This window comes from Hylaeus anthracinus, unplaced genomic scaffold, assembly GCF_026225885.1.
Source record: "Hylaeus anthracinus isolate JK02 unplaced genomic scaffold, UHH_iyHylAnth1.0_haploid 12001, whole genome shotgun sequence".
Taxonomy (NCBI): domain Eukaryota; kingdom Metazoa; phylum Arthropoda; class Insecta; order Hymenoptera; family Colletidae; genus Hylaeus; species Hylaeus anthracinus.
The window spans coordinates 12,893,035-13,037,213 of NW_026534348.1; the positions used below are offsets into that span (position 1 = coordinate 12,893,035).

General features: G+C 35.6%; 8 protein-coding genes across 13 annotated transcripts in view; 3 read left to right on the forward strand and 5 right to left on the reverse strand.

The window, feature by feature from the left end:
- Positions 1–3,981: 3,981 nt before the first annotated feature.
- Positions 3,982–9,562, reverse strand: LOC128891458 (fizzy-related protein homolog). The gene is made up of 2 exons (XM_054150955.1): positions 9,271–9,562; positions 3,982–9,189 (listed from the first exon to the last, which is right to left on the reverse strand). The coding sequence occupies exons 1-2, from the start codon at positions 9,334–9,336 to the stop codon at positions 7,720–7,722; spliced, it is 1,536 nt and encodes a 511-aa protein (XP_054006930.1). The 5' UTR covers positions 9,337–9,562; the 3' UTR covers positions 3,982–7,719.
- Positions 9,563–12,220: 2,658 nt separating this feature from the next.
- Positions 12,221–26,348, reverse strand: LOC128891449 (uncharacterized). Of its 2 annotated transcripts, XM_054150936.1 has the most exons (12): positions 25,783–25,923; positions 23,892–23,994; positions 23,565–23,662; positions 19,032–19,178; positions 18,837–18,956; positions 18,494–18,644; positions 18,075–18,204; positions 17,785–17,938; positions 17,517–17,705; positions 17,314–17,433; positions 13,958–17,223; positions 12,221–12,365 (listed from the first exon to the last, which is right to left on the reverse strand). In XM_054150936.1, exons 5-12 carry the CDS (start codon positions 18,933–18,935, stop codon positions 12,356–12,358), a joined length of 4,119 nt encoding a protein of 1,372 aa, XP_054006911.1. In that variant the 5' UTR covers positions 18,936–18,956; positions 19,032–19,178; positions 23,565–23,662; positions 23,892–23,994; positions 25,783–25,923; the 3' UTR covers positions 12,221–12,355. The 2 variants fall into 2 exon arrangements, with proteins under 2 accessions (XP_054006911.1, XP_054006910.1); XM_054150935.1 differs by lacking the exon at positions 23,892–23,994 and having other exon boundaries at positions 25,783–26,348.
- Positions 26,349–27,841: 1,493 nt separating this feature from the next.
- Positions 27,842–30,200, forward strand: LOC128891460 (2-oxoglutarate and iron-dependent oxygenase JMJD4). 2 transcript variants are annotated; one of them, XM_054150957.1, is made up of 5 exons: positions 27,842–28,021; positions 28,148–28,406; positions 28,528–28,825; positions 28,901–29,171; positions 29,259–30,200. In XM_054150957.1, exons 2-5 carry the CDS (start codon positions 28,172–28,174, stop codon positions 29,748–29,750), a joined length of 1,296 nt encoding a protein of 431 aa, XP_054006932.1. In that variant the 5' UTR covers positions 27,842–28,021; positions 28,148–28,171; the 3' UTR covers positions 29,751–30,200. The 2 variants fall into 2 exon arrangements, with proteins under 2 accessions (XP_054006932.1, XP_054006931.1); XM_054150956.1 differs by having other exon boundaries at positions 27,843–28,406.
- A 984-nt stretch (positions 30,201–31,184) lies between these two features.
- On the reverse strand, positions 31,185–35,450 carry LOC128891454 (mRNA (2'-O-methyladenosine-N(6)-)-methyltransferase). The gene is made up of 6 exons (XM_054150943.1): positions 35,309–35,450; positions 34,541–34,830; positions 34,295–34,450; positions 33,758–33,897; positions 32,294–33,658; positions 31,185–32,224 (listed from the first exon to the last, which is right to left on the reverse strand). The coding sequence occupies exons 2-6, from the start codon at positions 34,796–34,798 to the stop codon at positions 31,960–31,962; spliced, it is 2,184 nt and encodes a 727-aa protein (XP_054006918.1). The 5' UTR covers positions 34,799–34,830; positions 35,309–35,450; the 3' UTR covers positions 31,185–31,959.
- Positions 35,451–35,921: 471 nt separating this feature from the next.
- On the forward strand, positions 35,922–86,965 carry LOC128891455 (polycomb protein Scm). Of its 2 annotated transcripts, XM_054150945.1 has the most exons (10): positions 35,922–36,120; positions 36,200–36,266; positions 36,426–36,710; positions 36,798–37,033; positions 37,112–37,679; positions 37,893–38,081; positions 38,163–38,738; positions 38,823–38,977; positions 39,159–40,642; positions 86,955–86,965. In XM_054150945.1, the coding sequence occupies exons 2-9, from the start codon at positions 36,239–36,241 to the stop codon at positions 39,291–39,293; spliced, it is 2,172 nt and encodes a 723-aa protein (XP_054006920.1). In that variant the 5' UTR covers positions 35,922–36,120; positions 36,200–36,238; the 3' UTR covers positions 39,294–40,642; positions 86,955–86,965. The 2 variants fall into 2 exon arrangements, with proteins under 2 accessions (XP_054006920.1, XP_054006919.1); XM_054150944.1 differs by having other exon boundaries at positions 35,922–36,266.
- LOC128891474 (thioredoxin domain-containing protein 9) lies at positions 42,235–44,524 on the reverse strand. 2 transcript variants are annotated; one of them, XM_054150978.1, is made up of 4 exons: positions 44,379–44,524; positions 43,993–44,175; positions 43,659–43,860; positions 42,235–43,586 (listed from the first exon to the last, which is right to left on the reverse strand). In XM_054150978.1, the coding sequence occupies exons 2-4, from the start codon at positions 44,167–44,169 to the stop codon at positions 43,318–43,320; spliced, it is 648 nt and encodes a 215-aa protein (XP_054006953.1). In that variant the 5' UTR covers positions 44,170–44,175; positions 44,379–44,524; the 3' UTR covers positions 42,235–43,317. The 2 variants fall into 2 exon arrangements, with proteins under 2 accessions (XP_054006953.1, XP_054006952.1); XM_054150977.1 differs by having other exon boundaries at positions 44,333–44,490.
- Positions 48,426–66,245, reverse strand: LOC128891465 (uncharacterized). Of its 2 annotated transcripts, none has more exons than XM_054150963.1 (7): positions 65,916–66,245; positions 65,738–65,849; positions 56,704–56,909; positions 56,490–56,625; positions 55,803–55,936; positions 53,320–53,587; positions 48,426–52,762 (listed from the first exon to the last, which is right to left on the reverse strand). In XM_054150963.1, exons 2-7 carry the CDS (start codon positions 65,832–65,834, stop codon positions 52,692–52,694), a joined length of 912 nt encoding a protein of 303 aa, XP_054006938.1. In that variant the 5' UTR covers positions 65,835–65,849; positions 65,916–66,245; the 3' UTR covers positions 48,426–52,691. The 2 variants fall into 2 exon arrangements, with proteins under 2 accessions (XP_054006938.1, XP_054006939.1); XM_054150964.1 differs by having other exon boundaries at positions 65,738–65,856.
- Positions 86,966–121,821: 34,856 nt separating the features above from the next.
- LOC128891468 (B-cell receptor CD22-like) overlaps positions 121,822–144,179 on the forward strand; it is a 65,729-nt gene continuing 43,371 nt past the window's right edge. The window contains exon 1 of the mRNA XM_054150969.1: positions 121,822–122,313. Coding sequence (XP_054006944.1) covers positions 122,256–122,313 — 58 coding nt within the window. The 5' untranslated portion in view covers positions 121,822–122,255. The remainder of the gene's footprint in view (positions 122,314–144,179) is intronic.

Consider the following 144,179-nt stretch of genomic DNA (forward strand, 5'->3'; position numbering starts at 1 on the left):
TCAAATTGAAATTCCAATCAACTTTATCTTTGTTAGGTAGAATGAAGAAACGGATTGTATCCATTCTCGATGTAAAATTTGACATTTTAAAAGATTTATCTGAAACATTTTTTTTATTTTTTACAAATAAGAAATCAGAAAAACCAAAAAACTATAGAAGGTAATCATCATTATTCATGCATCGATTATAATGAACACCAAATCAAAATTTCACGATGAGGATATAAAACTTTCATGTAAAGTTTTATCGTAATCCATTCAGTCATTTAGACGAAATCGTATTCTCAGACATTCGTACGTACATACGTAAATTAAACAAAAATTTAATTTTTTTAATAGTTGAAATATGATTAGAAAATTCCATGTGTTTCTTCGCAAAAAAAATTTAATCGAAATTTGTCTTAATTAGAAAACCCTAATCTGTTAAAAGGACTGAATGTAAGATGCCTTTACATTATTAAATGTCCGATATATAATTTTTATTAATGATATGTAAAATAAAGACATATATATTGCCGATGTAAAATTACTGTTTCCATTGTGCCCCTAATTGTCAAGAATAAAAACCTATGCCAAATTGTTGCAAAATATGTGCAGAAAAGAGATATGTTTCCATGGTTATATGTATGTACTTCTGTTCTCTCGTATTTACAAATAAATTTTGCTTCGAATGTGTTATAGATACAAAGTATGTTTATGCAATTAATCATACATCTGAAACTCTTCACGTTTTGTTCGATACCTAAATTCCTTGTCTATGAGATTCTGTACCTTTAACTACTTCTGTGCATGTTTACCCAGATGTCATTAAGCATGTGTGTTATAAATATACATATATACGGTATATATTTTCCGTCCCATGTGTATTTGTATAATAGTAATTTTAAACGAAAAATCTACGAAAATCAAACGATTGTGATGTAAGATTTTGCAATAAATGTTGATGTAAAATTATCTACTTGTCCAAAGTTTGTTAATGTCAGATTTTAACAAGACCGAATAATTGATAACGATGATATATTAATTGCAAGTTATTTTGCGTGTAAAATCAATACACGCAAATATTTATATAACACTTATTAGGGGTTCGTTCCATTTATTTATACAGTTCCTGTTAACCAAATCTGCTGGGACAAATTCTGCAAAGAGCATGTTATCTGTTCCTACAGCAGAAAGGCTATAGATTAGTTACAGGAGCTGCTTTATTCGGTAATGTTGGCAGATTATTAGTCTGACGTCAGTATATTATCAGGTGCTGAAGAATAGGCCTTACCAATTGAAACTATTGTATATCTAAATTGTAATGACCGTCAGGTTGAGACTTAGGTTACGTATTATGCATAGAGTCACTACAATGGAGATGAGGTTAAGGATTCAGAAGGTTTGTAAAATAACGTAGCAAAATAACGAGGAAATATTCTTATTTAAACTACAGTTATAAATGATTGAATATAAAGGCAGAAAATTAATTTCTGCACCTAATTATGTATATTGTTCACATGTAATATATACGTATACATATGTGTATACTACATATTTACAGGGTGTCCCAAAAATGTTGTAACACATTGAAAGAGGTGGTTCGGGAGGTGATTTGAAACAACTTTTTCCATAGGGAAAATGTTGTCCGAGACTTCGTTGAGGAGATATTAACGGAAAACACTGACCAATCAGAGCGCGCGTATGCCGGTGGAGCGGCCGCGGTAGCGTATGAGTGCGGCCGCCTAGCGCAGAGCCTACGCTCCACCGGCATACTCGCGCTCTGATTGGTCAGTGTTTTCCGTTAATATCTCCTCAACGAAGTCTCGGACAACATTTTCCCTATGGAAAAAGTTGTTTCAAATCACCTCCTGAACCACCTCTTTCAATGTGTTACAACATTTTTGGGACACCCTGTATTGTTCATATGTAATCAGGGCCGGCGCAAGCCAGGTTCAGTGCGTTCGCCGAAACGCGGCCCCGTATTTTGGGGGGCCCCGCGGTCTACGAAAATGTTGATTCAGTTTAAAGGAGTGACAAAAATCATCAAATTATTATTATTTAATATTCATCTTATAAAAGATATGTAACAGCATTTGTAAATAAATAATTCTGTGTTGTAAAATTTAAGTGCAGGATTTGAATGTGAATTCAGGCCCCGCAACATTTTTGAACCCGGCCCCGCAAAAGATCACGCCGGCCCTGTTTGTAATATATACATGTATGTGTATACTACATATGTATATTCTCTGTATAATACGCGCCTAAGAATGATAAAATTCTGCTATGCAAGTAAAAAATGTGCAAAAACATAAATCTACGTAGCCCATCTTACAAAATTGACAGTTACGTCTGATCTTTTTAGGTAGTCGTGATTTTGCGGGAAATCGTAACGATTTCCTTGATGGTTTGGATTATATGTATGATCGAGGAATTGATGACAATTTTGAAGATGACTTTGTTCTTACTCATCGACGTTACAAAGAACGTTCTGCCGCTGCTTTTGCCGAAGACTTGGCTGATTTGAGACGCAAAAGGAGGGACATGCAGGTTGCACTTAAATTCAAAGCATGCCCAACGTATTAACATATTGTACACACAGAGATGAAAGTAATGAAGCTTTCATCTTTTAAAAATATTGATACGAATTTATATTATTGTCCGTCGCTTGAAATATTTCGAAGGTTGTAGAGTCCATCACGAAACGTAGTAAATAATAGTGTAATTCGCGGATACTTAATCGAGACAATTGATTTGGAAATTCAAATATTTAGAAATTACATACAGATCTCAAGTTTGTATTCGCATTATCTATCCATTACAAACTTTTTTCCAGGATCGTATTTTCGACGTGATCGATTTGAATGCCGAAATTGAGAAAGCTAAAACCACATTAGAAGCAGCTGATTTTGCTTTTCAACGGCATGCAACGAAATTCGACAATACAGATAATAACGACGATGCGCCATTAACGAAGGGATCTAATATGGAAGTCATTCCAGAGAAAAAAGTGCCGAAAACTATGAAATTTATTAAGGTCCCAAATTATGAAATTGAGTTGCACATGCCACAGCCCTCAAAATCAAGACAAGACAGAACTAACTCATTAATAGAAGCGGCTACGATTGAGGATCCGTTAAATACGCTTGCTTATCTACCATTGAAGAGGAAATTCTTAAAAAGGAAGAAAAGCGTCTCGTTTTAATTATTTCTGTTAAATAATGTTTATTATTATATTATAATACCATTAAAATTTATCTGTATTGTTTAAAGTTGCTATATGAATGAAATCTATTTAAAAAACATGTTCTATGATATTTTATAATTATCATTCAATCACGGAAAGTTATTAATTTGACGATCAATCCGTTAATTCGATCGGCACGCCCATGTTTGCAAAATTGAACAACGGGTTTATAGAATGGGAACATATTTAATAATACAGACTTATCTAAGTACCTTATAGAACTAACCTGCTAGACGGAGACGTTATTTAGCCTAAGCATTACAATATAAACGGTAGGTATAATAAGAGTCGTACTATTGACTGGTCGCATATACGATAAAGCTGATGGTGATCAGGTGATGTATCAGTGATGTATAGCAGAAACTGGCAGAAACTGTCGGAGAGCGTACGGCAAAATGATAATGATAGTTCACGATGCTAAAATGTTATATGCAGTTATATGTATGTTCTGTAGCAGACTGAAAAGAGAGAGGGTTGAAATGGGTACTCCTTCGACCATTTTTTTTTGTATTCGACCATATCAAAAGATTATGCTAACGAAGCAGTATAATGTAATTAATTTAAATAATGTAATTTTCCATCATAATTCAACATCTAATTATTGATATGTACTGATATCAAGTTCTTTTAAATAAATAAAAATACCGAAAAATGTAGCGCCACCTCTCAGCAAACCACCCAAGTTTGTGGTGAAATAGTTCCCACTTTCCACCACTAAATGACGCCACATTTTCCTGTATTTTTTTTATTTATTAAAAAAACTAGGCATTAGACAATTATTAGTGTACTAATCGACAATGAGTAGTTAAATTATGGTAGTTAAAATATAAAATTACATTTATATGCAGAGAATTTATGTTTTGAATATTTTCATGTTTGTGGCGACATTTAGCGACGCTGGGCGGAAACTATTTCACCACAAACTTGAGAGGTTCGTCAAGAGATAGCGCTACAGTTTTCGGTATTTTTATTTATTTAAAAAACTTAATATCATCAATTATTAGCGTAGAAATCAACAATTAGTAATTGAATTATTATGTCAAATTATATGAGTATGCTGAAAAAATTAAAAAAATGTGAATATATATGATTAATTATTTCGGTCGCTGCCACTAACTAGTATTCTTGTTTTTATATTTAGCAAAATATGAGTGCAATGAATGTTATGAATAATAAACTATAATTTTTAATAATTACGGTACTGCTTATTCCTCTGGGGCAGTGTATATTACAAAGATTGGAATATAAAATTATTGTTTGATAAATCAAAAGCACTATCAACTATATTAGATATATTTACTTCTTATAAAATATATTTTTACTTACATTTCAGAGCTTTAAATTGCAACTACATCAGTTTGAATATTATATTATATTCTTCATAGCTATACATAATTCCATATACTCCAAAACGTCATTTTACTCAGAATTTATTCCACCTAAATTAATAAAGAGTTATTGCCTAAATATATGAATAACATTTCACAAGTTTAATAATTCAGTATATTACAATTTATATTGTAAGATAAGCAGCAGGAAAAATAACTCCTAGAGAGAGCCAATGAGTCATTTTTGTTTTACAGTGTACATTTGTGATAATTATTTCAGTATATTATTATTATACAATTTGCTAGTTAATAGACAGTTGAGAAAATAATCCCTTTCTCCTTAAAATTCAAGCTACATTATTTCAGATCACATACATCTAATTTATCATTATAATATTGCCTTACTAACTTAGATTTAAAGCCATCTAAACACACTATTTTAAGTTTAAATTTTGGAAATTCTAAATATTAGAATAGTTTACATTAGAAATTTAACATTTGTTAATTGATTTAACATATTTAAACAAAATTTTCAAACTTTGTACTTAATATGATTTCTCTTAAGGTTACAGATATATGACTTGAACCTACATGCACGAAAGTTACACATAGGTCATTTTATTACAAAATTGATTTCATAAATTGTACATAAATAATACATAAATTAGAAAAAAATTAGTTACTTTATTGTGAAAAATCAAATCTAATGAAAGGACATGTATTATGAATGTGAATATGAAAACAATTTCTTATTAAATTTTAAATAAACAAAATTATGAAGTTATTCGTTTATTTCCGAATTTGAAATAAGAATTTGTTGGGAAGGTTTTACTTCTATATATTTTTTAGTATGCATAATAAAATATTTATTTGTATACACCGATATATATTTTCTATATATGTATGTATATACATATATAGTTACTTTCATATACAATACATATATATACACATACACATATGAATACTTATAAAGATTTTGTTGAGCCACTTTCTTTTAGAAATTTAAATTCATATAAAAGAAACAAAAGAATAATCCAAATTTTTATATTGCATTCAATATCAATATTAAATTTTTTTTTATTTTACATTTAAAACCAAATGGCACGTAAACAATTTTTTCTGTGCTTTATAGTCTGTCTATGGATTAATTTTTTTGAGAGTAATATATGCAAATTTAAAAACAATTAAAACGAGCATATAAACTTTTATCAATATTTTTTCTATGGTGAAATGTAATTCTTAAATACTATGAAATACAAAAATTTGGCTCTACATTACTATAACAAAAATGACTCATATCTTTTATAATTCAGAATTATTAGTGTGTATCAATATAACAAAGCAGTCTTATTGATATTGTGCATTTTTTAAATATTAGTACAATAATAGTACTTTTCAAAACTTCAGAGATATACTTTAACATATTGCATTCTATGAAAATCATAAATGTAGAATTTTAATATGTTCACAATGATCAATATTAATCAAATACCATAGATATTGTTAAAATATACCTAAAAGTGTAACAGATGCAACATAGAAATGTACAATGGTGCACTTTATAATATATATTAAACTTAGTTCTACAAACTAAGTGCAATTAGTCCAAACATAGACTTTAGCTAAACTTTTTACTTCTACAGTGATTTTCTATAGAATATTAGTTATAACTATTCATATCTTCTATTTCAATATTATTATGACATTAAAATGTAAATCTGTCATAGTAACATCTAAAAAGAAGGTATTAATAGTATTTAGAATTGCTCATATTACGTGCATTAATTTCGTATATACTATTATATGAAATATAATACATAATTATATCATGTAGCATAACTCGCTTATAAAAACTCACTGTCTAATTACAGGATATATTTATTTCTTCTACATATGTTTCAAACTATCTCTTAAAGTTTTGGAAAATAGATTATACATATCTTTGAAAATTATACAATATAAATTTTAGATTCTAACTCACTAGAATCTTTATAGTATTTTAATTAAATGTTTTTAAATTTCTTTTAAAACATATAGGTAAATATTTCAATATATTATTTTTGTTTCTATATAAATAAGTGAATTTATTTTATGTCATATTTCAAGTTGTTTGTACATTTTGCTTATTGCAAAATATTAAGTAACAAATCATTAATAAGAAAGTATTTCGATTTGTAAGCAACCTTTTTTTCATATACATGATATATATGATTAATTTTAATAAGATTGCAAGACTTAAAGAAGTAGTCTTTGTGGATTTGTATAATCATTTCAAAATTTAATGAACCTACAAATGGTTAAGGACTAAATGTTTCCAAGTCTTACAGAAATATAATAATACGCCCTTGAAAGGAATCATATTAGTGACATCTATGAGTGAATCCTTTTATGTGGCTTTGCACATCAGAATACACTGTATTGTATTTTTATATGGCACCTACATACATAAATAGCATTAGCTAGATGAATATAGTGATTGGAGACAGAGTGAAAGATACTCCAAAGCAGCCTATATGCAGCATTGTGTTTTGCACATCAAAATAACATTAATATGTAATGCCAATATATTTTTTTGAAATTTTATGTAATCTTAGACTTTTCTTTGAATGAAATGTTGTGATAAATAGTATGTTAAAGTAATCTATTGAATATGCAATATATTTTAAATTTTGTTGCAATAAAGAAAATACAAATGTGAAATCAGTAAATTTTATAATTGAAATAATATGATATATTAAAAAAAATAAAATAAAATATAAAAAGATATATGTTTCATATAAGAAATAGATACTGCATTGATCAGACACTCTATTAAGTTTTATAATTATTTAAGAAATTTTAATGCATTGTATATAAAAATATTTATATAAAAAATATATAAAAATGACATTGCCTTTAGATTTCCTTATAAGGGCATATTTGATTTCTACAAGTAGTAACTTATTGCACATAAGATTCCATTAATTGTAAGCTGTGCATGTATAAACTTAATCTACATGTGTCAACAATCTATTCTTATTTGTAAATTATTATAGCTATGTTGTACACATTATAATTTTTTAGAATACTATATTCGTGCAATTTTGTGTTTGCACACATGCGCGCACGCGTGTGTGTATGTATATATTATACATGAAATTAATTATTTTTTTTTATATGAATCTATCGAATACTAGTAAAGAGATTCAGTACAGACTTATTTTCTTTTTGACTGTGTGTTTTACTGAACACATTCCAAAAACGCAAAGTTTCATCACCAGCACCAGTTACAATAGCTTCACCATCTGGTGACATGGCTAAATATAAAACCCTATAAGAATGTCCTGTTAATTTCGCAACTTGTGTTAAACTTGGATACTTCCAAACCAAAATTTGATTTTGAGAATAGCCATGTGTACTGACTAGTTCTGAACTATGCTTACTCCATGCTAAATTACAAACTTGGGAACCGGTGTCAACGCATTGCATTGGTTGACCAGTCAATGTGTTCCAAAATCTGATACATCTATCTGCTGTACCACCACCAGAGGCCAAAAGACCATGGTGATGCGGAGACCATGCAATAGCTTTAACAGCTGCCAAATGTTCTGTATAAGTTTGTATCGGTGAAAGGGAATGTAAGTTCCACACATAAAGACGATTGTCATTACCACCAGAAGCTAAATATTGATTATCTGGAGACCATTTAAGTCCACAAACTTCCTGTCTATGAGCTCCTAAACGTCTTTCACTGACAACACAAGGAGTTCTAACATCTCTTTGCAATATTAACCTATCTCTGCTACCAGATGATAAAACTTCCCCATTCCAAGCTAATGCTCCAACTCTCGCGCTATGTCCTTGTAGCTTGCTTACTTGTTTACTCACAGCTACATCCCACACTTGAATATAGCCTAGATGTGTCCCGACTGCAACTAAGTTTCCTCTTTCATTCCAAGCAACTGATGTTACACTGTTGCCATCACTGGATAAATCACATAGTCTGGTCACTTGGCTGGTGCAAGCAGACCATAAGTAGACACAGCTACCCAACCCAACACTAAGAACATTTTGTGAAGACCAATCGACAAGATTTAAATAAAAGTCATCCTGTAATTCTGGTGCATCGAGTACTTTGAACGGTATTCTTGAAATCTTTCTTGTTGCTTTCCTTGGTGACCTTAGAATTTTTTGACTTTTGGCACTCAACGGTGACAAAGAATATGGTGAACTTTGATCAAGTAGTGTATGATCTTTCGTAGGTGTTGTATACTTGAAGAGATTCTTGGTAACCAATGGTGATAGTACTCTTCGCTCTTCACACTGTCCTTTTACATCTTCTATGCTTGCTCCGAGCAGTTCATTCTTCAGAAGGCATGAATAAGCAATACCGTCACGGCTACCTTCTCCATTTTCGCGAGCTTTTTTTGTAACCATGCCGTTTCGATTGTTTTCAGATATCATTGAAAAAGTTGTTTGCCAATTATTACCGGATCTTGTTGGTATAAATCGATCGAAACTATTATTCATCATTTTAGTCGGCGAGAAATATGCTGATGAATGTAATCCGGGACCTGCCAGATTATTCGTATGGCTCTCGTTGCTCGACTTCAACAGCCGCTTCTCATATTCGTGGTGGAACATTTTTTTATGCTGCAATTTTTCACATTCAGTCACATAATTATGCACCACATACAATTAGTTTTCTCTTTAGATTACGTAGATTGCACATACATTGTCATTTTTCTTACTAAACGTTGCATTAGTAAGATCAAACAAATTACTTTGTTCAGTCGCCATTCAATGTCAACTTGGAAAATTTTCGATACGGGAATAGTAAGAATGGATGATCGTGATTCTCCAATCGAAATGCTCAGTTTGAAGGATTGATTATAGAAACAGATGGTCAAACGTCTACATAAAGACACACGTAGCAGGAATAGACACCCATCTAGCGACGTAATTATTAAGCTATAGTGAAATGTTGTTTTACAACGTATTCTTTAAAAACAACATAGACAATAGCAAAAAATAATTTTGAAATGTATCTATAATACAAACGATTTTCCTCTTATGAATTTTGTTATATTTTCATTATTGCATTAGTTACAAATCGTATCTTCTACACTCTGTTCACTGTAAAGATGGAAACGAGATAAACAAAATCACGTGACTGCGACAGGGCCGACACAACAGTGGAGTTCTGCCCCAAATAAATACAAACATAATATAATTTATATATATAAAGAATAATAAATCATTTTACAATTTTATATTAACAAAAGAAAACAAAAGATAGCACATAAAAAAATAACGAGAAATGCCATCAGATATTGTTAATTCCTTTGAAGTCTCTAATAGTTGTAACAATTTTTTAATAAAAGCTTTCCATTGGAGCTTTAATCGTGTCTGATGAATTTTTGTATTTCAATCCTGCGTATTTCAGCTTGCATTCTGCACATGATAATACTTTGCCATAATCTCAAGGGTACCCCTTCCTACACAAATTGATACATGCCTGGCGAGAATAACATATGACATGCTGACTCAACAGACCAATAGGATTTTGATGACGTGACCATTGGTTTACGTTTACGTTTACGATGTTTACATCTTTTCAGCGAACAAATTATCTACCTACGTACATCAAATATTTATAAGTAGAAAAACTAAATTCTTTTTCTACGTGTATGAAATTTTTCAATTTGATTACTTGGTAATATTATCGTAATTTGTTTCAAATATTTTGTATGTATTAATGAAGTACAAAACGTATAATTAAACCATTTTTATTCTTTTATCCCCTGACTCGATAAAATTCTTAATAAATTCAATTCCTTTTTAATATACAAGTTGTACAGATTTAATTTCAGAATGTATATCTTCACATATATCTTATAGCTGTATGTAAACGTTATCTACAAGTCGCGCGTGCGCAGTCATACATATATACAAACTAATTACAGTAGCCAATTTATAGCGTTCATAAATTAATAATAACATTCAAATTTACAAATTCTTCAAGAATATCACAATTCTCGGAAAAGTATACACGCAGATGGACACAACTACACTTAAAAACTTTTGAACCGTTTTCTATCGTTTATAAATTTCACAAATATTACAACATGAGATAGAATTAAGAATTAAAAATTCATTAATTATTTTTACATCTATATAATTATTGCTATTACAAAATAATACTTTGCGATTCCATATAAGTTACATTTCAACGTCTCGATTACTATTTGATAACACTTAATTTTAAGATTACCAATGCGTATAAAACACAATTTTCGCGGAAAACAATATTTTATGAATCGCTGATCATTAATAGTATTTCTAACATATACATTTGACTAATAGATTGATAAATAATTGTACTGTTGAAAGAGAAACAGAATTACATTAGTTATGTAATATCGTGAGAGCGTATATAAAAAATGTAAATTGAGTTCAATCACGTTCCAATATATCAGTTTCATTCTTTTTCTCTTAACAATCATTTTACTTTCTATAACATGACATTCATAGTAAAGAAATTTTTCGAATGCGCAATATAACAAGGATATAGGTTTGAGTAGCAAATACCCAACTCTAAAAGTAATAATTTACAATTAAGTTAAAACACTCCTTGCTGTATATTACTGTATACATGTAATAAAAATATATTATGTCAATTTAAAAATTGATTGCAATTAATAAATAACAATCTGATGTTAAAAATAACAGCTTTAATAATATCTTTATCATTATTAATAAATAGATTTAAATCTTTTTCAAAAGCGACACTTTTTTAAATGTGTGCTTAATACAAATATTTTAACTTATATATTTAGCTGCATATACAGACATATATATGTATATGTAGATATATACATATATATACATGTTAATTGCAAACATTTGTCTTTAAATTATGCACATTTTTCATGTTTATAAATTATTCTGAAAGTTAAACTAACCAATAAAATCGACTTAAATGGTTACGATTTTGAATTATATTTAAAAATTTTAAATATCTATGAGGTGACAAACGAACAAATTCACAAGGTTTTTAGTGTGACAATTTTTAGTTCACAGTATGGTTGATAGATCAATTATTTTGTAGACTAGAATCAATTAATTACTAAATTTTTCGCTAATATACATAGACATATATAAGAACATATGTTGTACTTTTTTTTTCTACCTTTCTTGGTTGCTAAGATAAATCTTCAAACATTACTTATCATAAAATTTATCAATATAAACATACAACATATAATATGGTTGATGCTCTTCCTATTCGTATTGACAGAAAAATGGATGCCATTGAAAAATAATCTAAATGACTTTAAAATTTTTTAAATCATGACTTTAAGACAAAATTCATTTTATTACAAAAAATATTGTTCCCTTGAACCAAATGACTTCCTACAATATTTCCATCATCAAAAACAATGGAGATTTTTATGGTCATAAAAATAAATACACCACACTGTCAACAAATATAAAACAAAACTCCTAAAATTTACCTATATTTTGTTCATTAATTAAACAAATTCCATGGATCAATTCCATGGTTTGAATTGTCTTTTTATTTTACATAAATACCACCTAGTAAAAATTGTCGAGTAAAATGTACTTTTAAATCCGCCATTTAGCATACCGCTGATATTCTGGTTCAAGATCCATCTTCAATTCCTCGAGTTCATCGATTTCATCAATCATATCGTCATCAAAATCGTATAAATTGTTATATTCTTCGGTGTATTTCTTTCCTTCTATTTCCATATCTTCATTTTCATTTACCTCATTCTCCGTTCCCATTTCTTTGTCACTTTGTGCTATAAAAACCACATCAATCATTTTGTACTGCATGATTGCATACCTTTAATATTTTTACTCTTACAATAAAAATGATGCTAAACATGAACATTTTCAAATTTTTTTTACGACGATAGAATCATTTCTCAAAAGATGATACGAAGAAAATATAAATAAAAAACTTCATTACATTTTGTATTAAGAAATTGGGAGTAAAAATAACGCGCTTTCTCAATACAAATAAGAATACATTATTTTACTGTACTTGTACACAAACATACTTATCACAAATTTATGTAAATAGAAAACTGGGGCAAGAAAAACATAATGTAATTCGAATATATATGAAACATTTGTATCAGAATTTATCTCTGAATAAATCAATAAATAAAATAAATATACATTGTCTTTTTTCTAAATAAATACATTATCAATTTCTAACTAGAAAATATATTATTTTTTCTATGTTAAATGTTAAAGAAATATAATATTATATGGACAAAGAGTGTTACAGTTTCATATTAGCAAAGGAAATCTATAATAGAGTGATGAAAATTTAAGGTATTTAAGGAGAATTAATATGATTTCTTCATTAGTTAAACAAAAGTAATTAAAATATTTGCAAGCGAGGCATGAGATAATGTTGAAATCAGCATAGCTAGAAATATTGTTTAAAAATAATATTTAAGTTTCCTATAAAGTTATATAGACGAACTTCGATTTATTATAGTACATAATTATACTTGTCGTTGATAGATGCAAATTATTTTTACAAAAGAATATATTGTATTATTTTATAAAATCACATAATCGTACAATGGATCAATTTGTACATTTTTATTTATAATTTAATCTTTAACAATTCTTAGTTTATAATGTATAGTGTGTGACGAATAAAACATGGAATAGATATTTAACAATTATACAGCGTTTTACAGATAGAATAATTTTTTATACAATAACATATATATATATATTAATAAGATATACAAGATATATATATATATATATGTATGCATGAAGAAATAGAATTATATATATCTACATTTAATTAGTGATTTTTAAATAATTTTTGTTATATGATCATATTACAATTTGTGTTATCTTAATAAAAGAAATGATAAAATCACAAAAATATGTATCTTATAAAAACGTAGTACGTTCCGATTCATATTTAATTTAGAATAAAAAAAATTGTATTGAATTTACAATTGCGTTGTAAAGTAGTAAAATAACATTGCATTGTCAATTAAAAATTTCAAAACTGAACGACTTTTAAATATATAAAATGTTCAGTGGAACACATTTGTATAATTCGATACAGAAAACTTTTAATATCTATTCCTAATATTATATTATATCAAGTTTCATATTTATAGCATAAAAATAATTTCGTCAATTTTGACAAAATCTTAGGTAAAAGAGCAATATCATAATAGATCTTTCGCATTACTCCTCAATACTTGATGTCTGAATCGAATATTTAAAAGAACGAAATGATGTACATTGAAATACAAAAGCGTGGGCACAGATATCCTCTCTCCTTTCAAAATATCTCTAAGAAAATACAAATTTGTGACTTTCGTCAATCCTCATAATGTAATTTACTCACCTTGTCGCATGAATTACTGTCGAAGGTTCAGCAACATTAGTGCTCTCGTCAGAAATCATTTCGACTGTCACATTATTTCTAGTGTTCACTGCAACTTTTGAACACATAGTCGTGGTAACTGCACATTTAATTGTATTAAGATATTTCTGCGTCATATCACTTATCGCATCTGGATTTGTAAATTTTACACGTTGAACAATATTTGATCCAAACTTCGTGAACATATATATATTTTCTAAAGGATTACCACGTGTATCGTAACTTTTCTTTATAGGACTCACACTTCTTTTTGAATGAGCGATAGTATAAACTTTTGAACATTTTGAGGGACATTCGGAATCAGTTTCAGAATCATCATTCTCTTGTAATTTCTGTTTCATATGAAACTGCGTGCTTTTCTGCACATTATGATTCACAGAAAAATTTCTTCCCCGAATCTTAGAAATTTCGCTCTTTCTATGAATATTTTGCGGTCTTTTAATTACAGAATTCATACGTGAATCAGATACCAGAGGTAAGTCATGAATCGAGGTCTTTATTTTAATAGCGCTGTTTGGATAGCTGCTATCAGCTTGGTCAGCCATATAAAATATAAGATCTCTAGGAATAGACTTATTGAAGTCTGTCACATAACAATACGCTCTCGGTATAGACATGATACTTATTCTTCCAAATCTTCCGCCCATAGCATTTTCCATTAGTAAGTCATCGGCTCTCGTTTCTTTTACATTACTTGGCTCAAAATATTTGTTGTCCTTTGCATTAAATGTTTTTAATACTTCCTGTATTCTTGATGGATTTGTAACATCTTTATAAATAACTGAAGTACATAAATCTGTAGTATTATCGTCAAAGTCAATGTTAATGTCTTCGTACATAAAATTCTTCTTTGATAATCCTGCTGCCGGTTTACAATTTACAATAGTATTTTGCCAATCCACGCTATTATTCCCATGGCAAATATCTACTCTTTCTACTTCATTGCTCGGCATGTTGTGAACAGTTGCAAAAGCTTTCTTATAATTATAATTATTATAAATACTATGCATTTTGGTAACTTTATTATTTACACAATTTGTTTTTATATTTATCTTCAACGCACTGCAATATGCAAGTGATTTATTATTTATATTACAGTCGCGCTCATTGCATATGAAATATGCCAAATTACTTTGCTTATTTTCTATCTTAAAAACAGAATTATTTTTGACATCACCTTTCGCGTTTAAGTTTAATATTACTAAATTGTGCATGTTGTCAGACGTATTTACAGTGTACATATCATTTATATTCGTTATATCATACATTATGTTACAAAACAAGGAGTTACTATCACTAGTAAAATTAATACTGTCCGTTGAACTTTTATCACACGTTTTTTTCACCAGTACGGAATCTATTTTCTTTAGTACTGCTTCTATATTTTCGATTTTTACGTCATTAATAGTTGTTTTTAAAAGAGAGTATTCATGTACATTTAGAAATTTAGATAAAGGTACAATCATCTTGTTCTCTGAAATACGTGTTAATAAACTATTGTTTAGAATTGTTAAACAGTTATCAACTGCTATATTTGAAATAATATAATTTGCAGATAGCAGTAAATTTCTGTTAATAAGCTCAACATAGCTTTTTGATTGTATTTCTTCGGGTAATAATCGATTACCCAAAGTGGAAATATTAATTTCCAGCCCTTTTATACAAAAGTTGAATTGTTTATTGTCATTGTTATAATTATCATACTCTTTTTGTACATCAGTTAAAGTGTTTCCACGTTCTTTTCTAAGTAAAAGATTCACTTCTGTAACTGTTTTTGAATAAGATTTACTATCTTGTTTAGAAACATTTAAATCATCTTCAAATTTAAATGACGGGAACATGTTAGTTAAACTTTTTAAACTTAACATTTCAGAAATATTGAAAGACTTTGTTGACTTTGTTTTTTGCGATACTGAAGAGATTTCTGTGTCGTGATCACGAATTCTATCTTTGCTCTCATTTAAGTAACAATGGAATTTATTTCCACGTGCCATCAAACTGTTTAGACTATCTTGAAATGTACTCCTAGATTTCAATTGGCTAATGGGGAAAAAACAACTAGGATGTTGAAATAGCGAAAGCAATTTCTCTAAATTAGGAGTATGTCTCTGTATACAAGATTTTTGGTTTATTTGTGGTTGGATTTCTGGCCGTTCATTTAAAAAAGTACTTGTTACATTTTTTGTCACATCATGTTTTTTGTTAGTAATTACCGATTTATCATTTACTATAATACAACTAGAACTTTTCTCATCTTTATTAACATTTGCAGCTGCTTTTATGTCTTGTATACCTTCATTATAATTACTTTCTGCATTTTGTACATGTCTTGACGTTACGCTTTCTAGTCGAGTTGGAATATTAATCTGATTGTACTGTACATCGCAAAATTCTTTGCTTTTCGAAGGAACAGATTTTATACTGTCATGTAGTTGAGTTTTAGTAGTAGCCTTAGAAGAATGTATATCTGTACTTAATTTCTTTATGCTAGCAGATTCATTCGCCGGTAATGCGCACCTTTCTTCTACCTCGTTTGAAACTAAATAAGATACTTTGCTCAATGTGCTATGCAAATTTTCAGTACTTTGAGCATTATTCGTTTCTAAGTTGGATTTGAATACACTAATAGTGTCATCTGAGTCTGTCGGCTCTGCAGTATTAATTTTTAGATTTAAACCAAACGTAACATCATCCTCGGATGAAGTAACAGTAGGTTTATGTAAAGGTTTGGTACTTGCTGATTCAACAACTGAAACACGAAATCTAGATGACCCACTTGCAGAAGAAGCGAGATAGGTAGGTGATTCAAAGGGGAGAGTAACTGGTGACGAAGATGTTGAGGGATTTGCAGAACATAATGATGTTTCTGGAACTCGGGACACCACAAATCGACTTCGAGAAGGACTTGGTATCGGGCTTGCTATAGGTGAAGAGGCTGGACTAAGGGCGGGGGAACGTAGACGACCTCCATTGATACGTTTCGGTTCGAGCATCGTTTGCCCTGGTGCGTTATTTTGTATTGAAATCATGGTTGGTAAAGAACATGGTAGTGTTTGACAAGTAAGCGAGATTTTACGAGAGTTTGTGCTACAGAGAATGCTATGACGTGAACTTTCAGAACCTTCGCTATTTTCTTCTGTAATACGACTCTGCTCGTTTTCCGAACAACAAACTTGAATCTCAGCTACAAGCTGCGTATACTGATGCAAGGTCTGGGCTAGGTCATCCTGTTATTAACATAAAAGAAACAAGCAATGTTATGTAAATCTTTTAGTGTTAAAACCTTTCATACAACACGGTACAAATTATTTACTTACTACTTTCATTTTAGGCTTATCATCCAAATCTATTTTAGTGATACTTTTATTCTTTTTCATAGCAGAACTGAGAGCTCTCATTCCAGTCATTTGTATGTCATTATTTCGTAAGTCTATCCTCTACAATAATAGAAAAGGTACACATATAATGCAAAGCAAGTTCTCATTTTGCTGCACAATACTGTAAAATTTCTAATATTTACTTGCAAAACCTCATTTATTTCAATAATTTCAGATAATGTAACAATTCCATCGCACGTAAGTTCAGTCGATTGTATTCCTAATTGTAACAAAATACGGTTTTTCTTCAATGCATCTTTTATGGTGAACAACAATTCATCAGTCAGCGTGTTTTTTCCAATATTCAATGTTTCTAATGTTTTTGATAATGCCTACATATATAAATAACATGAATATATCCAATACATAATCCATGCATGTGTAATTATAAAGATTAATAAAATTACATACTATAATGCGTGAAAAAGAGGGAGATGATTTTTGGGTAAGTTGATTATTCCATAATATTAATACATTTAAGCCTTTACCATCCTTGTCTTCATTTATTTGATTAATAAGACCTTCTAAGATATCGCGTACACCATCATCTTGAATGTTATTGTTACTACAAACAAAAAAAACAAGTATAACAGTAAAACATAATCCATAGTGTAAAATCTTATGGAATAACTCAAGATAATCAATAAATGTTCATTAAGTTATTCTTCTTTTAAAACTCATCTTTTTGCAATGGTACATACCTAATATCAAGCAGTTGTATGTGGTTATTAAATCTAAGGAGAGAACCAAGTTGTATTGCATCATAGAAATTAAGTCCATTGTCTGCTAAATACAGTTCCTTAATCCCAGTGTTCACTTTTAATGCTGAAACTGATAAAAGAGATATGTTATTTGAAATAGATACTCTATTGAAAGATTTCTTCATAACAACACACTATTTTTGTAACATTCTATAACACAAATATAATAAATTAAATCTGTTCTTGCAATGTCTAGTAATCCTATATATCTTATACATATAATGCATCTAATAATTTGTGGACATCAATTAACAATTCATATAGAAATTTAAGCAAAGTAGTGATTGCAAGTGGTAATGTTTTATTATCATCCTAAAATGAAGTTATAACACTAACAAACTGTATCACGCAATAATTACCTAGTGTGACGATTGATCTTCCTGAAAGTCCACAATTTTCTAAGTTTAGCACATGTAGATGGCAGACTACTCGTAATGCACGACTCAAGATATTCATGTCTTGTTCATTAAGTGTTACATCCTTAGCTTCAAGATGTTTTAAACATCGAGTCTAGACAAATAATGATTGTATTAATTATATACTGAGAAGAATGAAATAAAGTTTAAATACTCATATTTATTGCCAATATTTATGTTCTTCACAGTCATCTAATGTAAAACAGTCAGTCGTACAACTACATATTATTTCCAATAATAATAATGTAAAAATTTTATTATTAAAAAGAGTATTTATAGTGTATACCTTCCTTATCAAATTTGCACATGCATGCCATCCCTGAATGCCAATGCCTGGATTAGATGAAATATTTAAGTGTTTTGCAGACTCATAATATTCTAGCATATCAAATAATATCACAGAACTCTGTAATTATAAATACAATAAACGATAAATAACATTTAAAAAGAACTAACTCCAAAGTCGAAAAATGAAAAATACCTCATCATCCAATGACGTTGCTTCTAAATCAACTTTATTAAATTGGATTCTCTTAAAAATTTCCTCCAATGGTTCACAGTGATCAGAATCCAATAACTGTCCTTTTAAATTAAGTAATTCACTATTCTTTTTGGATATATCTAAAGTCTGTTTAAACAATTTATATTTACTATAATTGTTAATTCATCTACAATTAATGTTAAGATTTCATTAATCAATTAAGTGCAAAGAAATGCAATTGCATTCCTCAATAAACATCTGGATTTATTATGAATGATAATTTATTCATACTTGATGTTAAGAATTTATGCATCAATTAAAACCAAAGGAATGCAATCACATACCTCAGTAAGTATTTAAATTCTTCACATTCATAGGATTAGATCTTTAGCTGCAAAAGGCATACTAACAATAAATTGCATATGCCTGTGCTTCTCAATCTTTTCAAAGCGTGACACAAATTGCAAAGTGGGCAGTTCTTCACTACACATCTTTAAATGTTATATGAAAATGTGAACAAATGAAAAAATGATACTACTTATATTACTTGAAAAAGCATCAGTTTATTTTTTTATTTATTAAGATATACAATATGAGTTATAACAGATTTAAATTTAATTTACATTTTCAATCATTTTCTTGAGTAAAAATTTAAAATCGCATCAATAGATGACATACAATTTTGCCTTTTATCTGTAAGACTGTTCAAGATAGCGGAAGTTGGGGCCTTATGCCCCCCCCCCCCCTCCCCTATTGCCCCCAGCGGCGGCGACGGAAGGGCACATTTCTTCTCCGTCGCTGCAAAGTCGCAATGGGCTGTAGACAACTGCAGTTTAGAATTTGCAGCTGTCACTGCATACTGCCTAAGGAAACAGGGGATGTTCACTCAATGCTTTTAGATAGGATTCAATTTTATCAGCCTGCGGGACTGTTCAATACCATCGTAAAAGTATAAAAGTAACTGTTTCTAGAATTCTAAAGTTATTTTTTTACTATAATCTAAATATATATTCTCAAGCAGCACTAAGTTATTATTATTATTTACAGTGCTACCACATTAACGTCATCAATTCTCGAGATTTTTATTTTGTTACATTGTAAGCTTCAAATACTGCAGGCTTTGACAAAATTTGGCATGATAAAAGGCCTAAGTGAACTACCCCTGAGGTTTATTAACTAATTGAAGGTGTTTTGTTAAGTTAGCGGTATAGAGAATCCCCGGCCTTCGCCAAAAGGTGGGAGGCATCTTTAGAAGATTTCTCCCACGAAACCCCAAACGATAGATTTAATAAACCAGTCCCTTCCACCTGGAAATGCACATTGGTGCAGATGTGGGGTAATGGATGATGTTAACATTTTAAGGGCTCCCACTTCCCAATGTGTACGTGGATGGGGATCATGGGAGGTTTAGTGGGTAAATTCTGTGCAGTATGAGTGGTGCAGGGAATCTCATGGTATCGCCAGTCTTGTCTCAAAAGATTAGGTATGTCTTTTAAAGATTTCCTCCACAAAAAATAATTTGCAACCCACTTTTAGGTCGTGATCTTTAATTGAAAAGGACTATCGTTTCTCGTTACATAACGCCTAAGTTAAACTACACGGTTTCCTCGCCACATTATTCCGTTATTTTTATTATTATCCACATTATTTCTACGTGTTTGCATTTATGAACATGAGCGAATGAGCAATGTCAATTTTTCTACTTAGCATTGCTATAAAATAGAGAAGCACCTCACTTGAAAGGTGAGAAACATTCTGAATAAGCGGTACAATAAATTGTTGAAAATTGCAAATCTTGCAATAAGATAGTAATTAAATAATTACATTCAATTAATATATAAAATTATTTTCCAAATTTCTTATTTTTAAAAAAAATGTTAATGTAATGTTCTTAGTTATAATTAATATAATATCTAAATTTTTCATTCAATTTTACCATCGAACCATCGAAAAAATAATAATAATAATAATAAAAAACCACAGACGCAACCGTCGTTATCCGTGGAGTAATTTTGCCAAAAATTTAATCAGACATTGTAATGAAAGTATAGAATGTTAAATTTTATTGAAATTCATTCATGAGTTCAGACGTAGTTATGTTGCTAGGAAAATACATAAACATCTATATCTAACAGGCCAAATGTCAGTAGCTGAGGATTGTATATATAAAAAATTCAGGTGCATTTAATACTTGTGAGAAACATATCCCTCTAGTGGCGAATTACGATACTTGACACTACAAGAAATCGGTTATTGTCCCCTCTAGTGGCGACTACAGGAGGTATCATTACACCTCTGATCTCCCTTCACGTGACTCGATCGGTTATGTTTTTATTAGGGGAACAATTGAACGATTAAAAATCACAGCAATTCGAAAGGATTCACTGTATATTTCTGACCTTTTTAGTATATTTATAATTGTTTGGCAATGCAAACTTGTCAACTACTAATTACAAACAGTAGTACAATTCTGTACTGTACGTATGTCTTATCGCTTTAGCAGGAAAATTCTATTTTCAACGTAGATTCCTCATTTTCAAATTACTTGTTACCAAAGCAGCATAACGCAGATAATAGAGTGTCTATTATATCTATTTCTTGCAATTGTTAATTACACTTGTGCAAACACTTGACAGACTCGAGACTAATGAAAAATATAATTACATCAAACTTGGATGCATAAATGTTCCTGGTGTAGGAAAATATTATGTTTTTCATGTTTCTATAAGAATAATATTAATTTTCTCTTAATCCGAGTACTGTATTGATGCTGTTTTTAATGTACATGGCAAAATCCGTATTGTTTAATCTAGTATTTCAGCTGCCGGAGGCATGCCATAAATTGCTTTTTTTTCAACAATAGCAACCTTAGCATTATCATTGACGTTACAGACCAATATTATATCCAATAGATGTGGAAATCAATGATTAGCTGTCAATAATTCTACTGTATTTAATAATAATGTATTTAATAACTCTTTAATATTATCATCATTTGTTATTCTTCCCTTAATCTCCACACATTTATGTTTTTAATAATCTTACGCCCTATAACCTTCCTAACCTCAATTTTTTCGTCTCTAATAATTTTTCGTTTCCTATATAACCTAGCATTTATTTAATTCTTCACTCTTGCAATCTTTTATTTTCAATTACATAATTCTTAACTATACCTATTTAATCACTCTTTGTACTATTTGCTACTCTCATGCACTGTACTCTCTCACATGCCATCTAATTAAGTCCTCAGTAAAAGCATCTTATACGTACTATACAAGCGAAAGTTTATAGTTTTTAAGCTTATACCAAGAATTATAAGGACTTTTTAAAATACAGAGAGTTTAATGAAATGTTTTAAAATTAAATGACCAGAATAGTAAGTCACCACCTTGTACATTACTAAAGTACTTTAATTAACTTACACATGTATAGTATTTCTGTTACTCTTTGCCAAATGAAAAGATTTCTATAAGAAGTGTATATTTCAAATAGACAAAAATTACCATAAAGAAAATTTGTTTTTCAAAAAATCATTTATTAATTTCTTGTATTGATATTTAATTCATAGCTGCTTAGGACTTATAGATTTCTCCTGCAATCATACTATAGTAAGATACACCTTGATTGAATTTTGAAGGACATTGAGAGATAAATCACTATGCTTCCACTCTTTTAGTGTTGCGACAGGGCCTAAACCAGGGAAAAAGACAGTACTTCCCGTACTTCCTCCCTTTCAGGAAACAGACATAGTAAGTTTACCCCTCAATATTCTTAAACCTGCAATCAAGTTGAACCTTAGTTTAGCTATGAGAGTCTGTATGCTACTCACACATATACTCTCACAGTCATAGAGTAGCCCACCGTGATACCTTTGCTCACAGAGGTGTATTTTAACAGTCCATGGAAAGCTCTCTGCTCTAGCAATTCAGAGACAGCTCATATGGGCATCAATTTAGACATGCCTGGTATAGAGAATACAAAATATTGTTTGGTAATTCATGGGAGTTATGGTATACTTTGTAACAATAACAGACCTAATCTTAAAAGACCAACTATGCGTGAAAAGTATGTCTCAAAGACATTATTCTACTACAAGGGATTAACACATTTACAGTTCAAGCGTTCAGAAGTCTATGATTTACAATCTGTACATGGACTGTAAGACTATCAACATATTAATAATAACCAGTGTATATTTATTTACACATACTTCATGAAATGAAATTATAACTTCACTTATAACAAGAGTAACACAAATAAAAAATTAGAATTTTTATTAAGAAATTTAAAATATATTTTGATGTCATTAAAAGAAGTAAAGATACTTTATGTAATGTAAGCAGAAGTAAGTACAGTTTTATACAATGTCATTTTTTATGTGTATTATATTACAGTACTTTACAAAACTACAATTATTTAAATTACAATACTGTACTACTTCTTACTATTTTATAAAGTATTAAATACTTCCATATTGTTTGCCTTATTTATATCACAATTCAATATAATAATCAGAGAAAAAAATAATTTTACCTCAAGTTGACTTATAACAATTTCCAGAGGATCTGTGTTGTGCTTTATACAGGATGCCTTGTATGCTGAGATTAAATCTTCATGATTCACATTTTCGGCTGTGAAAAATTAATCAATATATTGTTAGCATACAAACAGTCAAGAGTATTAAGAAGTAAATGATTGAAGGAAGATGCTTTAAAAAAATTGTAGAATATGTATGTATGTTACTTAAAATATAATTACTGGTATGTATTAAAGACTTAATTTTGAATTTCAATTTATATTTGCATTTCATAAGTGTAGTATTTCTTAACACGTTCGCTGCGGTATTCATTGGTGACTCACCAAGTTTTTCATTTGTAGCAATGACTTGATCATTAATTAGTGTCTACATTTCCATTGAATGTTCACCTCACTATCACAACAAAGCAAGTTGATAAATTTGACCCTGGAAGCAAAGGATCAAGACAAAATCAACTCCACATTTTTCTCTTAAGAATGTAACCAAATATTTACTTGCATTACTTTAATACGAATTAAATATAATTTAACTCGAATGTAAATCACATACTAAAAATCAAGTAGTTTTCAGTATTTAAGTATCTTTTTATATAAAAATGAGCTTCCAATTTTTACATATGTATTTTATAATTCCACAGAGAACGTATTAATATAATAATATAAATGAAGTCATAAATCTCATAAAAGTTACTAAAGCATTAAAATGTTTACATATATCATAAATTTACTTTAGAAAAAGTTGATTAATTCTCATGCAATATATTAAAATAACTAAATGTATCTGAAAAAGTAATTCTTAAATAAAATTAATAATGTGCCAGAAAATTTCAGAAATTGTTTATTATTTAAAATATAGTTTGGAATATGTTCTTTCATTAAAATACCTATTTTGTAAATGAAAATTAAAGAGTATCACACTTTAAGAGTAACTTACAGGTTAATTATATATTGCACATGCTTTAATATTGCATCAAACTTATAATTAGTACATGGTTCACATTGTGAAATCTTAAATGTTCTTCAACTGACATGACCTATAAAAAAACCTACTAGCTTAGTAATACATTATCATTATGCAAATAAATAAGTATAAAAACAATATTGATAAGTTACATCAATCAATTCTACTTGTACATAATAATAACTCTTTCAAAATAATATATAAAGAAATTACTGTTAAAATTTTAATTTGTATATTTTATTTGTTTAACTTTCTTATATACTTTGTTATTATTATGGAAATATACCTGATAACTACTGAAAAAAAAAATAGGTTTCAAATATATGGATGTATGATGTAATAAACATAGTTCAAATACATAATAGAGAATATTGAACTAAACATTGCATAAGAAAGGTTAAGAAATTAACGCACACTTCTTGCCAAATACTGTTTAATAATATTCTATTCTATAATAATATATGCAGTTTTATTGAACTTTATATATTACAATTGACATTTTTCTTAAAATACAAATAAATATTTGTTAACTATAATAATATTGTAAAATAGAAAACTTGTGTGTTATGTATATCATGTTAATTGTATATCGTTGAAAGTAAATTTATACATGTAAATCATTTTATGCACTAGCTTCCTTCAAAGTATCAATATACTTTAGGAAAACAAATTGTACAGATTGAAACATTTTTTATAATAAACAATCCTTTGCAATTTGTGTAAACATTATTTATTATACAATGATTAAAACATGAATCCCTAATGACAATATTCTCATTATTAAAATATCCCATCTTATTAGCTATTTGGTACCTTTAAGATAACATGCATAATAATAATTAACTCTAGATTTCCAATATAATTACATATTTATTTTATTACAATCGATAATTCAACATTTAGAAAAGTTATAAATAACACTGACTTCTTTTGCATTTACAAAATACATAAGAAAAAAAATTTACATCGTATAGATAATGTTATAATTTTCCTTACATCGATAAAGTACCTGTAATAACTTTGATTCGTACAAATTCATAAACACGTATATGTATACATACGTGAATTTATGTTAGCAACAATTCCTAAATTATTAATATTTGTTGATTGTTACAGACGACAAACTCTACAGGTTCCTACCACATGACCTTAATATTACTACATTTATGAAAAGGAAAAGTAAATTGATAAAAAGGAATTTATATTGAGGAAACGAATGAAAAACTTATACGTAAGTTGAAGTATCATTCTCACCAAGTTTCCAAGGATTGGCTGGCTCCAGATATCCCGTAACCAAGAGATTGTCATTTGCTGGAAAACTCACACGTCGTGGAGACGATTTCTTGGTGAAAGCCAGAGAACTCCGCAATTTTTTTCCATCGATTAATATATAGGGCGAAAGTGGAACATTGCCCGTACCAAACCGTGGCCTCCTAGTATTGTACGATATTGTTCTTGGAGGAAGTTCCTCAGGATTGTCCTCAACTTTCAAGGTCGTTAGCGAATTCTCGCAGATCTGCGTTATCGTATCCGCTCCTTCGCTCATATTTATAAAATTTCTAACACATTTTGTCACCCGAAATTTACTTCACACCATGCACAACACTCACACGCACGTATATATACACCACAGCAATATGTCAATACGACCGTTCCGAAGAATCGTTAACGCGCGTATCGAAGGAAACGTCAGCTACTCATACATTACGACCGCCATTTTTATTACTGTGAAACAAGTCGACAACTATAAAACTTAATTGCAACTAAAACCATAAATTATATATTACGTTATCAAGTATTATCATATCTCTTTCAATCAATTTCATTACTATTATTTAGGTTATGGATAGACTAATTTGTTAGTTGAAAGAATAATTCTGAAAGTGTGTAAATTTGTATTATGTTTAAAAACTATCGATCTAGAACTAGTGAGTTAGTTTACACTGAGTGTTCACACCGAGCGTCATGTTCTTGTAAGAGAAAGTCACCAGATATATACGACTTTCCGCTAAAAAGACAAGGATCAGCAAAAATTACTGATCAATTGAAAAATCCGCGCGCAAATTAGCTAGATAAACTTGTGGTATAGACTTGTAAACAGTAGTGCCACACAGAGATGGACAAAACCCTAGGCTTCGAATAAATCTGAAGTTTGCCGACGTGTTTGTCTCGCTTCCTTCTTTGGAAAATGTTCAAAAAACGAAACGAGACAAACATGTCGGCGAACTTCAGATTTATTCGAACCCTAGGGCTTTGCCCATCACTGGTGCCAACCGATTTTAAAGTAGGCTGTGGTACTGCATGTGTGAGAGGGGAACATTACCAGTTATGGTACCACCATCGTCCATGCATAATACATGACATATACAGGGTGTCCCAAAAATGTTGTATCACAGTGAATGGGGTGGTTCAGGAGGTGATTTGAAACAACTTTTTCCTTAGCGAAAATGTTGTCCAAGACTTCGTTGAGGAGATATTAACGGAAAGCACTGACCAATCAGAGCGCGAGTATGCCGATTGAGCGTAAGCTACGCGCTAGGCGGCTGCGCTCATACGCTACCGCAGCCGCTCCAACGGTATACGCGCGCTCTGATTGGTCAGTGTTTTCCGTTAATATCTTCTCAACGAAGTCTCGGACAACATTTTCGCTAAAGAAAAAGTTGTTTCAAATCACTTCCCGAACCATACCTTTCAATGACCTCCAATATTTTTGGGACACCCTCTATAGATGTGCATATAGGAATGAATATAATTACTAGTATGAATATATTACTAGTTGAAATGTTGCATGCAGTGATGGGCAAAACCCTAGGCTTTGAATAAATCTGAAGTTTCCCGATGTGTTTGTCTTGTTTCTTTCTCTGGGAAATGTTCGAAAGAGAAAAAGAGACAAACATATCGGCGAACTTCAGATTTATTCTAGAGTCCTAGGGTTTTGCCCATCTCTGGTTGTATGTTACTTCTTTTGTTGGTACTACTACCAATTCTACCATTGGAGGGAAATTTAAAAAATAATATATGTACTTATAGCACGGAAACATTTTTTATAACATTCTAGTTTAGTTTGAATACATATATTTAAATTTAATTGCCTCTTTTTATTTTAATCTATCCAACAACCATCTTCGTTTTTGCTGAAGATAATATATTTAAATAAATTATATTAAAATTATAATGAAACATATTATACCGGTACTATACTGTATTATATATTTATTAAATTAATTGTATTAATTAACACCTATTTTTATCATTATTTTTTCATACTTTTCTATGCCTTCACGATAAGAAACATATAAATGGATGAAAAGTAAATAATAATGATCAACATGTTTATATAGATACTTGACACAGTAAACAAACTGCAAATAGCAAATGATGGTTTACCATAGTTGATTCGTTGTATTCGTGATAATAACCCTGATGATAAATAACGATTAAAAATATAATATTGCATAAATCATGTGCGCGTACAACTTAGTAAAATTTCAAGGTGATTTTTAAATAGTATATGTGACATTGTGTCTGCTTAAAAAACAGCATTATAATTTATAAAACAGCTATACGTTGATTTCTACACACTAATCATATAAAAATATATTGATGTTACATTACTCAGTTTAATGAAAAGCGAAAGTGCAAGATGTTACAAGTGCTCGAGATTAAGACTCAAAGGTTATCCATTAACAAGGATACCGCCATAATAGATTGGATTGATCATGTCAATCCGTCAATAACATATGATGAATTTTTTTCAAAGTATTTAATTCCAAATAAACCATGTATATTCAATTCAAAAGTGACAGAAAATTGGTCTTGTAGAAGACAATGGAGTGATGAGGATGCTCCAGATTTTGACGTTTTGGATTTATTGTTCGGTAAATATTTTTCACTGTTACACACATTTTTTTCTTTGTATATTCTTTCCTATCGCTTTAAACACACATTATTTATAATATAATGCTTTATATTGTATTCATTGAAACTGCTTTCTTATAGGAAATTGTGTGGTACCAGTTGCAGATTGCAATAAAAAATATTACAATTCACAATCTAAAGATGATATGAAAATGAAAGATTATTTAAATTATTGGATGGACTATACAAAAAGTAATTATTCAGATTCTAGGTCACTTTTATACTTGAAAGATTGGCATTGTCCAAGATTATTTCCTAATGCTCCCATGTATAATATTCCCCAATATTTTGCATCTGATTGGTTAAATGAATATTATATTGCACATCCTCAATTGAATGATGATTATAGGTTTGTGTATATGGGACCAAGTGGAACATGGTAAAATAAAGTTTCTTTATATATTAAATTTTTTGTTTTATAAAGTTGTTACAAGTAATCATTTTTAATACTTAGGACACCATTGCATGCAGATGTGTTTGGATCCTATAGTTGGTCTGCAAATATAGTTGGAAAGAAACGTTGGTTACTATTCCCTCCGCATCAAGAAGACTTTCTACGAGATGTTCATGGACAGTTAATATATGATGCAACTTCTGAAGAACTTAACGATTTTAAAAAATATAAGGCCTACGATAAACGCGCATTAAAGTATATTGATGTAATTCAAAACCAAGGAGAAATCATGTTTGTACCATCTGGATGGCATCATCAAGTTTGGAATTTGGTAAGTCACTTATGATTGTAATTGTTAAAGAGTACTTGATATATATATATACATATATATGACATTTACCATTATGCTTTTCAACAGAATGATACAATTTCTATTAATCATAATTGGATCAATGGATGCAATATCATGGATGTATGGCATGGGTTAAAAAAGGAATTATGTTCTGTAATAGAAGAAGTTAATGACTGTCAAGATATGAGTAATTGGGCAGACCATTGTCAATTAATATTAAAATCCACATATGGAATGGATTATTATCTATTTTTTGATTTCATAACATATATAGCTAAACAACGTTTAAATATGATCTTAAAGAAAGAGAAAGTAATCAGTTTTAATAAATTTGAATTTGGAGTAAACCATTGTATATTTGATCTTGATGCAATAAGATTGGTATTAATAGATTTCATTAATGATGCGGAAGAAAAATCTATTTATGATTTAATTTGTGAAAGAAAGCAAGGTCATAAATTATTGAACAAAATTGTATTACTTTTACAAACACACAATACTGACGATTTTTCCTTAACACAAAAAACTATTGAAACTCAAAGTGAAGATGAAGCATAAAGAAAATTATAATTTCTTTGTACGATATGTAAATAATGAAATATACAAGTTTTTATATAAGTAGACAAATTTTAATATAAAGATGCATTTTTAATTATTTACTGATGTAATAATTTGAATATAAATTACTTTATTTCAGTAGTTTTCCAATTTAAGAAAAATCATGAGTCAGTTTTAAAAAATAACATGTAGAATGTTATTTCATTCATATATGATAACATTATTAATATAACATTAACAGTGCATAATATAACATAGATTATTTTTTTATCATTGTAATTATTAAATATAGTTTCGTGATATCTTAGTAATAACGAACTCAATTTTTTAATAGTTCTATTATTACAATGTACATACATAATATAAATATATGTAAATATATAATACTTATATACAATGTGAATATTAAATATTGTAAATACTATACACAAACATAATGTAAAAGGACAATAAAAATCCAAATGTGAAATCCTATTGCATAATAATAATAATAAGTAAATGGTCCTGAATAGAAAAATATTATAGTTTGATTAAATTGAATTTCACTGGAAGTTAAACTATAGGTGAAACAAAAATAATGAATCTATAAAGAGATAAATCAATATATTCAATTTTGTAGAATTTACACTCTGGTTTACTATTATATTTTTATTAGTTTATTCTAAAATGCTTTAACGCTTCTAACACAATATGAATATAAAAGTATAACATGGTATTCAAGAATGTAAATATGATAAAAAACGACCATTTCGTGGTCTTTCCAACTCGTTTCTATTAATTTTTGTTTAAAACATTTTTTTTAATATGAAATAATTTTGTATATGTTTTTCTTAATATTATATTCCAAGTTAACTAAAAATTAAAAGGTTTATAATTGTGATTGCTTTAGAAGAAATAAATATAAAAAAATATAAGAAAAGTCTATAATTACTTACATTGTTTTAGTTCTTTAGATTACGTTTACCTGTAATGAGGCAGTATATTACTTTGAGAAAAAAAAGCAAGTTTTCGTTGGATAAATGTAACACATACAATTTTTGCTCAGCATAAGAATTACGATGAAGACAAAAATGTATCTTTAGTTTAGAAAAAAACTTGAGAAAACATTTGTTTTTATTGATTTTGTACATAGAAAATTTTTGTACTATTTAATTTTGTATAAGATTATCAAATACAGATCAACAATTCTGAAAAATAACCGAAAAATAACAAAAATGTTATCTGCCAAGGAAGTTAATATATTTCTGTACATATCTCTTCATAAAGTCTATTTAAAGATTTATATAAAATATTGCACTGATGAAGATACATTTAGAAAGAACAATGTCCGTCGCATTTCTTTGTTATTTTATACTAAAAGAAAAGATTGTCATGGATACAAGGTATAAAAAGGAATATTACTTAAAATTATATCCATACAAAGTAATCTTCCAATTAAAAACAAGTAAATATAGTATGTATTTCACTATTTACACACTCAAGCACATACGATCATACATACATACATACATACGCACACATACCGCGCGCAAGCACGCGCATATACACAATTTGTTTTTAACTTTTCATGATAGTACCAATTTCTGCTTGCATGGCAAGTACCTCTACTATCTAAGGTATCACGTTTCACAAAGTCTCCTTATTAATTAACAACAATTAACACTATTACAAAGATTAGACTTCACGCAACGTGATTTTATATTAATTATTGAATGATGTTTTTATACCTATATAATAGATACATCATTGTCACATCTTACACATTTTAACATTTCTTATGGAAACAGGTAATGGAATTGCACTGTATGACAAACATCACGAAATAATTATCAAATTAAATATTAAATTCCTTCTACTTTTAGTAGAAAGAGTTTTCATGAAATTTATATGACATAATAAAATATCATAATATTTGAATGAATGTTATCCTTTGCGAACATATATATCTCCATTTTAAATGATATTAATTAATGTGTCAACTAATATAGTATGTAGTATTAAAGTATTAATGTACGTGTAATCAAACTATCTAGAACCAATATGTAAAATCACGGTACCGTTTATATATGTCAGCCATATGAAATAAATTGATGAGTTATATATCAAATAGTCTCTGTAAAAAATCTGGTTTCTTGTAGGAAAGAATTAAAATTAAAGCGCAAGACTTATTTTACTTTCCTTTCCTAGGTTGCAAAACATTATATAATAATTATATAGGATGTGTAGACAATGTCTGTATTGTTGGAGTTGTAGGGGTTGTTAAAACAGGAATAGGTGTGGAAGGTATTGGCTGATGAGTTTGCCTGGGTGGTGATAAAAGTTCTTGTCTATCCCGTTCTCTTTCTTTTCCTGGACGCCACGCTTCTAATAATGCTTCAACTCTCTCCTCTGTAGGTCCCCAACGAGCAGCACCAGCTGCATTTTGTAACCACACAACTAACGTTCCATGAGCTGCTCTAATGTTAACTTCACCTCTGAAATGAGAAGTATTCATAGTATCACTGTTTCAGTGTATATGCAAATTGTAATATGTTGGGACATACTTTGGTAATATATGCTGAAACCCATGTCTGTATTCATGCTCCATAGCAGGTACTACTACTTGTTTTCGTTTAAAATGACTACCTTCTAGCTTTATCAAAGCATTAGGTGCTGGATCTCGCCATTCCGGTAGGAAAACCACAAAAGATAAGGGTTCAGCTGAATCAGCCAAAAGGCGTTCAAAATGATTGACCATGGCTTCCATGAGTTCTTCGCAATATGGTGGGTTAGCTTGAAACGATCCACTGACAGGCCTGAAGTCTAAGAAAGGTCCTCTTGATCCAAAATAAGAATCTACATCGGCGAATGCTGAACAATATTGTCTGAAGTAGCAATTCAATGGAGACGCGAAGCATTCAAATGTCACACCAAATGATCTTTGAAGACATTCAAAAACTGTAACAGGGAGAGCCATTTGTGTTGCTTGACCCTCATTAATTCCAAGATATGTCTGATAACGCTTCAACATACACCAAACACGCGGTAAAAACATTTCAAATTTTTTATCATCAAAGCAATTGTATCTGTATAGATGTTCCAATTTAGCAAGATGCATGTTATTAATACACACAGTATCACCATGAAAACGCAACAATGTTTGTTCACGTTCAGGAAGATAATCCAGTTGTGGAAGGCGAGGAGTTGGAAGTGAAAATTGCACTGAGTAACACCAAACTTTTCTTTGTGTACTAGCTGGACCTCCTATTGGTATGACATTTCCTAAACTATTATCTTTTAATATTTGATTATTTTTATCCTTCACTTTTTTTGCATACTCTGTTGATAAATGATAAATTTTTAAACAAATACCCTCAACACTAGCTTTTACAGTTTCTGTAAGGTGTGGTTGACATTGACGTTTCAAATGTGCAAGACGATCTTGAAAATCATCGAACGTAGCACCCACTGTTCGTCTCAACCACTGAAAAGTATCTTCTGCATTCCATTTCACTACCTTTCTGCTTTCAGATGAAGCTGCTCTTGATTCGATCATTTTTTTTGCAGCTTCCGCGTATCGTGATAATTGTTTTCTTGCATCACCAGTGAATTTTGGTCGGACTAATTTGATGGGGATGTCATTCATAATTTCACGATACATAGACATTGAAATTTCAGGAAAACACTGACTTGGTAAAAGAGGATCTGATCCACAGTCTATAACTTTTCTTTCCATTAACCATCTATTAAAGGAATCTTTAGGCGCATCTATTGATTCGCGAGTATGACACAATTCTTGATAGCATTGTCTCAGTTTTGCAAGTAAACCACAACGTAATGCTTCTGCTTCAGGATGAACATGAGGTAAATTCGATGGTGCTCTTTCATATATTATAACATTCGTTGGAATCTCCAAATCCCATGGACCACTATTGTTAGATTAAAACGTTGAAACATTGCATTAGAACATTCGAAAGTACCTTAATATGGTAGGTAAAAATTACATAAATTGAGTTACTTAGACGTACGCTAATACAAATTTCTTTGCAGGTGGAACAATACTATCCTCTGAAGCTCTACGTTTGACTGTTCCTCCAGAGGGAATGGCCCCATTTCCAGAAACAGGTTGTACACCACAGATACCAAGTGGATCCGTAATCGGATCAAACTTAAATAAGCATATAGTTGACATATATAAGTCAATATTAATTTATAACTATTAAGTCGTCAGGAAATTTCGTGCCGCTTCGGACGCAACGATTATCACTTTACTTGTGCTAATCGTTTGTTGGTAGACACCAATAGAAATATTCAAGTAAATAATGAAGGTAAGTTGATTAAAAACTTCAAACTCAATTTTTTGTGAAAGTCTAACAAGATTTGGAATATTTTTAAAGTTGGATATTTTGGTGTAATATGCACTAATTGAGCGTTACAGTCTGGCACGTGTGGCAGTCTATACCACATTTCTTGATCACAACAAAATCAGACTATTTTTCAAGTACCCTACTTTTAAGAATATTACGAATTTTCCAAACAACCTAATAGATTTTATTCCTTAGTACCTGAGGTTTTAAAGGTGGTACTACCCATAAAGATTCTCCAGTTAATTTATTCCAAAAATACGGTCGGTTTTCTCGTTTACTCCAAAATTTTTTCCATCCCTGTTGTTGTAATTCTGGCGAAAGTTCAGATTCTGTAAAAGTTCCTGGTGGTGTACCCTAGGACCATTGATACAAAACTTGTCACAACAAAATTTAACTTCACATTAGTCTTAATGAAGTTTTTATACTTTCTTAATGTATCGTTACCTGTGCTATTAAAGCTGGTTGTTGTATGTGACCTAGTTGCGAACAGTGATCAGGTATAGTTTGCGCTGAACTTAACATAGGTGCTTGAAGTTTTACAGGAGTAGGAACTATGACTTGTGCAACTGTTGGACTTGCATCTTGTTGTAATGGTTGATGATGATGATGCATAGTAGAAAACGAAGATGCCGATTGTCCTGATAGCGTTTCCCAAGTAGAAGTGTTAGGTATGTCTTGTTTCCCTCCGCTTACTTCATTCATTGTTTAATGTATATTTTGCAGGAGTACTTATGCTGTGTAGAACATTTAATTAAAACACTTAATTTGTTGTATGGTTTATGTATTTTTGTTTGTTAGCAATAAAACTACATTGTTGTTTGTTGAGTTAAATCATTGGTGGTACTGCACTTTAACACAAAATATTTTAAGAACATTATTTTATTTATTATTAAAATATAATAATTGCAGACGATTCACAGACACTAAAACAAAAACAAAGATTTTTCATTTACTTGAGAGTACTTTTACACTATCTAAATATGTTAGTTGCTTTTTATTTGAAAGATAAATAACAACGAATAAATAAGAATATAATTTCCTTCATAAATCTTTAGTAAAGCTGCAGATATAAAAAAAATAAATTATGTGACAACATTTCGTAATTCAGTGTTTGTTTACATGCTTTGAAAACGTTTGATAAATTTGCGATTTTTCACAATGTAGAATTATGTAAATTTATAAAAATCACTTAATTATCAAGAGAAGACTTACTAGGATCAACGATGTTTTGAATACGTCGAAAATATACAACAAAACTTAGAATTCATTCATGATTTGTGAAATTTGACGCAACGACCTCCACCCGTGAGATACCATTTGCTTGAACTGAAATTCTGACGATGGCAAAGTTAAGGCTTTCCTCACAGCGATAGTACGTAGTAGTTACTACATATACATGTGTATATTTATGTGAAAATGAATGCATTTTCATGTTGGACAGAATATTGAAATAATATTTATTGGCATAAAATATTTTTATAACTTATATTATAGTTTAAACTTTCATTGTATAAATGCATTACAAATATTTTGATACGCAAATGAATCATATTTGTGATGTAAGTTTCCATGTAATCATTTTCAAACGAACCCTGAAAGTGTTACGAAAAGAAATTGCGTTATATCAACAATAAAATGTAAAAAAGATAAAGTGTCACTTTTACTAGCAAATCCCATTTAAAGGTTAATTATAAATAAGAGTCATCAATTTTCGTTAGCAATTTTTGCAACAGCAAAATAAAATTATACTTTGTGGCATAAAGTAAGGATATTCGTTTGGTGACACCTTTCTACTATCTTTTAATCTACGGATTGCGCGGCCAAATCAAAGCAATATGGCGGCTTGACATAATAACTTTTGATACGGAATATATTATTTTGATTCTAACGAAATAATTATCGGAAGATTTTATTAAATTACTGCTTATATGAAAGTTAACAAGAAGGTATCTTGCGCCATACGAATGTTTGTGTAATGTATACATAAACCGACTAAAAGTGAAGTTTTCTCAATTTAAAACTAGGTAGTGCTTCCAAAATTTATTTTATTAATAGATGCAAAGATGTCGTTAATTATTGAATTAAACTAGTATTGTTATGCAGTAAATTTTAGTACTAGCTATCGTGTTTCTATGAAGGACTATGTCGTCTACACAAAGCAAAATGCGAGGTATGCAAATATTATAGTTTAATATTCTATGTATTCTATATAATTCAGCTACTTATTTTCTATGATTTTCTGTAACACATAATATATTTAAGTCACTTATTTTTTATGGGTTGTATTATATTAACTTTAAAGTATTTGTATTTATAAAAATATGTCCAGGAAGACCACCAAAATCAAAAAACTCTTGTACATGGTGTGGAGAAACTAAGCAACCTTTAAAATATGTTCTTCCAACGCAACATGGGAAGAAAGAATTTTGTTCAGAAACCTGCTTATCTGAATTTCGTAAAGCTTATGTACGAGGTGCGTGCGTTCAATGCGACAATGTAATAAGGGGTACACCAGTGAGATTAGAACAAAAAGATGGACCCACAAAAGATTTCTGTTCTTCATTTTGTTTGAATAAGCACCAGAAAAAGGAAGGACAAACGGATATAAAAAAGAGTTAGTTGCTTTTAAAAATTCAGAATAATAAAAATATTGTTTACCATGTTACGTTATGTTATATTAATAAGTAACTTTCTTCATTAGATAATAGGGATCAGTCATCACCTGCACCATCTCTTTCGCCATCAGGATTATTAAGTGGAAATAATGTTCCATCTACGACCCAATCTTTTGCAAATTCAAATAATCATACAACTGTGTCTCATCCTCCATCAACCTCTGGCGGCCCATTTCAGTATGAAACGTACCAAACTTTTGATTGGGATCTTTATTTGAAAGAAACGAATAGCCAAGCTGCACCAGTTGAATGCTTTAAACAGGTATAAAAAATTGATAATAATGAATAAATTCAATTTCAATGAGAAAGTACAAATTGTAATATTTAATTTTAATTTTAGCACGAAGTTCCGCCAATTAATGAATTTAAAATGGGTATGAAGTTGGAAGCTCTCGATCCTCGTAATTTAACATCAACTTGTATTGCAACTGTGGTTGGTGTACTTGGTCCACGCCTTAGATTACGACTAGATGGTTCGGATAATAAAAATGATTTTTGGCGCTTAGTTGACAGTAATGAGATTCATCCAATTGGTCATTGTGAAAAATCTGGAGGCATGTTGCAACCTCCCTTGGGCTTCCGAATGAATGCTTCCAGTTGGCCCATGTTTCTGTTAAAAACACTAAATGGTGCAGAAATGGCTCCTGCAAAAGTATTTAAACGCGAACCAAAAACACCACGTTCTAACATGTTTGAAATTGGCCATAAACTAGAAGCCATAGACAAAAAAAATCCACAACTTATATGTACTGCAACTGTTGGTGCTGTTAAAGATGATATGATTCACATTACATTTGATGGCTGGAGAGGAGCTTTTGATTATTGGTGCCGCTTTGACTCTAGAGATATCTTTCCTGCTGGGTGGTGCTTTAAAAGTGGTCATCCGTTGCAGCCACCAAGACAGAAATGTAAGAGATATAATAATGTTTATAATATTATAATGATAATATTTTTCTAATCGACTTTGCTAAAATGTGGATTTGTATTAAACATAATACTGATAATATTAGACAATATTTGACAATTAAGAGAGTAAAGTAAGTCTCCTGCTGCTGAGGTTTATACGATGGATAGAAGTTGGTACTATGGGGTTAATAATCAATGTATATGAATATTTACAGCAACAGGGCCTAATAGATTTAAGTCGAGGACTAGTAATGTTTTACCGGTAATGGCAATATCAGGTGGAGGTACTAATGGAGAACCAGCTGTTGCATTAGTGAGTCCTGCAGGTTCCAGTGCTCCTCCGCAACCAGCTACTGAACCTGACACTAGTACAGCTAATACCAAACCACATTCTTTAGAGAATGGTATGCATTGTCATAATTACATAAGTTTCTCTTTGTTGCTTACTTATTGTTTTTTGACTCATTACTTCTGTTGTATTACAGTTACAATTTATGTAAATCATAATTGCACATGTGGTCCTTACTTTGATCCTCGTAAAGTAAAAGCAATGCCAGCACAATTTGGCACTGGTCCCATATTAAATGTTACAAGAGATATATTTCAAGCTTTCCTGATGGCAGCAATGAGTCCAAGACAAATGCTAAGCTTATTAAAACGTGGTGAAGGAGAAAGCATAAGCTTAATTTTAGAGAGTAAACCTACTTCCGTTAGGTTACCAATATTTATGGAAGAAGAGGATTTTTATATATACATTAGGCGACAACTTGAAGATCTTTGTGCATGTGAGCACCTGTTGTTTAGAAGAAAAGAAGCATGCAATAAATGCCCAAATACTCAACAACCTCAGTCCACAAATAACGAAGAAACAGTTAATATTACTACCGCTACAACTAATACCAATACTACCGCAGAAAAAAGAAGGTGGTCGTCTCAAAGTCAACAAAGCTTATCCTCAACCACCCAACAACAACAGATACAACAAAATTCTGTGCCAAGTATGAATAATTCGACGCTCTCATCGCCTACAGTTGCAAAACAACCTCGGAAATCCGTTCCCGGTAAATGCAATAGTTAAAGATTAACTTTTATAAAGAATTCTTGTATTTATTAAATAAATATTATTGTGTTATTGTCACCATTAGAACTTGAAGCTGCAACATCCACTACTCAGTCTGAAAGTTCTATGAACCGTACAGCCTCTGTTGAACCAGCAGAGTGGACTATTGAAGATGTAATACATTATATTGGTATCACTGATCCCGCGTTAGGACAACATGCAGACTTATTCAGAAAACATGTAAGTTAGTTTAAATAGTATTGTTGAACGTGATAATATTAGAATAAATTGGTGAATAGAGAAACATTTGTGAATAGAATTTTAGTGAATTATTATTACTATTAGTGAATAGAATTAGTGAATAGTAATTGTAATATAATAGATATTATAGTGTTAGTAACATCAAGTTTTTTCGTTTCAGGAAATTGATGGAAAAGCTTTATTACTTTTAAATTCTGACATGATGATGAAATATATGGGACTAAAACTTGGGCCAGCACTTAAAATATGCAATTTGGTGAATCGTATTAAAGGTAGAAGGCATATGCTTCTATGACTTTGTCAAACAACAAAATGTGTATAGTGAGTTAAATCAACACAATACTTAAATTAGCTGGTCAAATTTGTTTTCATAATTGAGAACAAAAAAAAAATATATATATATATATAAGTTGTTAAAATAATGTGAATATATTGGTTATAATTTTCTAAAACCTATTCATTTATCAATTAACAGAGAGAAGTTAAGCAAATCAAAGTTTTAATTTTATTTTAGTAATTAAATGTTTTTGTTCTCAAAGAAATGTTAAATTACATTAGTTACGTGAACGTAAAATTCTTACTTATGCTTATGCATGTAACGAACATAAGTAACATTGACCTTTTATGGGATTAACTTAGACTAGCTGAATCAATCTTAAATATTATTATTAAGTATTAGATTAAACAAGTATTTCTGCAACGTGATTGTCACTTTCAAACGTTACCGTAATCTTTACATGTTTGTAAAAGAAGAAACAATTATTGTCTAAATCAGGTATGTCTAAAGGTCAAAGAAGCCTAATCCAGCTCGTTTCTCTACCATACTCAATTGAAGAAAAACAAATCAACCAAGTTACAAACTTTATCTTTTGCTGTACATTTTGTTCATTAACCGAAAGATATACTAATTTTTACGGGAAATATCTTAAATGAAAATAAAGTTTATAAAATAATGGTAAATCCAAAGAATTTGATTTATACTGTACATCGCACTATTTAAATATTACAAGTATCCAGATACTTGATTTGCGCACAAAATATTTGAAGAGTCGTGCATTTAAATTATAGTTGTTGAATACTTGAATCACTGATGAGTTCGAATATTCAAATACAAAAAGATTCAACAAGTGGTTCTATTATGCATCATGTTAATGCAATAGAGTAGAGGAAGAGCTGTTAAGCTCTGTAGCTTCATTTAGACATTCCTAGTCTAAGTAATCCTAATTATTTTAGATTTTATTTGTGATATAAAAAGCGTCAGGAAGTATATGTAGTCTAATGAGTGCTCTATTGACCACATTTTTGTGTTTACCTTGTAATTTTAAACAGCACTATAACTTCACGTAACTACTTTCCAAATATAGTATTTGTCAACATACTAATGTTAAAGCAAAGATTTATATTTAATGCATTTTTATTTAAAAGAAAACATAAAATAATATGTACAAAGTGTAATTAATGAGGTTTTGTTTAGTACTATACACATTTAGGAACTATTAAATGTATATGCAATCATTCTGACTGTTTAATGATATTTAAACAAACAATACGTTTCGTGTGTGTTATACAGGGTATTTACCTATTTGTAGTAAATATTTTAAGGGGTGATTCTACAAACCGAAATAAGATGAAAATCAACATTGCGTACGTCTGGTTACACGATTACGCCTAAACGGCTGAATGTACTCCAATGAAATTTCATATTTAATTTTTGTATTCCTACATTGTGTAATTTTGATTAGATTGAACCCTACTTCTTAAAACTTGATAGAATGATGTTTGTGTTGACTGATAACAAATCTGAACTCAAATTCCCTACATTCAAAGTGACCAATGTGGTACGTTGGATCAAAAATTGAAAAAATGCTATAATCTTTATGAAATTCAGAATCCATGTTTCTTTTTTAGTTGTCTATTACAAATTTAAGATCAGATTTTTAGAATTGGAAGTTGTCGATGAAATATGGTAGTTCAAAAATCGAAATTCATATTAATATCTGGAGACTATGGAGGGCTTCATGCAAAAAATTTATATTTACATTTAGGAGAGATTAATTGGCGAATGAAAAGGTATATTATATATGATGCATCATGCAACAAAGGGTTCAATAAAATCTGTCCATGTATAGGGATAGTTACCTCATGTAGTTTTGTTTTCTTTTAGATATATTCATACTTTTTTGTGACAATTACAATAAAAATGTTTTAATTAAATTTGAAGGAGAATTTAATTTTGTATAGAACAGCTAAATAAACTTCTTCATCTTCTCTAATAATAAAAGATTAATTAAACTTTTCGCTTATTCTTAGTAATTAATAATTCAGACACAAATCCTCAAACACAAATTTGTTAATTTTGATATTCGTTTTACTTTGTGGTGTAAAATCATTACTTAAAATATCTACCACCAGTAGGTGAATGCCCTGTATAATGTAGTGTCATTTTTTTTTATAAATTATAAATTTACTAGTAATCCGAAATATTATACATAACAAATTTTTCGTATTTAATTTATAAGAAAAATATATGCAGTTATGAAGTCAAAAGTTCAAAGTACATACAAGCGTCGTTTACTGCAAAACGAATTCAATCATGTAATCTCTTTTTTATAGTTCTTTAATACCTTATCCTATTTTTAAGTAAGTAATAAATACCTAATAAAATACCTTTTTTTTTATCAAATCTAGTTTCACATATATAATTCAAATAAATACAAATTGCTGTCTTACTCTTGTGATTTGCATTCCCAATAATATGTAATTATACTTAGAATGTGCACATCCATATGTATGTGCATAACGTGCATTAGTATATATTTTATATTAGTGAAAACATATAGGAGTGTTAAATTAGAAGGGCGTGTCTGCATAAAATTAAATTTGAAAAAAAAAAACAAAAAAAAACACATATATCAAATTATTTACATGTAATGCATGCAAAAACTGAAGTTGTCAAAACCTCTTTATACGTCCTTCTGTCATGACACTCTCAATGTGTATCCTTTATATGTCTGCTTTCATGTAAAAAAGTTTTCTAAATATGTATTATATATTTTTAATATAATTTCATAAAAAGATTGTACGAACATTAAGTATATAATTCATAGGCAAGCAGGGGCATTATTATGTGATTTATATAATTTCTTAAAGAATTTTCATAGATACAGTATTGTATTCTCTTACCTTCATTTACTCTTCATTTTAAGTATCTACTATGAGTAACACTTGCATATTAGTGCATTAGTATAAATAAATTTTTATTTCAATGTGTACATATAATTTATAAGGTATGCAAAATTATCTCTGTGATACATTGCATAATTATAATATTACAAGTTAGTTATTAAATATATACAAATCTAAGAAACAGAATATTTTCTCACTAAATTCAATTTATCTTAAACATGTAAAACTAAATAACATAAATTTCTTGTACATATATGCAAGAAATGATGCATGTATACAAGTAGCATGTTTAGAATAATAACATTAAAATATATTCTCAATTATATTTAATTTCAGATTCAATTGAAAATTTGAAAAATAATGTTGTTAATGTTCAATGCATACGCCATATATCACCTTTACTGTAAAATAAAACAATGTAATGAGTTACATATTGTTTTATGGATTATTTATAGTGTAATAACATTAAAATTTAAGGAACTATCATTAAATATAGTCAAATCAAATGAATTTAAATAGCATTTTTTAGTAATATTATTTTCATAGTTTACTATTTTATAACTTCAAATTTAAAAAAATACTAAGATTTTCACATATTTTTTGCAAATATACAATTGCATTATGTTCACATAATATTCATGAGTAAACGCTATTTCAAAATTATTCTCAAAAAAATATTAGATTTTTTACAATTAGTTTACTTTGTTTATATACATTATATCATTACATTCTGAGGACTCTATTTTTACCTTTGATCTTATAAACTCAGAGAATAATGCTAAAGAATTTACATATTTTTATTTCATTTAAATGATAAAATAATTTAAAAGTATTTTTATATTCTTATAACAGTAAGTATATTGTTAACAAAATGTACAAAATATATATTAGAAGAATATAATAATTATATCTTGTAATTATTGATATCTTATAATTAGTACTAAAATATTAACACACATTTTATACACTGAAATATATTGATTGAATAATTGCGAATTTTTATTAATGAAGTGTTACATTGGTAAAAATTTTTAATACAAATAAACTTATAATTTAGAATGAAAAGAAGCGATTTAACAAAAACATAAATAATATGTATATGAATAAATTTTTCTTAATTATTATGAATATTTTTAGTCAATATCTGAATCATCAAAGTTTGGTGAATCAGATTCTCTAATAGTTTTTGATTTTAAACCCTGCGGTAACCATGGTTTTTCTTCTTTTTCTGAAGAAAAATTGTCGTCAATTCTGATTACACCTGAGAGTGAAATTCTGTTTTCCAATGTTTCTGTGGAAAAATCATCACGATTTCCCAGGTCAGTAAACCCTACAATATAATCTGTAGTTTTACTATTTAAAATAAGAGCAATTGTAGGAATAATTTTGATCCTTAAACGTTCTGTAAATAATATTATTATATTAATACTAGAAATTTTAAGCGTTTAAGAGTTATATATAAGTTATGTATTACCAGTTAAAAATGGACACCGTTCTACATTTAATTTACAAAATCTTGCTTCAATATGTTTCTTAGCAAGTATTTTAAGATGGTGATCCACTATTTTACATCTTGGTGAATCATCTTTATAGAAATGACAAACAATATTTCCAGATTTTTTTGATACTTCAAAAAATTCTTTTTCATCGTACACTTCTAAATATTCTCCATGGCCCTAAAATCATGTATAAAAACCATGTAATCGCATTACAATAGGTGTTCATAAAACTTAATATTATAAAAGTGCCCCACAAAACATATTAATGAAAATATTACAAAAAATTTAATAAACAAAGATACACATTACCAAAGATAGCCAATTTTGTTTTTGTTGTTGATGCAATTTTAACTTTTTTAATCGATTTTCACGCAATTTTTCAAAATCATTAATATCCAAATTGTCCAACTTTTCTAATTCAGCGTCTAATTGTTTTTCAATACATTGAGTTGCTTCTATCACTTTTTGTTGCAAAACAGTCTCCATCTCGAACTAAAAATAAAATTCGTGTAGGTTATAAATAAACAATATAAATATAAATTTAATGTATGAATTTGTCTTAGTAAAAGTTACTATTATGGATATCGATTATTTTTACACAGTACTTAAGTATCTTGTTAATTTCGAATAAATTATGAGTAGTATTTACTTTAAATCGTAATAGATTAATTTTTTCTTAACACAATAATTTTTACCAATTCGTTATCAGGTTTGACGGGTTTGACTATATAAGGAATTTGTTACTTCATTGCATGTGAAGTAAAAGTGGTGCTCACTCACTGTTATGGGAGCCACGTTTTTAGTTAGAGACATAAACCTACGTGGCGATAGTAGGCATCACACACACACACATGTCTAGGGTATCGGTGTGTACCACCAACTACTGCTATCATACATATCGATATTTTTCACTTTCCAGTTTCAATTTCCATTCAAAAAGCCCGCTAATGATATTGAAAAGTGACAACCAATCACGTTTACCGTTTCTTTCACATTTTTAAATACTGAAATTTCATTGGTCGAGCCCCCACAACCCACTGCGCGGAAGCACGAAGGAGAGAAGGAGACGTTCTTCGCTCGGCGGCAATTAGAGAGAGAAGACGTGTCGCACAGTGCGGACAAATAGCAAAATTGTGGACAAAAATCAAAATTTCATTACTAATATAAATATATTGCTATTTATTCACAAAAAAAGTTAAAATTAACCATAAACATTAATACAATCGCAACAAAATTAACAAATTTAACAAAAAATTAATAAACCCCGATTTTTATGAAACTTTGTATACTGGTTTGTGGGACCTTCTTATGAATTACACCATCCTCGGTACGTCCAACTTTTGCGTAATGAGGGAGAAATTAACCCTTTTATTCGAGCCGCCCCTTTTACTTTTGCTCGGAAACGATTAGAGATTTCAAAAAAATGTTCAAGCAATCATTACACTGTTTTTAGAGGCCTATAAACCAATACCAACAAATTTAAAAAAAAAACAAATTTTTTTTTTAAATTACCCCCACCTCACCTCGAAATTTGTGAAAATTTTGATTTATTTCGGGATCAGTATAAGCGTGTTTTTATTCTGAATCCAACGGTATGTATGAGTTTATGATTATCATACAGAAAAATGATGTAATATTGTAAAATTGTCGCTTTAGTAGACTATATTTCGAATTCTTTAGGAATTTTTGTTTCATAAATAATAGAAGTTGCACCCATATATTATTTAACACACTATGCTTCCGTTTGGCTGAGAATGTGAAAAATAATTTTTATAGAAATCCATAAATCAATTAAATCAGAATTTTTAACTTCCAATTACGACCTTACACCAACAGTATGGTCCCTTATTGAAAATAATGTAAAACCGAACGTTGCAAGTATTTGCAAAAAAACTAATAAGTTTCTTAAAATATAACAAATAATCTATCCAAATATGTTGAAAACTCGGGATATATTTTGCCGTTGTGTCTGTATGTTTGTTTAAAGATAAAGATTGTATTATAGATACAAATGATTGATACCTGATTATTTATAACAATATCCACGCTGACACACATTTTCTACGATAGAAATCTGCCTCACATTGTGATATATACTAATATTGAATTTTGTCCACTTATTCCGCATTGTGTGTCGTGTCGATCGGTGATCCGGCAATTAATAGGTAAGTATAATTCAATTCAATTAATATCTAATCGTTGTTATTTCTACCTTGCGTTACTGCTTACCGTCTCTTCAATATATTAATACCATTGCTTGTTAATTGAATCGGTTTTTTGAGAAAATTACATCAATTTCGCACTTTTATTCTTTTTGTTCACCATGAGGTACCAATTAATATACGTTCGAATATCAATTCGTACAATGGGAGTATATCTTCCAGAATAGTATTATCGTTTCTTTTTTCCGTTTTTCCAAATTAATTTGTTGCTTAGATACGGTAAAAATATATATTTATCGTAACTTGGTTTCAAATTCGAATTCTTGAATGTTCCAGGATCTGACGCCATGAATCTGTGGAATGTTTGTCAACCGCCATTTTACGATCTTCTACTTCACTTTTAAACTTTCAATCGAAATTTCTAGACACGTAACGCCAGAAAAATTATGCAGCTTACCAAGGGAAGCAGAATAATAGGTAATATTGTCTTTAATTATTAATGTCATTAGTATGTAAATAACATAAATTTAAATTTTATTAATTTATTATGAATATAGAATAAGTACTGTAACTTTTGAAACATGTTATTAATTAATGTAACATTTGTTGCAGATTTTATGCATCATCAAAGAAAAGTACTTCGAAGTTTAACGCAGGTAAAGCAGAGCAACTCCGATGATCAGTGACAGCAGAGCTATACCGATTTCGACGTGGGTAATGCAGAGCTACTCCGATGATCAGCGACAGCAAAGCCACTACGTAGTCCTGTATCAAGACAACGGTTGGTAAGTCGCATGCTTTATTTGTACCTCTGGTCCCTAATCATATCTCCATTGATAATATTGTCAATATACAGGGAGTCCCAAAAGTCGGGGAGGAGCCGGAAATGGGGGGTAGATGAGACGATTCTGAACAACAATTTCCTTTGCAAAAATGTCGGATGGGGCTTTATTAACCCTTTGCTTACGGCAGGACGCGCCGTGGGAGTGACGCCACTGAACGGGGCATCGCGCCGCGAAATGTGCCGCACCCATACACACAGGTCATCCCGCGGGCCCCGCGGTCGGCTATAGTCGGCACCCGTACACACAGGTCGTCACGCGGCCGCCGACTATAGTCGGCATCCGTAACGAAAGGGTTAAGGAGATATTAACAGAAAACCTCGACCAATCAGCGCGCGCGTAGACCATTCGAGCGGCCGCGGTAGCGAAGGCTACGCGCTAGGCGGCAGCGTCAATGTCCTTCGATGCACGTCGTGTCACTTGTTCGCGTACAAGCGCGGCCGCCAGCGCGTAGCGTAGAACGGTCTACGCGCGCTCTGATTGGTCGGGGTTTTCGCTTAATATCTCCTTAACGAAGCCCCATCCGACATTTTTCCAAAGGAAATTGTTGTTCAGAATCGTCCCAGCTACCCCCCATTTCCGGCTCCTCTCCGACTTTTGGGACACCCTGTATAGTCCGAGAGCCCGCGACAGAAATGGGTGACTCATTTCATTACACAAATGAACCTGTTTTCTGAATATGGTATGTCTCCCTAGTTCTGAAACTGGCATGCATTCAGTGGTGCAACGCTTCACTATGGCGTATTATAATAATTTGATTTTTGACCAAAATCATTACTACTGAAATTCTTAGTGTGTATTGTTGACATACCAAATTGCATAAAAAAGTTGATCTGGCAGATTGTAAGCGGTGGTAAATGGGTCTGGCAGTCGGAAAACCTTGTCGGAAAAACGAAGTAGTTTGACTGAAATCATTATTTCTGAAACTTTTTGTATAAACAATATGTAATACACATAGGGTTAAAAAAATTTGGTCTGGCAAATTTTGAGTGGTGATAAATCGGTCTGGCAGCCGTTTAAAAGAGCGAACACATATGCGCGCCGTGCAATTTCATGACTTATCGAAGTTAAATAGTAATAATAATTGTATGAAATAAAAATCATCACAGCAATATTCTATAAATAACTAATGTATATAATGTTTAAAAATAATTATTACTTGATAGTTTTATTAGATGTTTTAATAAAGTACTTCGTTTTTTCGACAAGGTTTTCCGACTGCCAGACCCATTTAGCACCGCTTATAATCTGCCAGACCAACTTTTTTACGTAATTTGGTATGTCAACAATACACACTAAAAATTTCAGTAATAATGATTTCAGTCAAAGATACTGTTATTTCTTACATGTTTCCGACTTTCTAGCGAAGCAATGCACCGTTTGTGCTCTGCCAGCCTTGGATTATTTTTATTCTTTAGTAGAAAACAGTCAAATAGCAAAAGGATATTTTTGATGAAATTGGCTGAAATTTTATGTCGCGGGCTCTCGGACTAATACATTCGTTAAACTAAAATTCGTTAAATTAAATTATATTATACTTTGTTCGGTTGCCGAACGTCTTATATAATTTATAGAAAATATGAAAAGAGAAAAGTATATAAGAGTCCAATCACGGATTTTTTTGTATACATCACTAATTAACAATAACGCAAAGAAATATTCATATTTTTTTTGTACTAATTTTCCTGTGAGTTCATCGCACGCGTAGAATGGTAAATAAAGGAACACGGTCAAGTTATTATAATAGTGAATTTTAATAACGATGAAAATTATGTACATATTTACAGCTTTGTAAACACTTATACGATACGATAAGTACCGGGATCTTGACACACTACTACGTGAGAAACATATTTCTGTTTTTAGCTTATGGTATCAAACGTTACAATGATGTCGCATGTTGGTGCGATTCTGCTTTCGTTCGCTTTTCTTTTCTGTTTAATTCCGCATTGTCAAATTCTACTGAAAGATAAAAGAAAGCTAAATGAAAACAGCATGTTCCCGCATTCATAATGATTTACGTTACCCTTTGAATTCGTAGATACGGGAAGTGAACGAGTAGCAGTTAGAATTTCTTGTATAAATAACAATATAGCAACAATATGTCAACAACAACATATAATCAACATATAATGAAACTTTCTTGTAAAATTGTTTCGAGCAGGAAGTCAATTATAACAAATTGCACAATAAGGTGAAAGAAATATCGGCACACTTGTTTATCTTTAAATATCTCGACGTATAGGTACTATATTAATGTCAAATACATGTTCTGATACTCTGAAGCATATAGAGAAATTTCTTTTTTTCGAACTCGAAATAATGTTGTCGAAAGGAATAGAAAGAAACTAAAATTTATTAATCACAAAAGTATTGGCAAACCTTTACATAGCGAGAATTCACGTAACCGAGATTTCATTACTCTCAAAACACAAGTGTGCCAATACTTTCTTTTTCTTGCTAAGAAAACTTCCGTTCCTCATTTTTTATTCTTTCCAATAACATTATTTCAAGTACGAAAAGAAATACACTATCTCTGTCTGTCACAGAATACAAAAATATGTATTTTGTATTTTAATATACCATTTAAACACTTAAAGACACTTAAGGATAAGTGAGTATTCCAATATTTTTGCTACACATCGTACATCACAATTGGAACAAAAGTAAAATGTACCTTAGCGTACAGGATGTCGCGTAGAATAAAATTTCTGTTATAATATTTAAACATTACGTGAGTGACGTTTATATAATTCGAAGAGAATAATTAAACAAATGCATGTCCCGTTGTTCAGCAATTTCACAAGAAAGACTCGCTAAAAACGAAACGAACACGCCATTTACGTCACTCAGGGGTGGTTCGATGCACCCTGGGGCTCGGGTTAATGTCACGGGTGAAACCTCATACACAACATGCAGTGAATCAGATCTGGGCACTTATGAAATAACATTATGAACTTACGAAATAACTCGTATAAAAATTTCTTAAATAACGATAATATCATTTTGGGGATTATTTCTTTCGTTAAATTTGAAATACAAAAATAAACAAATAATTCTTTATTTTAAATAGCTTCTTTCAAATGAATTGATATCACTTTTACTTCCAAATATCTGTATTAAAAATAACAGTTCGAAATCAACTATTTCAAACAGTTATTTCTTATTTTCATTTCAATTAAAATATGCCCAGGTCTGCACTGAACGCATGAAAGCGAAGACAATTTTTTTTTTTTTGGCTGAAACATCGACACAATAATATGACACTCTTAAGTATTAGCTTTAAAATGTTTTCCTTCGATGGTGCCACGTTAGGGCGCGTCTAATATTTTCCCCTCGATGCTTTTCAATTCCTCGGACTGAAAGTACGTGTTCGCAGAAAGTCATCTGCAGGGATCTATCGTTTTACACTATCGCGGGAAAATCAGGACACGAACACGATCAAATCGCGCAATCGTCGAATATAAAAATCTAGATAAAAATATATTCCTGAATGCCATTATAGCTGAGATTATTATGTTGCGTGAGGTACACCTCGGAGTCGATGCTGGGTTCCATTTTCTACCGATTCAAGTTTCAATCCTCGCAATACCACGGACAGGTGGTGATACTTCGTGTCGTTCTTACCAAAATAATTATTTACCGATTCTAAATAAATGAAATATTATCTAAAAGTATCTCTTTATAAGAGAACATAAGTACTGTTTCATGAAAATTTGAAAAAATGTGAACAATTGCACATGGTTCGTAAACTTAAAATAAATTCCTTTTATTGCATATTATTTTGAAAATCATTCCCTTCGTTAAATATGAAATAAAAAAAAAAACGATGAAATAATTCGTTATTTGAAATAGCTGTTATTCCAAATGAATTGATATTATTTTTATTTTCAAATAACTGTATACGAAGTAACAAAACCAAATGAATCGATTCAAATAATTATTTCTTATTTTCATTTCAATAAAAATTTGCCTAGTTCAGATTAAACAGGTTTAAGATCACCCTCCTGGTGATCCATGCAACAAAAAAAGCTTGGTATTACGAGGGTTAAGCAATACTTGAATTAATTGGAAGAATGTTGCGCGGAAATTGTTCGCTTAATACACTGCAGTATGAATTTATATCCATATTACGTCATCAAACGACTACTTGAACGCTTTGTGCTTCGGTTACGTAAAAAAAATTCATTAAAGTATCAACTTATATTCGTAATGTAGGAGGAATTTCATTGCGAAAAAATGTGATGCTCTTTAGAAAATCGGCCATTCCAGATACATTATTTTGACACTCCTTTATGTATAGCTTTAGCGTTGTTGCGGAATTACTTATTTTAGGGTTGTGCTTCGGTTACTTAAATTATGTGTTAAACTATCGACAAAGATGGACTTATCGATGATTGAGAAGAGAATATGTTTCTTTAGAAATATTATTGTTTCAGTCGCGTTATTTCGATGAATTATTTTACAGAGTTTACTTTGATATTCCTGTGTTATAAAGTGATTACTTCGAAGCGTGGAGCTTCGATTATTTGAAATACTTCCTGAAGGGATATATCTTGACGAATATTTACATTACACCTACCACAATGAACAATTGGACATGTACTTGAACTAATGGATACCCAGCACTGTATTTAGCGAAAGTAACTATCAGAAATTGTGCATGATTGCTTTCCGTGGCGTTTGTACGAAACAATTGCAAGTTCTCGATATATAATAGAAAAAAGAAACCTTTCCACAAATCTTTCCGTGAAGTGTTATAAAATGATATGCCGTACAAAGTGGAAGATCCTTGTAAAATTGTAGTAAAAAATAATATGTATCCGTGTCTGAAAAGCAACCAGAACTTTGCGACACTCTGCTAAAAAGACTTCTGGACGACCTAACATACATGCGCACGGAGAGACGGATTTATGTTTCCTCAGTATTTCATAGTCTCTCGTTTCTGTGTCTCTTTTGATATTTTCTTTTTAACTGTGTTAAGTCCATGGATATGTTTCAAACAAGACTTTTCTTTTCTCCACGTAAGAATACATTTAGAGCCTAGAACATACTTTGGTTTATTACCCAATGGCGGATCCATAAAAATCAATTTTTCTGTAAAAATAGAAATCGAAGGGCGAATGAAAGTGTCTTGAAAATTGTAATTGACAGATCTATGCAGGGTTCTCTCGATATAACGTCTTTATCCGAGTTTGCTGATGTAGTTATATCTGGGAAGGGCTGTGAGTCACAAATGAGGGGAAAGATGAGTAGGGAAATGACTCATTCAATGAAAATTGAGATTTGTATAATTTTCATGATATTTCGATGACAGCATTATCGACAGATTTGTGAGGTTTTCTATGGAAAAATGAATCAGAACACGACCTCATTCAGCCTAATTTTAATCACAAACAGAACAATTTACATATTTTAAATAATATAAGCTTAATCAAAATGTCTATTTTCTGGATTTAAATCATCTAACGAAAGAGAAGCTACTAAATGAAATTCAAAAGCATATTGTTTGACAGTTGTTTTGTTACTCGTAATGTACATACGCTATAAATCAAATCGTTGGACTGCTAAGGATTAATAAAATTGTATCTGGGTTCATTTTTACCGAGTAAATTTCATTAATTCGTTGACAGTATTCTTACAAAGATGTATGATGGCGAAACCTCTGGTTTAATTAAAATTTATTTCAATAAAAATAACTGGCTCGAAACGATTTCTAAGGGATCGAAACACTTGGCCACGCCACTGGTCTCGACCATATCTAAGAAGAAAAGAGAAATGGAAAATCGAAACGATGAAGATTAAACATGAAAATTTGTTTATGGATCCGCCAATGTTTGTATGTTGACGACACTCGGTTGGACGTCACCCTTATCATGTTTATCGATATGATATTTAATTACGATTACGCGACTTACAAATTAGTATTAGTTACGATGGGAACGATCTCCTAACGTACACGCTTTACACTCTTAGGAAGCGACGTGAAAAAAAGGTGTTGTTATTATCGCGCCAGGACGATCCACGTGATCGGAACGACGATCATCCAGTTAAGTATCGTTGCAGTTTGACCACCTGGAACGTTAAATTAGTTCGATTGAAATCATGTAAATAGTAACTTGGTAATCGATATATTTCTAGCTTGAAAAGAAATTCAGCAAAAAGATGAAATTGTGTTTAAATGACGTGATGGGAGTCAGGAAGCTTTAAGATTTTCGATATTACTACTAATAACATTGATAATATTTCAAATCTGGTTACAATTGAAGACCATTATCAAACAGGCAGAATATAAAATGAAGTCGTAGTAAGCTATAATATTTGATAAAAAAACGTTCTAATTGACCTCAGCCTCCCCTAATAGTTCATAAGTGTAAAAACAATTTTCCCCAAGAATATTTTAATACGTTAACTTTGTCAAAATAACAAAATTCTACCTCGTTATCTTGGCAGGATTGCTTCGACCACTTATTCAGATATAAAGGCACCGTAGTATGAATAGATTCTCTAATAGGGACGACTACCCTAGTCCAATCGGTAGGTAGGAGGAGTAGTAGGTTTGGCCGAGATAACGAGGCGAAGTGTCTCGAATGTCTCGATCGGTATGCGTGAATCCAACAGGGGAAGTTTACCATTCGTTAAATCATTACGAGTGTGGCTTTGCGCTCTAGTCTCACGGCTCTCCATTACAGGGGCTTTCAGGATCCTCTCGTCTCCCTCCACGCTCTCCTCGTTGCTCTGCAGATAGACGGTCTCTATTGTCGCCAAGCACTTTAGCTTCATGTCGCCTCGTTTGAAGTGTTTGTTGGCGACGCGGAACTCCAAGCCCAGTACCGCGGTTTCCAGGCCCTTCTCGTCCACCGTGGTAATGTGCGGTCCCCTCAGGTACTGGGCATCGGCCTGAAAGACGACGTTTATTGTTTACCTCTAATCATTCTAACGGCGAAACTTTTCGTTCTCTTTGTGCGTCTCCCTAAGGAGTCCACGGGGAAACAATCGCCATGTGCCACGGACCGAGCAAATTTCGCCACGGGTTGCTCGGTCATCGGGCGAAACGCGATTAAGGCTCACTTTGTCGTCAGCGGCCTTTTGCAGCCCCGACGACTACGCGTCGGGGCTTTTTCGAGCGTCCCGAGGTACCTTTCTCCTGTCTGCAATTAGGCGGCCAGATGGAGGATATTGTATTTCACCGAGTATGCCAAGCTAATCGCAAACTTTCCTCGGGTGGATTATTCCAGTGAAATACTTGAGGCTTTTGCAGCTTTCGCTCCGAGTCGGGAATATTTTTATACGGATATTTATCTAAATACAAACCACGGCCGTCGTAAATTGCATTAGGAGATTGGCGGTAAAAGGTCTGCGTACGTGGTTAAGTCGATCATTGTATAGGCTAGAATTTCGACTTGAATTTGTCGTTTGCGGAAATCTTTCCCGAATACTGACACGTTGGCTATGGCAGTTTGATTTGAATAAAAATTGATTTTATACCGTGCATATACTGTAAATTTCATTTTTACATACATGTTCTACATGTTTCTAATATTTGTAGTACATATTTAAATTTACATGTTCATAAAATTCACTTGATTAATAAATTATGCGTGGGTGATTTTTCATTGAAATTCGTGTGAAATTTGCCATTCTATACAAACTAATTAATTGCTCCGCGAAGTATACAAGAAGCATACACGTGAATGTAGAAACGTAGTACTTCGGGCACTATTCAAACGGTGCATGTGATTTATTCTCAAAGATAGCAGCCCCTGCATTGTTACGGTGGGTTCCTGCACTTACAAGCTTCGTTTCGCATCCAGTATACAGAGATCAGTGGGTAAATTCCCATTGTCGGCATGTATCTAACAAAAAGCGTCACACGACAGCCCCCGCTCCAGGGAGTCCTCGATAAAGTTACTATACATATTTGTTCCACGTATTACACTTTTAATGCGCCAGAACGGGCTTGGCCACCAGTGATGTCTGTGCTCAGCCGTAGGCGTTACTAATAACGAGTCGCGAATGCGGTCAAACAATTTCTTTATTTCTACGTTTTGAGAAAAGTTGCTAGATTCCCTCGGGAATGTTAACGACGATCGCACAGTTTCAACATTAAGAATCAAACGTTGGTTGACGAATAGCTCTATCCGTACGATTATTACATTTCACAGACTTTATTTAAATGTCAACATTAGGATCACACTAGGAGGTTTTCATTAAAGTATTTCTCGTCCTCGAGTTTCATTTAATCCCTTGACGAATAGATTAAAATTATTCTTGGGTGTCCGAAATTTCCAATTATTCTTGATTGTATTATTAAAGGATTAAAGTGGATGAGTCCAAATATTACGTTACCTCAGACTATCTTTACCAAACATGATTCCACTAACGTATAGTTAAAATTAGTACGCGTAAGATCACGTTTAAATTCATTTTCATTGGGAAACTTGACCAATTCATTTCTAAAACTCTCACGAAGATGTCCTCCAATCCTGTCGCCGGATGGAACGCGTTCCAATCGGCCGTCGTTCGAGATAAAAATCGTTATCTACCTTGCTTTCAGGTGAAATGACAGTTTCGGGTCTGTCAGTTGAAAGCAAGCATTATCGTAGAAGTGTGCCATATTATATCCAACTCCATTCTCAGTTACGTGTGATAGGTTCGTTTTGTCGTGTATTTGTGTCGACACCAAAAGATGTCGAGCGAATGGTGTTGCGTGTCAGCAACGTTGTCCTGAAAGAATTCTCGGTTTACACGACGACGCTTCTTCGGGAAGTGTTTGGAAAGCTGTTAATTAAAAATATTGTCAAACTTCTACTATTCGAACACTCTATCGTGATTTACTGTCTTTTAATTTGGCCATCTTGGATACTGGCACGGTTAAGTGGAAAAATAGGGGAAAATAGAAGAGGCCTTTTAGATTCATTTAAATGGAAGGTGGTATCGACTCTTCGTTATTTGGATGGCTCTTTTAAAACTGTCAGCTGTTTTTTAAAATTATGCACATGTATCGAGTCATTGAGAGAAATTGTGTGCTTCGGGAAAGGAGGTGAATAAAAGGAGAAATATTAAAAGAGGGTTAATTTATTGAGTGTTGAAGTTGTTTAAGCAGACTGCTTACCCGGTCGCCGTTGATGTACCAAGCCAACAGGGCAGCCGGGTTAGAGGGCGCAGACGTGCAATTCATACGAACAACGTCTCCCACTTGGTAGCGAGAACGACCGCCGCTTATCCGTGGTCCTTCGTCAGGAAGCACTAGAAGAAATGGCAATATTTTGGTGGCTTTTTACCATCAAACGTGTTTCCTTTCCTAACACATTCGCGACCGCTGATGCGCGGATTCGCGTCACTTTAAATTCTATTCCTGATTGTGAAAAAATGATGAAAATCTTTTTATTTTATTCGCTACATATTTACAACATTGGTATTTCAAAACATATTTTGTCGTTTTTATCTTCGTCTTAACGTAACGATACAAATGCCCGATGTCCAGCTTCAGAATTTTATTACTTTTCGTCAGTACTCGGTATTAGAAACGTAAAATATCTGGTGGTCGCAAATGTCTTAATACGAACGACTTGAAATTCATCAGTTTAGAATGGAGTTTCCACTAGTTCATTCCTTAATACTTGTAGGTTCACGAACAGAGCTGTAAAGTAACGATTACTTTTGTATGCATTACAACTTGGAATAATTACTTTTGAATTAGAAATGAATTAAAAGTAATTAAAATCCTGAAATGTTGACTATGGTAACAGCGAGTAACCTCTTAAACGTCTACGATTCGAAATATTTTAAATTCCCTCACCGACCACCGTCATATCGGCGTGATCAGACACGGTTTGGAAGGCGGGAGCTTCGGCGGACACCTCGCATCGATACCTGCCCGAACTGGCGAGGTTGACGTTGTTGAGCACCACCGATCTCTCCGTGGAATTGCGTGTCTGGAAAACGATTCGAGAATCGGTTGATGATCGTCTCTCGACAACGCTGTTATTCCTCGATCTCTAGGGAACACTCACGTTCACGTTCACCCCAAGAACACGGAAGGTCTGTACATTTGGCACGTCCATGGGCACGTAACGATAAAATTCGTGACCGTCTTTGTACCATTTCACCGAGTACAATACCTCCTTGTCCAGGTTGAAATTGCACTGCATGTGGACCGTCTCATTTAGAACGACGTGACGCGGTATCTGAAGGGCCGTCATGCGAAGGGCCACGATACCTGAAAAGACTCTGCGATTGTACTTGCTTGTCCCTTTATCACGCGGAATATTTGCACAAGGTTGGCAGTCTGACAGAGAGAAACGAGAAATAAGTTTTCAGAAGGGCAAATATGAATTAAGAGGATGTCTGACCAATACCGACACTTTCTACTGTGCATTTCATGCAGCGTAGAAGAATCAAATGGAAATACCTAAATGTTTCCTTTCGATATAGTCGTACATTTCAGATGAAAAAGGCGTAAATGTAGGATATGTATCAGCTTTGTAGGAAATCTTATTATATTTTTAGTTTAGTGCGCTTGTTCTGAACGAACAAGGTAACGCGCTGCAGCGTTTGGTTCATGTCTGACTACAGCCAGGGCTATTTCACTTTAGAGGAATTCTGTTTATGGGCCTTCAGAAGATGGATGGATGTCCATTACTCCATGTTAGTTTCAATTTTTATTCAATTGGAAAGAAATTGTTCATCCCTGAAGAGATTAATCTTGTGCAATGTATCGTTTAGCCAGCTAGTGTTTGATTTCACTATTAATTAGCTGAAAATGAGTATTGTACCTTACTGATGTTTAGGTCTGTTTTACTTAACAATAACACATATTTTTAACTCTTGAGCGTTCATCCAAATATTACTTTTGTATGTTTTATTTTAGCATACATTTAATTATTCTACCATAAACTTATTCTAATTATTTGTATACATGCTTTGAGGTTAAAAATATGTGATATTTATTTTTTTCTCGAGCATTTTACTATCCAATAGTTAGTTCACTTAACGTTTAGATTTGAATTATTGGACTAATAATTATTGTTTACAAAGCATTATACCGCATTAGCGAGATATCCTTGTAAATGGGTCTCGATTTTCAATTTCTCTTTCACTCGCGAAATGAAATTACAGAACAAAAATACAATATCCACTTCCCGGCGTAATCTGTACGAACAGTCAACGACGATTCAACGAAATGTCTGCAACTGCTCCGTGACTGCATTTTAATCCTCTTACGATTCAAGTTGAATATTATCCACGGTCGAGTGGAGGTACGCAACGACAATCGTGAGACCGCGAAAATGAGCACAATCGTGTATTTTCCGCAATTCCAGTCGACTTCTCCTTTTCATAGACAGAGACAAATAGAAAGAGGGGGAAGGGGGTGGCTATTGGAAACGACACGGAACAATTAAATTGTATTGCCGTTAGCGAAACGAAATTAGCAAATTTCCGTTTATTGATGCGAGCTCGAACGCGGTCTCTCGATGGCGGAAATTCAATAATTTTCAGCTTGATATTCAATCGACTGTATTTATTCTAGGTTACGTATAAATGGGATCTTTGTTAATTTGAGGTCAATGGCTTTTAACTTCTTTTTCCACGGACTCTCAGGACAGCCTGGGGAAGTGCGTGGATCCTTTTCTTAGAATAACATTCTTAAATATTAATTAAATCAATATTTTATAAGCATTCGTCAAGAACATTTCAATATAACAAACATGTATACAGGGTGAGTCTTCTAACACAAGGATCTCAAATAACTCATAAGTTATACGTTGTACAACAAAATGTTTCAAATAAAAGTTGCATGGTATTTAGGCATTCTAGGAATGATACAAAAATTTTGTTGCAAGAAATGCAAAATTTAAAATTTATCTTTTAAGAGGTAACACATTCTACTTTGTTGACGTCATTTTATGCCATTTTCTAACCCATAACTTGAGAGTAACTATGGCTTTCTAAAGCTTTAACCGTCGGATCAATCACTCATGTTTCTAATTTAGTTTTTCATTTCTTTGTAGTTTCCGTTTCTACGGATTTAGGGAAATTTAACGAGGATGTTAAAAATTGAGGTCCCGATGTTTCTCTGTACATTATAGACCAATTTTATCGCAAGCTTTCGAAGTTAGATCGTTTGTGTTTGATGTATGGCTTCAAGGCACTCTGAAGTTGCAGATTGATATCTGCCGTCGTTTCAGGGGAAATTTGCAACGCTTTATGTAGGTCAGCCTCTGTATGTATCGTCGTATTTTTGGATACGTCTAGTCTGGTCTGGGTTCCCAACATTCCTAACACGATAAAACGTATATCTTTCGTGTCGGTGTCACATACCAAAATCGATATTTCGCGGTTTTATCAAAAGATGTAGAGTAGTCGTTCGATGTGGATGTATTTCTTCTTAAAACTGAATAGGAATTATCTATTCGCTTTTATTAAATAGTCACAGTCAACTACCATATACACTGATGCGCAAAACTTAGCGGACAAACATTTAAACGGTTCGAAAACGTAGAAGTTTTCAACCGATTGAAATGAAACTCCGTGAGGAGTAGTTTTGAAGTGTCGTCTGGGTGTATGTAAAGTTACACGGGCGAGGGGTGATGCGAAGGGGTTAATTCACCTCTATATATATATATTATTCTTATATTATTCTATATATATTATCAATACATTACGCAATAATGTAGAGTACTGTGATATAGTTAATATACACAATGTATAATTTCTAGATTCAATCACCTGTATTTGGACTATAACGCCAAATTAAAATTTCTTCAACGGCTAAACAATTTTTTAATTTCAAACAGGACAACCATATGTAATCGTTACCGCGAACACAACACCCTTCTCGAACCGCAACGTGCCAAAATTTCCAGACTGACGGTTGTTAATGAAACATTCACGACCGCTAGGGTGTATCTTTGCGGCTTGTCGAGAGGTAGACGCCTGACGTCGCAACGTAGCTCGCACGTGCTCGTAACGGACGCCAACACGGTCGATTTAATTAAAGGCAATCGGAGGAGGGTTGGACGAGCCTGTCGAGATGGGCGGTTAATCAGCAGCCGGATAATATATACTCTGATTATTTACCGACTGTATTATCGTCGCCCGTTTCCCGCTTATGTAGCGAATTAAACGTTACACGACGACCGACGTTAATTTTCAGCTCGCGTGTCCAAACAGTATTTTTTCCAGGCACGAATTATCGAATTTTCTGCCAGACTCGCTGCGGGGAATTCAGAGTCATTTGTATCGGGTGTCCCAAACGGATAATTCTGTCAGAGATTTCGAATGGAATTGAAAAAGTTTAAGAGTATATTTTATTAGGGTTGTTCGGAAATCAAGAGTATATTTTATTAGGGTTGTTCGGAAATCAAGAGTATATTTTATTAGGGTTGTTCGGAAAGTAATTTCGTATTTTGTTCACCGGAATGATTAATTGTACTTTTAACCAGACACTTTCACTCCAAACGTAATATCGTAATATCATTACTGGATCGTGGATGCTTATGTATTTATGGGAAATGTGGGAAATTGTATGATAGTTGCAAAAATATATAAAATATTAGCAATAAAATACATGTTACACTGTCTAGAAAGTAAGGCATGGTTTTATTTAAATTTCAGTTCTTTACCTGGGTCTGTGCAAATATAAATTGTAGCTACGTAAAAAGTGTTACAAACGCAACTTCATTTTTGCCATAGTTAAATGACACAGAAAGCTAACCTTTTAGTGCGCAAAAAAATTTATTTTTGGGTGATTGTTAGAGGGAAAAGAGAGTCCTTTATTTTTTTAGGTGGAACGCGGTATACATTTTTTGTTATTTGGATAGCTCTTGTGAAACTAAATACCATTTGGTTGAACCGTGTTTTAATCTCTTCAGGGATATTGGCACATACGTGTCAGTGCACTTGCTTTTATATAAAAAATACAGTTGTTTACGATCACGATACCTTTTAGAAGAAAAAAATATATATACGATATTAAAGTGAGATAGCACGTTTGTATATTACAATCGCTTTACAAATAAAAATTAAAGCAGAATAATCATGAATAGTCAAAAATGTACAACTAATCCAGACCCATAGCGTTAGACGAAAAAGAAATGATCTATTGTGCCTCATATTTATAGTGTGTTACCTGAAAGTTGGACAGTCAGCTCTTGAATATTGTCAACTGTTAATAATGCAACGTCATTTCGAGTAAAGTTACGCATTACTGTATTTTTCTTGAGATTAAAATCAATTACGTGGCACTTAGATAAATGAAATGTTAGCTTATTTATTGCATAGCATTCCTCTAATCGACTGTCATCGTTTTTTATTAAGGACGAGGTCGTATACGGAGTTGTATATTTTTAAATTATTAGCATTTTATAAATAATCTTTTGGTGATAGGAGTCTTGATTTAGTTCATTCTATGGAATAATTTTGTTTCTATAATGTTTGTTAAATCTTACAATTTTATGTATTTGATTCACACTTCAAAATTATTATAATATAAAGAGAAGTTATTGTATGTACGTTCATTGGTTTGCATTATTGTTTGAATTTCAGATCTAACCTATTTCCGAGTTACAGTGTGTTATTATATAGTCATATAAATCAAATAAAATGATCTAGAATTTTTGTTCCACATGAAATGTCATTCGTTCTACTATTATACGTGCGCGTGGTTGTATACCTACTTTCGATTCGATCGCGTCCGCAGAAACGTAAGTGGAATTAAACGATACGACGAAACCGCAATTATCCACTTAAAAGCGTACGTCTGGAGTTCTTAAAAACCCAAGCAGAACACGAGAAACGAAACTCGTCGCATAGCAGGGCATTTGTCTCGAATAATTGGTCGAAAGTTGGATTAGACATCTTTGTCTATTAATAAAGTTTTCTCTATATAAAGTACACGACGCTTGTGTACAGAAAATTCAATATCCAGACAATGTTTTGTCGAACCAAGAGTAATAAATAGCATACCAAGGGCTTACTCTTTTTTTCTTGTATTCAAATATAGCTTTTTTTCAATATTGTTGTTGCTTAAAGTCTCCAAAGTATTTCTACTAAATTTACTATTAGCTTGTGAATAAATTAAATAGGACAGTTGAAAATTTAAAGAATGTTATACATAATTGTATAAATAAACGTGCTAAATTTCAAAAAGTTATGTCAATTACTTCGACTGCAAGAGAAATCATGAAAATTGCCTCGAATTGGTAAAAATAAAAAGAAGTACACCCTTAACCTAAATATTCCTAACTATATCAAATACTATATTATCTCGATCGAACGCGATTCAAATCGTAGGATAAACAACTTTTAACAACATTTCGATGCAAATGCTCTAACGTGCGTTCACCTATGTATTTGGTGAAATTAGAAAGCCGAAAGAATGAATGAACGCGCCTCGACGGGGAGAGCGGCTGTCGGGGCACATCAAATACCTATTGTTTTATTTAAAAGGAGGGGAGGGTGTAACTTGCTATGAATCGTGAACTTTATTGGAAATTGAGCCAATTAGAGTACTTGAGTTAACGACCTATCGTAATACGTTTTCGCGAGGGTGCCGTCAGTTACGTCGTCGTTCCCGTTTTAAATGAACGTGACATCACGAATCGGCTCGTTTTTACGCCCTCGTATACAGGGTGTCCCTTATAAAGTGTTACGAGCTGTTTTCTCAGAATCTAAGGGAGATTCCGACTTCATTTTAGCTACATAGTAGATGGGATAATTTTTTAACGTATAACAAAATTTTGTTGGAGTAACGTTTAAGAAGAAACAGGAGCATCTCTAATGGACACCCTGTATATGTTAGTTTCTTCGATTAGGAACGATCCTCGAAGCAGTTGACTGACGATCGCGTGACACCGGGAACAAGCGACAGTTTGCATTGTTTTCTCGTCTGGAGAAAACATTACCCGTGTATCTGATAACCAATAATTGAGATAATCAGAATAATTGTATCTTGTGTTTGTCAATATTTTCCAAAGAAACAAGAGCTGTCTTCAAGGCAGTTCATAACATTGTGTTATCGTAATTTCCTTAGACGTTACAGCCGTACTGGTCAGAATTATTTTTGCTGGAAAAACGTATAAATTTTATTCAAACGAGTTTGTTGTTGTTTCGATAGTTGATATAGATTTGCTGAAGATTTTCTTTTGTATAGTGTATTTGAGTCTGCTAATATACAAATAATACGTAATAATTTCTTTCGAATTTAATTCCAATATTATGAGAGTTAAGAGATACTGCAAACAGTATCGAAACAATGCAGGGGTCATCTAAGACAAAGTAACGATAAGAAGAATGGAAATATTATTTAGCAAGAACTTTTAGTGCAATAACTATTGTAAATGGTTACACGCTTTAATAAATACCGGAACGGAACTTAATATACAATAGCAACGTGATAGTGATAATAATATAAGATTGAATGCAAGCAGTATATAGAACAGTGTGTGGAGACAGAAAAGCAAAGAGATACAAAAGTACCGCGTCTCATAATTGTCTTCAATGAGACCGATAGGCCGAGACAGGTCAAACTTGGCTGTTCTCTTTTCCAATGTGTCGAAGCCACGAGACAGAATCGCAATTATGATTATGTCGAGACACGAAACGACCCGTTCCACGTGCAACATATCGTAAAATGGCTTGAACGGAAAGGAAGCACGGTTTCGCCTTTGTTTTCTTCATCGTGAAACGAAACATGCCGTGTTTCTGGGCTCCTTTCAGCCTCCCAGCGGTAAACGAGCAAGCGAATCATTTTCGCGAGAGAACTGCTTCGAGGATATCAACGAAATTAAAACTCTATTTTCCAACGAGCCTCGAGTGCGTCGGTTTACCGTCTCCCGTTCGAAAGGGACGAGCACAAATTTCCTTCTCGTGCAGAATGCGCGAGAGAGCTTCCGCGAGAGAATGGCGGGTAATACGGTAACCAACAGACATTTAGATAAGATCCGCTTTGTCGAGGATAGAAATAGGATTCTCGGGACACGGAAGACCTCGAGGATAAGCGGAAAAGTGGATAAATTTCTGGCTCTGTATAAAAGTTCCACGAAAAAAAAAAGGAATCACGCTGGTGAATTCGATTATGATTTTTCACCGAATTTTTGTACGTTTATTCATGACCTCGCGATATTTTCTGTTCATCAATTCTCGTGGACTGACGAAGCAGAAGCTTCGGCACCTGGTATTGTTTAAATATCTATTCGGGATTGATTCGGAACCTTCAATGCAATTCGCTTTGTCAATGTTTGCATGATAATGCAATATGTAGTTTCATTAAAAAGAAACATCGTTATACTCAAAATTTTCTGATGGGAATAATCTTGAGAAAATATCTCTTTTATCGTAACATACGCCTTTTAAAATAGGGTAAATTATAGAGATAAATAACGGAGATATTCAGATGTTTTTATTAAAATGTCCTGTAGATATGAAATGAAAGAATATGTATTAAAGTGAAAACGTCTATGCGTATAGACATAAAGGCCTTCAATGTCATATTCAAAGAAATATAATTGACCAGAAGATAAGGAATCGAACTGACTAACAGGAGAGGAACAATATGAGTTCTCGGGTCGTGAAAGCTTGAAACGCGTGACAAACAAAGATTGTCGCCTCTCAGTCGGCACTCGAGTTGCCGTGCGATACCCAGTGGCAACCGAGAGTCGCCTCTCGAGTGCAAAGGGTTAAGCAAATTACACGCGCGGGACAGGGATCGATGGCGCTGAAATGCCGCGCACGCATTGTCCGCTTGGCGAACGCGTAGATCGGAATCGTGCAAACATCCAAACAATGCGAACAGCCGCGTGGACAGCGTATCGTCTCAATATTGACGGCGCAATGTCTTCGATCGAGTGGTCGAGCGAACGTCGTAAAGCGTGTCACGCGATCTACCCAATTGTCCGGTGTTAAATGTTTATTTATCGCTCCAGGACTACCAAGATCGTAAATGTTTAGACGGATTCGATCGGTTGTTCGAGCACTTAAGGGACGAGAGACGTGTCATCTTTTAGAGTGAAATTTTATTGCATATGCAAACAGAGTTCACCATGATCATGAATTACGAGACTTATAGATTGCGAAGAGTGTTAACAGTTACCCCCGAAGAATCAGCTTTGAGAAGAAAAAACCCATTTGTTGGGGGTTAAATGTGTAGCAATTGGTCCAGTACTGGGATTGCAAATGTTTAGACGGATTCGATCGGTTCTTCTAGTCTTCGGAGCAGAGGGTTTGCTGGTAGGAGCAATGGTATAATGTTTAGGAACCATCATGCAATCAGGGTCCACCATAATTACGACACTTGGGGAATACAATGAATGTCACCAGTTACTTTTGAAGGACCAGTTTTGAGAAGGAACCTACTTTCCAATTGATACGTGCCAACAGTAATCTCAAAGATTTCTGTTTAGAGCTAGAACTGTACAGTAAGAACTAATTAGGTTTAAAAAATGAACCACCAAACGGGTGGATTTATGAAACTAGAATTACTATTTAAAAATCAACTAGGTCACGTGAGATCCGAGGTTAATAGCCACAAGAACACTACATTCTAGCATCGAAGATTCACAGCTGGTTGCGACGAATTAGTGCGTCAACGCATACACGTTCATCGGAAATTCGGATTCTCCCATTCTCTCTCTCTCTCTCTCTCTCTCTCTCTCTCTCTCTCTCTCTCTCTTTCTCTCGCTCTCTCTCTGTCTCTCTAGATAGACTTGATAGTATCGTCACGATGAAAACGAACAAGAAGACACTCGCCACAGCGAAACCGGGAATTGGAATATATTATCATAGTTAGCAATTACGATTCCTATCCACAAAGAAAACAGAGCTGAACAATCTCACCATTCTAACTTAATCCCAACTTAGATCCACACTTTGATTATCATCCAGGGAGTAGAACACCCGCGAAGCTTTAGTGGTTGTGCAGCGACCTGGCAAAGCCAGCTGGTTGGCCGTCCGGCCCCATCGGAATACACCCAGAAGGGTCGAGGACCGACAGAACCAGTAGTTTGATCCGTTCGCCGTCAGACCGCCAACCGAACGTTCATCGCATACCTGAGTGAAGCATGAACGCGTAGAACGCTACCAGCCTGGACAGCAGTGTCCCGTAGATCATCTCGAGCTGCATCCTCGATGGCTGCCCCCGTCTCATCGATCATGGACGATCCTGAAATCTCGCGTTCGAGTCGTCACTGGCTAACCATGGTCGTCGGTTCCGCGGCTAGTAGCTTACCAGTTAGCACTGTTCACGCACACGCTCGAGAGGGAAATCGATCTCTCTCACTCTTTCTCTCTCTCCCTTTCCCTTTCCCTCTCGCACACACTCTCCGTTCTCCCGTTGTCGTCCCTCGTTTTCTCAGACACACGACGACGACGACGACGACGACGACCTTCGGGGACGGTCAGCAGGTGTCGGACCGGCACATTATCATCCACGTTCCACCTTGCACTAATCGAAAATCTATACTCGGGACCGTTGAGTAGCGGCCGCTACTGCGGCATCGGCACACACCAGCAGGAACAAGAGGCGGCGTTGTGTTGCTGGCTGCTGCTGCTGCTACCACTGACGCTTGTCCGTTCGTGGTGGTGGTGCTGGTAGCGATACGACGGGTCGCGGCATCGGGTGGGGGTTGGTGGTCGCTGGGCGGGAGAAGGGTGGCGGAGGACCACCCGGGAGCGCAGCGTTGGAGGACGGAGACGGGAACAGGGAGCAGAAACCCGGGACAAACGGAGACGGGGCGATTTCGAGTCGGTTCCTGGGCGACTGCGCCGTTCTCCAAGTCGATGATCGCTGCAAAATTCACCGTCTCGCTCTGCCGCTGCGCGAGGGAACCTCTTTCGCTGCGTTGCGTGTGTGCAGGAGCTAACGAAATTGGGGGAAATACGCTACGCTCCGGGGCGAGTCTCGCTCCCAGCGACTCTTCCGCCAGGAATTATGCGGATTTTTCCTGCCGACTGATTGTTTCCCGACGTGTCTTTCTTAGACGTTGGTAGACCGAACCCCGTCAAGGATCTGGTTACCCTTATTCCTCGCAATTGATTCCGGTGGGTGGTGAACGGTGGTCTGTCGGCGTGCGTACGACCGCGTACCGGTGTTACGGTCGCTGTTGCAACGACAAATATAATATCTTTTGGAAACGATGAATTCGAACTCTTCGACGAGATTGGTATTGCGTACGAATCACATCAATGGTCCCTTCAATTTCTTCATTATTATCGAATAAACGCGCAATCTGTATCTGTAATATCGTCAGATAGAGATTGGGGGTGAAATGGTCAAAGGGGAGTTGACTAATGAGTATCGGTCGTCTAAATTCTATTTCACCAATTTTTTTACTATTATCGAGTATAAACACTATTTAGTGATCAACTTAGAAGAGGGTTTTCTATAATATTATATAATCTAGGTTGATAATAATTTTCTCGATATATCAAAAGCCTTGTCTGTTTTCTCCAATTGAAAAGTAAGTAAACATCCAACAAAACAGTTAATAAGTTTCTCTAGGTGATTAGTGGAATTAAAAAGGCTATAGACGGGTTCCTGGTAAATAAAGTGTTAATATCCTTAAGTACTAATATTATAAAGTGACAGGGATTCAGATTTTCTTCGATAATTTCAAGAGTCACTGGTCTGTTCGGAACAAATGTTTCATTTCTGAAACTCTTCTCCTCTGGAATGTCATAGGATACGTTTTTATACGAGCAGAAATTATAATAAATGTATATGGAATATTTAATGGGTGATATATTGAAACAGTTGGGTTGTAACATCGTTTTACAGAGTTGTTTTTATCATTATACTCGTACTAACTGCGCGTTCTTAGTCGGCTCTATCCTATGAGTATTTTGTTGAGGATTTTTAAATTTGGAATTTCCGCCCCATTTATCTCGAAAACGAGTGGCCTCATGGCTTAAAAGCAGGGTGTTTTGTAAATACCTCCTCGAGACTTACAATTCGAGGTACGTTACATTAAAAAAGCACGTTTCCACTCCTGTCCCTCTCCTCGTTAGAAGGGAACCTTCCCTTGTAAAAGAGATAAATAATGAAGTGCCCTGTCAAGTTTGTTCCCCTTTAGATACTCTGTTCAGCATTAAAATGTAAGGGATACTTAAATATTTTTCGTTAGCGCTCGATTTAAAATTTTCAGGGTGCAACAGTTTCTCGAAAATGGGAAAGTGTTGATTCTTACACACTACTTTTTTCTTCATTAATATCGAGAGAAATGATTGAACTCTGAATCAATGATTTGTAAATTTTTTGATCTCACGATTCTTGGAGAGAAAAAACTTGCGACAGTTTCTAATCCTAAGAAATTATAAAAGCAAGTATTCAATAATTAATTCTTTCTAAAATACAAGTTGGATAAAGAAACAAATTTAGTCCAGAACAAGTAGCAGTTTAGATGAAAATTTATTTTATATATCTTTCTCAATTTTCTTCATTTCTACCAATTGTAGGTATCTATGAATCCGTCCCACGGTGCTTCGGATATAAGCTCCAGATAAACGCGTCAGTATCCAGTAATAAGACTCATCTTTCTACTTCCTAGCCCTGTTCGTGTCGTTTGTGATTTAGAAGTTTCCTTACCGGAACGATGTTGAAAAATATCTAAATAGCTCGCAAGTTAATCCGCGATATCTCGTAAAAAAATCTTATCGCGGCAAGAGAATCTTCCTTATTTCCTCTTGGAGGTCGATTTGATTTTTATCCCGGTACAGATACTTCCGGATGGCGCGTCGACAAGATCGGTTAAGGAAATTCGGTATATTTTAGCGGACGGTTACTTGGGAAATTATGTACTCCGTGGGGTTTCGCCTCGATTACTCGCTGACCCGGCACACTTGACCTTCTTCCGGCGGCCGGGATACGCGAGAAAAACGCCAGATAGACGGGTACGATAACGCGAAAGTTAGTTCCCGATCGTCTAAGGGGGACTTCACCTGCATTTTGCTTAGACCAGGGAAGATTAATCAGCGATTTCGCAGCCGTTAATGCAGCTTCTGCACGGTCCAAAAACGTGGACGGAAATTAAAATAAACAGGGCGTCTCAAAAATGTTGGCGGTCCTTGAAAGGGGTGGTTCGGGGGAGGGGAATTTGAAGCAACTTTTTCATTAGCGATAATGTTGTCCGGAGATTCATTACGGAGATATTAACAGAAAATTTCGACCAATCAGAGCGCGAGTATATCGGTGGAGCGCCCGCGGCAGCGTAAGCTACAGTAGTCTCTTTAAAGGCACAAATTTCTCTACGATAAATGCACAGAAACCATCGCAACCACGGGGGAGTATACCCCTTGAGGGATCTAGGAGTTCGATCACCGAGTAGTGTAACGCGATCCGGGATCAGATATCTCTGTGAGACAATGCTAATGCAACTATATATAAAACTACTCGACATACTCTGGTGTTTTCGATCCGTCCTCTTTATTCGCTGTCCTTCTCTACGTTCATCGCATCCCCCCTCCACTTTTCAAACTGTTTAAACGGACATATTTATTCCGTTACTACCCACCCATTTCATTGCCCCGCAGGATTTTTCACTATATAACGGAACATGAATTTCGGCTGCGCGAAAATAAATAAAATGTTCAATCTGAAAATTCTCTGTACAATTAGCAACGCGGCGATCCCGGAGCGCATGCCCCGCGTACATTTCAAACTCGATTATCTCGCAAACGAAGCATAGCACGAGAAAAATTCGCCTCGCGTTCTCGACATGTTTTTTCATGGACAATCACCTCACGAAGTCGCCATTCATTACGGGACACGCCGCGCACGGGGTCCGACCGGTCAAAGTGTCGCGCAGTTTCGAGCTTGCATCCCTCTATATGCCAGCGAGTTCGGGGACGACGTTATTAAAATTACGCGCCGCTAAGCACACGACTCGCTCCCGCCGCGTCGGGAATTTTAAGTTCCGCGGAGTTCCGTGAATAACGTGGATAAGCACGTTACGGCGAGCGAGCTGGCGCGGACGTCTACGGGAATCCGCGAGGGAACGAGCAAATCCTGGATAAGTACAGATATTATAGGTGTGCGTATTACACGCAACTCCGTGCGCAGATATATTCGCGTGATTTGTTGCATTTACGCCAGCGGAACGTTCCCACTCGCTGCTGGATCCGCGTAGCGTAACGCGCGTGCTATTCGCGCGGCGTTAATCGGCTGCAGGCGAAACGCGACGTGTTTCGAGGCGGGGCTGATAATTTCCGCCAACGACGAAGCACGGCTTTGTCGAACATGCGCGACCCGAACGATGGAAACGTGGAAAAAGCTGGGCCAACGTTGTTGCTGAAATTTTCCTGATGTCTGTTTCGAACGTTTCGAAGTTTCCCTGGCTTTAATTTGTTGCCACTAGTATGTAAACATTTCGGGGGTGTAAAGTAATTAACCTTTCGAGGGATATTGGTACATACAGTAGGTGTAGAAAGTATTCGTACACTGATCAATTTCCAAAAAAACTGTGTAAAATTGTAATTTATTAACTTATTTTTTATAAACAATGACATTCTACATGTTCTAGGAAATCTCTAGCATAGATAGATTAAAAAAAAAATAGCTATTTATATAAGTTGCGAAATTAACAAGAAAAAAACTATTAATCGATAGAAATATTGAAGCAATAAGTATTCGCACAACTGTCTAAAAGTACTTTCCTGGAAATTTGATGTTTTCTAATTCGCACGGAGCAATAAACTAATGTGTTCACGTTACAAACTCTACTGAAAATGGTTCTGACAAATACTTATTGCTTCAATACTTTTATCCACTTTTCGCATTTTTTTTTTAATTACACAAATTATATTAACTAGTAAACGTTGTTTGGACAATATCTATTTTAGAGACTTCCGAAAATATGTAAAATATCATTGATTATAAAAAAGGAAGTCAAGAAACTACAATTTCATACAAAAGTTTTTTGGAAAATTGATCGGTATACGAATACATTCTACACTCACTGTACGTGTACGTTTAGTTTCTGAGTTCTCTGAAATATGTTGTAATATTTATAATTCACAAAAAATGTCTTTACTGTCACAATTATTTGTACTCAAAGAGCAAATAAATATGGAGTTTGGAAATCATAGAATATGAGAGTCTATTATATTTTTGCCAGGCGACATGAACTCATAAAATATTCAACATATTGTACCAAAGATGTCTAAGAATAAAATGGAATATACATTTCCGTTGCTATGCAGTAATCCAGTTATAGCTGATCGATACCGATTAACATACGTAGTAACTATCTTTAAATGGATGGAGCTTACAATTATTATTTATTCAATTCTGTTAAAAGTGATTTTCTCTTAAATGCTATAAACGGAATATTCGGATGTTTGACAAAGCTGTCGATTCTGCCAACTACTCCATCCTACTGTCCAAACTACATAGTAGATTCTGGAACCAGCGAAAATTTACTTATCCGACTGTCTAGCTTCATTACTGTCAGAATATAGCTACCAAAGTTTATTAATATGTAAACGGTTTTCTATACTTTAGGAATTTGGTCTTTTAAATTAAAGATATCTACGTCAGTGTAATATGTATTTAGACGACATTATCTCTTACGTTTAATTGGAATCATGCATACTTCTCTTTAAAATTAAAATCGTAAAGTAAACGAAATCCCAACGTCCCATTTAGAAAATCCTTTACTCAAAGTTTATTTTCCGATGTATTCGTAAATTATATTTGTCATACTCTGACGGTATAGGGATACATAGCAGCATCAACAAATTAAACGTTTGTCCTCGGTACATGGTCTCATTCGATTAGTGAAGTGGTCTATAATAAGTGAGCTAACATGTAACGTACATGCCATGTAATTTATTTTAATGTCAAAAGCACTGGAGTGGTACATAAATATTTCAATACTATCGCAAGACTTCAAAGCTCTTTCCCTTATTAGAAGAGTAGGATAATATTTCAAAGATGCAAACACGTGAAGAATAATCTATTAGTTTTACGTTCTTATTTTGAGTATTGTTTTTACAATTCTATTAGTTTTACAATCCAAATAAGACTTAGAAGAGAACTTTTTATATAGAAAAATGTGAATAACTCAAACATATATTTCTTACATTACTTTGAACTTATCGTTTATCTCGGTTGTAGAATTTTTATCTGTTTTTTAGAAGGGCACTTATTAGAAAATTTGAAGATCACTGATTAATAGTGTAGACATTAGAAATTGGAAAGTAGAACAGTAAATATTATAAAGTCACAATTAACTTTATCATTAAAATAGTTTCGTGTTTCAGTTTGAGAAAGTTTAGCTTTCTCGTTGAGTATAATGATCTTGACATACGTTGTAGAAGATATATTGTTGTTATAAATCTACTAGGATTGACGCCTATGCAGACGTGAAGTTGGGCTTCCGCGTTCGCATCAGGTTGCCTATTGCCAGAGGGGTTTCGATAAGAAGCACGAATAGCTAATTATATTTTACAAACACGCAAAATAAGCTCGCACCTCAGTTTCAGAGCGCTACGTGTAAATAGTTTCATATAAGCAAACGTATTATTTAATTTAAATTTACCTTTTTGAAGTTGACGTTGAAGTTGATATGTACGTCACCATTGCATGATGTTCCTTAGAACAAAAACTAAAAAAATAAACGTCAGTTGTCAAAATTGTTCAAATAATAAATGCATTGACATTTTTTTAAATTTAATTTGGAAAATCAGGCTTCTAAGGGATTATCGACACGCGTGTTGGAAAACTGACTTCTGAACAAATTTTGTCCCCTCCAAAAGAAAAGAAAAAAAAATTTGAAATAACAAAACGATACGAAAACGAAACGCCAAACAATTATGCATTAACCCAATAGTATATACAAACAAACAATTAACCGGTTTCCTTCGGTGGAAAAAATAAGTCTCTCTCGACCGGTAGATTTAAAGGGAGACGGTTCAGATGGCTCGCTAATGCCGTTCGAGGAACGGAGAACTCGCTGGAAGACAAACAGAAGTTCGTCGAGGACCGTCCCGGTTCGAGTTCTTCGTTATCGTTCGTTTTTCCCGCATCCAGGGAACGACGACGACAATCGTGGGGGAACGCCGAGCACATAGTACTATAAGTAATCTCTGGCAACTTTGCTATCCACGTTTAACTTTATTCCGCTGGAATTTATTTCGCCCTAATGAATTTATCGACCGCGAGGGGCGAATCGAGGGTGAAACGAAGATTTCACCCAGTGACGAATTAATCGACACCCGTCAGGTCGCGTATCCCGGTAACGAGATTGGGATGACGCAATCGCTTCTTTGGCCGGGGCGGAAAAGTTTCTGATTTTTTCTTTTTTGCACAGGACTTGTGCATTGTTTAACGTAAATGGAAAATTGTAACCGTGACTCTGAAGTGAACATCACTTTTAATGAAACTGTTCACTAGTTGTTTATTTGTAATTGCTGACTTCAAAAGGGATGTAAACGATTCTACATGAAGAAGTGAAATTAAAATTTTATATGAAAGTACTTCTATACAGGAAGTACTTGGTTAATTAACACGTTGACTGCCAGAGTAACACTCCTGAAAATGTCTACTTTGATTAAGTTTTGTTTCCAGACCATCGGAAACTACGTGATCAAACATTTATTACGATATTTATTTTGATAACTTCATTAAGTTTAAGAATTTTATTCAAATTTATTTTCTTTGATGCTTAACATTTAGAATTAATTTCGTTTGTTTTTCAGCGAAAAGCTCTGTCACTCACATATGGGTGACGTGGCGATCAACGTGTTAATAATAATTTGTTTCGTACGATCAAAGTGTTTTGTAAAAAAATCCTAGACGTAGTTTAAATCGAGACAAAATTTGTGGTCTCCATAATCCCTAGAGAAGCGAATCCTAAACGGAAGAAGCGTGGATTGTTTAAATTTTCCTGAATTTGATTTATCTCGTAAACGAAAGCCGCCTAAGGCTTGAACTCGTCGATAAATTTTCACGCGTATTCGGCCGTGTCACCGATATGACACTTCGAAATTGATTTTTCATGGGGATCTAACGAAGTCGGCCCAGTGTCTGTTCTCGCAATACGTCGAAACGCGAAAATATTACCGGATTCGAGCTTCGATCCTTTTCCAGTTTCGCGAGGATTACAAACAATACGCGGATCTTCCTAGGTGACCATCAATTACCATTCGTGTTTCCCGTTGTTCAACGCATTTTTAACGCGTCGATATGTTAGTACCGACAAGTCTTGATCGGATTTGAATTTTTTTTACGTAATTGACTTGACTTTGATTTTGTTTACGAGAGATCAAAACTGATCTCTCGCGACTTTGAAAATTAGCTAGTTTCGTAGAACGTTTACACGAGGCCGGTCTGGACGGATTCATTCAGCTACAGAATCACTGCTTCGACGGCTTTATTTCGATAATCTCCTTCCTACCCTCCGACGGAGAGGGGAGAGGGAGAGAGCAGAAAAGTCCCTTTGGGAATTGCGCGACCGTCGATGATCCAATCTCCACAATTAAGCTGATAAACGAGCTAATTAATAATTAGAGTCGATTACCAATTGTGGTCGCTCTTTCATCGGAAAATGTCCCCCTCCCCCCCTCTCTCTCCCTCTCTCCCTCTCTCTCCCTAAAAAGAACGGGAAACAAGGATTTCCAGGATAATCGGCCTACGGGAATGCCTGTAGCTGGGGTGAAATATTCAGTGGCTGAATTCGTTAATTCGGTATTTTTACAAAAATAAATTTATTAATCCTCTTAGTATCACTGATAGCGATTATGCTTAAAAGGTCATATCGCCATTAGAATCGAAACAATGTCAGTATTTAAGCATTTTTTTTACGAAATTAAATATGTAATATAAATATTTATAGTTTTACCAAGATGATCCATGTGATTTCGCTAGTTCTGTTTGTACGTATCTTTGTGTATTTTAATGGTAAACAACAAATAAAAGATTGAATAATTAAGAATTAAAGATATGACGATATTTAAAGTGCATATAAATAGTTAAAATACAAGTTACACGTGTTTAAAAAACTTTATTAAGCCATATTTGAAGGGGTTCTTCTAAAAAAAAAAAAAAAAAATTGTCGGAACCCGGAGTGCTTGAAAGGCAACGATCGTACAACAAACAGACAGCAATAATCGTAAAAATCGTAAGGGTTGCCGCTCCCCTTTAGAAATCCTCTTGATTTACGCGTTTACCCTCTCGAACCCCTTACGAAATTGTCGGATTCCTGTGGGAGTTCGATTGCGTGTCGCGTGTGCGCCACTTGTTGCAAAAATGATAACGGGATGGAATCGTTCTCGCGATCGTTAAGGGTTGTCTCTTATCTTTGGCAGGCTTGCGTTGGAATTCACGGAATTGGGGATTTCAGGCGTTCGGATTCGCTGCGAACAGTCGCCCGTTTCGCTTCTCAGACATTCGTCTCGGATAAAAGGAGAGAATCGCGGGTAACAGAATTTACGAAAACGCAAGTAACGGAATCTCTTTTTCGACGAATGGAAAGAGGGTTGGCATATACCGCGTTCCATTCTCTAGATTGGCGTTGTTGGACGATTCGGGATCGCTGCCTCGCAAATTTCCGAGCGATGAAACGCTTCGAACACAGTTCGGGAATTTGAAACACCCTGCTTATACAGTAAATAACTTTCTCCTTTTGCATTTGGAGCAATTTTGTTGCAAAGTATATCTTTATATGAATTTTTAGACTTTCAGAGACATAGTTGGCCTTTTGCCTTACATTTTGCAATTTTCACTTTGTCACCTTAAAACAAAAGTGTAATGATTGTAAGTACATCTAAATTATGATGTTTATTATAAAATATGTCTAGTTCTACGTTACATCTTTTTTTTTCTCTATTTAACCTTTTAATGACCGAATTTATTTCTGCAAATACATTGCAAGGGATTACTTTGAGGTTGATGGTGCTGGCAACCGCCATCAATATTGTTATTGGTTACCAGAGACATTATACAATTAAGACGTATACGTCATTTTGTGAAAAAACTAAAATTATTTGGTAAGAATAATACCATTTGAACTTTGATATATTAGCATGTGACGTGAAAATTACACGGTCCTATAGAGGGTTAAAAACAATTCCAACCTTTAATTCGGTATCTTTAAATTAGACGCCCCTTAAATTAGACGGAATTCAGATTTATCTAAACATCGCCGTATCTAATATAGAACCCATTCAGAGAATGAGCTAATTCCGAATTTGTTACGGAAGCATAGACCCCAGTGTTAACTTTACTGCTCCTGAATCGTCCGTATTATATTCGACTATAAATTGCAAAATAACACGGTGGATCCAACGGAATTAATTCCAGCCTTACCCCAATGGCATCGAACCGAATCCACATTACCCCCGAAATCGTCCACGCATCTCCATCCTATCGCTCGATCGAGATTCTTGTCAAACTGTCCCCGTGGGACGTTATCAAAATTATCCTCGAAAGATGTCCTACCTACCGCCGGATATTACACGTTAAGGGCTCTTATCGGACAGATTCATAGTCCAGAAGATACACGCGACACCTACGAATAATAAACTCTAAATGGAGGAGGAAAGGAAGGGAGTGAAAGAGGAGCGTGTCTGGCTATTACTAGATGGATCCACTAGATGGATTTCTATTCTAGGATGAATTTGACAGACTGCCGTTACATATTGATGAATCCTTGACACGGCATTAAAAATGTAACATTTAAAAGCTTACTAATGCTATTCGTACGAATATTCGAAGAGTTGGGGATTTTGCTAATTACTTCACTTCAATATGCAGACTCCAAGCTCTTGGAACCACTGGAAATTTACTTTCATGATTGTTCAGCTTTGTTACTTACAAAATACAAGTACTAAGGTCGAATAATATCTAGGCACTTTCAGAAATATTAAAGTTTGTTCTGGAGTCCCGCAAGTATCGTACTCTATCTAATTGTAAATGATGTTTGTGTTATCTTTAAATTCTGTAATACTTGTACAGTGTGGAGTTCAAAATAGCACCATTCATATTTTTAACGTTTCAGACTTTTTAATCGATAGAAAGATCCTACTTCAAAAGTAACATTTAAAACCATGGGTGGTGATATACGTTATACTCCGTAATGTAGATTGATGATTTAGAGATATATAGCGATTTAGATAACCTAGACACTTTACTTTGAATACAAAACGATTTCGTTCGATTAGAGAAGTGGTCTGCAATCGATAAGCTAACATTTCATTTATCTAATTGTAAGTGCCATGTAATTCGCTTTGATCTCAAGAGAAATACAATAACTATATTTCTAAGCGACGTTTCACTGTTAGCACTATTGATGGCATTCGAGATACGGCTGTCCAATTTGTAGATAACCTATATGTAGTCGAATATTATCGCATTACGACAAACCTAGCTTTCGAAGCCCTTGGCCTAATTACAAGAGTAGTGCAATGTTTCAATGATGCAAACACATTAAGAATGCTTCATTACACTGGTGCGTTCTCGTTTCGATTATTGACCATTAGCTCGGTCTTCTTGTATTATCAATCGTAGCTCCGTTTCTAAAAAAAGTGCAATACAAATTCCATGGTCTTATTGCTTTTCGTATGGGGTGATCCTGTCCCAGCAGTATGTCATAATCACGAATTCATGTTGCATCGTTTACATTTAACGACTCTTGAGAAATGAAGGATGGCGTTGATATCTTATTTATACGCGACATGCTGCATAGATGCATTACAAGATTTAAAATTCTCAGACCATTTAGATTTGACGTTTCTGCTGAAAATCTGAGATAACGCTTGTACGCTGAATTTTATTATGTTAACCGTATGAGCATACTGAGTATGAGTACGAGTTTAACGACGCTATTACATTATATTATTGATTGTTATTATTATTATATTTGTTTATTTCTGCATTCTGATTTTGTTGTCTTTCTTTTGTGTTATAAATTTCGTTATAAAGTTCTCTCTAATCAATGATAGTATTAATAACAATATTAATATCAACAATAATAATTCTAGGGATTATTATCTTCTGTTATTATATATATATATCTGTTATTATATATATATATATATAATAACAGAATTACAGTATTACAAAATTTAAAGATGACACATATATCATTTACGAATAGATAGAGTACGATACTTGCGGGAGTCCAGAACAAACTTTAATATTTCTGAAAGTGCCTAGATATATATATACGTGTGTATATATATCAACACATTTTTCCATAGCAACATTGATATATATTATATATTGTTTGCATGTTCAGGACGAATCACGTAACTGCATAAAAACTTCGATAACTCGTTAAATATTGATTTTAACGAAAATTGCTATGGAAAAACGTGTTGATACGTACATATATACGAGTGTAAAGTTTATCCATATACATATTTGTAATGAAACATTTATTTGACATCAAACCTATTATTTAATTCAGACAAACTTCATTAATACATGAAGAGGGTACGAATATTCACGAGGCTAACTGAATATCGCTTTGAAAATAACTAAAGTCAGCCTTTCGTGGTACGTTCATTTATTTTAGCGTGATGTTGTAGTCACATTTGCAATCGGGATAAAAGAAATCTACAAAAAACAACAGGTTTCACTCGAGTTCCCAATACAGTGTCGAATCAAAGCTTGAAAAGCAGGGATTCGAACCGCTGCTGAACCCTAACCCAAACCCGGTTAATGAGGGGAAGGTTACTGTAAACCATACTAACCACGAAGGAACGGTTCTTGAATTGTAGGAAGAGCGGGTTAACCTGCTCGGAGTGGGTTACTAGTAGAAGAAGAAATCCTAGACATCCAGACAAGTCAAAGATATGTGAACTTATAGGCAATATTCAAATCAGATGAAACTAGATTGTTTAAAATGTGCGAGTATATAACGAATGTAGGACACGCACGTTCGCTACACGTTCTAAGGCAAGACTGACGAATGTTTATCATTCGGCCGGTTGTCACAGTTGCTAGTGTTGGGGTTCCCACAAAACTCGTAACATGTCCGGTCAAAATAGGGATTCCTTCAAAGTGACTGTTTATGCCAATACATGTACTATTCGTCCGCAAGAAGAGGGCTGGCCAAGTGTTTACGTCCCCGTTCTGCTACATAAGTACAGTAAACGAGTAGTAAATACAAGTAAATGTAAGCACTTGCATGAACTTCTTCTCGCGGATGGACAGTACAGTAGAAAAGAGACAATATTGAAATAAAATTGATTACCGTTTAGAAACATGGTAATAACTATGGTTTTTACTGTATTATTATAACGCGCATACAACTGGGTGAACCGGGTTACTCGGGTAACAGATGTCTTGTGTTACCTGGTTAGATGGGTTATTCTATAATACGAAGTACCGGAACCTGGTACGGGTTAGGGTTTGAATCCCTGTTGAAAACCCAGCAGGTTCTCCATCCCCGACCTAACGTCCACTCAATCTTTGCCGGCGCGTTCAAACGTTTGTCATTCACAACCAACCACGCGGTCTTCGACGCGCAGATGTTACACCCACGATATGTCTTCATCATCGGAAAATTCCCATTGCTCACGGCGGGGGGGGGGGAGGGAGGAAGAGGAAGAGGAGGACGACGACTTGATGCATTCTCGGTAGCTCGAGTAGCTAACCGCTAAAGGATCGTCCTTGTCGCCAGGATCTCGATCGTCCCGTTTCTCAGTGACACTTTGCATGCATAGCAATCGCGGCGCGCACCACTTTCAAATATTCAGCGGGGCGAGCGGAGGGCTCGTGCACGACTGGCGCGGAAGGGAGAGGGAGAAAGAGAGAGAAACAGAGAGGGAGCAGGCAGCCACGACTAACGACCCTCGTCCTGTAATTGGGGTACCAGTTGCACGCGTCAGGATGAATTTCATCCCCCGAAGCCACGGGACCTCGGATCCCCCTCTTTTGTAGGCGCGTATTCGCGGCGAGTCGCGGCTCCGTACGTGGCGCGACTGTATAGCGCGCTTTTACGTCGCGGAACGTGCCACCAGAACTGCTTCCTTATTTATCGAGCCTTCTGACACACGGTGACTCGTACTTTTTCTCCGACCTGTGCTAACGACTTCTCGCCTGAGTGTTTTCGTTTCGACCTAAATTATGCAAAGAGTTTCGTACCACGCGGGCCGCGGGTATCTCGATCTATCCGGGGCCGCGTTTCTCGCGACGGGAAATTACAAGCTGATTCTTAATTGTGTCTCCGACACTTCGAGCTTTAAATCTACGAGTCGCGGGAAGAATTTTATGCGGGCTAAGTCGCGTAAGACTTGGCCTTAAAATATTTTCGTTTGATTTTAACGAAGATGTGTGTCTCGAGAGGAAAACTTTGGTCGAAGACCAACATGACGGACAAATTAATTATCTCAAGGTCATACTTCTCGAGACTTCAATGCCAATGACGGTTCTTTTTTTTTAAATGGGATGGGGTAGTTTCATTCTGCTAATTTTGTCGCTGATAAAAAAAACATTCGAACGTGTACAATGTATTGACTTTTGGAAGATCTCGTGGGAAGTTATTCCTATAAAATTATACTCCAAATTACGCAGCCGACATATTATAATACATATTATAACAGTGTTGGGCATAAAACGACTGAAATCAAATATAAAATATAGTTATTGAATATATGTACAAGAAGCCCCGGTAAAGAGATCTTCCATTAAATCAATTTTTTTTTAAAAAAGTGCTTGAATGTAGCAATGATTTTCACGCGTCTAAGGTGGTTTCCACCCTTAACATTTCATACCTGCGATAGAAGCAGTGATGCGTGGAAAGTTCCCTATACAGTGGACACCGTGTATAGAATTTCCTTTTCAATTTGCGCACTAGATTTACTTCACGAAGCATCGATAAGCAATTAGCGATCACATTATGCTACGTCCACAACGATCCGGCCGCATTCGTTCCGACCATTGTCCAATAATCGGAATATTACTGGTTAAATACGAACACTCAACCTTGTTTGCTATCGATGACGTAGAATTGAATACTCAATGCCTCCCATATTGTTCGCTAGAACAATGTTAAACTGGGTCCACGACAACACTAAAACTCTGCTAGTAATCCGACTGTTTTTCTTTTCATTAACGTTAAAACGTGTGCTCGATGCGCGTTGTGTCAACAAATCATACGAAATCATACAAGTTGTGAAAAAAATTTATTTCTCTAAACATTCCAGATTATTCATAGGGATCAGTTATACGCGCAATTCAATGATTATTGAGGAACACTAATATTATTATGTTAGGAAGCGTATAATACCATTTAGAACACCGTAACATCATTTAGAAGATAGGACAAACTTTTATCTAGCTTAATTTCTTTTTCTGTATTTATCAAACGAACAATTTGTATAAACATCCGCAGTTTATTTTTTCAAACTCTAAGTTTCATGTATTTTCGAGGTGTCGAGCCACGCTTGCGAATTCTCTCTATGCGAAAGGTGTAGTTAATTGTTAAGTTAGTTGATTGTGAACATACATTCTTGTTTGTTGCGTCGAGGTGCGTTCTCGCTACACGGAATATCCTTCTCGTAAAATAGTACGTATTATGCCCCGTTCGCAGCACTGCCGTCAATAACGCTGTATCGGGTCAACGGTGTATCGAACATTGTTGCGTCGTTCACGTTACTATGACCTTTGACCCTTTATCTCTATCTCATTTTCTTAAACGTAATGTTTTGCTCTGAAAGTAGGAAAAAGCAATTTTCAAAACATAAAGACTTGTTAAGAGTGATGAAAATAATTTCGGGCTCAATGCCATGGTAATCAGTTTAACGATACATCAGTTTTGATAAATACGTGTGACTGGTATTAACGTCCTAATCTTCAAGCTTTCATGTATTAACTACAAATCAAAATTTGTAAATCTTCTTCAAAGATGAATAAATATATAATCCAAATTATAAATTAAAATGCTTTACAGTTTCGTAAAACAAAAATCCCAAGTGTTACCTATTTTTGGACGAGAAAAAGGGATACACCTTAACACCGCAACCATTAATCCACAAGCGCAGGGTCATGTTATAAAACAGCTGTTGCCGAATTTTACCCATTCGCCGAGGAGTAAATAACGTACCTTACGTTTTTTCCTATTATAAATTATACTTCCATAAATTCTTGTCACGGCGTAATAAAGTCGTTGAATAAATAGAATAAATAGATTGGACGCTCGAACGCCTTGACTCCCAACGAGAATAAACGTTTTCTCCCGTATCAGGTCACCTGGTGCAATCGGAGCAGTCCAAAGAGCGGGAAAGAGTAACAATTTTGTCACCTACATCGTGTTTTTTCTTCACACGATCGCACGAGTAAAGTCACATTTCTTTGCTAAAATAACTTGTTTTATAAAGGTACATTATACTACGTGTTTTGCCTAGGTCCCAACAATTAATTATTGCTTTTGTTTAATTATCGATTTCCTTTGCAAAGGAAATTGTGGTTCAGAATCGTTTTAGCTACCCCCCATTTCCGGTTCTTACACTAATTCTAGGACGCCCTGTATAGCCAGTCCCAGAAATATTCTACTGCAACATTTAAGTACAATTATTGTAACAGAAAATCAATTTGATTGACAAATTAAGTTTTTCCTTCTCTCTCTCTAATTACAAAGATATAGTTACATGTATAATAGATATGCGTTGATCTCGGTAGCCTTAGTGTTAATCGATCAAACCTTGCGAATAAATCACTATACGTTAATTCGATTCCATATCTATTACTCGACGAGTTTTCTCCTTCTCTCTAATTACGAAGATATAGCTATATGTATAATAGATATGCAACGATCTCGGTAGTTTTAGTGTTAATCGATCAAACATCGCGGATAAATCACGTGGGTTTGATTCCATATCTATTACTCGAGGAAAACTTGGCCCATCTCTGAATTCTGCTTATCTCCATTGCAAACAACGCCGAAGCGTTCGTGTTTGCGTCGACTTTGTATCCCGTTAATTAATCGAATTAAAATGAAGTTATCAGCGGCTGTGTCCCCGTCACGAGACTTTGTCGTGGCGAAGTTTTCCGCTCGCGATAAAAAGAAAAACCACCCTTCCGAGCCCCGGTTTCTTAACGACGTAAAAGGCGCGAAGAATCCGCTGAAAGAGCACGTACTCCACGGTCGGCCCGTACAAACGCCGCCCAGGACGCATGCGCTTATTTATTAGCGCGACTGAAAATCGATATTAGACCTCTCTCACTCCCTCGCACATACCCCGCTTAATATTTCTTTCGATTCGCTGCTCTTCGCTGCGGAAACGCCGCACAGTGGGGCTTTTGCATAAAAAGAAGAATCGGCTAAAATTGTTGGGTCGATGCATAATTATTCGATGTTCTTTTTATTTGTTCCATTTTATCACTTGAAATTAGTGTTAAGTTTTGTTTGTTTCAGACAAAATTTGTGAAGGAGATAGTAGGGCAAAGTTGGGTAAGATGACGAATGGCTGTAAAACTGATCTTCGTTTAATTGGCAGAAATTTGACACGTGGTATCATGTGTGCATTGTTAAACAAAGCAATTATATCTATAATTATTCATGTATCATGCAGTAATTCTTTTGTTAACCATTTGGCCTACAAGTACGAGTGAGACTCGTTGTAAGGAATTTGGGCTATAAACAACAAGTACGTGTCTGACTCGTCGCACTTGCTGCGAACTTGAGTAGGTCAAAGGGTTAATATTGGTATACACGATTTGGCGACTATTCATGTAATTTTTTGCTGTGTTTATTTAGCGAGTTTTGTGTCACTCAAAGTTAAAGCCACAATACAATGTAAGAATTCGAAAAGGATACCTTTTCCTGCGTAAATTACTATAAAAATTGTTTACTGTTGAAGGAGTAGATGTATGTATGTGTTAGATCTGATGTTTTCTTTTTAAAAACATTTTGTTCTCGTCAATTCAGTGAAACAGAAAATTTTTCGATCGACGGAATTTATTTATTTGTACGATCGGTCGGGATCAAAAGGATTTGTGAAAAAAACACAAGCGGTTTACCGAGGTATTAAAATGAATAGGTTGTCGAGTATTCGTCCGGCACAATGATTCAAGTTATTCGAAGGGTAGCAACTAGCAACTAATAGCAGCCAATTTCAGTCAATTTTTGTCTATAACAAATGGGATAGGACGAGTATATTAAAATTAATCATGGAGAATCGTACATGGAACTAATAATTAATTTTCTATTGTAGTCAGAAGTATAAATCAACAAAGAAGGGTATGTAAAACTCGATCGATCGATGTTGCGATTCTTTGGACTGAGTCATCGTTAAAATTTCTGAACCATGAATACTTCCTGAAATTTAATGTAAAATCTTGATTACTCTCCGATTTTGAAACTAATTCAAGAAAACTTGTCACAAAGTCTGCAAGTGTTTTTACATTAAAATAACAAACCCGTGTAGGTAAATGACATAAATGTTGTATTTGTCTCGAGAGAAGTGCATACGTAAAAAATAAAAAAACACTCGAGAAGTTGCGAAGAACTTTGTTACTTTGAAGTATTCTTTAAAACGCTCGACTTCCCCTCGGAGACTCTCAACCTTGGACGGAAATGGACGGTTCCTAAGCGAACGATCCGAACAAAAAATTACGGGCCTCCGTAGTTCGTACGTTTGACAAAATTATGCAGTCAAATTTTGTGGATTGCCTATTGGGCAGATCTTTGATGCAAATACTCGAGCGTGCAGCGTTCTGATGCGACTTTCGTTATCCGCGGCCGAGATACGAACGATTTTCCAGCGGAAGACGCAGCTGCCTGGGGCTCGACACGAGAAATTGGTCCTCGGCGTGTCGGACAGGCCGCGGGGATCGCTTCGATCCTTTGGATCGGATTGGATCTCTTAAAAAATTTATTCGGTCGAGGGATTCCATCCGAGGAGAACCGTGAAAGCACACCAGGAACGAGCAGGATGGCTCCACTTAGGTTTCAGTGGGCCGAGTAGCTGGAAGACTGAAGGGTTGCTATCTTTTGTAATCTGTTTTTCTTTCGTTTTCATTGGCTCACCCGTTAGAAGAAGCTCAACAGTGATGGAAGATGAAACTACCTTTCTGTCCATGTTGTCGTTTATCAGGGATAATTGTTTCAAGAGCGTTATTTAAGAGTTATTTTATTTCTTAAATAAACTAAACTTAGTAAACTAAGAACAATAATTTTTCTCTCATTTTCAATTGGAATGATCCTGTGATAGAGGCTTTACTCCGTTAGAATCTCTCCCGATCAATTTTGTCCTTTCCTTACGGATGTTTAGTTCTGTGTCATTATTGGCGAGGAATGTTTTGGAGAAAAGAAGCATTTTTTTTATGAGGCGTATTTTATTTTTATAAAGATATTCTTTTTTTAGAAGGAGAAGAAGAGAAAGAAGTATTATTTACAATATGTATATCTTGTCTAATTTTGAATTCAAATAATTTTTTGAAATAGACTAATTCGCTACGGACATCCCTTTGATGAGCTCTGCCCTCGGAATTGTTATTTTAATAGTGTTAACGGGGAACAGTGTATCAAAGAGGTGAACGAACAGAAATCATTTGTAATGCATCGTATGGTTTATTCGATTGGACTGATCACTTGGGAACTTTACTCGGAGATCTCCTTTTGATGAGTTTTTCTTATTCCTGGGCTTGATTACTTAAAATGTTATTAAAAAGTTGTGTATTGAGCTGGAAGTGAAAGGTTCATTCGTGGTACTCCATCTCTTGTATTTAATTACATTCAGTCTCGTAAAGAGATTTTCTTAAAGGATACTACTAATAAATATTATCTTGTTCTCGGACGTTATAATCTGGAATGATTATTTCAGTTATGCCAGGGAAGAGTAATCCGTGGGAGTGGTTGTAGAAGGACCATTTGTTATGTACGTTGATTCTTGTCCTTAATTCCACGTAACCCGTTACTAGGGGCGTATTGAATATAGCATCTGAATAAATTTCACGATATTCTGATAAATAATTACTTTAAATACGTCATGCGAAAGGGAATCTTCAGTCAAGAAAGACGGCACTGCCTTGGAATGGGCATAGCATAATTAATAACTTATTTTACTTTTAATTGGGTCACTCTTCTGCGAATTACTTTTGTCGCCACTTCTGGCATCTTTTATCATGCATTTAATTATTAAGAGTAGAAATTAATTTTGTGTCTTTCTCTGTTGGTAATTTAAAGTAACAAAATGACAAGGCAACATTTGTGCTTAAACTAAAATTGTAAATGTGTATATGTAAAGGCATGGAATTAATTTTCATTTTCAAATAGAATTAATTTAACTTTCTCAACATTGAATATGATTGACGAAACTTACTCGAAGAAAATATCCTTTCGATTAAGTTTGTCTTATTCGCGAATCGTAGAGTGTATCAGAAAATATAATGTTCACAGACACGGTAATTCCCTTGATGAGATGAAAGAAGAAGGAAACATTTATAATGCAGTTTATCATACTTTCAATTAGAATAATTGTCTGGGAGAGACTTTCTTGAGCGAGATACCCTTTTAATGAATTCTGTCTTGTCTTGGGGATGGTTATTGAAGAGATTTGTCTGAAAGAGGTAAATGAAGATGAAGGATCATTAGTTATGCAATCGTATCTCATCTTGAATTGAAACAATTTTTTAGGAAAGGTCTATTTGAAGAAGATCTCCTTTTTATTAACTTTCTTGGCGGAAGTCGTTATTTCAAATGTGTCATTAAATGGTACCGTCTCGAAAAGGTGGAAGAGAAGGGGTTATTCGTAGTATCCGAATACATATCTCGTATTTCATTGCAACGAATCTTTCCTGAGAAATTTATCCGAAGACTTTCTCCAATCGATAAGTTTTGTTTTATTCTTCAGAATGATAACTTTACAGCTACCATTCTGAAGAGAATGTTCAATTTATGAAGATGAAGGTTCCACAATGGGACGGGAGAGGAATAGTAATTTCTAATGCAAATTCTTTTACTCTCAATTGGTATAATCTTTCGCGAGTGATTCACTCGAACGATATTTCCTTATCATGGATGTTGTTCTCTCGGCTACACTAATTGTGTTATTGGAGAATAATATTGCGAAGAGACGAACGAAGAGGATGCTCATTTATAGAGCATCGTAACGCAATTTCAATCGAATTGATATTTTGTAGAAGATACCTAAAATAAGCATCGTGATAGAAGGATACGAGTGGCATTTGTGGTGCCATTAATCTTTCTTTCAACCGAATTGAAAATCCCAATCCAGCTTCTAATCAATAGTGTTGTCTTTATTTTTACTTCTTAGAATTAATAATTTTAGAATTGTTACTGACAATTCTATCTCCAGCACATAGATGTGTACATAACGTTTACCGAGAAAGAACAGCATAATTAATTTCTTATTATTTTAATTTCTTAATGTAAGGAGCCCTTTGCTACTATTATTCCTAAAATAAAAATATGTTGACCGTTGTATTTCTAATTACTTTTTAAAATTACTCCGTTATTAACAATACCGTTGTTGCAATTTTAACGACAATCATTGAAATAGAAAACTGATTATATCGATAAATTCCTCGAGCTCTTCCACCCTCTAATTTTAAATACTCATATTGGACTGTTTTAAATAGGTATATGTTAAAAATGAAATTAACAGAATGTTACGATGTATGTTATCCTGTTTTTAATTGATATGCTGCCTTTGGTGCGGGCATATTTAATGGAGATCTTAATTTAATGATATGGGTCTTGTTTTGGCAATTGATTTGTTTAAAATTATTAGATACTGTGCTTTGTAATTTAATTACAATCTCTCTTTGAAGCATTGATAGCATTGATAGCATTATGTACCATGTTTTCAAAGGAATTTATTCAAAAATTCTCTTTCTCAGTAGAGGTTCAATTTCATAATTAAATACAAACATTGCCTCTCATCTACGAGCTTTACAGGACGTTACAATCTCTAAATGGCTTGCAATTATTTGTGCTCTCTGTTTGCCATATTTCGCGTTAAATTGCGAATGAAATGGTAATAGCGATACAGGTGTTCGCCTAAATAATTGATATATTTAAATTTAATAAATCTTATTTCATATTTTATTTACCGCTATTACAATTTTCAGAAATATTAAAGTTAAATAAGTTTTCTAATATTACTTACTATTCTGTCTGGGAGTTTCTGACTTGTATATCATGGATACCGTAAATATTAAATGGAAGAAAATGGAAGAAATTTAAGAAAAGCTGTACCATAAGTTCGAGTTCATACATTCCAAATGAAAATAGCTGGCATGGTTCTAGGAACATAGGAAGTTTCGCGTTCGTGGACTCTCACTACTACCATAATGAATGCTTTCTTTATTCTGTTTAGCTAGTGAATTTCATTTTGCACGGTCGTAAGGCAAGTTTACCTCGTTGCAACTGAAACTTTTTTATAAGAAAAATCAATCTGTTTTTTAAACAAAGAACTAAACTAAAATTATCTCATTTAAAATTGCTTAGTTTTCATGAAAACATGTTGTCTCTAATGACGGAGAGTTCGATGAAAGAGTTTACTTTGTGAAACCTGTTTGAGTTGTTCATCATAATAACTAGACTGCTTAACACATTCGCGACTGGTTTCTATCTAAAATATGAAAATCTTTTTATTTTCTATACTACATATTTACAACATGTTATTCTGCTTAGAAGAAAAAGAATTTTCATTTTCATTTCTTTGCCTATATGTGTAGAAATGTAAATTTGCATTAACATCCACGGTCTAATGATGTCATGCACATATCAAAGTAAAATAAACTGTGCTACGAGAGTAGAAATGTTTATCCGTTTATCTCGAGAATAATGCAAATGATAAAAAGGTAAAACGTTAAAAGTTATCCTTAAACGGAAAAGGGGAAATCATTTCGAGAGCCTCTGGAATGTAACCAGCTCAAACAGGTTGAACGCGCTCGGACGAACGGGGGTCAGTCCTTTCGTTTTAGCGAATGCGATGCAGGGAATACATAATGAGAACAGCGAGAAACTCTGATTGAATGTTCGGTCGATTAAACAACGATACCGCACGTGTCGTTTAATTGATCGTTTCGCACGGGCCGAATTATTCGCGGCAGTCTTTCTTCCCAGAAAAACAAAGACTCGATCGAATGAATATTTTTTCTCTTCTGACGCTTGGAGTCAATTAAATTTACGAAGAAATTGTTCCTAGAAATTCCATTTACCATTATCTTTCAAACTGAATGGCTCATATGTAGCAAAGAAACAAATTTATACAACTCAACTAGAATTCAGTTTCATCTCATATATTTACATTTAATTCACGTTCATCATTAAGTCTCTGTTTCTGTGCACAACTGTTCTTCTAATATTTAAACTTATTTCTCGTTTAATGTTGTAGAGCGTTGGCGAAAGCGATACATCGGAACGTATCGTGACGCAATCGTTTTAATTTGTTGTAGTATCGATAGAGGAAACCGTGTATCAATCGATTTTAAGTAAAATTTCCTGATACGCCAGGCAAATTTGTAGATTCGTTGAGAGGTAAACGCGGCTAACGAGCGAGTGGACGCAATTTTGTTTCAATTTCCACGGAGATGCAGAGAGAGTTTGCACGCAATCGCGCGCTAGGTGGCCGTATACATTTTTATTTCATCCGGAAAATGACATTGGCGTCGAGTTTCCGAGGCAGAGAAGATAGTGATGTCAGTTTCGACGTGGGATTTGGCGTCAGAAATCGGAACACGGTTGCCGGAACGATCCCGAACACTATTTATTCAAAATCATACACGTAGAAGTACGTAGCTGCATCGTGCGTGACTGCAACATCCGAAAATAGTTGGATGTTTGGAAAGAAACATGTTTATTGGTAGGCATAACCCTGAAGACGATGAAAATTCATTCTTTTGTTCATTCATTCTATCGAACCCCCTCCGGTACGCTTGCTCGTCTCCCACTGGAACAGAATTTACTGGCCTACGGGAACGTTCCGTTTTCTTGGCCGTGATTCATCGACCTTTAATTTCAATCGGTTTTCCAGCGACTAGTCCGAGGTCCGACTATTCTTCGTTCCTTCTACTCGTTCATTCGTTGACGAACTTCTCAGATAAATACAGCAGGAAACTTGGACATATTGGCTATGAATCACGCAGATATACGTGAAAAAATAAGACAAAAATTTGGTGTATCGTTTTCTTATTCGATAATCGATTTTCTTATAAAATTCTAGGGTGTTCGAATATTACAGTTACTCGCTGTATGATCGTCGTAAAAATTCTTCCGTTCACGGGAAACACCGGAGGATATTGATTTATCCGTCTCTATTTCGATGTTACGCCGCCACCCGAAACTGTTTCTACGGGGTGTCGGCAAATATCTCGTCGATTATCCGCCAAACGGGAAACAACATGTCGAGATACTACATTTTATTCCCACATCGTAAAGATTTTTTCATTGTTTACGCTCTAATTTTAACAGTTAATTGCGCGGAATCTTTGATCATTTATTTGTCGCGTATGCGGTAGCTCTGTTTAGCAAGTGTCAACATTTCATAATGGAAAATATTCCAACAACATATTCTAACAACGTCGCCTAGAAATAATCGAAATTTATTATTAAAGCAATTCTTAAAGCAGTTCTGTTCAGTGAACATTCCATGGGTTAGGTGAAATTTACGGAGAAAAGTATCACCTGGCCACCGAGATCGTATGATTTCATTTCAGATTATTTACTCATGAAGTACATTAAATTATTGGTTTATCCCAATAAAATTGTCGACTGGAAGGCTAAATTATTCGCGTAATTTGTGGAATTGAGTTCCATTTGTGCGAGAATGTTGTTGAAAGTTGGACAAAAATCGCACAGAGCCACGGCGGTCATTTGCTTGATGATAGTTTTCATTCGTAACATAAAGAAAATATTTTGAAGTAAAATAACGAATATTGCAATATAATCATTATAACACGTTTTATTTAAGTTTGAAGTCGGAGGGTTTACTTCAAGAAACTCTTTACAAGTATAAAACCTCTGTGAAAGTATACAAAACTTCGGTGACTTGAATTATGTTGTATGGCAGATGCTTTTGAATATCCTTTCTTAATTCTTTGCCCTACCATTTACTTTGTGACCGCGCGTGTCCGACTCGTGCTTTTCACGTTCGACCTAATTCTGTACCACGAGTCTCACACGTTGTTGTAGGTCAAGTGGTTAGCTGTTTGGTGGTACAAACAATTAATTTTTAATACAGAAACATACCACTTTCTTAAACATGTTGGGTTGACTACTGATCAAAATGCGTGTGTATGAAATAAGATATTTTCAAGAAAAGTTATCTTTATTTTCCAAACAAGGACGTAGGCTTGATACGAAACGTAGAAACAGGAATTATTTAACGAACCTTTACGAATCCTAAACCATTTCCAGCCGTTGGAGTAAATAAATGAACCCTCTATGGGCCAAACTATTAGGTTGTCCTAAAAGTTTCTTTCGCTTTATTAATAAGTAATACATGCACAATATTTTATGTTTTATGTTACATTACTGAATTGTGCACGATTCATTTTGCTCCATTACTGTTACAACATGAATATCTATGAAATTAGATTGTTTATTTATATAAACACGACCACATAAAATAACTGAGTGCAACTCGCGTAAGAAACCTTCGAGACAACCTAATATTTTTCTATAGACAACTTGCGAGGCATTTACTTTGATATTTAAAGTTGACGGTGCTGGTAACAGTCATCGATATTGTTAATGGTTATCAGTAAGACTGCGGATCTTTATGCAAACTAAAATCTTCGCAAACGTGCCTACAAATATTGAACCTAAATAGGAATTTATTTTATTCTGCAAATATTATAACATGAACTTTACTTTCAATCTTTTTTATATTCTTGCATATTGTTTGCATTTTGTAGTTTCTCGCACATTCAAATTTCCCATAAATGCATAAAAATCCGCAGTCTAGTTATCAGAGACATATTTCAAAATTAAGACGTACACGTTATCTTGCGATCCCCGCACGCGCACGTGCGTGCCCCGCGAATCTTTCGTTTCGGTTTCCTAGTAAACGAACCCTCGCATGGCGAAACCTTCCTCCACGCCTTCGATTCAATGTTTGATTCAAGAGCCGAACATCTTCCGCGACGATCGTACAATATACGAACGGCTGCGATCAATGTCGCAGAAAATGGTACGAGAAACGCAACGGTCACCCCAAAATGGGAACATTCCGAACAAGGGCACGCGGAAACTCTTTCATCCTCTCCGCAAATAGAATCGGTATTCGGCACCCGTCCCCTCCGCTGGAATACGAGAGCGGGATTTCCAAATCCGCGTTCAGGAAACACGTCATCCGCGTCGCTGTGCTCGAAATACGAAAGAAAAAAGAAAAGAAGAAATCCGTTACATACATAAATTTTCCCATAAATATTTATGCACCCTTATCTGTCCCCGTTGTCCTTACGGGCCGTAATAAATTAAGGGACGACGAGCGCGACCGTTGTCCGTATAAATCGAGGATACTCGATGCCTCGGATCGGGCATCGAGCGTCGAACGGCCGACGATGACAGGACCGATACGATTTTTTATCTCGCCGCTAAATCCACCACGTCACCCTGTATATCGAGTTCATCCCGCTCCCTTCGCCCCCAACTTCAATTCTCTCTCGCTCTTTAACTGTTCTCTCCTGAGAGTCGTTCCACGAATTCGATCGACGCCGTTCAGAAGATACACCCAGCCGCGAATAACGCTGTATTTTTCCCGGGGCCTGACCTCCTTTCAACGGATACGATACGTGAATTCCTTGACGACGGGGATCCCCTTCACTGGATTGCTCAATTATTATCTCCATAAGTGTAGCGATTTCATAGAGACACGTAACTAAACAGTACACAATTTACAAGCCGGTCGCGGATGCGACTAGAGGCTGAGCCCTCAGGCCCTGTAGTTGTGCTTTCGACTATTATTCTGCTCTCACTGGCAGTCAGGGATTCAAACTCTGACCCGTACCGGGTTCCAGTATTTCGTATTATAGAATAACCCATCTAACCAGGTAACACAAGACATCTGTAACCCGAGTAACCCGGTTAACCCGGTTGTATGTAGAGCTGTTCGAGTACTCGGAAAAGGCGAGCCGTGTCGTATAGTCTGAATCGACCTTTACTCGGTTCTTTCGAGTAACTCGCTTCTGCCCGAGCTACTCGGTTCTTTCGAGCCGCTCGCTTCTTTCCGAGCTACTCGGTTTGGTCCGAGCTACTCGGTTCCTTCGAGCTGCTCGTTTCTTCTGAGTACTCTACTCGGATCGAAAACTGGGTCTCAGCTCGACTCGGCTCGCGAGCAACTCGAAACATCCGAGTTTTCTGCAGGCCTAATTCGTCAGTCTTGCCTTAGAACGTGTAGTGAACGTGCGTGACCTACATGCATTATATACTCGCACATTTTAAACAATCTAGTTTCATTTGATTTGAGTATTGCCTGTAAGTTCACATATCTTTGACTTGTCTGGATGTCTAGGATGTCTTCTTCTACTAGTAACCCACTCCGAGCAGTTTAACCCGCTCTTCCTACAATTCAAGCGTTCCTTCGTGGTTAGTGTGGGTTACAGTAACCTTCCCTTTCATTAACCGGGTTTTGGTTAGGGTTCAGCAGCGGTTCGAATACCTGCTGGCAGTTCAATAGCTTGCTCATGGTGAACAGCGGAACGATTCGTTTCTTTTATTCTTGGGAATAAATTTGGAATTTTCATTTTTAATCGCGAGTAAACATCGTCCAATTCTGACCACCAATTTATTCTCGTGGCGCGCTATTAATAGGTATCGTGTAAACACACTTTGTTCTTGGTACACTCGTATTGTCAAGCTAAATTTCGACGCAGAAGGGATCAATTTATTTCGCACAACGTTGGAAGCGATAAATAGGCGAGCTAGCATGGCCGATATGCGACGCAAATACGCGAAACCGCGGGTCCGTCGACGATTCAACGCAATTGGCCGTAAATGAAGGGACGAAACGCTGTTTTAATCGCGACGAATCGGCCGGGCTACATTAACGCGGCATTATCGGCGTCGTGTAACGGCGTTAATGGCATCGCGTGCCGTTTCAACGTCGTTTTCTGGCTGTGCGCGTTGCGGTTGCTGGAGATTTATCCGTGTATGGTCGGTATTTCATTTAAACAATTCACGGAGAAGCACACGGGCTAATCAAACTTGTCAGTATCTTCGTGGCCTGTTTTGTCCCTTAAACTCTCGAGGGACGAATTTGAAATGTTTTTCCTTTTTTCTTTTAATCGAATACACACAAGTCAAAGCAAGTTTAATGTGTAAATCGATTTTTATGCACAAATATGATGTCTCATTTTAATATTGTGTATGTATGTTTTAATTCTGAAAGGTATCGTGTTCTTACGTAACGGTAATTTTGATATAAAAGCCACATGAAGTTGGTCTCCTTTTTTCATATTTTACACAATAACAAAAAAATCAAGAAGATTGTTAAAATATAGTTTCGTTGCTATCACTTGTACTCACGAATAACTACACTTATACAGTTTAATAAACTATTTGAATTTTTTGACTCAGGTAAACCGTTTTCAAAATGTCTCGTCAACCATGAAAATATCAACATCGACAGGAGCTAGTTCAAAGTTAGTATACGATTAAAGTAAAAAAAAAATCCATTTAAAATTCGTCCCTCAAGAGGTTGAAAAACATTTCACTATTCTGCCATGGAAGGAAGCTTATCCTCACTTAATCTCCTCCATTTTAGAGCAGTAGAATTGTGTTGCTGCAGAGCTTCATGTTGCCTATGGGTTGTTTTGAAAAAGAAAATCGCAAGCACATCCCTGCTTTCCTGTATTTAAACTTTTATTTATATGAACATCCTCGTTGCTCGATTCGACGCCCATTAATTTGGATTAGATAGTAACCCAGATAGCTCAGATAACTCAGATATACTCTTGTACCGTGGTCCAGTATTTTCAAACTTCTTCGATACAGGATAGTACTGAGATCTTGTTAGTTGATTCCAAACAGTCAAATTAAATTGTTATTTTTCAAATATATTCCAGGCCTGTCTTTTAAAATAAATATTTCTAATTTTTGTTGTACAGACAAAGAAAGCTACGTCCTTAGTAACGTGATACAATATGAAAGTAAAATTTAGTTTTTCTTATAATATCAAGCAGCAGCGGTTAAATAATTATCAATATGTAATCCTGTCGTCGTCAGGAATATAGTATATAATATTAAATAATACAAAATGCAACAATAGAGAGGTAAATAGAAGCATGTGATTGTTTACACCTTAAAATACTTATTATACTAATGTTCTTCATTTCTCACCAATGACACGTCAAATTTATATTTACATATAACTTAATAATAATATGGAACATAGTAATTCAATACAAACAATCAACAAAAAGTAACAATACGATGGCATACGTATCGCTTAAGTGAAAACGTGAGCGTTTTGTTACACACGTTTAGTATTTGAAATTGCTCAAAAAAAAAAAAAAAATAATGATTTTCCCAACAAAAGTTCAGATTGTTAGAACTGCACGAAAGAGAATGCGTTACTAGATACTGTTTGAGCGATAAAAATCCCACTTGTTACAGGGGAACCATCCCATTGAAATTGAGGTAACACTACACGTTCCAAAGCTTCCCAATATTTTTTTTGGAAAATTGCTTTCTGTTTCTGGCGTTCCCCAGGGGCCGTCTATCTATCGTGCATCCCTTGTACGCCCAACAGCACTATTCCTAGTTCTCATCGAACGGATCCTGGCCAGTGTTGTTAAAATCGGATATGGGCAAAATTTTACTCGAATAATAAACGACGGATGAAAGCACTTCAGCGCGATTTGTTTCCAACGTTCGTTCAATTGAAATGTTACTTAAATAAGTGTTTATTGCTTCAACGTGAAATATAATTTTATTCCATCGTTTAAATTAGTATGTACAGCGGTAAATATTTTTCTTCATAACATGTTAATTACAGACAACGTGGTAGGAAAAAAAATAACGACTCTTTATAGCAGTTAAAGCAATACAATTATGCGAAGAATAATATAATTAAAATCGCAACATGACAGATTTTGAACAAAATTAAAGTTGGTGAAAATGAAATGTTACATGTAGTCGCACGCATTTGAAAAAGCAGAACTAACAAAACTTTCTGTTAGGAGATATAACGTTTCAAGTTAGTATATCATTCTGGTATGCGTAGTATGTAAATATAATTAATGACGTATCAACAAGGCATAAACTGAAATTAAATTTGCATGTTTTTTTTTAAATAATATATCAGTTAATCCGTGGAGAATCCATTTTCTATTAAATAAATTAGCAAATAGGCGGGCTTGAACGCTTCATTAAAATTAAATTGACGCAAAATCTTCGCTTATGAGAGATTCACTTCTGTATACGTTTCATAAATTTTCCTTTGACGACGAAGTAAAAGAACAGATTTTCGTATTTATTTCTTAATAAATAAACTTGCTCAAATAGGTATGTATCATCTGTACTTCCACAGTACATGTCACATAGAAAATGAAAATGCTTGGTTTTTTATTATAGGTCTAACTATACCTGAAAACCCTGCTATGTCGATTAGAGACTTTTCGTGTAATGGCTTCAACATCGTTATTTTATTTAATTGATCCGCATGAAAATTATTTTTGTATTGTTCGATGTATGTATGACAAATCTTAGCAAGCAGATCTTCAATTAACTCGATTGTTTTCGAAAAAGAAATTGTTGAACAAGGCTATGATTTTCACGCGTTCAAGGTGGCTTCCCTCTTAAATCTATCGGTTTACATAAATAACTCAGCGTTCCAACAAACTGGATAAGAGATTCAAGAACAAATAAGAATTCGTGTTCGATCATTCACAGTTTGGAATTTCTCCAGCGTTCCAATCAACCGGATAAGAGGTTCAGCGAACAATCCCGGAAATTAAAAGAAGGTCGCGTTTGCGTGCACGGGAGATGGCCGTTCTGAAAAGTTGGACGGCCCTGGAACGATGACAGGTCTCATCACCTCGGGGTTATGTACATTCAATTGGTTCGGACGGGCGGCACGGCTCGCGCGAAAACTCTTGGATCGAATATGGCTGCACCAACGGAGCTATTAGGGTTAGTAGCACCTAGGGTAGTGGTTCCCGTTTGCGAGCCTGTCGATATTAGAAAGAAAGGCAATATAACGAAGTAGAATATTCAGTTAATCAAAGTTGAAGTATTAAGATATTGTTGCGCCGGGGGGTGGTGGCACATCGAGGAGTAGTCATTTTATATAAATAATCAACACGTCTTTTATAAAAGGAACAAGAACTCAAAACGTTCATTAACTATAACAATAACTCAAGGTAAACACGTCTATTCGATAGCAAGTCTGGCGACGTTCTCCCATTCAAAAGTTGCCGGTTCTCTTGGTAATCGGAACATCCCGATTCATGCCGTCGCAACAATATATTAAAGTCAAATAATATTTCAAAGTTGTATCATTATACATATCGGAATGTATTTAATGTCAACTTCGTAATGACAAACAATAATAAAAATATCCTTCAAAATTCCCGAAAAAGAGACTTTGGAAAAATGAACAAGAAAGCCATGATTTAACTCATCGTTTTCTTACATAAATTAAATAATATTTCACAATAACTAATATTTCAAATTGACGGTGAACTGAATGAGAAGTCCCAGGCCTTCTAGTGGCGCCAGTGGTCAGCCAAGGCTCGCTGGATCGTGAAGTGGCGCAAAGCAGAAGCGTTCCGTTTCGAAAGGAGGAAACGTGGGCCACCGAAGCGATCGTGCGGTTTGACGCACGTAAAAACACGGCCCAGGTCGGGTGGTGCTCGTTTACGAAAAAAAAAATAAAAGAAAAACCTAAAAGGTTTATGATCCCCCCGCGTTGCAATTAGGCGCGCGTAATGAGATTGCACTTAGGCCACGTGCCACACGCTACACCGGCTCTCTGACAACGCGTTGCTCTTTTGGAAAGTAATTAAGCAACGCGTTCCACCTTTGGAGAGGACTTTTCGAGCGATGCGCTGTCCGCTTGGAGAGTAATTATGCAGTACTTTGTTGCTCTTTTGAGAATTGATTAAGTGGCGCGTTACACTTCTGAAAGGTAATTAAGTTATTCGTCGGGTTTCCCATTTTTTATTTTTCTTAATTGAAGCTGCCGAGGATCGTGACGCTGATTGAATTAGAAATTTCTTCGGGAGATAATTGAATAAGACGCCGCATACACCAAGTAAATCTTAAGGAACGCGCTACGGATTTCAGAAGTTGTCGCTCTCGTGAACGGGAATCTAACAACTCATTGTTTTCTAACAAAATGATTACGTAATACATCGTTCTTTGAAGAGGTCCTACGCTGTTACGTTAACAACGTCTTCGTTCTCGGCGCCGATAAAAATGCAAGAATTCTTTGTCAAGATTTATATATATACATTTTAGTTGAAAACGAACGGTAATTTTACGATACAAGTATTATATGCCATATTCTATACAGAAATGTACGAATTCGCATCGAGGAAAAACAATTGCAATAGGGGAATAGTTCTCGGACGAGAAGCTCGAGCCACGCGATAAATCGAGCCGACAATTATCTCGAGACGTACATCTGCCGAATTGTATATGTCCCTGACCCCCGCTGGACAACGGCAGCTGTCTAATTCGAGGCCAGGAGGACACGAGCAGGCCCCGGCTACGTAGAAAGTCAATTGGCATGGGGGTCACCCAGGCCCAATTAACGTTGTTCAGGATTTCGTAGATCTCATTAACGAGCCAACCAGGAGAGTCTGGCGAGAGAGCACGAGTAGGGAGCATTGTCCTATCGTCGAAATTAGGGAACGATTTTCGGGGGGGAGGGACGGTGTGTGAGTTCGAAGGGTCCAATTGTTCCGCCATTTCGAGGGTAAACTTCCCAGCAAGTCGATCGCGTACCAGGCAATCGAATCGAGCCCGACTTGTTTAAATAGAAATTTAACCGAGCTAATGTTATAACGCGAAGAAGTCATAAATATACCAACGAATGGGAATAGCTTCTTCCATTTTGTTATTTTGGACCCTTCTCTCTGGCAGAGCAGTACGAACTTTACAAACAAAATATTTCAAATACTAGCTTCAATTATGGATACTCCATTGTCTAAATAAATGAAATTTAGACGAATTTCATCACGTCTATTTTGGTAATTCGTAGTGTAATATAAGTCATTTTAATTTATTTTTACTTTGTATCTCAAATATGTACTTTATAACAATTCTTGATAACACGAGACGCCATACTATTGGGCAACGTAAATTTATCTTCAGCTCAAAAATGTAACAAAACTTTGGTATGTTGATGTACGTACACAACAATATTGTAATAATTAAGGTGCAGATTTTATGCATCCGTGGCGTATGCTAATATGGAAACGTATACAAGACGTATGCATAATATATTTTACTTTATAACAGTATCAATATTTCAGCTTACTGAAGTACATATATTTTATGTATGTTTTGCATACATATTTTTCGTATACGTTGTAAATGTATAAAAACTGCAACTTCGTAACATAATGGCAGATTATAGAAAATTTAAATTTATTTATTCTGGACGTTATAAACATCAAAACATCGAAAATCAGTTTTCAAGACTGATTTCGATGCATCATCTCGTTGGAAATGGATACTTGAAACGTTGTCCGTTTGCATGAGTACAACAATGTGATTCATAATGAAATAAAAAGTTTCATACATTCGGTCGACCGTCGAACAATAATTAGATCGACAAATATTATCGGGTAAACACAGTGGATCTATGCGTCACACCATAATATGGATTCAACGTGATCCAGCACGTAGAAAACTAATTTAATTAATGCTGCTATAATTATGTTTACGGTAAACTACATTACTGTTTCGTGCAGGACAAACTAGAACTCCTTTTCTATTAGCTGTAACACTGTCATCCCCTAAACACGGACGATGTAATCATTCTCTCCACGCAGGATAGTCCTTGCTTTTAATCTATATACATTACACTATTATTATTGATGGGATTATTTATTATTGATGGAATTTCAAGTATACTCAAATCTGGACGACATAGGTTCGAACTCGTTAAGCCAGAGTTCTAATTTCAAGAGAAATATTATTTTCTAATACTGTTGAGAAAGATTATCTGACCAACAAATTTTGGTTTTAATTGTAATAATAAATAAACTTTGTTAAAAAGACGGTACTGACTACCATTGGAGGACCAACAGAATAAAGAATTATGAGCTTTAAGAATTATTCATAAGTAATATAGTTTTCAGAGAAAGTTCAGAGTTTTTTTTTTAATAATAAAATATGCCTGTCAACTGTCGGTACGTAGAATCACCCCCTATTCGCTTGTACCACCAGTTACGGGACATCCTGTATATAATATTTAATATGACATATTGAATATAAAAAACAAAATTTTGAAGCTTCTTTTGAGAGATCCTTTACGTTTGCGGTTGCGTCAACGCTTCAAGAAAGCTATAAGAATTTATAATCGAGTGTAACAACGATGACGCAGAGTGCAAAGGGCTATTCAACGTTACTAGTCCTGGACAATAAAACTTGCTTGCTAAAAGTCACCCATCGTTATCCACGACGAAACAGCGCGTACTACGAGTGCACCACTTCTGTCCTGTACTCGTTCAAGGTTGAAAACCACTGTCCTAACGTGCTCGTTGGGGTACCGTAACACGATTCTGCAATCGTAATCGTTCGAGATTACGTTTCGGTTCTGCCATCCTGCGGAACGACGCTGACGAAGGCTCCGCCGGCTGCAAGAGGAAGAAAAAACAATTTGCGCGGCAAAACAGGGGCGTCCCGGGGACGCGGGAAAGGGGTAGTGTCGTTAAAGAGGAACAAAGCGTGCTCCACGATCGATACCGCGATTCCTCGATTGAATTCGAACGACAGCCCGGTGACATCGCACTTTTTCTCCCGGTAACACCGTTACAGGCTTAAAAGCGGAGCTACCTTTCTCTACGCCACCACTCCGCTACCACCCTCGCATCCTTCGACGTCCCGTCGTCATTCACTTCGCGAAGATAGATTTTCTTCTCCTACGGCGGGCGAGGGGGGCGAGGGTATGGATCTCAAACGTAATTACTCGACGAGACTCGTGTCTCTGCTTTGCTCATCGACGAACAGAGAGAAATCTTATCCCGGTCGGTCTGCTAACGAGCAAAGCGAAACTCCGCGGACTCCGGCCGATCCCTTCTTCCTCCCTTCATTCCCGATCCTCCGTTGCCCGCCTCGGTCTCCTTTCCGTCGTCTTCTTTCCTCCTGGACAGAGGCTCCAAACAAAAGGGGAACCGTTAACAAAAGTTGACGCAAGAAGAACAGGAAGAGGATGAACTCGGCGGTACGTCGAGGGAGTCGGACAGAGAAAGGCGGAGAGAGTGCCCCGGGTGAATGAAAAGAGACAAAGGGAGGAGAGACAGGGTGCAGGGTCCGGTCTAGGTGGCTGCATTTTCCGTCGGGAAGACACGGGAGAAGTGGGTCATCTCGGGGAGAAGTTCGTAAAAGCGTAAAATGCAAAAGTAAAACGACCAGGAGGCGGATAGGACGAGGGCGCACGGGGCCGACGGGGTAGCTGGCTGGCTGAAGACGGGTGGAAGGGATGCCGGAGAGCCGGCGCTGATATATACTTCGAGATGATTTGCATAAAGTTTCCCCGGCGATCCCTGGGAGACCGGCGAGGACGAATGCAACAACAACGCGAGAGAGCTACGACGCTTGAGGGGGGAAGAGAAGGATGTGAAAAGAAGGAGACGCTGGAGGAAAGGGCGGTAGGGAATTCGTCGGGGGAGGGTTGGGGAAAACCAAACGCCTACGCGAGTCCCGTTTTTCGCGTCGTTGATTTTCGAACTATCGATCATCATCCGCTTTAGTCCGCCCGCCGCCGCCCGTGCATCTGTCGTTATTGAAATCCGCGCTCGTTTGTCTTCCCGTGCTGAGTAATTACCGGAGCCCTGTCGATGGGTTCCGTTCTCTCTCTCTCGCTCTCTCTTCCGCTCTCCGTGTAATACGGAGTACGTATTCCAAAAATGATTTTTCTCATTGTCGCGGCGCACGCTGACATGTCCGGGGCACGTTGTCGCGAAGAGCGGTTTTCGAAGACGGATTTCCGATCGACGAGGGATAGTGGTCGGGCAGCGTTTCTCAGAGATGCCACTTGTCTTGTAGAGGTCCTGCAAGTAGGATATCCGTTTAGAAAGCTCGAGGACAGAGTGTCCACGGCTGATGGACATTCCATGATGATATTGGGTGGCTGTGACTTTTATTTTGGACGATGTTCGAGTTTACTCCAGGAGTAGGCTGCAAAGTATGATCATCCATGAATTTGACGTTATTTTACAGGATGTGATTACCATAGAGATATTGTACATAGGGTAGGAGGGCCAAATCTTTGGGCGTACTATAGCTAAAAAGAGAAAGAAAATCGAGGTGCTGAATGGTTTTAGTTTTTACTTTTAATAATTATATATACAGGACGTCACACGTAACACTTTTCACGATTTTTCAAGTACTTGCGATAATCTGACAAAACAATATTTTAACCAAATATTGATCAACTTTCGATTGGCTATACGTTGCAATAAGAAAAAGTTCGAACAATTTTTGTTCAGCCTTTGCACTGCTATTGCACTGATATAAAAAGTATGGTTCTACAAATACTCTTCGAACCAATCATCTTTTCCCTTTGACATTTTTCTCTAAATGTACCGATAACGAAGTATCTTTCGATTTACCATGACTTGTCAGAATTTCTCGGTCCGCCCTGTAGACTGATTCAAACAAGACATATCTGAAACGCAGATATACTCAACAAGCGAGGCGGTACTATACTTGGACGTTAGGGAACCAGGAAATTTGATCGAATACAAGGCCCCCCTCCGCCGTGTTGATTATACACCGCTTAGAGGTAATAATCGACCGGTTTGAATCACGAAGAGAGATTCCTCGTTTCGAATAAACGACGGTTATCATTGAACCATTTCCGGGCGGGCGGCGTCCTCGAGCCGGCATGTCGAGGAGTTTTCGAAAAATTGTAATCTTTCAAATGGAATGAACGGACATTCCGGGTAATTGTACGGAATGCGGGCTGCGCGAGATGCACGCCTAAACGAGGGTAGAAAATAAAAGCTACCGGATGGAGAGAGAGAGAAGGAGCGAGCCGTTTTCAATCGACGTGCGCCCATATACGGGCAATAGACGTATAACGTATTGCGTCGCACTAAAAGGATCCTTGAAGCGCTCGTAGAATCACGAAACGTGGATGCTGTCTCTATTTAGAAACGCTGGCTGTTCCGTTCAGACGAACCGGGTGCAGCTTAACCGGGTAGCTGCTGATCCAAAGCTATGAACTTCGATGTCCTTTTCATTTGAGAAAAAAAGTAATCAAGATTTTGAAACGAAATCCATTTTCGTTGATCCGAGTTGTGAGTCGTTGAGAGGATACGTGTTTTACTCAACGTTGCTTAATACATGTCACCCAGGAATGAGTGATAGGGCTTGTCGTTAACGAATTAAAGAAATTGATTCCGAAGGTGAGATGATAGTGAAAGTACATCTGGATAAGATTCGTAAATTTGGCGACGTTAACAGATTAAATACTATGAGAAACGTTAAACTATCTAATCTTCGATAGTCTCGAGAGAAATGTTTAACTTTGTTGAAATTTTCGCGAGTATTTGCCTTTCAAATAATTAAATCGATATTGATGGAGCGTGCGACAAAAAGACAGAGTGCTTACGAATCGATGACATTAATTATTCGCATGACGAGACGAAATAGATCCATACGTTGGCCAACATACTACACGCTGTTTCAAATCCTTCGGTACGTCTTTATGAAATTTTTCAATTATACAATAGTTCTTTCCGTCTTCAGAATAAATATGTGGTTCAGTCTGGCTTATTTTATTATGCCTCGAGTAAGAGACGCTTTTGAACGAAGTTTGTCGGAGCCTGAAAAAGTTTCAGCCATCATCGTGAGGATTCCTTCCTTCCAAGAAAATATCCTCGCTATACCGCCTCGAACACTTTCTGATATTCGTACAAATATTTTATCGAATATCCCTGCCATCGTCCACGATCGGACGTGAAACGTTATTGAATTTGTGAACTCGCAGGGAATAATTTGATGGAGTATTTTTCGAATTAGGGACGTGGAAGCGTGTCTACAGACGCCGGAGAAAACCTACACGAAAAGTAATGGCGAATATTGTAAAAGTTCCACTTTAAAAAGAATTTCATTTAAAATTGTGGTTTTCATTAGTTTAAAAGAGTGGAGGCCATGGGAGCATTTTTTTATATTAGAAACATGATCATGTTTGCGAAATTTTTACACAAAATTTCAAGAGTGCACCCATGCCTCCGGCATAAATCGTTAATGTGTGCCATGGCGTGGAAGGTAAAATGAAAATGGTTAAAGTAGAAATGTTTTTTCTAAAGTCAGAGTCGGCCAAAATGCAACTATATTTGAAGCAAGGTTCGCCGAGCTTCAGCGATGAGTTTACTAGCAAAAACTGGGTGAAGAACAAAAAATTTGGTAACCTAGTATACAACTAAAAAACCATTAATATTCTAAATCGTCGATGAACCAACAAATGTAGGCAAATATTACAATCTTTTCTCTCGTCTTAAATTAAAATTTCAGTGGAGTTAACTAATCTAAAAGAGTTTTAAAAAATGTTTAATTATACTTTAAATTGTATCTATGCAAATTACTTTCTTGGTTTAAAGGAATAGTGTCGTTTACGTTTCAATGTTATCAGTATCGCTGACTTTTATACAAGAGTTCAAGAATCCCTTTTGATTTCGTTAGCTTTCATTTTAGTAACGTGTTATTCGTGAACTGGTTGGCAATTCGCTACCCTATCAAATATTACCTATCTTGCTTTTATAAAACTTTTTTTTATTAAAAATCTGCTACATACATTTGACAAATTTTTATCTTTTGCACAAATATAGCGAAATACAGTGGACTTCCTCTTAAATAAAAAGAACCATTCTATTCTAATGTACAGATTTTTCATTCATCCCGTTGCACTTAAATCACGCAATCCTACTTCTACGTATCCCCTTAAAGCGAATCCTTCGATATCGATGAAAGTTTAAAACCCGTCGTGCGTTCGCCTCGGGCCTTAAAAAGTAAGTGTTCGTACACTCCCTTCAAATTTCTCTATAAAGCGATGGATTCGATTCGCCCTCTGGTCCTCGACACGATCTCGAACCGAACGACGGGAAAAAAATCGCAACCCCTGAGCAGTTGAGGGTAACAGCCTGTTTGTCAGGGCTGGTCACGTAGACAGAAATTCGCAGTGTCGCGTTTTGATAGCGCGAGCGTGTACCCATGGCCGCGCACACGCGTGCCCCAAACGTGTAACGGGCGAGGTATTTAAACGCATATGGCTTGCCGCCGGCATAAATATGGAGTTCTGTTGGTGGCTGGAATGCTCAACACACGGCCCCCGCTGGCCCGCCAGGATAATGAGTACGCGATCGTTACGCTATCGATGCACGACACGTTCCACCAGCTGGCCTCCCCCGATCGTTTCGCGAAAAGTATCTTCGTCGTTTGTCATCATCCGCGACCCTCGACCCCGAGAAATCTTGGCCAGGGGCAAGGGTTAATTAAGGGGGTGTTCTAGTTCGGCTGGCGTCGGTTCTCCGGAATTTCTATCGTGGAAAGGGAAAGAAACGTCGAAACAATTCTGCAGCAACAATGGTATTAAACAATACAAAAATTCATAGATTTTTGCAAATTGTGATCATTGCGAAAACCTGCCCGGCAGCAAAATGTAAGGGATATCATCGACTTCATCGAATTTAGACCGGGATATTGTAGCTTTTCTTTCCTTACAAAATTTTAAAAATTGGTTCAGGAGTTTCAGAGATTACTCGCTACAGACAAACAATCTTTCCACTTTATAATATTAGTATAGATTAGTATTAGTATATATAATAAATAAATCAATTCTCTTATTTTCACCAATGTACAAAAGGTTTTACTATAAAACATCCTCGATGGGAAACACAATAAAAACTCATGTAATGTTCACCAAGAAGATTTTATAGGATTTGTGGATTTGTCAAGAAGATTGCTAGGGGACTTGCAGATTTAGTCGTTTATCGTTTAGTTTATGTATTAGTTAAATTACGAGCGTATAAAGGACCAAGAAACAATTTTTCTGTTAGAAGGTGAAATCAAATTTAGATAATAATTAGATTAGTGTAGATTAGAATGTACACGAGGTCGAAAGGGTTAAACTCGTAAACGTCTACGTCGATCGCCGAGTGTCCCAGAAAACCGATTTCCACGGTTCGATTAAAATTTCTAAGGACGCGTTCTCCGTAGGAACCGCGGCGAATTCCCTGTCCCTTTACGCCGGCCGTAACTCAATTAACCGTTCCGGGGAAGTTAACCGTCCATTAGGGAAACACGAGGTCGCGGACTACACGCGCACTCGCACAAGCGCGCACGAACTTCCCGTTAATTTCGTGGAGTTTGATCGCGGCCAACCGAGTGTCCGACCGTTCGTCCGTTCGATCGATCGATTAACGCCATTCGCGGCGAGCTTTTTTCCCCGAGTTAAACCCGAGGGTACCGCCTCCGTCGGTTTGCTGGGCTCCGTTTTTCGGCGCCAACTTTTCCGCTTAAAATAACTCGCCTTAACTCAATTATTTCTCATTAAGTCCGCCACGGCGCAGAGGCCGCTTCTTTTTGTCCTCGCTAACTTTTCGCTCGAATCGTGCGGAGCTTCGGGCTTTGGCAATGGTGTCCCGCGCGTATGGCCACTCCTATAGGTCAGGGATGAATTATAGCTGGACGAATCGTGGTGACAAAAATGTCTAAACAAATCTGTTTGGATATGTGGCGCGTCTACTGTCGCAGCGGTCATTGCTGACTGACAGTGAACTCTTTAACTATTGGTGCACAATGCAAAAGACCAAAATGTTAGACAAAACTAAAATAAATAATGAAAATTAAGCATTTCGGATACAATGCTGTATTTAATGTACTGGCAGCTTTAAAGCTTTTTATCAAAACTTTATGAAAATTCGTAATATACTACGACGAATAGCATTATTGTTAACCGACTTCAAAAAGGAGGAGGTTACTCAATTCGACATGTATGTATATATATACAAAAAAACATATATATATATATTTTTTTTTAAATAAATGTAAATCTTGAATGTCTGTGCTATACATTTGATCCATCTCAACTTCTAATACAACCATAACTTTCAACATTTTGCTGTTTTTTTTCAGCCTATATAAAGGTTTCGTTAACTTGATCCATAGAATCCTGTAATCATTTGAATTTCGACAGGAACAAGTTATTTCCATTTCCAGAAAAGATAAGGGAAGACAAAAAAAAAAGCCAAAAATTCATGCTTGTTAATCAATCAATCTATTATATTAAATTGTAGAGTGTTACAAGTATATGTTTAAAATTGAAAATGAAAATTCAAAGAGTTTACGGAAATGTAGGTCTTTGAATGGAACTATCATTCCATTTTGCTTACACAGGCATAAAGTCGCACGCTCGGTGCACCCTTAACCCCTTGACGACCATAAGCGTACAAACACGCTCCTATCGATGTGACTACCAAGTCCCTGAGCGTACTGGTACGCTGGCTGTTTAGTAACTGATATCGCTAAGGCGCATAAGGGAACTCTGAGTAATATGAGCGTACCTAAGTTTACTCTTGAAAATAAAAAAAAAAAGGTAATTAGAGCAAAACAATTTGTGTGCATATTGAAATTAAAACGTTTCTTGGACTATATGGAACGTAGTATATGTTTATAATGTCACAAATAATTGCATCTTCCTCGTTTCGAGGAATAGTTTTCAATTCTTATTTAATCCGATTGTTTGTTACAGTAATTTTGTGATAGCTAGGCTTATACATGCTTGATGTAATTTATATATTTTTATTTGAAGCATGAAGTTCGACTGGTATAATTTGATTTAAAAATAGTCTTTTACACTTTATAAATTTACTACTCCTTTTAACTATTTAATAATACATGCATGTACTGCGTATGCGTACCCTGTTAGCAGTTCTATAAGTTGGAAAAGAGTCGCATTCTTCTCCTTCCCGGAAAAACTATCGCTTTATTAAAAGTACAAACGTCCCTCCGTAAACGTTTGTCACCATTAAAAACATTTATGCCTCGCGATAAAAGGATTAATGCTCGGCAGTTTTGTTCGCGGAGACGGACAGATTCCGCTTTTTATTCTATTTTCGCCTCGGGGCCGGGAAAAATTCACCGTCCGCCCCTCTTCGCGCGGGGGTGCTCCGCGGAAGGGGATGAACACAGGGGGTACGCGTGTAGAAGGGCTCGTCCTTGCGCGTGCGTCCCTCATTTCTCCCCTGGATAAAACCGCGTCTTGCACGTCTCCGTTGGAATATCGCACGAGATTTATCGTATATTACTCCTTACGATTCAAACCCCGTTATTTCTTCGTCCCTACCGAGCTACCAGCCGAATCGCGATTTCGATCTCCCACGGAGAAGTTTATAAGCCCCTCTTACATCGAACACCACGGGGAAGAATTGCGTTGAATCGGTTTTTTCCAAACATTAATCTTTTCAATGGAAAAAAATTGGAGTTGTGATGAAATCGCAACATGTTTTCATGGGTTAGAGTTTGTATCGTATTTATTGAAAAATGAACACAAGAATAAAGGTCGCGAGCCCAGTGCATCCATCGCAAATATGAATCTTACAAATACCGAGCTAAATTGCATAGTACTTGATTGAAATGCGAAGGATGACGTATTTAACGAAATATTCTGTGTAAGGAATTATAGGATAGGACAAATAATAGTTGAACTGAAGGAAAGAGATGAAATAAATATGACATAAAAATATATGAATTTATTTATCGACTTTAAACATATAAATATATCCCTTTCCTAAAAGGCGCCTGTTCAAAATCACTCGTTTTATCTTTAATTATGATTATTTTCATTGGGAATAAATTGTGTATATTCTTAAACCGTGCATGAATATCTACGGAAACCCTAACCAAAAATTCTTTATGAAGTTACAATAAAAGAATCCAAAAGAAAATCAGAAAATTGACGCTCTAGACTAAGTCTATATTTAGAACCAGTGAATAACACCTAGACAACTTGTTTCTGAAGAATCTATCATACACCTTCGAACGCAAATTTTTTTGTTGCATAATCATCATCAATTCGTTCCATACATTTATAGAAACCGATAACAAGTATTTTAGCCTTACAGAGATCTGATGGCCACGTATTACGTGCTGTCCATTTTTAAATGAGACATGCACCGCTTGTCAAGTGTCAAGTGGACAGTACTCGGACAGCTTGATGCGACGATAAGAAAAAACGAGGGATGCCAGAGCTAATGTAATTGACAATGAGTTTCATTTATTGTAGACGGACAAAGCACTCGAATTAATGAGACGTCCGTATTTTTTTAATTTTGCATCCTTCATACTGGACGCACAAGTAAAACGTTTCAGGATGGAGGAGGGGGTGGTGAAATAAAGATGAATGCTTTGCTGTTCCATTAAAGACTACCCGAGCCTACCGGAGCCTCGTTAATCAAATCCAATTGAATGGATGTGATATTTGAATTGGCGTGTCCCCTTTCGATCTCATCCGGAGTGTTTTGTGTTCATTTTCAGATCCAAGGATCGTGGAAGTGAATCGCTTCGAATCCCTTCACGGAGGAGACAATATTTTGGAGTCTCTACTTCGGAAGTACACAGAAACCTCGTTAATTCTGATTAATTGGATGGACAAGTTGTTCGAAATTCCGTTTTGCCGAGGTCACCCTCTGTGGGTGGGAGTTGGGAACACACCCATAGTTATCACTTGCTTGTCGTAAGAGGCGACCGAAAGGGGTCAAACACCAGGGAGTAGCGATACAGATACAGAGTCAATAGAGGAGCAACGTTTGAAAACGGTTAAAGGGTTACCGCAGGGGATGGGTTGAAAATTAAGCCAGTCATAATATTTCAATCATATTATTTCATCTTTTCACTAAAACAATTAAAGGATTTCATCAAATCACTTCCTTTCTTTAGGGAAATGACCTCACAGAGTTGTTATTTTCACATCTCCCGTGAATTTATCATCTACCTTAGGGATTTGATCAAATCTCTATATTTATCATTTCTCTGCGACATATACACTATCCAACAGACTTACTCATTAATTTTTCATTCATTTTTCAAATGTGCCTAACTCTGAGGTACTGGTTTACTTTCCAAGCTCTAAGAAATCATTTAAGAAGAGGCTTCTGCGTGAAATTGATACATTACGTCCAATCGGTTAGCAAAAGCGTAGAATGATCCTCTTCCGGGCAGGAGAGGAACAAACATATTTTTCCGGGAGCGAAATTAGCCGGAGTAGCTTCCCGATAGAGAAACAGCAATGGCCGTTTAATGTTCCCAACGGAAGAATAACCGACGCGTAAAGTGCATTGTATGCAGTTATCTTATTTATACCCGCATGCACGTGAGAACACAATGGGGGAGCGTGCGGTTGAATTAAAAAAGAAGAAAATGTAATTACCTCGAAAGAATCGCCACGCGGCGCGCTGCCGTTGCCCCCTTTCACGTTCACCGCTACGGGATAAACGTTTGTATTTCGCAATTACCTGCTTTCTGCTGGCCCACCGCGAGAGCCAACTCCCGCGAGTAATTAACATTTCTGGTCGTTCCGATGCCGGGCCATGTGCGGCTGAAACTACTGCGTGGAGAGCTTCGCGAGCGAGCTTCTTCGGGAATTTTAATACAACACATTCCACGTATGGTCGGTCTATCCAGTAGGGTTACATCGATCACTCTTGTATTGGACGTTGGATGTTCTGTTTAAATTAATATATGTCGCGATCTATGTAAAAATAAGGAGGGGTTCGAGAAGGGAATCACTTTTTCCAGGCGACTGGCTTAATTTTCAACCCATCCCCTGCGGATTCTCTACCGTCTGTTTCTGTATTTTTTATTGGAAACAGTATGCAATCTTTTAATTTGAAAATTTTCAGGGTATTTTATTATCACAATTATTAGAAATGTGGCATTTATGCAAAGGAAATTGTGGTTCAAACATTTTTAGAAAATTCAGAATAGCCTCAGCTACCCCTCATCATTTCCGGTTCTTAAAGTAATTCTCGAACACCCTCTATATATTGTTATCGCATTACGGAACAAAGAAATCGAAGGGTTCTATTTTTCTAGAAATAGCAACTGGTTTAAAAATACGGTTCCGGGAAAAACGTGATTAAAGTTTCAAGTGCATGTCTAGAAGGAAGCTAACTTTGGCAATTTCATGAATATTTACTTGAAATTTTACGCGATTGTCATTCAAGGGATAAAAGCAATTCCTCCTTAAGTTCGTCTTATTGTTTTCAAAATTCATTACACTTTGCGAAGGATTACATAATCAAAAAGTCGATATGCATTTTATTTACTTCTATTTACTTATCGAAAGTGCTAATTTTTCTCGGTAAAATTTAATTTGCATCGGTATTCGTAATATTGTAGATTTGGCAGCCAAAAATATTGATGAGGTTGTTTGGTTTGATTGTTTAAGATTACTCGATCCAAAATCCGAATAAGAGTTGCGTGTGAAGATCAAGATAACACTGATACACCTCTAGAAACATCGTATTATTCTTAAAAATAGTTATAAAGTCTAGCAATTAAACAGGTATTAACTTCTGTAGCTAATGTTATATTCCATAACGTATACGAAATTTTTCATTAACATTATTCAGTGCTCTAAATTTATTCTTTTTATTTAAAATTGTTGGTTTGTGCTTGAAAATGCACCGAGTTCATCTGTTTTATTTAGAACCTACTTTTCAACGAGAGTCAAGTAGACGACTGGACAGTGAAGACTGTTTTATCAGTAGCATCAACGTGCTCACAATATCTAGTGCACTTCAGTTTTGGGTTTCATAGGTTTCGCTATTACAGGAGCTACAACTATTTTTAAACGGAAGATTAATGGGATCAACGACATTCGATAGTGTTGCATGCGACGACGTCCTATCCTTCATAGACACTGTCTGTCGAGGATAGTACAATATGAGTATGTACAATAGTGCCGAGTAAAGAAGATTGAATTTCCGCTTTGGGAAATGGAAAACGTATTGCATTCGAAAAACATTTAGTTTAAGAAAATTTAAAAGAAGTTTATGAACAAACAAAAAAGCAGACTTACAAAGGAAATCCATTTGTACTGTAAGGTCCAGACATTTAAGAACGATCACTTTTGTCAACTGCAAAGAAATACTTATCTAAATATAAAATAGTATCCATTCAGCAACTCATAAATGAGCAACTGATTGTTCAGCACGCTAAATGGAACAATAGGTGGATCGATAAGAGCTGTTATCTTCCATTATTGCGTTTTAAAAATAATGGCTTTCAATTTTAATTAATGAAAAACGTAAAAACATAAGAATGTATCATTTATAAACAGAAGTGATATATCGAGGTTGGCATGCTAGAAAGTTATATACATACATAAAATTAGATTTGTAAGAAATGAAATAAAGCTGTTCTCGCGTAACACCCACGGGACATTTAACAAAGTAGGTTGAAATATATATTTTTATATAAATATGTTTAATTTAGATCATTGGATACACTGAGGCTACGATAATTGATCTCGTAATTGCCAGTAAATGGGTAAAATTGTGAAAAAAAATATGTTTTGAATTTTACCTATAATAACTGCGTGTACCCCCTTGAGGTATTAAATATTGTTGGCGGCGTATCTCTAATGGAAGGCAGGAGTACGGTTTTTGCGTGGAACGTAGGAATGCAGGCCGTGTCCTGGCGCAGGCGCATGTCCTTTCGTGCGGGCAGCCGTCGGATCCTGGCACGCTCCGACCACCCCTGCGAACATCCGGCTGAGATTTATCGCGTCAATTCCTTCGTCGCTTTTCAGCCGAAATAGCGACACATTGTTCCGCGTCTCGGCGACCCGCTGAAAAATCGCACCCTCCTCGATTCCTGGCTCGGCTTTAATCAATTTTCGACCCCTTTGAATCGCGCCTCTCCGCGATACGCCGCGCCAGGAACACACGATTTTTCAGAGGGACGGCGGGGGCGTTCGCGCGCGCTGAGGGCTCAGGTGTCGTGCGACCCCACCTGTTATTTTTATTTTATATTTTTTCTCCCTTCGTTTCCATCGGTCCCGGGCAAAATGCTCCGAACGAAATTTAGAGGGACTCTTTTTTTTCCCCACCTTCTGCTTTCCGATTGTTTTCGAGGCTTTGGTATCCTCTGTGAATTTTTGGCGAAATTCTGTGAAAGGATTCTGTTCTCGAAAAAAAAAAAAGAAAAAAATATATATTTCGAGGCTGTTGCGGCTATCGGACAATGTAGCTTTTCGAATAATTTTTGGTGGAACTGTTTATACTTATTGTTAGATAGCGAAATAGAGCCACCGTTAGTCGCATTTTCTATACTGGCTGTTTTCTATTTCGGTTAAAGCAGTAAAAATAATAATAGTGACCGGAATAGAAATGTCTTAGGCAGGGTACGTGTTTTTTCTTTTTTTTAATAATTAATGAAAGTGTCGAATTTTATTTTGCTACACTTAAATGGCACATGAGGTCCAATCTTTTAATGTGCAACTTGATTTCATATTTTTCTTAGTTGCAGGAGTAATTACCATATTAATGTATATGTATATTAATATATATTATACATTATATTAATACAATTTTTATTACATACAAATTTGGAAGATTTTTAAGTTAAATCACTTCGGAGGAAGCGATGTGCGAACGGAAAAACAGTTATAGCTCATCTATTCTTAGAGTGCTCTTAAAACTTTAAACGTGCATATCACGAAATATCACGAACCGATTGGGTTCAAATTTTAGACACATGTACATGTTTGTATTTCGTCTTTGCCAGATATAGGTCGATATTTAAGTACTCTCTATTTATTAAGTTTTCGTAGAGTTAACGGAAAAATGGCAAAATCTCGAACTCTTTATTTGCGATTCCATTATTTTCTGTATTTCAATATTTCTTTATTCTTGATTGGAGAGATAACCGTCCGTGTAATTTAATAAGTTTTTGCGTTCATTGTGTACCAAAAAGAATGCCAGCAACGAATACATCTATAAAAGTTCGCTTTTCTTCTTTTGGGCCATTGACATTTCCTTATAAAAATGCTTGAACCTTTTTAACTGTCATTCTTTATCTATTTATAATGCTTGATATAGAAACAGACAAGCTTTTCGACATATCTGGTAATATTAGTTAACCCCATTTTTCACATACTCGAGAATAATCATATATATAAATAGAGAATGTTTAAATATCGACCTAGATCTGGCAGAAACGGCAAAGAGACATCTGTCGTACATGCATTTAAAATTTGAACCCAATCGGTTCGTGATATTTCGTGATATACACGTTTAAAGTTTTAAGAGTACTTTAAGAATAGATGAAGAACCACATATCCTGCATGTGATTCCAAGAGCAAAAAACAATTCATAGTATGTGATATATTTTTTACGTGGGATTTAAGTGAATGAGAGTATGTACATACATACATAGAACCTCTGTTAAGCAACCCCTGTTTTATCTTCACTTTTATCAAACGAGATTTACAAGTACTTGTTCCTTGCTCTTTTTATTTTTAATTCAATTATTTCGAGTGCCTATTTAATGACCTACTCCAACGTCTCTGGATTCTATTCGGTTCTGTTCGAAGTTTAATCTCGCAAGCAATTCAAAGAACCAAGGGTTGTTAACGTAGATGATCCGTTTTAAATGCAAACGAGACGCCACTGTATATCATTATTACGTTATTCGTTATCCGCAAGTATCAATTAGGCAATATTTCGTTTTTGTAGGGAGTTATGCGACATAAGACTAGGTCATCGATTCTCATACTGCGGATTGCAGTATTGATAATAATTGATAATAATGTGGATTGCAGAAGTCTTTGAGAATATGTTGATGAGGTCCACGAGCTCTCAGAAAAACAAAGAAATTAAACAAATGCTTCCGTTGGCACTTTAGTTTTATCTACAGTAGTACATCTTAATATAGTTTTTGTAGCCAACGAAAACTTATACAGGATGTCCCAAAAGTCGGGGAGGAGCCGGAAATGGGGGGGTAGCTGAGACGATTCTGAACAACAATTTCCTTTGCAAAAATGTCGGATGGGGCTTCGTTAAAGAGATATTAAGCGAAAACCCCGACCAATCAGAGCGCGCGTAGACGTTTGAGCGGCCGTGGTAGCGAAGGCTACGCGCTAGGCGGCAGCGTCAATGTCCTTCGATGCACGTCGAGTCACTTGTTCGCGTACAAGCGCGGCCGCCAGCGCATAGCGTAGAACGGTCTACGCGCGCTCTGATTGGTCGGGGTTTTCTCTTAATATCTCCTTAACGAAGCCCCATCCAACATTTTTGCAAAGGAAATTGTTGTTCAGAATCGTCTCAGCTAACCCCCCTTTCCGGCTCCTCCCCGACTTTTGGGACACCCTGTATAAACAGATATCCCCCGATTAATTTCTGAGAAGCAACATCATCGATTTCTCAAATTTTGATCGCTTCAATTTTTTCTTCAGCTTTACGAACATAATTTTGTGTTCATAACACATGAAATAAAAACCATTAAAAAAGAATTGATTGACATTTTTTAATTGAAACCAACAATGTTGTCTTACTACAGTTTTGCCTGGAAAATATTCTTCACGCTCCTTCATACATCGAAACGTTGTAATATATAAATAAAATCTATATTGATATTGCCAAATAATGGGAAAAGAATAATAATACAACGTAACGACAAAGAACGTACAATTTTTAAAAATCGACGATTTCTAAGAAACGTTAAGTTTATTGAACAATTCGTCCCCAATCTTTTCATTTGCATTCATTTCTCTCTATTTACGTTTTCTACGAATGACGATTTCATTTCTAGGTTAATATTCTTCCCTTTATAATATCCAATTAGGAAAACTAAATCCCGCAGCGGGGAAAATCCTCTTTTCTTGGCAAGTGCGGCATGTGTCCCTCCGCATGTAAATATTTGCCGTATGCACGTAGAATTATAGAGGAACATTAAGCGTTTGTTGTTTTTATACCTACCTAAATATCTAATATAAACATTTCTGTTCGTAAAAATATATTCATGTATGTAAGAAACACAGGACGAAATCGTGTAGCAACAATATAGACATTTTAACTCTTTGCACTCGAAGCTATTTTGTTTGTAAAATGTGAAAATAAAAATCATAACTTTGTAACTATGTAATTTTGTGCAGTAATATATAGTTGATATTGGAAGAATTTTTAGAAATTCTTAAAATTGAAGATGTGCAAAAGCCATTAAAACTGCACCTTTGTGTTTCTGGTTCTCTTCGAATAAGATGGTACTATTACAAGCTTTCTCCTTTTTTTGTTTGTAAATTACTCGATGACATCTTTGCGTGTACGCAACCAAATGCGAGCTGATAGTGCAATCGCGAAACGGTACGACTAGTGCAACCCCCCGTGCGGTCATAATTGCATGTACACGCGACGATAACTGCGGTAGCTTGCTACTGTGGTTCTACGGTTTAACGTTATTCCATTTGTTTACATGTTTATCTGCTCGTCCTTCCTTTCTCGATACCGTCCATTGAGCCCCCTTCCGATTGAAAGCGACCTGGAGACTGTTTAGAGTGACTTTCTCACGGTCTTTGCACCCTTCTTCTTGGCTAATTTGTGGAAAAGAATTTCTCCTTAGTTTAAAAATTTATTTCCAAATCGACTTGCGCATCCAATTTTCGAATATTTCAAGATAACGAAAATTTGACATGCGGTTTCAAATATCGAAATTTGAGCAAACTCGGAGTCTCTGCTATTATGACTTTTAAGTAAAGAAAAGAACTTGTTTTATTTCTAAAAAGTATAGGTTAATTTTATTTCATACTTAGCGTCTGTAAAGCTATAGTTAATGATATACATATGCAATAGTGTATACTGCTTTCCTTATCTAAAATGTACCATCTGTCAATGTTTCATTTTTCAAAGGTTTTTCCTCAATTCGAAGTGAAATAAGTCCGCATAGCCTGAACACTGTGAAAAAATAAAGCAAACATGCTCGGATCATGTGAAATTATTCGAATAGCGCTCAACTCTGCTACTTGCAAATCGATTCGTCTGAGACGATTTCGAAAGAAGAAAAGGCTTCCCAGTCGATGAAATAATTTATATCGGTAAGAATAGTACACTTCGCGACAAAATCAAAATACCATTTGAAATCGTCTGGAAAATGGCAGATTTCGAAGTTCTGTAACATCGCGAAAGATAATCGTAAAATTCTATGAAGAGATTTTCCAAGATGATTGCTTCTTTTAGCCGTGGTTATAGAAGTGGAAATACTTAAACTTCGAAACCACTAAAGCGACTGAATGAATCTTTATCGCAACATTTATCAATGGACATTAAACTTTAGAGTCTCCGTTTCCATTTTATTTTGTTGTAACAATTCTACGATTCTTTTTGTGGAGATATAAGAATTCAAAATAATCTTTCAGTTTGACTCTCTTTGGTACAAAGTCAAGTTTCCATGCACACTTCACACTGCATAGTTCTTCATTATCAACATATCCTCAGGTAATTATATACTTCCACCACTAATTCCATAAATTCTACACATTTCATGCATACCATATACATCCTAATCCATTTATTCTATACTTTTCACGCATTCCACGCATTCTTCACAGCAGTCTCACACTTTCTCTACAAATTACGCGTTCATATAAATTCCCTTGTTTCACCGCAAAGTTTATTGAACTTCGTGCAATCAAAGTTGAGGAGGTCCAAGAAATAGCAAACGATCGATTTCGAATTGGTGCCACCGCTTGGGAAGTCATTATTGCAAAAATCACTCGAGCGAACTGGAAAGCTGAAGTTTCAAGCTTCAAAATTCTATTCTGGAAATTTGGAAATTGGCTATTTTCCAGTCAATTTAAAGTGCTCTTCTAACTCCGTGGCAGAATGTATTTTTTTACTTCTGTCAAACAATTTTAAATAACGAACAAAAGATAAATAATATTTCATTTTTTAATACTTCAATGAACGTTACAAACTTAATTCTACGATCAATTTATGTTTCGTGTTAAATGAATGAAAAGTTATTTGAGTAACTGCTCTCCTCGAAAATTGTTGAAAATAATTTGTTACACAAAATATGTATCGATATTCATCGTATGAATAAAATGCTCCTTATCTTTGGAGTACCAACAGGCATTCTTTAAAATACAAAAAGAGGAGTCTATTTCGTAATAAAATATGACAACGATGTAAGTATACAAAAGCTTGCAGGCGAAATTGAAAATTTTGCATGTCAGGGACGAAAATATTGTTCAATATAGGAAAAGTTGACCCCTTGCAATTTTAAGTATTATATTAACTGCATATTTTTATGCATAATTTTATAAATAAATGAACGAAGAATTCTCTCCATTGATCGACGGAAATCACACGTGTTGTAAATACTTGCACAAAATAAACCTTAAATTGGTTTTCCAACATAGAAATTCCATACATTTTAAATGGTATTGGCAAAGGACCGTATTTTATGAACGTATTGTATTTTATTGACAAGTTTTTATGTACAAAAATTTTTGATATATTTTTTGTTTGAATGTTTTGACATCGATTTACGGTCAGAATTCCCTGCGAACACAATCTATAAATTTTAATCGGAACGATACTCGATGTGACACCTACACAATTGTTTTCTAATTTTTTCAAGAGAGCTTAAATTAAAACTGAATTGTTGAAAGTACTACTAAATATTTCTTTCTTACTGTAAAAATCTTACTATCTTGTAAAAATAGTTTCCACGCTTCTGTTCGAATATCTGTGAATGAAAATTCAAAACTCGAGGACTCTGAGAGCAGTGCGAACAAGTGCGTGCAACGGAAATGGAAATTCAAGGGTTGCTTGTGGCTTTTTTATGAGTTCGATGTTTCATGATCTTCGAACGTGAGTGAAAAGGAATGTCAGGTTCGAGGACACTGCGAAGCAGGGGAACGGGAAGGGGAGAAGATTGTCGAGGGTCGTAACCCCGCTCTGTAATTCCTCCGTTTTAATTTTCGTCCGCAACAAGAATCCAATTAACTCATCAAGAGTTGCGCTCTTGTCGGAGGATAAATAAAAGGGCGGTGAAAGAAACGTTTCCCCTTTCGCGGAGAAATTTCTTCTCTCCGTGTCCTCGAGCCAGGACATTTTAAATACAGACCGACGTAATCGTTGCAACATTTTTTACCACCGGCCGTGGTACTGTTCTTGGAACGAAAAATAAAAAAATTAAAATGTAGCAACGTCAACAATCACGACACACTGCTGCGATTCGGAAACCGTACGATGCAGTTTCTTCTTGTTTTCCCGAAAGCAAAAGGTCGGGAAAACAACCGGTTGCAAGGAAAAGGGTAAAGTCATTAGGAAAAGAGGAACGATTACGTTCCACCCCTTAATTAGTAGAGCTCTGTTCACTTGCAGAATCATTACTACTGGCCCACCTCTATTTACCGCTTTCCCTTTCGACCGTGCGGCAGAAAAATTCCAAAAGAAATACTATACTATCACTATCGAATACCAATGCATTCACGGACGAATATCAGAAAAATCATATTATTTGGATAATTATTTATTTCTACGTGAGAGAAGCTTAGTCGCCCAAGCCATTGTTGCGATAGATTGTGGTTCGTGTAAAGGGTGATTCGGGAAGAATACAGTGCAACCTCCATTGTCCGAATTAATGGGAAGCCATGACTGTTCGAATAAGGGAACTTTTCGATAATGAAACATTCACTCTTCCGAGGTTGGTAATTTCACATTTCAAGTGAAGTACCAAGATGGTGTTGATTCATTTAAGTGTCAGAACAAATGACACGAATAACTAGTAACTTCTAGTAACTCGTCGTAGTAACTTTAGTCACTTTCAAGTGAACAAACATGTGTATAATTTTGACAGTTATTTAATTTCATTCATATATTTCAACATAAAATACAGTAAAATACCAATGAAAATTTTAAAAAATACCAGTTCATTCCTGAATTAAAAAATATATAAAATTATATTTTATAATTATCATTTTCGTTTCTAAAAATGTGATTTATCTTCTCACTTGTGTTTTTAGAATATATAAATTAAAAATCCTAATACAAAAATACTACAGTAATTATGATTACTTATCTCTAACTACTAAATAAAACATTTTTTAAATTTCTGCTTAGAAAAAGCACAACGACATGTACTTTTCTGCTACTAAAGTTTTACTACCCTAATTAATACGAATGCTTTTGGTACCAAAAAATAACTGAAAAAATACATGCACAGTATAAATTTTTATTTTTGGAACTCTGCTCTTTTGGGAACCATGTAAAAGCAAAATCGTGTTAAAACCGTAAAAATCAAGGTAAGGTGAATCACTAATGGAAACGAAGAAACGATATAAAGACCGTACACCAAATATTTATATTCAGAGAGGACGAGCAATTACTAATTTTCCCACAAAATATGGATGCTTAATGAAACATCTCACGTTCATTATTTTTCTTACACGTTACTTACCACGTGATTTCCGCACTCTGCGCGTGTCGACGTAGGCTGATTGGCTGTGTGGACTAAGACAATCGTTCCAATGATTTATTACTTACAAGCTTCAGAAGCCGCATCCACAAACAGCACTTCGCAGAAAACTACAATGAATATCAAATTACAACAACGGTGTTACAAACAAAATGAATTTTTCATTTTGCATAATCGTTACATACACCCTTGTCCCTGAATATGCGGCCACTTATCGTCTTCATTCTCGAGAAACAAACTCTCCTACATGTATGATTCAATAAATTTAGAACTTTGCTTTATGTATAATATAAAGTGGCTACCGTTTAATGTGTTTCTCTCTTCGACACGCATCGTTGGCATATCATTGTCAAGAAAAAGAAGAGGGCAGGGTGATAAAAATGGAAATAAAATGTATTATACGAGGTGTGGCAATTAAATAACGAGACTGGTGTGAGAAGTGTGATCTATTGCAAATAAAATTACATTTAACTTTTATCCCCTTCAACATACTCTCGTGCTCTATCTATACACCGCTGCATACGTGTCTTCCATTGTTCAAAACAATGCTATAGCTCATCAGTTGTTAGCCTCTTCAACAACTCTGCCGTCTTTATTTTTACATCTTCAACAGACTGACTGACTGGATGCCTAAAGGTCAAACCGTAAATCAAAAATACTACAAAGAAGTCCTAATCAAGCTAGGGGAAAGACTAAGGAAGGAAAGACCGGATTTGTGGAAGAACGACTCATGGATTCTGCACCAGGACAACGCACCAGCCCACAATGCCCTATCTGTAAAGCAATTTTTAGCGGACAAGTACATTCCTGTGCTTGATCATCCTCCGTATTCGCCAGATCTCGCACCGTGTCACTTCTACCTGTTCCGAAATGTCAAAAGTGCATTGAAGGGAACACATTTTCAGTTTGTTGAAGATGTAAAAATAAAAACGGCAGAGTTGTTGAAGAGGCTAACAACTGATGAGCTACAGCATTGTTTTGAACAATGGAAGACACATATGCAGCGGCGTATAGATAGGGGAGGAGAGTATGTTGAAGGGGATAAAAGTTAAATGTAACTTTATTTGCAATAAATCACATTTCTCACACCAGTCTCGTTATTTAATTGCCACACCTCGTATTTTACACCATTAAAATCTAATATTTTTTAAATATTTTCAGTTACCAACATTCAGTGTACGAAAGTCAAAGAGGTCTGTAATGGAGGAAGCACCGTTTACCCCAAAGGTAGGCCAAGGTCCAATTCGTCAGGCCGCGGTCCGTAAGTGTCTCTCAACTTCCGAAACCGGCCAATTTTCCGGACGAATATTCGAGGGGGACCGGTTCGTCGACTACCGGCCCTGAACCACCCCCAGTCGCGCGTCATTACCACCACCAGGTGGTCGGAGAGGGTAGCGCGTGGGGTAGAACTCCCGCACCAGTCGTTCGGCCGTTTTCGTCGTCGGTCGTGCGAACGTACGGGCGCTGGTGCCTCCCGACGCGCGTCAGCGGAATGAAGTGGGGGTGGCTTTGCCAGTGCCGGCGTCGCAGGGGCCAAGAGTCAGGCGGTGTGGTGGGAGGCGTCGCGGCGTAAGGGTGGCATTAGCTGGCGACGGGCGCACTTGGACACGCGATCGCCGCGCGGTACACACGGTTTTGCCCAAATGCCTGGCCGGCAGCGGCTGTTTCCTCGCGACGCGTGCCTCTCGCGCGATCGTCACGCGTGCGACTACTCGTGAGAGGGTGAGGTCAAGGGGAGTCCCGCAGACCTCTTCAGTCCCGTACCCCATCGCCGTCTCCTCCCCTTCCAGACGCGACAGGGTGCTCTCACGGTTCTTACCTGCGCTGCATCATCCCGTCACTGCCGCGAGACCGGCCGACCACTTTAACACTGTTGTGAACGTTAACACTGTGCGGACTTTGACTCACGTGCGACCAATTTTAAACGCGCTTGTGACAGATCAGTGCCAGTGACACCGTGAACCATCGAGCGATTCGCAGTGGACCGGTTACCAATGACGATCGTCATGGATTGGAGACTCGGGCTGCTGCTGACCTGCCTCGTCGTAGTGGGTGAGTGTGCGCCTGTGTTGAAATTCTCGACAGTGTATGACGAGTCGATTCGTCGCGTGCCGCGAACGGAAATAGGGTTTTCATTCGGTCGACCCGTCGATGCAGACGTCGACGGCGTGCTGTGTCACTCTATGCGGCAGTCGGGGTGCGGGAGGGTAGCGTGCGTCCGGCCGCATTAAAAATTCTGCTAGGACGTATTCGGGCCGCCGTTTGTTCGATAATCCGGGGAACGTCGACCCTCGAGATTTTTTCGGCGCATTATCGACGCGAGCTGCCGCGGCTTTCTCGAGGATTTACGAATTACACCGACACCGATGATTCGACGTACGCGCGGAAGCGACGAGGAAATTGTTATGGATAGAGTTTTCACGCGTGAAACTTATGTTCCAAATGGGCGGGGAGATTTTTAAGTGAACCACCCCATTCAACCCTTCTCGCGTTTCCCGAGATACTCGTGGCAGAGGCAGCTTTAATGTAGAAATTAAATTTCAACCCTTATTAAAATCTGAACTAAAAAGCTATTTTAGATCGAGAAAGAAAAGTGGAGCTAAGTGAATTTTTTTCAAGTAAAATGTGATGTTTTGATACATTTTGTTAGTCCAGAATGTAGACTACCCCGTTCTGTATTTGTAGTTTCAGTCTTGATTAGAATCCGAACTGGAAAGTTATTTTTAATTAAAATCTGAAAATAGAGCAAAGTAAAAGTTTTATTATTAAATAGTGGTTCAATGTTTCGTTAGTTTCTTAGTCCGGAGTGTTGACAACCCTGTACTATTATTTTCAATTTCACCCTTGATTACAACCAGAACTAGAAAGCTATTTTCGACTACGATACAAGAATGGCGTTAAATAAAATTTGTTTGGTACATCGTGATTCGATGTTTTTCACGATACAAAAATAGTGCTGTATACAATTTATTAATTAGTGAATTCTGCGTTTTACTACATTTTGTTTGGCTAGAGTATTGAATATTTTGTTCTGTATTTGTAAATTTATTTATCTTAAATGTACCTTTATCTTTCATGGATATGATTATTGCATTTTTTCAGTTAATTGTGTCTCTCGTATCTCCTTTTAACAATCGACTTTGTTAGTATATAAAATATTCGAGACGATCAGCTGTTGGCAGGCCATCAATCTTTCCAGTTTCAATTTCTGAATTTTTTTAGTTTATTAATTACATTAATTTCGATTCGATTATCTTAAATATTGGAGAATATTCTAGTATTTCTAGAATTGTTAACAACTTTTATCTCTGCTCTCATGCAAGGAAAAGTTACAATCAGTTAGTCGCTAGAGTATTGTCTGTGAATCAAAAGTCCCACAGGAGCATTGTTCTCGAAACTATTAGGCTCCCTTTCAACTCTCTGTATCTTTATTAAAAAAAACTGGTGACATTCATGTTTCACACTCTCCAAGGGCAGAAGAATGTCGCACGCAAGAGTTCAGAAAATATATAACAAAATCTATTTCTTGTCATGTTCCGGGCAGTGAAAGGGTCATAAAATATTTAGCCACCTCTCGTCCAAGTTTCTCCAAGCCCTCCTCGGGTCTTCCATAAACCATCGTCTATGTTACTTCCTAAAAAATTTAAGGTATCCGCAATGCCTTATCTGCGCAGAAAAAAAAATTGAGGGGGAACGCCTCGTAGACAAAAGCAAAGTAAATTTATTTATGAAATTTATTCCTTTTTACGACATAAAATGTGGGTCGGGTAAAGAAGTCGTAAACTTCTCTGGCGTCTCTCGATGAAATCGCATTCGCTATTCTGGATCAGAAAATGTTTTGAAAATGTCCTTTAGTATAGAAAGGTACTGCTATTATTCGAGACATCCAGAACATGTCAACTCGATATGAAAAGAAATCAAATAGAGGTAAGACGTTTATCGCGAATAACTCACGCTACTAGCTTAGAATCTCCATCATCTCGCGATGCTTCCTACCGATTCTTTTGTTACCACTGGGATCTGAGTGAAAACTTAAATTTAGTGTTTAGATTTGAAATCAGAGACTTCTCCAAACGCCTAATCTTGATTAGATTACAACAGAGAATCGAGGAAAGTAGGTTGTCGCGAATTTTGTGGAAAAAATTACGAACTGTTAGAATAATTGTCGAGATACAACGATAACTTTGTACTGCTATAATTCGGAATAGATTGATAGAAATACCAGGACTTCGTGTTTAAAACGTTACTCGTGTCACCTGTCTTTATGACGCGCTCTTACAAATAGTCACATGTTCAGGCTCGTCATCAATCACGTGACAACACTGCCCACATTACCTTGTAGCGAAGGAACTATCATTAATTGAACATATTGTACCAACATGGTTTGAAGTGGACATGTTATGTCCACAATGAATCTTCTCCTCGGCTCCAGATGGAGGACATCTCATTAGTATGCGTACACTGGGAATTTACTACTCCCTTAAATAGAGATCGTAATATATACGTTTGGTTCGCTCTAGTTTTTTATATTTCTGAATTTTCCTACGAATTTTAGTGGTTGAGTTAAGAGCTGAAATCGTGTTCTCAAATTTTATTTCCTAATGCTATCTTGGAAAGTATTGGAGATAAAAGGACTTCTCGTTTCGATAAAGTTTTAGAGTTAAAATATAATGGGTATTCGGAAAAGTTCGCGGCGTTTTGTCGCTCGATCAAGGCGAGAGTGCTACGCAGGATTGTGAACAAATTTGTGGTTTTTACGGAGAAAATGCTCTATCAAAGTTTTGATGTCAAAGATGCATCACGCTGTGGTTGACCAATCACAGAACGATGCGATAAAATCATGCAAATGGTTGAGAAACACCACGAACTTTTTCGAATGCCCAACAATTAACAATGAACAAACATGAACAACATGAACATAGGAAAATTAAGGAAAGCCTCCTACAGGTATCTATATATATATATTCCAAAATGACTCGTAAATAACAGGCGTTCTATTTCCTAACTTAGTATGTACTGATTCTTGTCAGTGTATCCATTAATTCTACTAATCCGTTTAGATCTGTTCTACTGATGTGAATGCGTGTAATCTTTCATTCGGCTTAGACATACAAATTTAATAGAATTACGGAAGAGTACCGTTGAGAGAGATATACCTAGTTTCTAACAGATGACGTCTTCTTGCCTTCACCGTGTCCAGCTTTTTGTAAATAAATTCAGTGACTCTGTAGCTCATTATGCACAGGTTTGTCTAGAATAGAAACATACCAATTTGACTCATGCATGTCGAACTTTTGTTTTATTATTACTCAATTGTCAACAACGTTTTTGCTACAAATTCTAATGACAACTATTACAATAAGATTAAAGCTACTTATATTTATAAATTAGTTCATCCCTTCTTCCTCTAATTCCAAAGGTACAGTAACGCGTTTATCAGGTACGATTGTCTAAGATTTACGAGATTCTGTCAAATAATCGTTTTGCCTAATTTGTTTAATGCAGCAGTTATAATTCATGTTATAATTCAGCAGGTTAGTGTAAGTCTAGTTGACATCGTTTATCCATAGTTTTCTCCTAGAAAGTATTCGAAACATGGGTAGCGCTCGACATGTAAACCACGAAGAAACTAGAATCAGAAAATGGAGATCCCGAGGATCTCTATAGGCACCAAGAAGTTCATTGTAGATAACAGGTTCTCTGATCCTCTAGCTGGAACGATCCTCTCGCACGCGTTCCCCGCAACCACTCTCTGCCCCATTCCTCCGGTTTCCGCGTTCCTCGTTCCAAAACTCATTTCGCGATGCGGGATAAACAACACCGCGACACCGCGAGCCGACGGAGGTTCTTTCGAGCCCCAGGGTTCTACTGGTGTTCGACCCAATTACCAGCTTGCCGTTCGATTTTTCCGGCTGCTTTCGCCGCCACGGGCACCCCGTCGGGTCCGTAATCTTTCCGGAAATGCGCGTCCCCGATAGCGGAAGGGTGCAGGGGCCGAATCGCGCGATACCGACGATGCGATCGAAGGATAAAAGAGCATATCGCGGCTAGATCGATAGGCAGAGACGATGAGGCGGTCGCGCGTCGAGAACAACGCAACGTCGACCGCGCTCGTTGCGAGCTCCAATTTCCTGATGGAAGTGGATTAATATAATTTAATGGCGCCCCGGGAGAATTATGCATCTGGTAGCGCGATCTGCCTGCGAACTGACGCGCTAGCGACAGCCTCGAACCGCTCTGGAATTCGTCGGGAACGTTTTGACAGTCTGGGGATCGTTGTACGCCCCGTGGCGAATTGGCAGAATTTAAATAAACATTAGATAGCTGGGTACTTGTTGCCACATTGTCAGCCAGCGAGATGAAATCATGTTGTATTCAGATTTACGATTTTCATCCTTTTTCGTTTATCAGACTCTTACATCTTTCTACTGGTCATCTTGTTTCCTTGTCTTTTTGCATTTGTACATCTCGGTAGATTGTAGATTATAAATTGATTTTTCAAGCATTTCTGTGTATTAAAAGATTTATTCATGGTGAAAAGATGAATGACTCGCGGAGTTCTGATTGATAGTAGTAATATGTCCGTATTAGGGGAGGAAATAGGTTTAAATGAATGAAAAAATTAATTTTTTTTTATTCTATTAATTGTTAATAAAACGATTCAAAAATATATTCTCAAAGTTTCAAATAAAAATTTGTTCATGGAAAAAAATTCAATGTTCCACGGAGTTATATTAATAATAAATATAATACGCATAGTGGCATTATAGGAAATATTGATGACCTTTAAATAACTTTGATCATAATGTCAAGCAGATGATTTGTTTGTATCGCTATGTTTGTTCTTTGAGTAGCGCAATATTCCTCTTCTTTTTTTTTCTTTTCGTGGTTTTGTATTCGAACGTTTGAAGACAAAAACTATTCTTAAAGGTGTTCACAGAAGTGTAATACGTAGGGCACAATTATGTTAGCAGCAAAGCGGAAGAGATTTCCAACAGGCTTTACATTAATAAAAAGAGTTCTCGAGCAAAAAATACATTTATCATACAAGCACTGCGTTAACCTTTTACACTCCGTGCATTTTTTGCGCCTGTATGCAACTCCAGGCACTTTTGGGTAATATTTAGTAAATTACAGTTCCTTAGTCCCCAGTCTCCAGTGAGGAAAATACTCCAGTGTTTTGAAAAATAATTTTCTATTGGGAAGAATTATAGACAAGAATATATATATGAACTTAGTTAGTATTGGTTACTCCGCAAAGAGAATAAACTATAACTTACTAACTAACTAACAAACTAACTAGTTAGTATCGGTACATTTTAAATAAACATCTGTTTGTAAAGATGGTAGAATTTTGTTAATAATTTACTTAAAATAAGTAATTTCTCTAAATTATTCAAATGATAAATGTGACAGTTTAATTCTTGTGGTTTGTCTGTCGCATTTTTAATCGTGGACAATGTATCTTTTTGATTACTAAATTCATCAACCTCGTTCTCAAGTTTACATACTTTCAGATGAATCAGAAATATCGAATAAAATTTCATTGGAAATAATAAAATTCATAAATGTATAATAATTAGACATAGGTGTAATTAAGATCACAACCGCTTCACGAATATTCGATATTTATTCGGAAACGAAACATTTTCATCCCATTTTAGAATCGTACCATCGTTTCGAAAATATCTTGTAGAAATCTTAATTGAAGTCAGTATGTATTATGCAGGCGCGCGTCGCCGAGAGAACCGTGGCCTGGTGGGACTCATGCGCGAATTTAGGGTGACAGTCGACGTGTAAAAAACCAAAGACGAGCCCATTCCCTCGTGGTGACCTCCTAACCGCGTTGAGCAACGAATTACCAGCGTCCCATTCAGAGTAGCGATGCGTCGATTAATCGACACAAGCAATAGTAGTTAAAACGGAAAAAAAACCTCTCCATACGTACGTCGAAGATCCTTCATTAGCTTTGCTGACCGCAGAGATTTGCAGCCATCGCTCGGTTCTCATACCCTTTCGGTCGCGCCCCTCCTGTTCGTCTCTCGACGTATACAGGTGTCGGTGGGAGCGATCGCGCGATATCTCCTCTGCTTAACGATAACGATCATAATAATTTAATTTAACACTCCGCGAGAGAAGGAGGCCACAGTCGCGCATCGATCTTCCCCGGAGAACCTGCTGGATGCAGCGAGCAAATATTAAAGAAGCACCCTCTACCCTCTACTCCGCCGCCCCATCGGAAAGCATCCCCCTTCGCCACCAATCCGGCGCGTCCCCGCGCTTTTCTTTCCCTCTATTCGTTCATTTTTTGTCCTCCCTTCACGGTCCAGCTCGGTGGAAACAGGGCCGACCGCTTATGAGAAACGTAAACGAGGAACGACTGTCCCCTCTCCCCCGCCGCTTGGGCTTTATTTTCCCAACGCCTGGCGCGCGTTTACCCGACCGTTTACGAAGCCCCCCGAAGAATTATGGAGTCTGGTCGGGGCTGAGAGACGCCTCGTAATAACATTCAATTACCGCTTTTATCGCGCCGCGCGGCGACATCTCGAAACGCCGCCTTTCTGCCAAGACGCGATCAAGCGGTCGTGGGTGACGTCGAACCGAGGATCCTTTTTACGCAGTGTCTCTCAAACTGTGAGCTACACTCCGAGCGGTAGACCCTGAGATCGAAAACTACAACTGGGAGCGGTTATCGTGTCGAGATTGTTTTTCTTCGAACTGAACTCGCAAGGGGAAGCTCGGGTAACTCACCCTGGGATTTCGATCCCAATTTTTTTTTTTTTTTTTGTTATTCTAGAGATTTATTCTGGTTTGAACGATGAAATTTTCCGTCTGTTCCAACCAGCATCCTGTAGACCTGAGTTTGAGAATCACTGCTTCGCAATGCATTCGTCGCACGTTCTTAACACATAGAACAGAAATTGTTTAATACAGGGTCGAGTCATGCAATTGGGCCGGGTCGTGTCTCTTGTTTGGCCGCGGTTAGCAAAAAATGACGGAGGAAAAAGTTGAACGCCATAATGAGATGTATCTGTCCGCGACCTCAGTTTTTGCGTAAGTGCAATTACTCTTTGTAACTGGTGCGGTGCATTTATGGAAAAAGCGATGTCACGCGAAAATAGATAACCTACCATTCAAGTTTTTCCTGTATCGCATCTTTTCTATCCGCGGCTGGACAGGAGATAGGAGTTATCTCAATTTTGCGTGACTCGCAATGCATGGGTTCCTGAGATTAGGAAAAACATGCGGAGGTCTTACGGTTCAAGATCAACTGAAACATAAACTTCTTAACCCCTTGACGTACAGGTAAAACGGTACTTGATGCGTCCAAGAAATACTATTCAATTTCACTCAACTGAACAATGACGTGGAAGCTGTGAAAGAGTACATTTTATTTTTAAATTTGGATTTTTTTTTTCATTTTTTGGTTAAACTTTGTCTCAGGGGCCCATAAAATGTTGGTTAAAATTGATCAAATCTTGTAGTTTTTGATCCGTAAAGTCCGAAAGCGCAAGTTAAAAGTTTAGGAAACCGATAGTTTAAAAGACACGAGTACATAAAGATGCGTGTACTTGGCTTACATTTTCGTATAATACATCCGACTTATACATGATACAGGGATTATTAAGCAAACGTATCTAACAGCCTGTGTCTTTGTTCTTTGATTTTAAATGATATACATAAGTACGAGCCGTAGCTCTGTACATCTGCCTACGTTTCAAATTATGTTAATGTTGTCATCAATTGATAAACGCTACTACCGTTCCGACTGACCCACTTGATGGAAGATAGGCACAATTACAGGGAAAAAGATAACAGAAAACCACTTAACCTGAATGCTTTAATGACGCGGACGATTGCTCGACATGTGTGTTTCGCTTTTCAATACGGCTTCCTTTCGATTCGAATCGAGTCGTTTAAATCGACGGGAGGGAGGTGTATTCAGTTGGCCGATAGATCCTATTCTCGCGGCAATTCCATTAAAATCCATGATACCGTTCGGTTGAATATTAAGCGCGCCCATCATTGCTGCCGAGCGATGTTCCTCTTGCGACATCGCATTAACGATAATAGCGAAAAACGAGTGCCCGCTATCGATTTCCACCCCGTGAAATCTCTGCATCGTGTCGATGAATTACTTCCAATCGAACGGTGGACAAAAAAAAATGTATTCGATTGTTTTGGACGTACTCTATGCTTTTTCTTCAGAAAATATAATACTTAAATTACAAATTTATAGCACTAGAAACGATAACAACAATAATATAAACCATAAGCATGAAAAAACGAAACGAAACTATTCTATACATTATTTAGGTTACAAAATTATTCGCACAAATAAAATTCTTTAGATTATCGCTGTACCCAACTTTCTCCTAAAAAATCTATTATGTATGCGAGAGAAAATGAATGAGTATAAATTTTGGTAAGTTAATATTTTAAATAGCAACGAGAGTAATTATTATTCTATTCGTACCATCGTAATTGTCCTGGCACATTTGTAGCTTTAGAGCCAACAAAGATATTCACAGTGGTCAGGACAGATAGGACACCCTATATAGCGCAGTATTTAACGAGAAGAGAGTGATAAAGCTTAGTTAACAGCTGAGTAAAACAGAGTTTGAATGAACGCAGACTTTGAAGGAGAAAATAAGAACAGTAATTAGTAATGCTTTCAGCAAATGACTGGTAATGTTAAGTTCTCAGTTGTACTCTTCAGTGACTCACAATGCGACCAGACAGAAGTAATAAGCACTGCCTTTAATAAAACTTCGTAAACAGTTACAGAATAAAAAAAAGTATTACCCACCTTTTCTGGAAAATTCCAATTAGCAAGTTGTTACCTTAATTAATTTTCACTCGCTTACCGATGTAAGAAATGTCCAAACAAACATTTTTGTTATCAAAATTCAGGGTTGCCATCTATTTTTGTATCGAAAGACATGTCAAAACTATCGTACAGTAGGTCGTTACAACGTAACATAATTAAAATCATACAGTACCATTTGAGAAAGTCTACGTGACCTTAACATATACGCGATAATACTTGTTCGAACATTCTTTACATTGAAATTTGAAGACGCTCGAAAAGTAACTGTTTGAAACATGTTTTCGTCAAATTACCAGAAACGTCTGACAAATCGTACGTACCTTTGCAACGAACACCCTATACGTCACATAAAATACAAGAGTGATCGTTATACCGCGAAGAAGATACAGCCACCGAAAATAGCATCCATATACCGCGGTACGTATAGTATATCAGTCATCTGATATGAATTCTTACAATTCCGTCTCGTAACAACGTTTCTCATTCGCCAGCGAACCGACAATTGAGCCGCGTGACTGAGTATCGCGGATTGATCTCGCCATGATATACGGATGCGCAACCCGGGCGTGTTTCGCGTAGAACGGCATTAACGGGACCAGGGCTTGACACTCGAACCTCCCTGATGAACAATTATCTTACGAAGCTTAGGCGTGCAAGAGGGCGTAGGTGCTCGTGAACCGCGTGTCAGGAAATGGGTCGCTGTAATGGCCGCGTAAAGTCCTCGTGAAAGTTGCACGCTTGTTTACGGCCACGCTACACGCATCGGACCACACATCCTCTGCCCCCCCCCCCCTCATCCCTAACGCACACTCACCCCCTCGTAAACACGGAAAGCGCCGCGGGGGTTGATAACGAAAATCGACGCTCTCGCCCTGTTACTCCCTGTTGTTACTGCTGGCTGATGGCCACTCAATTCTGTACGTTGCAAGATTTGAGTGGCGTGATCGAAGCAGGAGAGGGTTGAAATCGTTGGGAATGGTCCCTCGAGTTTGCCGGTTCCGGTTTCGAAGTCTATTGCGTCGTTTCGCAATTATCCAGCTTTTTTGTTGTTGGTATGTATGGTTCTGTCGTTTGAAAGTAGCGTTTATTTATTTCTTTTTTTGTTTTAGACAAAATTTGTGCAAGAAGTATGCAGTTCGACAACGTGGGTGTCGATAATCATATTCGTTTGCGTTGTATCATGCTCCACTACTTTGAGAGTGAATGGACCGTAGTTCAGTTATTTCGTGATTTGAACGATTTCTTTGTTAGAGCAGCAATTAGTGAAAAACAATTTCGAGAGTGGTTTGTTCCCTTCAAATCTAGTGATAAAAGCTTGGAGGATAAGCCACAAAGAGACTTACCATCATGTTTGGTTGACCAAGCCCTTCCGATGGCTATGGAAAAGGACACAATAATAACATATGATTATGTCAGTTGGTGGGTCTACAAACTGTTCTCCTTTTTATTTAACTTTAGTATTTTAATAAAAAATTTTCATTCAGTTTAGTCATACTTTAATATAGGTGTAGTATTAGGTGTAGAAATTAATTCTGTGTCTCTATATTCGGATATTTATAACTCGATTACTGTAATTGTCAAGCACACTTGTTATCTGTTACAATAATAATAATAATAATAAGCAAAAATGTATGACTACCAATCTTCGTATATACATATAGATACGTTATAATGGTCATTAGGTTGAAACTTAGGTCCTGTAATATGTCTATAAATTCATTCTAATGGAGACCAGGTCGAGAACTTGGAAAGTTTGTAATTTAACCTATAATAACAAAGTGAGGATTAAATATTTCTATTTAATCTAAAGTTGATTGATTGAATACGAAGGTACAGAATTAATTTCAAATTAACTGATAGAGTAGTACTTTTTATTTATTTTAAAGTAAATTACGATTGGTCATTCAAACTTTCAAACTGATTAATTACGTAATGGAACTGCGTTTGATCTAAAATTATATAGAAATTGTATGTTACCCAGAATCCCATTTAATTCATGAAAATATACGGGATTTCATACGAGTAATTAATTTTGTTTATATAGTATCTCCATGATTATTAATTCGTAGTATATTAACTTGAAATGCGTTAACATTTATTTGGGTAATTCTGGTCAACTTAGGTTAGCTTTGACGTAATTGTATAAAGTGTGTTTTTTTTGTTTTAACGTATCGCGTTACATCTCGCGCGTTAAGGAACACCTTATAGCACATCCTTCTGAAAAATTCTATCTGTTCTCGATTGCTTTGTAAAGAGGAAGCTTTAACCTTTTTTCACTGACTTTGTACATTACTCTGATGTCCTTTGGTATAACGATATCTCTTTGATCGTGGGTCGTCAGTAAAATTCAGAAAAGACCAACGATGTAGGCAGGCAGCTTTGAAAACTGAGATTTATGTCTATGTCGCGAGCGATCATTGAAAAAACGTCGAAAAAAAATTGACAGAGAATTTCGATCTATGATTCTTTGATTTCATTAATGGATTTAAAAAATTTCTAATTTCTGGAAGGGTTCATAAAATGTCGTAACGAAGATTCGAGTCTAAGTCTAAGTTATTATTTTTATGATAAAACGTGATATTATTAAAATATGTTTTTTTTTTGTACAGTATATTAAATTTGCACTCATCCTTTCTAATAATTCCTAATTCAAACGGCAATAAAAATGTCTTTAAGACTAGTCATTGTCTGATCACCGTAGAAATCGGTACAAATGTAACCTTGTTAGATTTAGTGTGAAAATAAATGCCTTGCAAGTTGTTTGTAGACAAAATAAATTCGATCTGTAGAGAGTTAACGTACCATGAAGAGTAAAAGACTAAGGAGTGTCTCATATTCCACTAGTCAGTTGACGTTTCTCGTTACCTTTATAAGGCGTAGCCCTTCCTCTTTTTCGATCAGGGCTGCGTAAAATCAACAAAACGCAAAAAAAAGGGGTCCAGAACGAGGGTTGCTAGCGACGCGAGATGAAAATATTTAGAACCCGACACGCGCACGCGTGGCACGCGCGCATTTTCCTTCTGGAAAGCCACGGTTGCCAGCGAGGGCTCTCCGGTTTGTTTTCTAAACACGGAAGTAATGAAGAGGGGTTGAGATCCCCGGAACGATTTGGAGAAACCGCAGACCGCGGATGCGTTTCGTATGGCGCGCAGCCAGACGAGCTCTGGATCGCCCTCATCGATGAAGAAACACCCTCACACAGTCGCGACTGGGCTAAAAAGAGCCTCGACCCGTTTACCACTTTTCCTCGCGGCTTTAGTACGACAGAGGGGGAGCGAACGAGGGGATCACTTGAAAGTTTGATTGCATCTGTTCTTCCGTGAAAGAATTAAACGACGGTGTTTAGACGAGGCCAGATGCCAGGCCGATGGAAACTCCGTGGGTCCAGGAAAATGGAATTTCGAGGGGAATTGGATTTTCCTGGCCTCTGCGACGATGGTACGCGGTTCTGTGTGTTTGAGGATTCAAGAATCCTATTCGTAGGAATAATTGTTAGATTTTTCATTGAAATCTGTTACAAAAATTGATCTCGTGAGAAAGGAGATTCTGTTTGTTCAAGTATATTTCGAACGGCTCAGCCTGTTTATACAGGATGTTAAAAAAAAATCTTTCAATATTTTACATTTAAGATAAATCTTTAATTGATCGATTAGTGTTATTTTTGTAGGAGCTCGAACATTATAGAACCAAGAAGGACCGAAATTACGTGTCCAGAACGTTCTAATAAATTGTACATTTAGAGAACTAAGCAAACCTTGCAATTGTTATATCATGTTTCGTAAAATATGCATATAATATGCTATTTCTGTTGCACACAAACGTTTGTGTTTTATCCATAAAAACGATTATTTAATCTGAATAAAATCACCGTAAACAGTTGAACCGTTTAGTTTGATTTATGTTTTTAAAATATATATGCGGTGGCTGAACAATTATTTGTACATTTGAAAATATAGGTCAGCGTAATCTAGAGTTCTAACATATTTTGTTTTGCATCGGGTATTGTTGCAAGAGTTTGAAAAACACGAACACCTTTGTCCGTCCAGCGACGGGAAGTTGTAATAAAGCGAACATTCGAATAATCATGGTCGGTGCGCTGCATATATTAATCGCAAAAGTAGGTTATTGATCCGCAGAAACCGGCGGACAAATTACTTGAGCGCCGGTGCTAGACGCGTATGAATTTTCATTAAAACGAAAAAAAAAAAAAGAAAGGAAGAAAGGAGAAGAAAAATAGTAGTTCCATTAGCCGGCGCGCAATAACAAAACCCAGCAGTGTGCGCCGTCGTTTATCCGTCTCGCTTATTTTATTCCGCCAATCGCTCTAAAACCCAGCGAAACTCGACGAACGCTCGCGATAGCCTCAAAAACATGAAAAGATTTCATTTCGGTGTCGAAAACCGCAACCTCGGTTTTCCCTAGTGCACGATATCGTCCGTCAAACCGTCAATTACAACAAAAATATTTCAAATCGACCCTGCGAAGTATTAGGCAGAAAAATTAATTCTTTCTAAGGTAAACTTACCATTGATTTAAAATGAAAAACTATACAAACTTTGAATTTTCCTCAGTCATAAGAGATATACACACATAGTTATAGAAAGAAATGTTTCAGTGCTACGAAGATTGGTTCTGCATCATAACAAAGTGGCCAGTAAATGTTTCTATCTAATCTAGATTTGTGAATTATTATGCAAATGTGAAGACATAGAATTAACTCAACGCCTAATAATTATCTGGTCGAAGAATAACGTTAAGCAAAATTAGTGGGCTATTAAACGTCGAATATAAAGATAGATAGTAATGTCCACCAGGTTGAGACTTGGATTATGTACAGATTCATTATAATCAGTATCAGATCAGATTGAGAACTTAGAATGTTGGTAATTTATCGTAACAAAATAATAATTTGATAATCTTCCTGCATTTTCTTCCTGCACCAGATTTGAAAAAGACTGGATATGAAACTACATGTAAAATCTCTGCCAATTAAACAAAAACCAGTATTGCAGCCATTCGTCGTCTTATCCCACTTTACTGTTACGTACTATTGCTAACTTCATTCTTGACAACGTCCAAAGGAGGTCACCCTGTACATCCGAGGAGTTAATTTCGAAAACAGTCGTGCGTGAAAAAAGTGATTCTACGAAAAAACACACGCCCAAAGTTGCTCATCGCACCGGATGTTAGAGGATTGTTGTCCCAAGGACGACATTTCGGCCCGCTCATCCGACGCGACGTCACCCAGCCGCGGTGGTCTCGTGTTACACGTAAATTGACTCATTTTCAATTAACGACGATTTTAAGCGATTAAAGCTGCCCGCCATGGCACGCCCATGTATGACGAGTACCATCTGTCGGTGCATTTCAGCCGCACGTGGTGTACCGTGACGTTGGAAAAATTTCACGTGTCTCTGCGCACAGGGACTCTCAAACTAATGCATCCGTACCTCTATCCACCATTGCGGAAACTAATTCCTCGTGAAAAAACACGTCGAAAATGTTCAGCGAAGTTTTCCCGTGCGATGCTTCGTTTACGAGGAAAATTGATATACAATAGAAACAGATTTTGAAGGTGGAATTTATTTATTAATTTTTATAGGCCACGTCAAGATAGTACTAGAAAACGATATGTCGACATTTTTTTAGCTACTACTACTTTAATTGTAAGTCATTGTTTTTGATGTTTATATAACTGGTTAACACCCATCGAAACAAATCAATAACAAATCGTAGTTGTTGACACAACCTCGTTTTTATTTCGTTTGAAAATAACTGGATTTCATTTGGTTAACAAAGTAAATTCGGCACAAAAACAAAACGTACGCGTACACCTAATAGGCGCGTACACCGAATATATATTTCGGAAATTAACTTTTGGTAATCGTACCTGTCTTAAAAATTAAAACTGACCAACCATTATTTCTCGTCGCGAAACAAAATTACCAATCGGGACAGAACACTATATTCGTTGGATTCGAACTGCAATTGGTCGCTGGTACGGTGACCCAGTACAAATGTACGTCGTGTTTTCGCGAGAAATCAATTATTTAGGAAAATTGTTTGTGCCGCCTGACCGTATTTGTTGGTTTGAATCTTTAACATCTGAGAACCACTGACCTACGCGAACCCGCAGCCCATTCTATTCCACGGCACACGCACTCGGTCGTGGGTGGATCGGTTGAACGACATCAGATGTATTTAGATAGGCATGTTCGTGGACCAGGTGAGGGGTCAGAGTCGTCGCCATATGGGAAAAATCCTGACTGTTTATTAATAACGGAAGCGCTGACGGCGCACGAGCTCCGAATGCCTCCTGTCAGGCCGTATTCATTTGTCAAACATTAAAAATTGATTTGGAAATTCGTCGACTTTCCGACAGCGTTTCCGGGGTAAAATTTGGCGCGGCAGGAACTCGATGACGCCACGTTGAACCGGAGAATGACTTATTGCTGCCCGTGGAGCGAGATCGCGACCTGAACAAGCGATGTTCGAATGGGGTTGGGTCGGAGTCGGGGATTATTCCAATAATATTTTTGAAAAATGATACGAAATTTGTTCTCTGCTCTGTTGCGTGCAATCGATAACAACGTTAAAATCGATCGAGTCGGTGGACTTTTCGAAACAGAATGTATATTTTTTTTTATTAAATAATCATTAAATGGAAACTTGTACGTCACGAATCATAGCTTTGGGTCCTTTGCAGATAAAAAGCTTCCTTTTCATACGAATGCGCCAAGAGTTTGGTTCGATTTTTTCCTCCTTTCCATATCCCTTTTTAACAAATGTTCGGTAAAAATATAAGTATTCAAGATTTGTGTTACGTATATCATGTTTGTGGGTTTGAATTTCTCTTTAATATCGTAACGAAATTTTATTTTATTTTATTTAACGATGTGTAAAGCGAGAATCGTTGTTCCACATTTTTGTTTTATTTCAGAATACATGTTCTTGGGTCAGTTTACATCGATCAATGTACACAGCAGTACCTTCCTAAAATGTAGCGTAGAATTTTTCCGATACTGTACTACAACTCATTAGTCATACGATTTTTAGTCTCGCATTTTCGAGTTCTTTTCTTTAATTCACTATAATTTTTCCAGAAATGAAAGTATTATAAGTTGACCACGATATATTAGGTACCGGAAAAAGTTGGTGCGGTTTATTCGTTAATTGTAACTATATATCGATTTTCGTGTGGTAATTGACAACTGTAAGACATGAATTTGGTTTCATTTTAAAGCTTGATCTTTGTAATTGGTATGCATGCTCTGTAAAGTTCAATTGTTTCGTTGTTGTGTAGCTATAGGAACAGTAAACATGGACAGCGAAAGAGTAAAAATTCGTGCTTTTATTCTTTACGAATTTAAACTTGGCAGTACAGCAGCGAACGCAGCAAGACGCATTTGTAGCGTTTGTGGAGAAGGTGCTGTTAGTGAAAGAACAGCACAGAAATGGTTTAAAGAAGGAAATGAATCGCTAGATGACGAACCGCATTCAGAGCGTCCATCTGTCATCGAAGACGAAAAATTCATCGAGTACGTAAGTTCAAAACCAAGAAAAAGATGTTCTGAGCTTGCTCAAGTATTTGAATGTGAAGAATTTACCGCAAGAAAGCGAATTCATTCACTTAATTTTTAAAAAAGATTGGGCAAATGGATATCGCACCGTTTAACGGAAGAGAACAAATACTTCCGGTTGAGCATTTGCAATATCCACTTATCGATCGAATTTTAATTTGTGATGAAAAGTGGGTGGAATATGATAATGTACGACGATCACACCACTGGGTTCAGAAGTGGTCATGTGCAACAGGAACCATACCAAAACCGAGTCTCCATTCGAAGAAGGTGCTATTCACTGTTTGGTGGATTACACGAGCTATCGTTCAGGTTAATTTTCTTCCACGTGGCAGACTATTACTGTAGACACTTATTGCAAAGAAATTGATGAAGTTATTGATGAAATTGATGATAAATGGTGATTATTTCGTTGAATAAACCTATGATTTAAAACAGATTTGAGTATTTGTATTTTTCTCTGAAAATCCGCACGAACTTTTTCCGGTACCTAATAGTTTATATATTATATTATACGGAGTATTTCACCTAACTAACACGTGACGCGTGACCCATTATACAAGCTAACCGAGACTGATTTTTCTTTATTCATAGAATATCACTACTCACTGAAAAGTTTACCTGTTGGTCCATAACAAAACACACTTCTGTCCACTTTCCTTTCCATCTCTTTCCAACTTTTCTCATCTCTCAGTTTCCAATAAACAATGACTGGATCGAAACTGTCTTCGGAATACTCCCCACGCGCTAAGAAATATCCTACATCCTCCGATTGAACTCCATCGTTGGAAACGACTAGATTGTAACTCAGTGACCGGTTGAACAGTCGAGCCGGCACAGCAGGTGTAGGGCATTTTCCCCGACAATCGCGCGGACCTACCACGAAACGACAAACGTTGTCGATAAAACAAGCGCCGGTACACGATAGCGGAGAGATTAGCCGGCCGATTTATTAGTATAATTTTAAAGGAATTATAACGGTCCAAACGATCCGGATATATTAATGGAATTTATAATCGTAAAAGTAATATCGTCGGCTATAATTATCCCCCCATCCTCCTCTCACTCTACTTCTATTACGCGTATATAGTTTCAGAGATTAACTGACCTGTATCGGTGGACGTTGCTATTTCCCATCATATAGAGTCCTTTGATGCAGAGATTCGAACGTAATGACTGTAAATGGGTTTGAACTGTGACATCGGAAGCTTGTCGTGATTTTCGTGCTACCATATAGACTTCACGTGTATTGGGAATATAAACGATCAGAGTAGCTCGATATTGACGGCCTTTAACGGCCAGACCACACGATTGAGGATTTTGCACCCGTTTGATACGTTATTCGCTGAATTCGTGTATCGGAAGTTGGGTCTGTGAAGTTGACACAACATTTGCAAAAAAAAATTAGATAGAAAAGTAGAGGTTTGTTTTCAATTTTTATTTTCAAAACTAAGAGTCCTGTGAATAAACTGTAAATATAACAAAGTTTCGTTTCATCGTCCTATATAAGCTGATATTTTTTAAAAATTTATTTAACAATTACTAACATTTCTCTGAGTCCATTTCTCGCGGGCGTATATATATATATATATATATAAGTATACATATAGTATATATAAATATAAATATATAAGTATACATATAGTATATACAAGTATATATAGTAAGTATATACAAGTATATATATATAAATATATAATAATGTCACGTATTATCCTAATTGAACCGCTGTTAATCGAAATACTACTGTAGCTAGCGATTTGGCGATCGTTTTAAAGTTATTTTCCACGCGTTTAATCCCATCACTGGGAGTGGAAAAAGAAATTACTCAAAGTGGAGTGGAAAGTTTAACCCCTCGGATCTCATTGAAGGAGATCGGTGAAAACAGAGCAAAGAATAACCAGGGTACGCACAGCTGAAATTAAAGATTGAAGAAGCACACTTTCACAAAAGGGAAACACGTTTCGGTATGAAGGGTATTCCCTGGCACAAACGTTCGCGAGAAAAAGGCTCCATATTACGGGGCGAGTTCTCTATTTATGCACTCCCACGAGCATATCCTAAAAATGAGGACACCGCTCCTCAGAATTCATGTCAGGACTGTATCTTATACATATAAACTTATCGAAACTGTCTCTCCGAAGGGTGAAACCGAACAGAAAGCATTTCTCGCGATCGAAACCGGTTCTCTTATATTTACGAGCGTGCAGTCGAATTCTTTGAGCGACTCTTCAAATTTGACTTGGAAGTAATCGTAAATAGTTCTTTGAAAAAGACCGTTTCGTTCCCGATTTTACTTATTTTATTTCCACAGAGATCGTATTTTTAATGAAATTAAAGATGGCGAACGCTTCTTTGACGTATAAAGCCCCTGCAACATCTACGAAAGTTTGAAAGATTATATTCTACGTTTCCCCAGGAGTTGCCGAATTGGCCATTTTCCTACATTGTCATTTGACGCGGACCATTCGTGAAAACGGCTCACCCCAATTGTTTCGAGCAGCGTGCGTAAATCCTTGCACGATGCTGGGAGAAAAATGAAGAAAATATACTGGGTGTCTCGCTAGAAATAGGGTCAATCGTGATTAATTTAATATCTGGATGATATCTGGCTGTTTAAATAAAAGGAGAAGAGTTGCTCGTGAAAGAAGAAGAATTTATGGTATGCGGTTTAGGGGCGTAAAATAGATTTAAAGGTCAGCTTCGTTTCCTTTTTCTGAAGCAACGTTTAATATTTTATGGCAGAATTCGATAGGGCAATTAATTTGGAGGATAAAAGTATTAAGGAATATTTATTCTATGATTAATGGTTTCCGAGATATTCTGCTTTCGAATATAAATAAATGTTACATCCAGAAATTTAAAGTTAGCTTTCATCCCTTGAATATAAATATTAACCTATAAAATCAATATATCTGATTATTTCTAATTCTATGTTTGTCTGCCAAGTTTCATACATATTGATTGGTTCGACAAACTAATATTGCTTATCTTAGTGATGGCATGAACAAAAAACACAAGATTATCTGCCTTTTCGTAGAATGTATTTCCAAGGGAAAAATTTTTCAAATTTATTAGAAACTTGGAAAAAGTTTCAAAAATTCAACAAAATGATAAATTCCATTAACGTCTCTTAAATGGCAAATTTTAAAGTTTCAATTACTACGAATAAAATGTTATTCTTCCATCACTCTCGGCTTTATTGGATTGTTATAAAGTTCCGTTTTTCTTTTGTGTCACCCTGTACTAGTTTAAATTCAACAAAAATAAGTTCCAGTTGTATAGGAACGAAGCGTTAGGCTCATATAAATTTTTCACAAGTAGTTTGCCAGTCAACGTGTTAAGGTGTCGATCATCCCCATTAAAAAAAAAACCATCTGTGAACCAAGATCGAGCCCATTTCAAGTGGAACACACTGTATGTACACGTCGATGTCTCCTCGTCGATGACGCGCTGGCGAAAAGTCATTGTTCGAGCGAAATAATAGCCGTGTCCTCGTCTGCAGGAACCGTTTCCAAATCCAGGAAAATAATTAAGGCTTCGTCGGCGATAGAAAAAAAAAGGAAAACGGCGATCGAAAAGGGGGACACGGTTGCAAAACATGGGTCGCGGTAAAAAAAAAGGGGAAAACCCACGTCCTCCGTGCGCTCTCAGTGTTTCTTCGTTACACTCGTTCTTTCAAACCTACGTTTATTTCCCGTCCGCTGGTTTCTCGTTACAACAATGCGCAAACGCGGGGCTCGCGAGGCCGCTGATGATAAATTTGCATTATCCCCACGCGACGGTAAATATTAAATTAAAAACCGACAAATTTTCCTGGCTGTTTGCCGGCCGTGCGCAATGAGAGACTCTTGATTTATCAAATACGTTTTCTCCCAGTTGGGTGGAAAAAACACATCGCTCGGTATCACGGTAATATGTTTCGCAATAATACCTGAGTAATGCTCGACGTTATCGCTTCCGGGCAATGATGACGTATCGTTGCGATTTACTTTTTCTCATTAGCGTTGAAACGAACGTTCATTTTATATTTCATCGCTGGACAAATATTTGCACACGGACATTGGAACGGTCGCGCGGGAAAGAAGGGGGGTGTCCGTTTCGCGACTCGAGGCGAACAAGGGAATTTCTTTTAATGGTTCCGTGGGACCGGAGGCGTGTACCTCGACTTCTTTTTGATGGTAATTCAGTTCAGACGTTGCTGAGAAAATTGCCCTTCTTCCTATGCTCTTTCAATTATGCAACCCTTGATCACGGATAGGCGCTGCACGAAGGCTTTGGAGCTAAACGCAAGGGGCACCTTTGAGAACATAGCTCTCGGTGACTTCTGCTCTTCAAAGATAATCGACGTAATTTTGTGGACACTCAGTTACTCTCTAATGACACTTGGGGGAACTCCAAGGACTCTTGGTTTCATTGTATCGTACTTTGGCATAATGTAAAACTTGTTGATCGTTGTAATAACTCATGTTATATTCAGGTAGACTTAAGGAACACCTTTGAAACCGTGAATATCTTGGCGATTCAAAGAAAATCGAAGACATTTTTTCTCAGAATTTATGATCTTCGAGGATACTTTATATTTTTCAAATTGTTCTCCATTTTTATCATTTGACTGATATATATCTTTAATTAGACTATTATTCAATGAAATTATTTATAATAATTTTTCTTTTTTGTTTTAATTTAGTTAGATATAAACCAATTTTATTTTAAAACGCAACTTTAATGTTATGGGGTATCAACTATTATAATATCCACGTATAAAGTAAATTTTACATTTAATTCTATAAAAATATATATATTAATCATGTTTTATAAATATGTTCACCGCGACTACGTTGAGAAGCGTATTTTATTATTAAAAAACAAAACCTGAAAACCCCTTAATCTTTTCTTTCTGGTGTCTTCTGTACTTGGAAATCCAAGTAATTTTCTCCTAGAATCTAGAATCATCAAGAAAGTCTTTTTCCTCTCGAGTTACTTCGGTATTATACACCAATCCTTGATCACTGACGCGGGCTACTTATGATGTCTTCGAAGTTAAACCCAGGGATCAGTTCTGAGAACATCGTTGTCCTCTGATCTCAAAAAAAAAAAAAATGGAAGTAATTTTGTTCTAGAATCAACAAACATCATGAGTCATGATGATTATGAACACTATTTCTTCTGCGTTGTCTGTTGATATAATGCAAATATCTTTGATTAGTGGTAGGGGCTCTTGTTAACGTCATGGCTAAACTTAAGAAGCACTTTTGGGAACATAAATCGCTATCTTCTTCACTTTAGAGCAAATCAAAGCAACTTTGCTATAATCTAGATCTTGATGTATGCGTCATTTCTCTCCAGTAGTTCGATGTTAATAACATCATGTTATGCATCGGATCGACCGCCATTGGCACCACTTACGATGTCTTGGCAACTAAACGTGGATGATGTCTCCGAGAACATAAATTGCTACTTTCCACCAATGGATCTTCTCTAAGTGCTCGATGCATCAATCTCCC

Bases quoted from the DNA above. Each gene is read 5' to 3' on its own strand.
- LOC128891454 (XM_054150943.1), bottom strand. From the start codon at position 34,798: ATGAATGAAGTAAGCGGAGGGAAACAAGACATACCTAACACTTCTACT. The intron at 34,451-34,540 runs GTAACGATACAT...CAATGGTCCTAG, and splicing joins AACCAGCTTTAATAGCACAG to GGTACACCACCAGGAACTTT. The intron at 33,659-33,757 runs GTACGTCTAAGT...ATCTAACAATAG, and splicing joins GCAAAGAAATTTGTATTAGC to TGGTCCATGGGATTTGGAGA.
- LOC128891449 (XM_054150935.1), bottom strand. From the start codon at position 26,074: ATGAGCGAAGGAGCGGATACGATAACGCAGATCTGCGAGAATTCGCTA. The intron at 18,957-19,031 runs GTATTTTTCATT...TTATAATTACAG, and splicing joins CAACGTCATTGGATGATGAG to AGTTCTGTGATATTATTTGA. The intron at 17,224-17,313 runs GTAAGTAAATAA...TGTTAATAACAG, and splicing joins ATAAGCCTAAAATGAAAGTA to GATGACCTAGCCCAGACCTT.
- LOC128891474 (XM_054150978.1), bottom strand. From the start codon at position 44,169: ATGGAGACTGTTTTGCAACAAAAAGTGATAGAAGCAACTCAATGTATT. The intron at 43,861-43,992 runs GTAATGTGTATC...ACATGATTTTAG, and splicing joins AACAAAATTGGCTATCTTTG to GGCCATGGAGAATATTTAGA. The intron at 43,587-43,658 runs GTAATACATAAC...TATTATTTACAG, and splicing joins ACGGTGTCCATTTTTAACTG to AACGTTTAAGGATCAAAATT.
- LOC128891455 (XM_054150944.1), top strand. From the start codon at position 36,239: ATGTCGTCTACACAAAGCAAAATGCGAG. The intron at 37,034-37,111 runs GTATAAAAAATT...TTTTAATTTTAG, and splicing joins CAGTTGAATGCTTTAAACAG to CACGAAGTTCCGCCAATTAA. The intron at 38,739-38,822 runs GTAAATGCAATA...TGTCACCATTAG, and splicing joins ACCTCGGAAATCCGTTCCCG to AACTTGAAGCTGCAACATCC.
- LOC128891465 (XM_054150963.1), bottom strand. From the start codon at position 65,834: ATGAGACGGGGGCAGCCATCGAGGATGCAGCTCGAGATGATCTACGGG. The intron at 56,910-65,737 runs GTATGCGATGAA...GAGTCTTTTCAG, and splicing joins CGCGTTCATGCTTCACTCAG to GTATCGTGGCCCTTCGCATG. The intron at 53,588-55,802 runs GTAAGCAGTCTG...GTCGTCTTTCAG, and splicing joins GGTACATCAACGGCGACCGG to GCCGATGCCCAGTACCTGAG.
- LOC128891458 (XM_054150955.1), bottom strand. From the start codon at position 9,336: ATGGCGACTGAACAAAGTAATTTGTTTGATCTTACTAATGCAACGTTT. The intron at 9,190-9,270 runs GTATGTGCAATC...GAAAAATTGCAG, and splicing joins TTAGTAAGAAAAATGACAAT to CATAAAAAAATGTTCCACCA.
- LOC128891460 (XM_054150957.1), top strand. From the start codon at position 28,172: ATGTTACAAGTGCTCGAGATTAAGACTCAAAGGTTATCCATTAACAAG. The intron at 28,407-28,527 runs GTAAATATTTTT...GCTTTCTTATAG, and splicing joins CGTTTTGGATTTATTGTTCG to GAAATTGTGTGGTACCAGTT. The intron at 29,172-29,258 runs GTAAGTCACTTA...GCTTTTCAACAG, and splicing joins ATCATCAAGTTTGGAATTTG to AATGATACAATTTCTATTAA.